Source organism: Euprymna scolopes, chromosome 31 (assembly GCF_053919585.1).
Source record: "Euprymna scolopes isolate OS-2025 chromosome 31, ASM5391958v1, whole genome shotgun sequence".
Classification (NCBI taxonomy): domain Eukaryota; kingdom Metazoa; phylum Mollusca; class Cephalopoda; order Sepiida; family Sepiolidae; genus Euprymna; species Euprymna scolopes.
The window spans coordinates 89,616,846-89,761,024 of NC_136512.1; the positions used below are offsets into that span (position 1 = coordinate 89,616,846).

At 33.1% G+C, this 144,179-nt stretch overlaps 2 protein-coding genes across 4 annotated transcripts; one reads left to right on the plus strand and one right to left on the minus strand.

The window, feature by feature from the left end:
* Positions 1-1,136: 1,136 nt before the first annotated feature.
* On the plus strand, positions 1,137-32,049 carry LOC145255853 (rRNA methyltransferase 1, mitochondrial-like). 2 transcript variants are annotated; one of them, XM_080114613.1, is made up of 10 exons: positions 1,137-1,237; positions 8,493-8,665; positions 9,588-9,822; positions 12,453-12,511; positions 15,128-15,191; positions 16,638-16,717; positions 18,212-18,314; positions 25,054-25,180; positions 27,538-27,660; positions 31,360-32,049. In XM_080114613.1, exons 2-10 carry the CDS (start codon positions 8,502-8,504, stop codon positions 31,401-31,403), a joined length of 999 nt encoding a protein of 332 aa, XP_079970739.1. In that variant the 5' UTR covers positions 1,137-1,237; positions 8,493-8,501; the 3' UTR covers positions 31,404-32,049. The 2 variants fall into 2 exon arrangements, with proteins under 2 accessions (XP_079970739.1, XP_079970738.1); XM_080114612.1 differs by having other exon boundaries at positions 1,172-1,255.
* LOC145255852 (ATP-dependent RNA helicase DDX55-like) lies at positions 31,511-99,889 on the minus strand. Of its 2 annotated transcripts, none has more exons than XM_080114610.1 (17): positions 99,459-99,889; positions 91,090-91,212; positions 87,085-87,222; positions 85,741-85,895; positions 85,374-85,470; positions 81,404-81,459; positions 77,908-78,097; positions 71,823-71,947; positions 66,438-66,527; positions 58,411-58,503; positions 54,182-54,296; positions 50,815-50,894; positions 40,492-40,580; positions 36,294-36,420; positions 35,344-35,422; positions 33,076-33,246; positions 31,511-31,623 (listed from the first exon to the last, which is right to left on the minus strand). In XM_080114610.1, exons 2-17 carry the CDS (start codon positions 91,177-91,179, stop codon positions 31,576-31,578), a joined length of 1,743 nt encoding a protein of 580 aa, XP_079970736.1. In that variant the 5' UTR covers positions 91,180-91,212; positions 99,459-99,889; the 3' UTR covers positions 31,511-31,575. The 2 variants fall into 2 exon arrangements, with proteins under 2 accessions (XP_079970736.1, XP_079970735.1); XM_080114609.1 differs by having other exon boundaries at positions 91,090-91,279; positions 99,459-99,887.
* Between the last annotated feature and the right edge of the window lie 44,290 nt (positions 99,890-144,179).

Sequence of the window (144,179 nt, forward strand, 5' to 3'; positions counted from 1 at the left end):
AATTCAAACAATATAATAAATACGAATAGATTACGCAGGTTTAAATAATAAAACTAACTACATTTGAAAAAACAAAACAAAAGAAAACTAAATATGCCTGAAAAATATATGAACCAAAAAATTTATAAAATTTTATAAAAATACATAAACCTTTTCATCAATGTTTTTTTAATTTTTTTAATCGCATATCTTTTTATGCGATTAAAGATTAAAAAATAATTGATAAAAAAAAGTTTTCATATTTTTATTAATAAGGGGGTGAAAAAAAAAACAAAAACAAAAAAAAAACATAAAATATAATTGAAAATTGTATCGATTCTGTGCTTCCATACCTTAATTGAGAGACGCGTGTGCCAACTTACGGTGTGTTTAAAAAAAGTCTAAATATTTCCTTTTATGCATCATAATTTTGAGCATCCGGTATTCATTTTGCACGCCGTAATGTTTCGAATTTTTGCTAATTTCGACATAACACATACGTAATCGGGTTTGTATTACTGTACACATAGATTCAAAAAAGTTGTCAAAAAACAAATATAGAACAAATAAATGTTATCAAAGGCAAGATAAGTTACTTTTCTACTAAACTGGTTATAATTTTCGTGTTTTTATTCAATTTAACATGTTTATTCAGCTCGAAAAACATACAGTGTTTACCGATGTATTGGAAAATTTAAAATGGCGCCCGACTCTCTCTTTAACACGGTAAGTTTGGGAAAATGTGTTATGAATAATAAACTAGACAAAATACTGTTAGAAATTCGCTCAATATATGTTACCGTGACATAACTTGACATATATTCGATGGTTTTTTAATAGTATTTTGTCTAGTTTATTATTTATAACACCTTTTCCCAAACTTACCATGTTAAAGAGAGAATAAGGCGCCATTTTGAATTTCCAATACATCCACTGCATGTTTTTCGAGCTGAATAAACATGTTACAATAAAAACACAAAAAATATATCCAGTTTGGTAGAAAAGTAATTTATCTTGCCTTTGATAACATTTATTTGTTATATATTTGATTTTTGACAACGTTTTTGAATCTATGTGTACAGTAATACAAACCCTAAATGAATTATGGTTTTAAAAATAAATAAATAAAAACGGGTGATTTATTTACCGTGGGACGAGTTTAATTAAAAAATGACATTTTATTTGTAAGGTTACATTTCACCGTTTACACCGTGTGAAAATGTGAACTGTTTTTAACCTCTAGAAACACGTGCTTTATGTAAATATCTTTTGGGTCGTAAGTTTGAAATATTTGTAGTTTTTGATTCCGTTTCGAAGAAAATCTTTCAACAAATTATTTCGTCACATGATGGAATATTTTTAAATTATTATTTTGTGATTAATCCATCGTTCAGTTTATTTGTTATGATGTTGGGTCAATGTCAAGTTTCTTTCCAACTCCCCGCAAATTTTAAAATTATGACTTGTATAAGTTTTCAGTGGTGCTGAAACAGAATATCACATTTAAATTTGGGGCAGATAAGTAGTTTTCATGATATGCGAAAATTGCTTTTCAAAAAAGTTGGGGGATCACTTTCCTATATAACTTTAACGTAAAATGAGCACCCACTTTCTGACCACCTAGTAATTTCTTCATATAAACAAATTGGTAAAACTATACAAACACCGTGACAGCGAATTAACCCTAACCCTAACCCCTAACCCTAAACCCTAACCCTAACCCTAACCCTAACCCTAAACCTAACCCTAACCCTAAACCCTAACCCTAACCCTAACGCTGTCACGGTGTTTGTATAATAATACCAACAAATTTAGGCCCTCTTGCACTTTAAGGAAACTAAAATAGGAAGAAAAAAAAAAAGGAATAGCGGTTGTCTTACCCCGGTTGAAAGAATGCCATTGAGTGGATAGCGAAATTATGACGTCTGTACCAGTCAATGAAGGGGAAACCCTATATACTGGGACAATTATTATTTTTGGTAACCAGGGCATGCCTACTTTTAAGGGAGCTGGGGTTTTTAACATGTGCCTAATTTGTTTTGGTGGGGAAGCAAATAAATACAGTAAATGATTTTTATGAATGCAGGGATTTTTAAAACATTTTTTAAACGTAATTTTATAAATAGAATAATTAGCAATGATAAAAAGAAATGATATTGCAATTGGCAATATTAGAAAACAGATTTAAAAACAGTATTAAATAATTAATAGTATAAAAAATAATATTTTAAAAGAATTTTCCAAAGTTAAGATAGAATTTAAAAATTGAAATTATTGTAAAAGAATTTAATAAGTATTTAATAATAGTATAAAAATAATTAATGTAAAAGAATTTTTAAAGAGTTAAAGTCATTTAAGTAACAATTCGATCGCCTATTTATAGTGAACTATTTTATTTTAATTTAAAAAGGTAATTAGATCTCTAGGTATCCCCCAAAACAATGTGAAAAACGGGTGCGCATGTTCCCGTGACGTCAGACTTGTGTTAACTATACAAACTATGGAAAAGCAGAAGCGACTTAATGATTTTTTAAAACCTTTGTTTATCTTCTTCAAACTTCAATTAATAATTAATCTTTGTTATAATTTTGTTAGGTTTTAAGATTTACACAGTTTAATGATTAATAATATAAACATTTGTATATTAAATATGAAATACGGTTTTACTGAATGTTCTTTTGGTTACTTACGGGCTTCCATATTTTGTTTGGTAAAAAGAGACAAACAAAATATGAGGCGGGGGGGCTACAAAATGCTTAATATTTGTGCAATAATATTTTCAAATCGGTTTTAATCTGGCGATAAAATAGCTGACAAGAACCATGTTTATGCAAAAACTTAATATTTAAAAAAAATTAAACACAATTAAAAATCTATGTTGTAACGAAACATTTTGAAATAATGGAATTTTAATCGTTTTAATCTTTTAAAAAATAATTAATGTTTATGAAGTTTCTTTTTCTTTGCAATTCAACAGATTATAGTATATATTAATTTGAAAAACGCAATTTAAAAAAAACAATAATATTAAGTTTATATCAATTTTTGGTGCAAGTCTATAAATGGTCCTAAAGTAATCTTTTTTACTATAAAAATCTGAAAAAAATCTTTATAATGTACGTACTTGTCACTGCATGAAAATGTCATATTCCAAAAATCACGTAAATTGATCAAGTAGTTTTTTTTTTTATTTAAGAAAATCAAATATTATGAGACATTTCCTCAAAGAAAAACTTAACGCCATCTTGTTTTTTGAATGATATACTGCTATCGACACCTATTGGAAATGTTTGGAATATAAGACCAGGAAGGGGCAGACAACTGACTTTCTACACTAGAAAAAAAAATTTGGAAAATTAAGACATTTTGAGGATGTTGAAAACGAAAATAACGTTTAAAATTCCAGCAAACGAGTAGTTTCCAAGATATACGTTTTTTTGTTTGTTTTTTTTTAAATGAAACCTTGGTCCTTGCCCCTTTAATTGAAAAAAAAATTAGGGTTTGAATTACATTTTTCGAGTAGTTATAAGCTTGGAAAGACAGGAGGTCAAATTAATTCACGCCCCCCCTCCCATTTTGAAATGTCTATTAATAAGTAAATAATTTATGTGCCAAAGTTTTATCACAAATTGAAGATAAAAGATCAATAAATAATATATTCTAATTTAAAAAAAAAAAAAAAAAGAACAGTTTTTTGGAAATTTACCTGTAAAGTCCGAAGTTTAAAACCATTTTTAAAAAATACCACGTTGTTTGTATTTTTTGTTTGTTTTTTTTTTTTAAATGAAACCTTGGTCCTTGCTCCTTTAATTGAAAAAAAAATTAGGGTTTGAATTACATTTTTCGAGTAGTTATAAGCTTGGAAAGATAGGGGGTTGTATTATTCAATATTTTTCACAAAGTTTTTGACACACCTAGTGAAGCAATTAATGTTTTTAGCCAATTTTTCGATATTTGTTGTCCAAATGGTCGCGCTCCAAAACGATACCAATCTCGTGAAAATCCATTGCCTTTGTCGAAAGTTTTAGGCAGGTATACAATATATATATATATATATATATATATATATATATATATATATATAAGGTCAGACTATTTGCCAAGAACTTTGCAGCTAATCCTACCCTATGCGACAATGACCATCAACTCCCTGTATTTCCTCCTGTGACAGACAACACGCTATGCAACGTACAAATATCTGTACGTGAGGTCGCCAAGCTAATCAAGAACCTTGATTCCAGTAAAGCAACTGGCCCTGACAGCATTCCAGTTATAGTGCTGAAAAAGCTCCAACAAGAACTTGCCCTACTCACAAAACTGTTTAAGCGTTGCCTTAAGGAGAAGTGCTTTCCAACACCCTGGAAAACCTCATCAGTCCCTGTATTTAAGAATTCAGGTGAAAAGTCATCTCCCTCTCAGTACAGACCAATAAGTCTCCTGTGTGCCATGAGTAAGTTGTTGGAATCCATATTAAATAAAGAAGTAGTCAACCACCTCAACAGAAACAACCTTCTTAGTAACATGCAATATGGTTTCCGCTCTGCAAGATCTACAGCAGATGTGCTAACGGTTATATCACATAGGATTAGTGAATCTCTTGACAAAGGTTTCTTTTCCAGGGCAATAGCTCTTGACATATCAAAGGCCTTCGATAAGATATGGCATAAGGGCCTACTTCACAAGATTTCCAGCTACGATATTACTGGAAATGTTTTCTCAATCATTAAATCATTTCTCTCTGATAGGTTCATAAGAGTAATGGTTGATGGGCAGAAATCAGAGGCCCACAGTATTAATGCTGGAGTCCCCCAGGGGTCAATCCTGGACCCAACTCTCTTCCTGATCTACATCAATGATCTCCCAAAACACATACTTAAATCATTCGTTGACATCTATTCTGAAGACACGACCATCTATGGCAACACATCAAAGGCCGTAAATGACAAAGTTCTCTCTGATTCTCTCTCCTCTGATCTTGAGCGCGTGGTACAATGGGGGAAGAGGTGTCTGGTCACTTTTAATGCATCCAAAACCAAGCTTCTATCTTTACATCATCAACGCTCTGATCCCCATCTGGCATCAATTGAAATGGATGGCTCTCGTCTTGGGGAGGCTCCATGTTTTGATAAACTTCTGGGTTTGACCTTTACTCTTTTTTTTTTTTTATTACATTTTCACCCCAAACAAGGCACATTGCCACTTTGGTGTAGGGGGCTACTATCAGGGGCAGCAACTGCTGGGGCACTATGTTGGGATTTGGACAGCAAGATATCGGTTCACGTTACACTTGAACTTCTGCATGTCAGCACAGTTAGGGAAGCAGGGACCTGGAATGGAATTCCAGAGTCTAGCGGTTCTGGGGAAGAAACTACTGGAGTAGAAAGATCTTCTACATCTAGGGATCTCTACTGTGTGGGTGTGGGATTTAGCTGCCTGTCGGGTTTGTCAAGGGTGTCTATGTCGTGGGGGCACAAGTGTCTACAGTTCGTCAGAGCATTCACCATAAAAATACTTGTAGAACAGGCAGAGGGATGCAACGTTTCGTCGATGGGACAGAGGCTGAAGCTTAGATGCCAGTTCAGGGCTTATCAGATTGGCGACTCTCTTTGAACCTTGTCTAGGAGCAGATGCACCAGCTCAAATGTGACAACAATACTCCATACATGGGCGAATGGTGGCCTTATAGAGGTACAGGATACTTTCAGGTGTCAGTAGTTTTCTAGCACGGTAGAGGGAGCCTATCTTTTTCGCAGCAGCCCTGGCAATGTTTTCAATATAATTGTTCCAACTCATGTTTCCTGTGAACGTTAGGCCAAGTAGTTTGAAAGATGTACTCTCAGACAGGGAGTCACTGGCCATTGCCATTGGTGCAGAGAAGGTTTCTTGTAATTATTGAAGGAAACCAGTTTAGTCTTGGCAGCATTGAATGTGACCATCCATTTTTGTCCCCATTCCACTACAGATTGGAGGTCATCCTCTAGTGTTTTTGCCATTTCTGTAGTTATGTGTTCATTTGTTTTCCTGACATGCCTGTTATAGAGTGTGGTGTCATCAGCATATATACCCATCTCAGAGGCAGTTTTGTCGGGGAAGTCATTAATAAATATTAGGAACAATAGAGGCCCAAGGATAGACCCCTGAGGCACTCCCGCATTTATATCACACTGTTTAGATGTACGACCGTCGAGGACAACCTAGATTTTTCTCTTATCTAAGAAGGATTTAATTATGTTAAGTATTCTACCAGTGATATCGTATGATTTAATTTTCCTGAGGAGACCCTCATGCCATACCCTGTCAAAAGCCTTAGATATATCTAGAGCTACCGCTCTGCCCTCCCCCGCTTTGTCCAGTGAATGGTATATTCGTTCAGAGATTACAGTGAGGATGTCTGCTGTGGAATGGGCTTGTCTAAATCCATATTGTTTGTCAGTCAGAAGTTTAGCATCTGTAAGGTGCTGGACTAGAGCATGGTTAATTATGGTCTCAAATATTTTGGCGAAAAGTGGGAGGAGGCTAATGGGGCGATAATTTGATGGGTCAGTTCTTTCACCAGAATTCTTGAATACTGGTACCACAGAAGCAGTTTTCCAACAGCCCGGAAAACATGATTCATTAAGGCATTTGTTGTAGAATTTGGAGAGAACTGGAGCTACTTCGGCTGAGCACTTTTTTAATAGCACAGCTGGGATGAGATCAGGTCCACATGCTTTTGAAGTGTCAAGATTTTTTATGATAGCATGTACCTGAGCAGGGGTGATTTTTAGATCGTCTAGCGTGGCATCTGTCCGCAAAGGAAAGTCAGGCAGGGAGTGGTTGGAAGGGTCCAGTGTGGAGTTCGAGGCAAACCAGCTGGCAAGCATATTAGCCTTGTCGGTTGCTGAGCAAAAAACCTCGTGATTGTTGGTTAGTGGGGGAATTATTGATTGCCCATTATTTACTACACTGTTGTAGATTTTCCAGAAGTCACAAGTTCCTAATTTTTGTGCTTTGATGCGTTTTTTAGTGGTTTCAGTAAATTTTCTCTTAGCTGTCGCTATTTCTTTCTTTACGTTACTTCTAGCTTCTATATATTTCTGTTTGTTTGAACTGGACTTATGTTGGTGAAATCTGCATGCTGCTTTTGAGCAATGGTAGTTGCGCAAGTCGAAGTAAACCATTGGGGAGAGTGGGCATTGCTATAAAATTTCCGCATGGGAATATGTGCTTCAATTGCTGTTTCGAACCATTCAGTGGTCTCATTTGCGCACTGTTCAGCAGGAAGAGAAAAAATATTTCCCCGTGGGGCATCTCTGATAAGATCTCTGATGGCTTCCCAATCAGCCTTTTTATAATATCTTGTTGTTTTGAGCACTGGCTCTTCAGTTTTGGGTCTAGAATTTAGGGCAATTTCTACTATTATCACTGCATGGTCAGCGTTCCCGAGTGGGCTGTCAGCTTTTGTTATACAATCATCGGGAACTGTAGTCAGAAACAGATCTAGAAATGATGCATGTTGTTCTTGCTGATCAGGAAAACGGGGTGGAAACGTAACTGATCTGAAATGGAACACATGCATCAAATCTGTTGGCAGGAACGCTGGAAAAATGGTGGGATCATTCTACTGCTCCAGAAGATATCTCACTACTGATGCAATTCTCTATCTGTATAAAAGCCAAGTACGTCCAAGGATAGAGTACTGCTGCCACATTTGGGCAGGAGCTGCTAAAAACAGCCTATCCTGCCTTGACAGAGTACAAAATAGACTTTGTGGTTTAGTGGGGGATGCCCTTTTCTCTTCCCTGCAACCTCTCTCCCACAGAAGAGACGTTGCGAGCCTATCTTTATTTTATCGTTATTTCCATGGCAAGTGCTCGTCTGAGCTCCAATCCCTCGTCCCCCCCCCCTCACCAATCTTTCATGAGAAACACCCGTCTGGCTGAAACTACTGTCAATAATTTTCCCCACTCTTTATCTGTGCCTAAATCCAAATGTAGATTCCATGAGCAAAGCTGCTTTCTTAGAACTGCACGCCAGTGGAACTCTCTGCCGCTTGCCTGTTTCCCACCTGACTACAACTTGAACGTCTTCAAGTCCAACATAAACAAATTCCTGACAAACCGCCCCTTAAGTAAGACACTCTATCAAAACCCCCAATACTAATGATTACTACAACACTATCTCATTGATTACTGTACACGCAATAACCCTTATCCCTGAGTGGCCTTCGGGCCTTGATAAGTGGTGACCCCCATGTAAAAAAAAGAAAATAATAATATATATGTATATAATTATGCATTATTAAATAATGCTGAATATTTTTGCTGACACTTTTTATTTTTTTAAATTTTCAAACTAGTTTATTTTGTATTTTGGTCAAATTGCTTTATATAAGTTCCGTGTGTTTTTCTAGTTTGTGCTATTTTTTTTCGATTTTAGCAGTTATAAAAAATTGTTTAATAAAATTTATTTTTCTAATTTTTTTTGAAAGTATTTTTTTGTTTGTTTGAATTTTTTTTTTATTTGAATTTCAGTTTAAAAATATGGTGATCAAATTATTTTCATCTCGTTCGAAGATTTTGTCTCTTCAAATTCTACCAAAGTTTCAAATCTACAGGAATTTTTGCGACAATGTTTTGCCAAAAACGAAATCTTCTCTCCCAGAATACAATTATGGACTGACAGGAAAAGGTAAATCCAAAAAACGGTAAGAATTCTTCCATGACTTTTTTCTCGCTCTGCGTTTTCTTTGAATTCATTGTTGCTCATCATTCTAAACTTCATTAACGCCATTTCTCCAAAGTATTTTGATGTATTTCCATAGTTTTCTTTGCACTTGTATTGACAGTAGGTTGCAGTTTCTTTCTGTCCAAGCAGTGCCCATACTAGGCGATTGTCCTGACCATCTATAATATAAATCTCACCTGTCTGTTTAAATATATGTATGTATGTATGTATGTCTGCCTAAAACTTTTGACAGAGGTGACAGATTTTCACGAGATTGATATCATTTTGAAGCTTGATTCTTCGGACAACAAATATCAAAAAGTTGGCCAAAAACATTAATTTCTTCACCCTCAACTGAGCAGTTTTCTACAGGGAAGGTCGTTTTTTTCGCTGACATTTTTTGCAAGTCATTCAAAGCTTGCATAAACGACGTTGCATAAAAGGCATTATTTCGACCGTCCGTGACGTCGCAACTACGATAGGCGGCTCATTGATGATAAAAGTGTTTTTTTTTTTCCACCTCTTTTTCCTCGCACGTTATGGGTTCGAACCTGCTTACTACTCCCAGTTTTTTTGTTTTTTTCTTTTTTTCTTTTTACTCAACCCAGACCCGTACACTCACCTCCACTTTCTTTTCTGCCTTCGCGTCACGGGTTCGAGTCTGCCTGCCTACTACCACTTTTTTTTTTTTTTTGGCTCAACACACCTCCAAACACCCGGGCAATGCCGGGCACCCAAGCTAGTATCATAGAAGCACCAAATGCTTTTTTGAAAGTAAATGACGCAACATCGTTGCAAAAAATGTATTTAGCGTAATGTTCCTAAGCTAAGCATAAAAAATGTCCGAAAGATGTTGTTACTGAGTGAGTGAGGAACCGACAAAATTTTTTTTTTTTTTTTAGAAAACCTCAGATGATCCCAGTAATCAACGGCGAGCTTCTGTTTGGCGTCCATCCTGTCACATTGGCCCTCAACGTGGAGAAACGGACTTTTTACAAATTGTACCTGCAAGCATCTGTGAACAAATTATCTGACCCTCACCAACAAATTGTAACGTTGTGCAATGAAAAGGGCATCACGGTGATGCCGAGCGACAAAGTTGTTCTTGATCGACTATCAGGAAACCGACCACATCAGGTGAGTGCAATGTTTTCTTGTAGCAATGGGAAAAAATTCAAAATCTTTAAAAAAAAAATGTTAATTTTCACCTTTTGTCATTTTTTTTTTATATAAGTTAATAAAAAAATCTGTGTGTTGCAAAAGTTTGGATAATTTGTTAGACATTTATAATCTTTGGTTCAAGTTCAGAATTCAACCGAATTCAAAACAAAATTACTTTATGATGTATGTAACCATCACCGAACAGAAATGTCATATTCCAAAAAGCACATAAATTGATCAAGTATTTTATTTTTTTTAAACTTAAGAAAATCATATTTCATGACAAAGTGAGAACTGTGTGTCTTGACCTTCTGTACTTGATAAAGAGAGATAACTCAATTCGAACTACCGAGATTTTGAAATAAATCAATGGCTACAATATACTAAAAATCATAAAATAGTAATACACCTTAAAAAATTTTAATGGTTTAAAATATTTCAATAATGGCATACAAAAAAAATCTTGATGAGTTAAGAAAAAAATCTTTTAAATTTTGAAAATCTGATTAAAATTAAGGACGTTATGACTATTTTTAAGCCTCACACATTTTAATATTTTTCCCTTTTTAAGACCATATGCGTTTTGTCACATTTTTTACACTACTTTTTCAGTAAAAATGTTATATCTTTGTTAAAACACAAGATTAAGCAATGAAATTTGACATATAAGTGTATTTTTGTGCAAGGAATCAGATTATGCCACTGAAAATCTCCAGAAATTAAGTTTCCAAATAATCTGCAATAAATGCACATAAATATGCTGCAATTCCTTAAAAATGCCATGTATTCATTAAAAGAAAAGAAGTTCGAGAACTCAACGTTGAATTGTAATGCATTTTATGTACAAAAAAACTGAAATTGAAATCTAGGACTATTTACAAATGAATATATTGAAATATTTCTTTGGGTATTGTTGTAAATTAAAACCGTCTGTAATCTCCCCCTCCTCCTCCTCCTCCTCCTCCTCCTCCTCTGATCACCTCTCTAAAATATGTTATTCTACTTTTTTAGGCAATTACGTCGGAACACTCTGAAAAACTTTAATGAAAGAGAACAAAAATTATTTAAGAATTATCACCCATTTTTGAGTCATTCTAGCATTTTAGGACAGTTAACCATTGTTTTTTGTCTATGGGAGATAAATTTTGTGTGCTTTTAAGATGGTCTTCGTACAATTATAGGAGGATGGGGAGGCTTGCCACTGACTTTGGGTTAATGGTTAATGGGTTAACGGAGGGGGGGGGAGTAAAAATAATAGACTTGAGAGAAAGAGAGAAGAAATAAGTTCTAGCCAGAGATAAGTTAATTTAGGAGGCAATTTCAAGAAGATGATCACGTGAGTCGTCACAGCGATAACAAAAGAAGGAGGAAATAAATATTGTTGTACAAACAAAGAAGCAAGTTGGAGTTCTTTTCTATTTTTTGTTTGCTTTGCAACTGAGACTACAACGTGTTGGTTCCTGGAAAAAGTTACAGGAGGGGATCACCAAGTTTTTAAAGTGATTATGTTTGTTTTATGAACTTTCTAGTCAAACTTATCATCAGTGGTAAAAAAAAAAAAAGAAATTATGAACATGAATGTTCAGAATGGTCTGGAAATGAGGACAATTTTATTTTAAATTTATATACAAAACTGATCTCCCACTCTAAATACAAAATAATTCTTTTATGTTATTTTTCTTTTTTCATCCAAGTTTTAAAGAATGTTCATGCGTAATCGCCTAAAAAGTAGAATCTTGTTTCCGAAGGGAGTGATCTATTTAATTAAATCTTAATCTGAAAATCTTAATAAACTGATTCAGTGGCTGATACTTTCTCGTTCGAATCCCGGGCAATGCAAGGTCTTCCTGCTGATTTTCTAAATATTTTGTTTATTGGATTTTGTCAATCTCACTTCTACAAAATGAAGGCACTTTATAACCAAAATTTGTTAAAATTTTAAAAAAAAACTACAAATTTTTTCTTTTATAAAAAAAGAACTGGCAGAGGGACCTGATGTTGTTCGGGATTAAATGATGATCAACGAATGTTTCGAACTCCCTTATTTTCATTGTCATCAAAATCGATTGATTTCCTGCTTTAGTTGGGGACCAATCGTGGTGCACAATACATTGTAGTTTACATTGCACTGTAGAGAATCTACTGTTGATTTTATAAAATTATTTTTATATATAATGGTTTGGAATTATGGTCTAAGTATTATGCTTCAATTGTGCTCTAAACAGAAACATTTACTTTGAACACGCCCCTGTCATATCAAAAAAACTTATTGTTGATTTTATATGTTGGGCCTTTCAGCTTGTGTGGTAATAAAACTTCTCAAATGCACTTGTAATGTTAGGCTGTATAAGGTGTTGACTTTAGTCAAAATCGCCTGTTCTTTCTTTCATTGGATTTTTTCGATTATTGATAATTATTGAAGACATTTTGATACAAAACCTACTAAGAACACTGCCAGGCACATAAAATACATTTGTGTGAAATTTCAGTCATTTTTGAGTTCATAGAGAATGAACTTGCACACACACACACACATAGTTCCTTTCATATAACAGATCTCAAAATTGACATAAATGTGTTTTTCTTTTTCTTTTTTTTCTCTCCAGGGCGTTTGTTTGGATGTTTCTTCGTTAAAGGTAGACACACTTGACGTTGACGAGTTCAGGTAAAAAAAAAAGCATCCCTCAATTTTTTTACTTTCAAAAAATAATAACTTGATTTGGTTTTCTTTGTATCATAAAAAAAATGTCCTGATTCTTGTCTAGAATTTCCCCTATATTAAAAACAAAAAGAAAATTCTGCATGATGTATGAACCCATGACAAAAAAAGACCATATTCCTAAAATCATGTAAATTGATCGAGTAGTTTTATTTTTATATAAAAAAATTATTTGTAAAGCAATTAATGGGAATTTGTAGGCAACATAAACCTTGCAAGTTTTAATTATTGTTGAGTTATCTCCCTTTATTATTTTTCTTTTTGTTATCTCCCTTTATTTTTCGTTTTAGATTGCTTTCAAAATAATGGACAAGACAGCCGCTAAATGGTTACTCATGAAATGTGATTTTCTTATTTAAAAACTAGCGGGGATACTCGGCGTTGCCCGAGTGTTTGTTTCCGGGACGGGGGGGGGGGAGAGTTTTAAAAAATGTTATGGTAGGTAAGTAGGAAGGATCAAACCCGAAGTCATGAGTAAAAGTAGGAAAATAAAGTGTGAAAAAAAAAAAAAAAAAAACATCTGCAACATTAACAGTTCGGCCACCAAGAAAAGTCCATTCCAGTTGTTTAGGGAAAAAAAAAAAAAAAAAAAACCACTACGGTAGGTCGGCGCGAACGTGAAAATATAATGTGAATTGTCCAGCACGCTAACCACTATGCCACAGAGCACTGCAGCTTAGTTTAGTGATTTTAAATAACTTCACATGAAAGAACTACGAAGCCAAACCGGTGTTCTCTTCTCAACTGTTCCTTGTGAACGATCCCCAAACGGTGTTAAGTGGTGGCAGGGGGAGGAGGAATTTATTAGAGAGAAAATATTTTACCACTTCCATTGATCTTAACCGATTTTGGCCGTGACTTCTCAGCAGAAAAAGTATAGAAATCTAAGATTATCGAGGAATTTGAGAAATAATAAGCCTATAACACACCTCAGATATTGTTCTGCCGTTTGTGCATATTATATTTGCATGAAATATCTTGATTTTTAATCCTATTAATGTCAAAATCAGACGGGAAAAAATGAGTTCATTTTATTTATATAGAGATAAAACTACTTGATCAGTTCATATGATTTTTGGAATCTGATATCTTCGTTTCATCATGGATATGTACATGATACAGAATTTAATATTAAAAATCAAAAATAAGAAAAATCTGGATGACGTACGTACCTATGATGAAACGATAAATATCATATTCCAAAAATCATATGAACTGATCAAGTAGTTTTATTTTTATAAAGAAAATCATTTTGAAGTGATTAATTGAAATTTGTAAGCATTACATGAGTTTAGTATGAATTATTGTTGAATTATCTCCCTTTGTTTCTTAAGTTTGTTTTTTTTGTTTTTTTTTTTCAAAATAGTGAGTGAGACAGTCATTTCTCAATTTATATGACTTTTGGAATATGATATTTTCTTTTCATCACAGCTATGAGCTATGACATCATGCCAATTTTTCTTTGTTTTAATGTAGGGTGAATTCTGGACCATAATCAGTTTTCTTAAATTTTTTTTTTAAATTTGTGGATTTTTTTAGATAAGGATCGACTATTGTGATTATTTGAATTGCTGTTCGCATCTTGGTTGTTATTTTAACAATGTTTCAGCTTATGTTACCGCCGACCTTCTTCGGTTGTTTTGGTACGTGTACAGTTTAGTCAAGACATTAAAAAATGAAAATATCGAAAAAAGTTTAAATTGTATGTATCCGTTATAGAACAAAGTTCTCCGGAAAAAAATTTCACTTAATTTCATCAAGTAGTTTTTTTTTTACAGTGGAAAAACATGTTTTTATGTGAGCGTGTTGAAGGCGGCCATTTTAGATTTATAAAAAAAAATTTTGTTTGAATTTTAGAAATAACAAAGGGAGATAACTCCAATTAAAGCGCTGACACCCCTTCCCATCTTTAATACTAGCTAAATTGAACATTTTGCTCGGTATCATAACAAATTGTTTTTTCGCTGTAAAAAAAAAACTACTTTATGAAATTAAGTGAAATTTTTTTTCAGAGAACTTCGTTCCATAACGGATACATACAATTTAAACTTTTTTTGATATTTTCATTTTTTAATGTCTTGACTAAACTGTACAAATACTGTTGCTTTTTTTTTGTGCATAGGAGCCTTTGCAAATTTTTAAATGGAATGGAGATTGTTTGGCACTTTTACAGTATGGGGCACGTTTAAAAATCGCATTCCAAGTAAAAATTCTTCAATATACTTATGGCATCATGGTTGAAAATGACACTCAAGATAAAGTAGTAATAGAATTTCAAATGCAGATTAAATTTTTTTTTTCTTTCATCTTTTATAATTCCCTAAAAAATGTAAAAAGAAGATTTTACTGAATAGAAAAAATTCAAAATGATAATAAAACTCCATTGCATTGTATGTTTTTATTACTTCAATAGTTGTTTTTGTTTTATTTCAGTTTTATATTAAAAAAAAAATGAATTCTTTTTGGAATCTGTTTTTTTGTTTTTTTGCATTTAATTTTTATGCAATTTTTTTTTAATGTCAAAATAATAAGAAATCTTCAATTTTTAAAAATGTTTTACAGAAAAGCCTACAAAATGTCAGCAAAAGAATCTCTTCCCATTTGGATTCTACTTCATCGAATTCAGGTGACAGTTTTTTGAAATTTTTTAGATGAACATTGATATTTCAAATTGTTTGGATTATTCGGACTACTGTTCTCATCTTGAGTGCAATTTTCACCTACTAAGCCAACCTAGTATAGAATTTAGCACAAAGGAACCAGTAATCATAAATAATAGATAAAGTCACAAAAAAAGAAAATTGCACTAGAATTGTCTGCAAGTGGATAAATTACTTGGTAAAATTCAGTTGTAAGTTACACTCTTCTGGAGGTTGAAGGTTGAATGATCAGTGTGAACAATATACAATTGCAAATTATCTAAAAATTCTACCCAGTCATGGCTGATGGAACAAGAACATGCTACCCCTAATAATTAAATAGTGTTTCGTTTGAAATTCTATAAAGATTCCCAAGTTGAACAAGATACACCTGAAGAAAGTTTACAAGATGAGAACAGTAGTCCAAATAATCCAGAAAATGCCCATTTTTTTTTCAACACTCTGTTAGATATTGAGCTACGGCGATGCTGATAAAAGCGGATTTGTGCACACATACACATTCCAGGTGGATTTTTATCTACATTCTTGTGTCCCATAAAAATGATCTGAATTGTAACTATCACCAAAAACAAAGAAAGCCTTACATTCCAGATCGGGGAGTTAGAATTGCGTAACACAAAATAAAGAAGAACAATTAAATATTTTAAGTATTTACATTTTAGGAATATCGGTCGATGTTTTTATAAAATATGGATAACATAAATAACAAAAGACAGGAAAAGAAAAAGCCGACAATCGTCCAGCATGATTGACATTTTCTGACATCGCTTACCACACACACACACACAGCTAAACACAGTTGTTTTGTTCCTTTCTCTCTCTCTCGCCTTCTCTCTCTCTCTCTGTCTTGTCAATGCCAAATGCGAATTGTAAATAAACTTGTATGTTGACAAAATTTATCTGTGTTGATTTTGAGAACAGTGATAAAAGAATTGTCAGGTGCATATATAATTTTGCAAGCATTTAAAAAGTGCAAACTCGAAAATTATATATGCATTAAGTAACGCAAGAACTTTGGCAACTTCTGAAATGGTCAGAGTTAACATAACACCACATCTGATATCACTCAATTGAAATAAAACAGACATTTTGAGTTGATTTTTGTATTATTTTCATTCTTGATGATGATTGGAATTTGATGGCAGATTTGAAAACCCAACTAAAATTCCATAGACACAGCAAAAAAAATTATATTGCAGTCAGAAAGAACAAAGCAATGCGTGATGGTGGTGTTATCGTAGAAATCAGTTACATTAACGAATGAGAAAAAAGGTGTAAAATACTAAGAACTGGCTGAATAATATGTGAGAAAATTGACAGAAGGTTTGGATTCTTATTTTTATGTTATAAAGTCCTATTATCATCTTATTTCGCTGTTAACATCTTTTTTTTTTTTTTTTTAATTCCAACAGGATCCAATGAATTTTGGGGCCATTTTAAGAAGTTGCTACTTTTTGGGTGTTGACAGGGTGATCTTCTCTCAGGAACACAGGTAAGCTGACCACAGATATAACTTAAGAATATTTTTGATTGACAATAAAATGTGGTTAGCTATTTTGAAAACTAATCCGTGATTTTTTCTTTTCTAAATGAATCACTATCATGTACTCCTTTGTCAAAACCTACTTCCACAACAACAACCAAAAGCCAGTCACTCCAAACAGACTTTCCTTTATGTAGACAATGAGAGATAATTCAACACTCCAAACAGACTTTCCCTCATCTATAAACAAGGGGCGATAACTCAACTGTCTTAACTCAGAGACTATCAAAGCTTGGAGGTTACTTGAAAATAAAATGTTAATGAATGTAAGTTGGTCAGTGACACAACAGCGTAATGATCGTAAGTAGTGGAAATTGGATGGAATTTGATTATTAAAGGAAACGGCTCAACAAGAACTTGTTTTTACATAGAACTTGAAAATGATGTTGTAGTCAGCTGGAAAGCAAACCGTAGTACAGAGTTCCACAGGCAAGCAATTCTAGGAAAGAAACTTTTTACATGGAATTTACATTTAAATTTAGACACAGATAGAGAGTAGGGGGAATTACGGTTCTATGTAGACAAGTGTTTGCTGTAAATGTTTTGCGGGGTTGAGTGGGGGTGGACCATAGATTTAAGCTCAGTCGAGCACCTGCCATAAAAATAGCGATAGGAAGCACAAGATAAGTTGATAGTTTTTATTTTTTATATTTTTTAGGTTTTTTTTTTATATATTTATATATATATATATATATATATATATATAGTTTTTTCTATTAGCTTATGAATCTAATTAAACTTTTCAGCTGATATTTTATTATAACTATTTTAGAAACACATGAAGAACACTCGTCTAGCTGAAACCACTGTCAATAATTTTCCCCATTCTTTACCTGTGCCTAAATTAAAACGTAGATTCCATGAACAAAGCTTCTTTCTTAGAAGTGCACGCCTGTGGAACTTTCTTCCGTTTACCTGTTTCCCACCTGACTACAACTTGGATGTCTTCAAGTCAAACAAATTCCTGATAAACCGTCCCCTTAAGATACTTTATCAAATCTCCATTACTAACGATTACTACGATATTATCCCATTGATTACTGTACACGCAATAACCCTTATCCCCGAGTGGCTTTGATAAGTGGGGACTACCATGTTAAAAAAAACAAAACAAAAAAACAGACATTTCTGCATTTTTTAATTTGTTTTTTGTTGTAAATGTAAAATCTTAAAAATATGTCTTGGATATTTCTGAAATCAAATAGTCTGCAAAGAGGATACGTCCTACTAAATTTCAAAGTTGATTTTGTATTCTGTCACGGCAGGAAAACGAAAAATGCTTTTCAGATCTGACAGCAGTACTCCATTTTAGAACGTATCTGACTTTTTTTTTTTTTTTTTTCTATCTGGAGCGATAGAATGATCCAACTATTTTTCCAGTGACCTTTTTGTTTGATATAATTGATGCATTTCTTTCCTTGTTTTTTGTCTTGTGATATGCAGCGCACCTTTAAATCCGGTCGTAAGTAAAAGCAGCTCGGGAGCGATGGAGATTGTGCCGATTTCTGCAACTCGGACGGAACAAACGTTGGTTCAAATGATTAAGGTGAGAAACATACTGTTACAGAGAGAGAGAGAGAGAGAGAGAGAGAGAGAAAGAGAGAGAGAAAGAGAGAGAGAGAGAGAGAGGTGAGTAAACGTGGAGGTAGACACGTTTACCAGAACCGAAGGTCAGCTGACCAGATTACGTATGAGTGACGTGGTCAGGTTGGCTAGATCTGTGAGATTTGATTTGGGCTTTGAAGAAGACAGACGGCTTTCCGTTGTCTCCCCCTCTTAACTGGGGAGGGGGGAGACGAACGCTGACGTGTGTAGAAGAAGAACCCCCACACAGGCCGATTTCACTTCCACCTTCTGCAGGACCTCTGGGGAAAGTGAAATAAAAACTATAAAACCCATTCATCGTCTTGGAGTGATAAATCTTCGTCAAACAGGTATCAAGTCTCCCTCCAGGATGAGAAATTTCCAGATGGTCCAACATCGAAGAAGCAGAGGTAGGTTCTGAAAATACATGTCACACACACGATTCCCTTTATGATAATCAAACACACAACCATTTATATTAGAGACAATCATACGCACACGGAATCCTTTTATGTTATACACAAAACGAAAATGGTGCCCCTCAATGATAACGATATGTAACAAAAGTTCAATTTGGTGCCGTAACTGACCAGACCACCTAGCAAGGGTGGGTTTAAAAGAAAAAAAGAAGAAAAAAAAAGGACTTCAGTTGCCACGGGGAAAAAAAGAAAAAAAAAAAAGGACAAGAAAAACAATAAAATGTATGGAAAAATAAAAGAAAAAGAAAGAACAGTAGAAAAAAAATACAAATCAACACACACACAACGTAGGGTCCATTAAAACATTAGGCGAATTAGAAAAATAATTAAGAAAAAAAAAAAGAAAAAAAAAAGAAAAGCAATACACACGTACAACCTTTTCACAAAGAAAGAAAAGGAAGACATACAGACACACAGATGTAAAACTTTATATATAGAAAATAGTTAAAAGAAAAAATGTTTATCGTATTAGGAATTAGCTCGTTATGAACGAAGAAAAATATCACTTAATGTAAAAATTAGAAGGGAAAAACAAAGAATTGCCTTATTCTGTTTAAAGCAAAGGACCGATGAGACAGTAAGAAAATGTAATGGGAACACGCACAAATGAAATTGTTTGGAAATGTGTCAATCATAACAGCCACAGTAAACCAGAAAGAAAAAAAAAGAAACAGAACATATGACTTTAGTAAGTGTGCGTCAGGAATGAGCCTTTCAGCTTACCAAAAGATAAACACGTCAATCACAAATATGTTATGAATATTTTGTTGCATTTTTAAACTGTGAACTAAGTGTAACTTTTAATGAAAAACAATATGTACTTTTGATGAAAAACAATGGATAGGTTCTGAAATGTGATTTTTTTTTTCCTTTTTCACTAATTATACGATTTTTTTTTCTTGGGAATTTTTTTTCTGACATGGACAATTTTAGTTCCATCGAGTGTTAGGATTGTCTGAGACTTTATAAGTGAGTCGTTTTATTTTATTTTAGAAACGACCATGTATTTTAATTGTAAATGTCTAGGTATTTTTTGTAAACGACTGTGATTTTTTCTTTAATTTTGAATTCTGTGGAATGGTAAAAGATGATGCACTATGCAGCCGACCTAGTTGATGACGTGGTCAAATGGGTTTCCACGAATCTGTGTTTTGTTATTTGGAATTTTGTTGTTAGTGAGATGGGACTTTGTGATTGCTTATAGGATATTTTTGTATTTTTTAATTTATTATTTTTATGTAATTGATGTGTTGTCAAACGGTATTGGCAGAATTTTCTTGTTCTTTGACATGTATTTTTTTTTCGCAGAATGGGGAGGTGGAATCTTTGCTTGTGGGGTCTATTGAAAGAATGATTAATAAAAGAAAGAATGTGTTGTTAATTAATTAATTAATAATCATAATAGTAATAATAAAATTGGGAAAAAAGAAGAAATAAGATTTAAACAGTGTAATAAATGATTTAAAAAAAAAAGTTTCGGAAGAGTCAAAGGTTCAGTCGGTATTAATTTCAATTTTCGAAAAGTAGAATAAATGTTCTATTCGACATGAGTGACGTTTTGACCACATAAGTAAGGTAGAAAAAAAAAGGATAAATATACGGTTAAATAAACTATATGAAGAAATGAAAGAAAAAGTGGGGCGTGAATGGAATTTAATTTCTGTGGCAAGCATGTTAGAATTTTGGAGAGGTGTTGAATTACATGGGTAGTTATTAATTTCATTATTCTCGAGAAGTGATTTGAATTTTATTTTTTTTTATCGTGATTTCTATTGATTTTGAGTAGAATCAACATGGAGCAACTTTGAGTACTTCATGTGTGGAAATCCGATGTTTTCCGTGAAGCTGTGTGTCTTCAAGGCAAGTTGCGCTTACCGACTTTGGAAAAAAAAAGAAGTTTTTTCTGACATAGCAGTAAACGGAATGTATTCTGTCCAGCGTGAGCGGATCTAGTTGTAATCAACTTCAGGGAGCAAATGAAATGCCCTCTGACATGGCGTAAGGGGCAGAGGGGGTGCAATGGCTGACGTGGCCATTATGTTACGAATCGCTCAAGAGAAGATGAATGAAATATGTATGCTAGTACTGAGGAAAATAGAAGGCTACCCACCATAAGGAATGTTAAGAGGTTTTTTGTTTCCCACAAAATACTAGTAATAAGAGTAGGCTTATTATGAATAGGATAAGGCTTGGGATGGGAAAAAAATTTTTTTTGTGTGTGCTACCTATGGGAAGAAAAGCTGATCTGTAAAGCCAAGGACGATGATAGTCCGTTTTGAAGAGGCAGATGGACCTCGATTTTATTATTTGGTTGATTGCCGAGAATTTATCGATCACGCGTAGTGTCGACGGGAGTAAAGGATGCTCCTGAAATTCTGATTTAAATTATGAAGAGACCATGGGGTCACAAGGAGTTGTTGACCTTCGAGGGCGCAAGGATTAGCGCCACATGGTATTATTTGTTGATATTATTTTACTTAGTATATTGAATAAAGGTATGACAGTTTTCTTTGCCAGTGGGGTGAGCATATATATCCCATTCTTAGTAAATGTGGGAAGTAGAAAATGTATGCCTTCGCCATACATTTTGATAAAAAGGGGGGGAAGGAATGTTACAGAGAGAGAGAGAGAGAGAGAGAGAGGTGAGTAAACGTGGAAGTAGACACGTTTACCAGAACCGAAGGTCAGCTGACCAGATTACGTATGAGTGACGTGGTCAGGTTGGCTAGATCTGTGAGATTTGATTTGGGCTTTGAAGAAGACAGACGGCTTTCCGTTGTCTCCCCCTCTTAACTGGGGAGGGGGGAGACGAACGCTGACGTGTGTAGAAGAAGAACCCCCACACAGGCCGATTTCATTTCCACCTTCTGCAGGACCTCTGGGGAAAGTGAAATAAAAACTATAAAACCCATTCATCGTCTTGGAGTGATAAATCTTCGTCAAACAGGTATCAAGTCTCCCTCCAGGATGAGAAATTTCCAGATGGTCCAACATCGAAGAAGCAGAGGTAGGTTCTGAAAATACATGTCACACACACGAGTCCCTTTATGATAATCAAACACACAACCATTTATAATAGAGACAATCATACGCACACGGAATCCTTTTATGTTATACACAAAACGAAAATGGTGCCCCTCAATGATAACGATATGTAACAATACATCATAGTTTTTTTGTATTTTTTTTTTTAATTAGGTTGAATCCTAAATAAGAACCGAAAAAGTTATCCATGACTGATAAAAATGGAGCCGATAAAGGATATTTCACTTTGTGGTATTTTTTGTTTATATCCAGACCTGTGGACTAAATAATCTTTTGTTTAGTAATATTATTTGCACAAACAATAACCTTAAAAAAAAGTAGTTTAATACATAATGCACTGTATGCTGTCATAAATAAATTTCTGACATAAAAAACATATCATTAAAATGCATGGAATGATGATGTGATTAAAAATGATGATGCGATTAAAAATGATGATGCGATTAAAAATGATGATGTGATTAAAAATGATGATGCGATTAAAAATGATGATGCGATTAAAAATGATGATGTGATTAAAAATGATGGTGTGATTAAAAATGATGATGTGATTAAAAATGATGATGTGATTAAAAATGATGATGTGATTAAAAATGATGGTGTGATTAAAAATGATGATGCGATTAAAAATGATGATGTGATTAAAAATGATGATGCGATTAAAAATGATGATGTGATTAAAAATGATGGTGTGATTAAAAATGATGGTGTGATTAAAAATGATGATGCGATTAAAAATGATGATGTGATTAAAAATGATGATGTGATTAAAAATGATGATGTGATTAAAAATGATGGTGTGATTAAAAATGATGATGCGATTAAAAATGATGATGCGATTAAAAATGATGATGCGATTAAAAATGATGATGTGATTAAAAATGATGATGTGATTAAAAATGATGATGTGATTAAAAATGATGATGTGATTAAAAATGATGATGCGATTAAAAATGATGATGTGATTAAAAATGATGATGTGATTAAAAATGATGATGTGATTAAAAATGATGATGCGATTAAAAATGATGATGTGATTAAAAATGATGATGTGATTAAAAATGATGATGTGATTAAAAATGATGATGTGATTAAAAATGATGATGCGATTAAAAATGATGATGCGATTAAAAATGATGATGTGATTAAAAATGATGATGTGATTAAAAATGATGATGTGATTAAAAATGATGATGCGATTAAAAATGATGATGTGATTAAAAATGATGATGTGATTAAAAATGATGCGATTAAAAATGATGATGTGATTAAAAATGATGATGCGATTAAAAATGATGATGTGATTAAAAATGATGATGTGATTAAAAATGATGATGTGATTAAAAATGATGATGCGATTAAAAATGATGATGTGATTAAAAATGATGATGTGATTAAAAATGATGATGTGATTAAAAATGATGATGCGATTAAAAATGATGATGTGATTAAAAATGATGATGTGATTAAAAATGATGATGTGATTAAAAATGATGATGCGATTAAAAATGATGATGCGATTAAAAATGATGATGTGATTAAAAATGATGATGTGATTAAAAATGATGATGCGATTAAAAATGATGATGCGATTAAAAATGATGATGTGATTAAAAATGATGATGTGATTAAAAATGATGATGTGATTAAAAATGATGATGTGATTAAAAAAAAAATAAATCGCGCTTATTCATATCAGAAAATTTATTTATAAAATTTAAATAACTTAGAATAAATGAGATTATTTTCTAAGTCATTTTTTTTTTTAAAATACAACGAAAACATTTTTTAATGTGAAATTTTATTTTATTTTTATCATACAAATAATCAAATAAAATTTTTTTATGTGACAAACAAAAGCAAGTGTAATCTTACCTCCCCCTCCCTGCATAATTGTTGGAAAGTAGGAGAGAAAGAGAAAAAGAACTATTAAAAAAGTAAAAGACAAAATAAATTTATCAAAGGTAAGGAAATAAGGTTTATCAGCAGAACAATATATAGGCAGTTGTTCACCGACATACACAAAAGAAAGCTGAGAGTGAGTGTGGTGGTGAATGGGAATAAAAGGACCTGGGATGTATTTAGAGTTAGTTTGTGGGTACTTTGAGGAGTGGCTATGAGTTTTGTAACATGCAAGAATCAGGAGGTTTCATGGGAGGTCCTGATGGCTTTTTTTTTTTTTTTTACACAGTGATCACCACTTATCAAGGCCCGGAAGCCACTCAGGGATAAGGGTTATTGCAAGTACATTGCAGGCTAACGTAAGGTTCAAGGTGTTTCCATGAGTAGTGATGAAGAGGTGCTCGTTAACCAAATCGATTTATGTTGGTCCCTAGTGTGGCACCTCGTTAGCAGCCCTGGTTGTATTTTGAAACTCACACCTTTGATATTAATCGCGCTTAGCCAACGCCACATTCCAACATTTCAAAATACAACCGCTGAGAGACAACATGCGGATCTTTAAAAACACACATTTCTTTCTCCAACTTTAAAACATGGCAAGAAAGAAGAAAAAGAAAGAAAACAATATACTGAAGATGGAGTTACGATTTGAAATATATTTATGTTATAAATTTCAAACAAGTAAAATATTTGTTTATTTTCCTAATATTACATTGTGATTTGGCTTTCAAGCGCACTTGATGCATATTTTATTTTATATGGTGGATTCTCTCATCAAAGACGATGAATGAGGGTTCAGTATGCAATCTTCAGCAGCTCCCAGGATCTGTGACACCACATGCGTAATTGCAATCCTGTAGACGTCCGACACACTCCTCCGCAGATGGTGAACTTTCATATGCTCGTAGGTCAAAGATGCCTTCTCGAATATATAGCTTTATTATTAACTAATATCCTATTTACTTGGCTCCTCACGAGGGCAGAGTTAGACACAAGGTCGGTTTTTAATGTGAGGAAAATCCAGCTCCCCAAAAAGGGGCACTCTGTATAGGAACAAAAATAAAACGTGCCTCAGTCATTAAGGATTTCTCCTCCACTGACTGAGAACAGAAAAGGTGAAGTGTAGCATCAGAACAGATATTACACTTTGATCTTGGACAGAAGGCCAAGTAGAATTATTTATTATTAACTGATATATCTCTGGTAAAATTTCTGAATTTTATTTAGATTTTTTTTTTTAGTGTATACTTTTAAAAATTTTGTGTTTAATTTTAGACGGAGAAGAAAAATGGTTGGAAATTAATTGGAAGTGTTGGACAAGAAGATGTTGGTTCCACGTCATTTGATTCCGCAATTCCTATAGAACAATTTGATGCCACTGGACCGACAATCCTAATGATCGGTAAGTTAATCATCATCAGCTAACTTCCATTTGTATTTCTGCTCCTGGCTCCGAAGGCCAAGAACAGCCTCTACGCGAAGCTGTGTATTTATTTGTGGGGAAGCAAATAAATACACAGCTTTGTGCAGAGGCTGTTCTTGGTCTTCGGGGCCAGGAGCGGAAAAGGAAGTAATCAGTTCTGGTCAATGTGGGAGCAACCCTTCATATCAGGCAATTACTTTTTAAGTCAATTAGTTCGGTAAATGTGGAGGAAACCCTTCATATCAGGTAATTGCTAATTTTGGACCCTGCCAGAGTGCCCCCTTGGGGGAGCTGGTTTTTCCTCCCCACACTAAAAACGGCCTTGTGCCTAATTTGCTCAGTGGGGAAGCAAATAAATAACTTCCATTTGTATGAAGACTCCATTGTTTTTTTTCTAGCTATTATTTTAGCATATGTAGACATTTCAAGCATGTTTTTTTTATGATGGCACATGTAATCTATTATCTATTCTATAAATATAAAAGCGAAAATGTATGTATGTGTGTTCGCTTTTTCTGTGTGTCTACAAAAGGCTTCTTTCAGAGAAGCAGTCGGTCGGTTCACAACTTTTAAAAACTTTTTATATCACATATAAATGGTTATATCTCACAGTTAACAATGAAGCTTGCCTATTTAATTTGGTCGATTTCAGGAAGATAAATATTCAATATTTGTCGCTCGCCGCATGTGGGTTAGTCTTTTTCCTATAACATCTTGGGGGCAAGGAAAAAAGCGTTCAGCAGTAAATGAAATCCCGCAGTCAAACTGACCTCATTAACTCATTAAAACGAGCACCTGCTAAATCCAGCTAATTAAATAAATTCAAACGTGTTTCCGTAAGCATGTCGCGGAGGGGCAATTGTTAACATCGCACTTTTTTTTTTCACAACTTTGCCTCAACGGTTCGGGTTCGATCCTCATACTTACTTTTTTTTTTAACATCCCCAAACACCCGGGCAACGCCGGGTACCCCTCGCTAGTATTATATAAATCTCACCTGTCTGTTTAAATGTGTGTATGTATGTACGTATGTCTGGGCAAAACTTTTGATAGAGGTGACGGATTTTTGTGAGATTGGTATCGTTTTGAAGTTCGACCCATCAGACGACAAATATAGAAAAATTGGCTAAAACCATTAATTCCTTCACCCTCAACAGGGCACTTTTCTACAAGGAGGGACCACTTCTTAACGCTGATATTTTCGAAAGTCATCCCCTTTTTTCGATTAACTAGCCTTAATTTAAACCTTCGCCACTTCCGGTTTGGCGATGGATGCAACTGCAAAGACGTCACGTTTTTGTTTTCCTCCTTCGCCTGCCTACTACCACTTTTTTTTTTTTATTTGCTCAACACACACCTCCAAACACCCGGGCAATGCTGGGTACCCAAACACCCAAGCTAGTATATATATTTTAACTGAGCTAACACGACGCACATGAAATCGTGTCAGTTCTTCAAATATTTAAACTAAATCAGGTTATGACATCGTCTGACGCATGCGTAGAACTGATTTCGCCATAAGAGGACGGTTTTTGCTAACCTCCTCCCTGTAGAAAAGTGTTGATTTCAGGGTGAAAAAATAACCGTTTTTGGCCAATTTTTCGATATTTGTCGGGTGAAGGATGGGGCTTTCATATGAGACCAATTTGTGAATTGTTGTTCTGTCTGTCAAAAGTTTTTAGCAGACACACAAACATACATACATTTTCGCTTTTATATATATATATATATATATATATATAGCTACTTCATTTACTCACATAAAATTAATATACGAAAGTATAGATTTATGCGTAAACTTTACTTCAAAAGTGCTCAAGACGTAGGTAGAGCTAGTTAGTAATTTATAAAATATATATGGCGATTAAGCTACACTGAATATTCGGCGTTTCATCCACTCTAGGATTCGTCAGGCTTATGCGCAAATTCTGTGGTTGTTTCTCGTTTTTATATATGTTGAGGATTTTAGTTAGCCAATCAGCTTTCTAGTATCCACCGCGCCCCTTCTTATCAGCCAATGGGCATGCATTTTATCGAACAAAGGATCTGTTTTAGAACTAGGTTAGTGGTTTAAGGCAGACGTTTTCCTCCTTTTTTTTTTTTCTATATATATATACATACATACACTAAAATAATCCCTAACTTCCATTTGTATGAAGACTCTAGCTATTATTTTAGCATATGTAGACATTTCAAGCATGTTTTTTTAAAGATTGCAAGTGTAATACTAAATATATTTTAACTCGAATTCCATGCATTTTATCCTTGTTTACTTGATTTATTTGCTGTTCAATTACGCAATTTACCAGTAAACAAATATTTTTGTTTTCTTTCAGGAAATGAAGGCAGTGGTTTGTCCGACAGAATGTTAAAACTCTGCGACAACTTAGTGACGATAAAACCAAAACAATCTAACAGCCGTCCATGTGTCGACTCACTCAACGTCTCAGTCGCAACTGGTAAGTGTAAACAAGACGTTTAGTCGACAATATTGAATTTTTGTGCTCATGTCATTGTATTCTGAATTCACAGCAATGGGTTGCCGTCACTTGTCTCAAACGGTCATAAGCAATATTTTAAGCTTAATTTAGATGGTTTCAAACCGATATGTTGCATCCCTGAACCTGTTTTACAAGTACTTTAATGAAATGTGCTCCGACGAACTCAAGGCACTCAAACGGAAATGGAATCATGTTGTCTTTTCTAGGGTTACAATTTCATCGTTTTACCCTGTAGTTTTGAGGTATAAATCCAGCATGGTCACTATACTAAAAATAATTAAATTTAAATACAATCAATATCTTTAAATTATTTTATTGAAAAAAAAAAAAAAATATTAAGTAAAAATTTAATTTAATTTTTACTTAAAACAAAAATATTTGTGTAAATTTTAAATATAAAATTTTCCCTGGAAAAAGAATTTATGTGATTTTATTTATGTTTAGTTATGACAGTTTGATGCAGGAGAAGTCGCAAATTTGGAATAGGGGTATGTGAGCAAGAAATTCAATTTTGTTATTTAGTTTTCTGCTGTGTTCAGATACCGATTTTTTTTTTCTTTTCCCAAATTAATCTAAGTCTAAATAAACGCTAACATTTTACTGCATTAAGTTTTGCTGAATTATCTCCCTTTGCATTGGCACGCCTGTAACGTTGCGTACACTAACAAAGATATGAAAGCCAGCATTGTATGTGGGTTTTTTTTATTTTTTTTAAATAGGATTTTGTAATTTAATTATAACGATGTCATTGATCATTAAATTACGAATCTATAACTAATTTTGTTAAGCTAATGTTTTTAATATTTTTTCTAAAATTATTGAATGTAAAATTTTTTTCAAAATGTCCAACCTTTTTATCGCCTGAGGATTTGCTAAGAATTTTAAAACTAGAAACAATGACAGCTTAAAAGCTTCCAAAATCGAAATGCATTATGGCAGACTTAATTTTGTAATAAGGATTTAAAAACATTGTTTTTAAGACAATATTAAAATCAGAAATTGAATAAAATCATGTATATAAGTTACATAGAGGTGAGAAACAAACATACTTGAGAATTTCTCAATTTTCATATCATAGGCTAATGTCAAGACCGTCTTAAAAGACAAGATGGCCGGTGGGCAAAAATAATTTAATCTGCTGACGTCATCACGGGTAGTCCATTAGTTGTTTCTTGACACCGGTAAACACCGGTAGTGACTCGTGGATATCTCCATTCAGCAAAGTAAGTTTTAACGTGCTCCCCCCTGTATTTAACACGATGTAACTATAATTTAATTCAATATTATCATCCTAAGTTTTTTACCATTCAAAAGAAGAAGCTTCAAATAAATTGCTAATATTAAAAAAAAATTTTTACAGCATACAAAACTAATGAAAATGCGAGACAACATCGACTCTTTTGAAGAGACGATTTTTTTAAGCTGTTGACACGTTTTAAAAATTTAGCAAAAATTAATTTTCCTGAAATTTTCAATATTTAAAAATAAATTATGCCGGCTGATAACATTTTTAAACTTTCTTTTAAAGCTAGAAAGATAAAATTTAAAAATACTTATTTATATATATATATATATTATGAAACTTAAAAATAAAAAAAAAAATAAAAACGCGTTCATTTCGGGTTTGTATTACTGTACACATAGATTCGAAAAAGTTGTCAAAAAACAAATATATGACAAATAAATGTTACCAAAGGCAAGATAAGTTACTTTTCTACCAAACTAGATATATTTTTCGTGTTTTTATTCAATGTAACATGTTTATTCAACTCGAAAAACAAGGTGTTATAAATAAAAAAACTAGAAAAAATATGTCATATTGAGCGAGTTTTTAACAGTATTTTAACCAGTTTTTGATTTATAACACCTTTTCCCAAACTTACCGTGTTAAAGAGTGAGTCAGACGCCATCTTGAATTTTCCGGGTTTGTATTACTGTACACATAGATTCGAAAAAGTTGTCAAAAAACAAATATATAACAAATAAATGTTATCAAAGGCAAGATAAGTTACTTTTCTACCTAACTGGATATATTTTTTGTGTTTTTATTCAATGTAACATATTTATTCAGCTCGAAAAACATACAGTATTTACCGATGTATTGGAAAATTTAAAATGGCGGCCGACTCTCTCTTTAACACGGTAAGTTCGGAAAAAGGTGTAATAAATAATAAACTAGACAAAATACTCTTAGAAATTTGCTCAATATAAGTTACCGTGACATAACTTGATATATATTCGGTGGTTTTTTAATAGTATTTTGTCTAGTTTATTATTTATAACACCTTTTCCCGAACTTACCGTGTTAAAGAGAGAGTCGGCCGCCATTTTAAATTTTCCAATACATCGGTAAACACTGTATGCTTTTTGAGCTGAATAAACATGTTACATTGAATAAAAACACGAAAATTATATCCAGTTTGGTAGAAAAGTAATTTATCTTGCCTTTGATAACATTTATTTGTTATATATTTGTTTTTTGACAACTTTTTCGAATCTATGTGTACAGTAATACAAACCCAATTTTCCAATACATCGGTAAACACTGTATGGTTTTCGAACTGAATAAACATGTTACATTGAATAAAAACACGAAAAATATATCCAGTTTGGTAGAAAAGTAACTTATCTTGCCTTTGATAACATTTATTTGTTATATATTTGTTTTTGACAACTTTTTCGAATCTATGTTTACAGTAATACAAACCCACGTATTATAACAAACTGAAAATATGGATATAAAAAAATTATTTTGCATGTTATTTTTGTCATGTGGTGAAATAATCTTAAATAAGAAACATGATTTTTTCTTTAGGTTAATTATTTTTTTTACTGTGCAATATTTCATGAATTTATTAAAAATATTGTTTTTGATTTTGAAAAAATATTGTGGTTCATTTGCATTTAAAAATATTCATTTTGATTTTAAAAAAAAATATTGTTCATTTTGATTAAAAAATATTCATTTTTATTTAAAAAAAAATTTTGTTCACTTTGATTAAAAAAAAATTTGTTTTGATTCAAAAAATATTGTTCATTTGATTAAAAAAATAGTTTTCTTTTAATATTTCAAATGTTTTGCTTATGTTCTGCTTCAAATATTCATAATCTTACATGCATAATTTTCATTTAATTATATTAAATAAACTTCAAGTTTACTACAAATCAAATCGTGTTCCTTCACTTTTTTAAAATGTAATTTATAAGTAATTAAAGAACGCATTCTAATCTTTAAAATTTATAATACAACGAAATATTCAATTGCTTATAATACTTAAACAAACAACTTGTGTTTTATTATTTTTTTATTATTAATATTAGATGAGTTTCAGTATAAATCATCGTGTTCTTTCTTTATTTCAATCCAATTTTGAAGTTTTGTAACGCTGTCTGTAAAAATTACTGTTCATTATTGACAGTCTAAGAGTTCCACATATCTTGCTTGTTGGGACCTCGGCGATGACGTCATTTTTTTCAGCTGGCCGGCCATCTTTATAACGAAGGCCACGCTAATGTACACCGTCCATAAAAATGACAAAAAATATTATGTTTCATCCCTGTTCACATCATATTTTTTTTTTTTTTTGTAATCACCAACCATTTTTAATTAGTGAAGAATTTCTTTTAAAATTCATTTTTTTTTTAAATTTCTTTCAGGAATTCTTTTACATTCGTTGAAGAAATCAGGAAATCCACGTTGACATTAAAAAAAAGGATGAAAATATTCGATACATGCTGATTGATCCCATCATCCTCCACAACAGAAGAAGAAGAAAAAAAAAAATGATTTAAATGAAAACCAAAAACATTTTTGGGTCAAACTTTTTTATAAAAATTATATTTTATTTACAATAATTTATTTTGTTTTCACGTTTATTCTGCAGAAGCCGTGAATTTTTGATCAAATTCTTCTTTTGAAATCTGAAAAAACAAAAAACAAAATTCATAAAAAAAGTCTGCCTCGAAATTTGTGATAACCAAAAAGACATTTTTAATATTAGGTTGGCGCAAAAATAATGTCATTTATTGACGTTCAACTTCTATATACAAAAATAAAAATGGCATTATTTTTGCACCAACCTAATTTACTATTAGTCACAACTGAAAAATTGCATTTCTAGTATAAAAAACAGTTTGACATTCTATACATGTTATGCTGAAATAAGTATCCTTAGCAAAAATTAAAAGAAAAAAATTGATCAAATAAAAGATGAAATAAACTGTATTTTCTCAATTTTCATATCGATAAAAATGGAAGTACCGGAGTTGCCGTAAAACAAGGAATCAAATTTTCATAAAAATCAAAAATAAATGACGAAATGCAATAAAACTAATTTTATCATAAAATTTATTTGGGTTTTTTTTTTTTTTTTTTTTTTTTTGAGGATGTTTATTTCAGCAGGACAAAAAAAAAACATCAAAATATTTGGACATGTAATGAGATTTTATGTCAAATTTTGCCTGTTATTATTTTAACAAGACAACATAACGAAAATCAAAGAAAGTTGTTTGGACAAGTTCTGCAGAAAATTATTTCTTTTACATAAAAATTGATTCATGTGAATAAGTGTTTTTAGTGATCCACTTTCTGTTTTTGCTGTATTTATTGTATTTTTTTTTTTTTTTACTGTTTGTTAATCGTATTTAATTTTAGTGATTCGCCATGGATTAATATTTTCGTTAGTCAGTAGCAGGGTTTGTCTTGGACAAAAGGTCAACCGACTTATTTCTTCCTCCTTTATTCGGTTTTGAAACAGATTACTGACTTTATTATTTTCTGAATGTCTCAAATTTAAAAGTGACCTGTATATATATATATATATATATAGAGAGAGAGAGAGAGAGAGCAGACCAGCTTTATTAAAATCGGGACAAAACCAAACTGAGATAGCAGATCCTACACAAAGAAAGTGCTTGATATCCTATTAGATAGAACTATATATTATTTATATATGATGCTTTTACCAGCTTTGAGATTTTAAAAGTAGTCTGAGACAAATTTTTAATAGTCACTCAATTGGCATTTAATTTTTCAATTTAAACTAAATTTACATCTGTAATTTTCATTGTATAACGCTCATTCCCACATAACACCGCATTGAAATAAATGATACAAAACAATTCTGGACTTACTTTTCCTTTTTTCTGTTTTTTCTGATATCCTATTAGATAGAACTATATATTATTTATATATGATGCTTTTACCAGCTTTGAGATTTTAAAAGTAGTCTGAGACAAATTTTTAATAGTCACTCAATTGGCATTTAATTTTTCAATTTAAACTAAATTTACATCTGTAATTTTCATTGTATAACGCTCATTCCCACATAACACCGCATTGAAATAAATGATACAAAACAATTCTGGACTTACTTTTCCTTTTTTCTGTTTTTTTAACAATCGGTAATCATCGTCCAAATCTTTCAAATCGGCAAAATCTTCGGCGCTCATTTCTTCCTGTTTTCTTTTTTTGCCAATTTTTTTGTTTTCTTTTCGTTTCTTTTTATTTTCTTTTTTGGTTTTGTTCTTCGACCAAGATACCGTCTGTCAAAAAAAATTAAATAAATAAAGACGTCTGTCAAAAAAAATAAAATAAATAAAGACGTCTGTCAAAAAAAATAAAATAAATAAAGACGTCTGTCAAAAAAAAAAAAATAAATAAATAAAGACGTCTGTCAAAAAAATTAAAATAAATAAAGACGTCTGTCAAAAAAAATAAAATAAATAAAGACATCTGTCAAAAAAGATAAAATAAAATAAATAAAGACGTCTGTCAAAAAAAATAAAATAAAATAAAGACGTCTGTCAAAAAAAAAAAAAAAAAATAAAGACGTCTGTCAAAAAAAAAAAAAAAAAATAAAGACGTCTGTCAGAATAAAAACAATTTCTTTAAAAAAATACCACAGCTCACACAGTACACTTGCCAAATGATGAAGTTATACGAATAGTAGCAGGGCACCCAGCGTTGACCGGTCATAACATACACTTAAATATGATATTTTGATTTATGCAGATTTCGTATTTATTATTATATTGTACCCAATATATAGTAATGATTTAAAAATTTAAAAAAATAGACTTGGGTGCCATCAGTTCGAATCAAAACCAAAAAATACAGCTGAACACTTTTCCTCTCTGACCCGACATCGGCTGCAGCCATTTCTCGCCTTTGCTTTATACGTCCATTTTCTTCTTTTTTCCCTCCTCTGCTTGTGCACACTTACAGCCAATCTATATATCTATAAAAATGAAAGTGTCTGTCTGTGTACATTTCCCTATGCAGTAACTCTGTCAATTTTCAATCTACAGACTCGACATTTGATATACAGGGTATTGAGATTTGGGAAAATCTTTGTAATCGGTTTTCGCCCATAAATTTGGCTGTTAAGGGGGTCAAAATTCAACGATTTGACATTTGAGAACTCTACCAAACTCCTCCGCCAATTTTGGGTCTAGACACTTGAAATTTTAGATATAGGTTCCTTGGACATGGATCTAACTTAATAACTTGATTTGAGCCCAAAACAATAAATTTTAAGGGGTCATAATAGGGGTCAAAGTTAAAAAAATTGACCACTGCAGTCTATACCAAATTACTCAGACAATTTCTGGTCTAAACATTTGAAATTTTACATAAAAGGTATTCAGAGATAGGGCAAGCTTTTTAATCGATTTGGGTCGAAAATTTGAGCTACCAATATATAAATGTATGTATGTTTGCAAGTCTGCCTAAAACTTGACAGAGGCGACGGATTTTCACAAGATTAGTACTGTTTTGAAGCTCAGCCTTTCAGACAACAAATATCAAAAAATTGGCTAATTTTTTCGTTTTTTTTCGATGATATTTTCGAAAGTCATCTTTTTTTGATTGTCTAGCCTTAATTTAAACCTACGTCACTTTTTCCTGTTCTTTTCCTCATTCGTGGTACGGGTTCGAGCCTGCCTTCCTACTACCACTTTTTTTTTTTTTGCTCAACATACACCTCCAAACACCCGGGCAATGCCGGGCTCCCAAGCTAATATCAAAGAAACAGAAGACAGAAAAAACAAAAAAAGCCTTTATATCTGGCATTTCCAACAACACACTTTTTTCTAAATATTTAAACAATTCATTTCTCCTTCGGCTGCGTATGAATTCTGTGACATCACCCACGAGTCTTTCTTCGGCCGGGTGTGTTTTCTTACCAATTCTCCGAACATGTGCGTCCTTCTATCTCTTCTGTGATGTCACTTTGCACACCTGGCTTGGTCATTTGCATATCTTTATGCAGCTCTGTTACATACCTCCATATGTTAAATAAAAAATTTTTGTAAAGAAATTTTATTAAAACCTGTGTCGAGGTAAGAAAAGAAAATTCAAAAGTTGAAACAAAAACATGAATAAATAAATCCAAATAAAATGTCTTAGTTTATGGTTTAACCTTTTTTTTCTTTCCACCCCTGTGTGAATGGACAAAGGACATAACTCAAACTTTAAGCAAATTAAGAAAACAACCTCTCTAGATGTTAAGAATGGTTTTCTAAATTTTAAAAGATAAAAATACTGGATTTTGGTACATGTAAGCACATAAAATTTTGTGCAATTTTTTTTTTTTTTTTTTAGATACTAAAGTTATTCAATAGAAGAATTTCTTTTTTTACCCGTGGCTTATATTTTTTCTTTTCATCTGAAATTCCTTCCATAATTTTTTGTTGCCGCAACTTTTCTCGAGATTTTTCTCTGCAAAAAAAAAATAAATAAATAAATAAATAAAAATAAAAATCTTAATTAAAAAAAAATGCATTTCTTTTAAAACAAAAATGAACATCGAGATGATTCACATTTTGTTAAAGAAATTATTGAAGATCATAAAATCTTTTTTTCAAAATGAATTTGGCATTAAATAACGCAAAAAGGGTTAATATGCCATAAAACACAAATTCTGGAGTTTGGCATGAAAATTCTACAATTTCAACTAGATACACCTGAAGATCATAGTAGAGGTTACATCTGCCATTATGTAAAAAGTAACACGAAATAATATATTATCATTTATTACTGAGTTTCCCAACAATGTCATTTAATCAGTAATTAAGTAGATTTGCTATCTGAAATCAAATTGATAGCTTAATTCTCAGGAGAGTAAAAGTATCCTGTTACATGAAACCATCTACATACTAGCAAAACTACGCAATAGCAAAGCATGAACTGAGCTGGGTAAAGACAAAAGACGAGGTGGGAAGGGGGCATCTTTTGATGTTATTATATACTTTGTTTTTCAGTCACTAAAAGGAAATAACTGATATTCTTTATAGAGGTTTTTCCTTTACGTTGACTTGAGTTGTATATGTATGTCCAGAGAGAGGAATGGGCTGGGCAAAGAAGAAAAAGGGGATAAAGAAGGGATAGAAGTTATGTTACACTTTTGTCCCGAACAACGCCAGGAAACCCTGCTAGTTATAAGAGTAGAACTGAGTTTATATGGGTAATGATTTAATCTCTATAAAATCGTTCAATGTAAAAATAGCTTCCGACATTAAATAACTGCCAAAAACATGTTGATAGCACAAACTAAAAAGACGGCCAAAAAGTTAAAAGGCTGAAACCTCACCTGTAAGGGATGTCGTTAACGTCAATGTCGGCAGGCGTGAAGTTAGTGATTTGTTTCTTCCTCAATTCTGGCATATGAGGTATTTTTAAAAGGCCAAAGCCGGTTGCTAAGCAACCAAAATCCAAATCTAAACAAAAAAAAAAAAAATTTGTTTTTTAAAAAGTTTCATTAATTCTTTAATTTTTTTATCATGATGGGGTGCCCCCCTTCCTCAACACAAGAGGGAGTGAAGGTGATGCATAGCAGCTTACGACATGACCTTTGACCTTTATGCTGACTATGAAAGGCTAAAATTTTTATTACAAAAAAATTGAACTCTTTAGATTATTTGGACAACTGTTCTCATCTTGAGTTTTTTTTTATGACATTTTATTTTTATAACATTTTTTTTATGACGTTTCATTTTCAAAACGTTTTATTATCTTGTTGAACTCGGGAAAAATCTTTGTTAAATTCGTAAATCTGTACAAAAAGTAGAAATCCCAAGTAATTCACAATTGTATCTTTGAGTGCCGCTTGTACCAAGGATTGAACCCTAAACCTCCAGAAAAATGTGACTTACGACTGAATTTTACCAACTACTTTATCCACTGAGCAACGTCAGAGATGAGAACAGAATCCAAATAATTCGATACGAATTATTGATCCTCACCTCAAAAATTCAAAAACATAAAATGAAAAAAAAATTGAAATGAAATTCAGAGACGTCAGTTCAACCGTAAACTCACCTCAAAAATTCAGAAACATAAAACAAAAAAAAAATTGAGATGAAATTCACAGATTTCAGTCCAACCGTAAACTACATGATCGATATGGTTGTAGATTGACTTTCGGTCGGTCACTACTCGTTGGGTCATCTCATTCAAAAACGATACTTCCTATATGAATGCTTTAGAGATTAAATTGTTTCGTAAACGATTGATGCTATTTAACTCATGGATGAAGCTCTAACAGGTACTACCACTAACTCTGGGGAAAAAGTCAGAGTGGATCTGAGAGTAAGGGTAACTAAGGGATAACTCCCCAAACGCTCCATAATTGGGCGTCACAGCAAATACAATTTAATGACACAATTGATAATAAACTTTCTTTAATTTGACAATTATATGGTATGGGGACACAGGTAAATTTTTACTTACACCAAAAATTAGGAAAAAAATGCTGAGTAGAATTTTAATTAAAAACAAGCTAAGCGAGTAAAAATTTACTTTTATCATGACTAATGTTTGTGCAAAATTTCACAAAAATCCAAGGCGTGGTTATTAACAAATGTGCAAACGGACGAATGAGAGTGAATTACTAGGTCCAATCCCTTCTTTGACGGGAGGACCAATAAAAATCAGTTTTCATATTTTGCCCATCCACCATTGGTAAGCGTGCAAATGTTCGTAAAGTAGGGGGAGATAAGTCAGTCTGTCATTTAACCAAATAATAAAGAATGGTGGTTCAGCAAAATACGAAAACTAATTTTTAATTTTAATTAAAAATGCTGAAATTTTTTCCTAAGTTTTGGTGAAAAAACTTATTTTTGCTTGATGCATAAGTATACCAAAAATTTTCGTACTTGGAATGTGATTTTCATATGTATCTCACCCAATTTTTTTTTTTGTTTAGAATTTGCAATCAAAAAGAAACTGGCACAATAATCACAAATCGTTTAAAATCAAATTTTTATTCGCAAATTAATTTTTATTCTTTTGAATATGAAAATTAATTTTTATTATTTTGAATATGAAAATTCATTTTTATTATTTTGAATATGAAAATTAATTTTTATTCTTTTGAATATGAAAATTCATTTTTATTATTTTGAATATGAAAATTCATTTTTATTATTTTGAATATGAAAATTAATTTTATTATTTTGAATATGAAAATTCATTTTTATTATTTTGAATATGAAAATTCATTTTTATTATTTTGAATATGAAAATTAATTTTTATTATTTTGAATATGAAAATTCATTTTTATTATTTTGAATATGAAAATTAATTTTTATTCTTTTGAATATGAAAATTAATTTTCTTTCGCATGACTTCCTGGTTAGGATTGAATCTCACTTTTTTTAATGAATCAAACTGCATCAGTTGTTTACAACATCTCGCGATCTATTCAATCTTTCATCATCGGATTTTAAAAATTGTTTGCCCAGAGATCGTTTCCATCAGAAAGTGGTGTAGATTCTGAGAGTGAAATGAGATAACAAAACCATTGGAGGCAACTCTCGGGATGCAATAAACAAAAAGAGATGACTGTTGTATAAGCATGCGTTAAGGTGCATCTTTATAGACGGCAGAAGTTGCACATGGTAGATGCTTGGCCAAAAGAAAGGGAGAGGGGGTATACAGAATTGGAAAAAATATCTCAATAAGATATGAGTTTTTATTTGAAATAAAATAGGTACCTCATTAAATAGAGAATTATATGGAGATGAACTTATTTAAGAAAAATAAGATTATGCGAAGATAAGCCTTTTGAATGGACATTGTCTAAGCTGTTATCTCCAGTGGATATCCTAAATAGTAACCTTCTGGGTGATCGAATGGTGACCACTGACAAAGGTCAGAATCTAAAATTTCTGGTCGGAGTGAAAGGACTGCAGGAGATAAAAAAAGGGGGGGGGAAGAACTGGTCTCTGGGCATGACGTAGGAGTTGGACATTCAATGAAGAGGTGGTTGGTTTTTAGTGATTCTTGAGAACAGAGAGTAACTTGTGTTTTAGAAAAGATTATATTTTGCAAGTCTGTTATTCAACTTATGAAAATAAGCACCATTTTAACTTTCAAAGAAAACGTAAAAATCTATTTATTTCTGAATTTTTGAGATGAGGATTGGTTATTTACATTCTTTGGACTACTGTTCTCATCTTTATTGTGATTTTAACAACGTTTTCATCGTGTAACCTCCGATTATTTAAGGTGTATCTTGTTGAACTTGGGCATCTGCACAGAATTTCTAACAGAACCCTTTATTTTAATCCATGAAGGTAGCATGCTCTCATTCTGTCAGTTATGACTGAGTAGAAGTCTTAAGTAATTCACAATTGTATTTTCAGTTGCCCACACTGAGGATTGAACCTTCAACCTTCAGAAGGTCACTTTTATAACTGATTTTTTCCAAGTCATCTAACCATTGTGTCCCGTGTCCTTAAAAAAGATCGGAGGTTACATCGATCAAAACGTTGTGAAAATCACACTCAAGATGAGAATAGTAGTCAAAATAATCCAAATAATACGAATAAACAATCCTCATCTCAAAAATTCAAATAATACGAATTCATTTTTAACTGGAAATTTTTTGTTTGGAAGGCAAATTCTTTTGTTGCAGAACTGACAGAATCGGACAACAATTGTGGCGTGGCTCAACGAGTGGATGATCGCAGCCTGTGCACAGAATATATACAAGTGTACGTTTGTAATTTTGCGAATCTCCGGCGTGAAAGAAAATTCAGTGCTTGTGCAGTATAAACGTCTCCGTTCAGTCGTGTCAGACTACGGATATCCACTGAAAGGTGTCGGCGTTTGAAATAGTTGTGGCAACAGTTGTACAATCTCCAACCAGACCATTCCTGTTGACTTTTTAAATTTATGATTTTGACAAAATAATTGTAATTCTTGAAAATCAGCCATTTCAAAATTGGAAATGGCTGATTGCTAATATTCATATTTTTTGTAAAAATAAATAAAAACAAATAAAATAAAAATAAATAAAATAAAATAAAAATAAATAGAAAAAATAAAATAAAAAATAAAAAAAATAAAATAAAAAAAAATTAAAAAAATTAAAATAAATAAAATAAAAAATAAAATAAAATATAAAATAAAATAAATAAAATAAAAAATAAAATAAAATAAAATATAAAAAAAATATATAAAATAAAAAATAAAATAAAAATAAATAAAATAAAAAATAAAATAAAAAATAAAATAAAAATAAATAAAATAAAATGAAAATAAATAAAAATAAATAGAAAAATAAAATAAAAAATAAAAAAATAAAATAAAAATAAAATAAAAAATAAAATAAAAATAAATAAAATAATTCTCGCAGATCTTTTACTCAATAATTTTTCATAATTTTTAGAATTTTTACTAATTTCGAGTGTGTAACATGGTTTTAAAAAATCTTTTTTACTTGAATTGCGTTTTTTGAAATGGAATTATACTTCACAAGTACAAAAATTTTTTGTGCACTTACCTTTCAGGCGGAAAATCATACTGCACTCATGTTTGGCATAAAACTGGACAAACGATACAAATGCGCGCATGCTTTTTTCGTAAATCGCTCTGAAAAATAATATTTGAGAAGTACATTGTAGTTTGCTTGAAGCATTGCATGTAGTGTGTAAAGGAGGTGTGTTTGAAAGTTATGACAATGCAGATTGGTGTGTGTGTGGGGGGGAAACATTGATAAACAAAATAAATCACAAAATTGAAAGACTTCAATAATTTTTGATTATTAATTATTTACCAACAAACCAGGATGGTATTTGGTGGTATTTGATGGTATTTGGTGGTATTTGATGGTATTTGGTGGTATTATGTTTTTTGAATTTTCAAGTTAGACCTTATCTTTCATGTTTTTTGCCGAAGTTATAGGAAGTCAGTTGCATTAAGTTGCATTAAGCTCACAGAGAATAATTATGTTGAGGCATAAACTGGCTTTTATGTTTAATATATTTATAACTAGCTGGTTGCCCGGTTGTACAACATGCTTAAACATGATATTTTAATTTATGTAGATTGCGTATGTATTATTATAGAATTCTCTATTGAATATTATATATTTCGAGGAATAATAAGCCCAGTGGACTAATTTGCAAAAATAAATAAAATAATAATAATAATGGTGTCTTCAAGTCCAACACAAACAAATTCCTGATGAACCGCCCCCCCCCTTACCACACCTTACCAATTCTCCTGTACTATTGCTACACTATCCCTTTGATTACTGTACACACAATAACCCTTATCCCCGAGTGGCCATTGGGCCTTGATAAATGGTGAACTTCATGTAAAAAAAAAAAAAAAAAAAAAACGATAATGTCGTTCATCAAATTCCGTCTGCATTTGTTTACAATATCACGTCAGCTGATATTTGGGCTTGACGATGAATGCCCTGGAAAAGTCACTTCTGATTAATGTTTAGTTTTAAAATACGCAAACAAAGAAATGATTTGCGGCGATTTTAAATGGTACCTCTTCTTTTATTGTAAATTGAATTCATTAATAAGAAAACAATAAAATAAAATGGTGAGGGACACCCTTGAACAAGGGATCATTTGATCTATCGTCGAATGCTCTACCACTGAACTATATTTCCAGATGTTAATAATTTTTTTAAAGAAATAAATCATTTGCTAAGATTTTATTATCTCCTTTGCCAGCGTAACATATAGAAATTCTTTTGTCAACATAACATATAGAAATTCTTTTGCCAGCGTAACATATAGAAATTCTTTTGTCAACATAACATATAGAAATTCTTTTGTCAACATAACATATAGAAATTCTTTTGCCAACGTAACATATAGAAATTCTTTTGCCAACGTAACATATAGAAATTCTTTTGCCAGCGAAACATATAGAAATTCTTTTGCCAGCGTAACATATAGAAATTCTTTTGCCAGCGTAACATATAGAAATTCTTTTGTCAGCGTAACATATAGAAATTCTCCTGTAAAAATTTTTTTTTTTTACAAGAAAAAAATTATATTTAGGATCAGATTTTTTTTGATTTTCGATATCAGATGAATTTCTGTACAAAACATGTCTAAGAACACTACCAGACATATGAATTACATTTGATTGAAATTTTCAAAAGATAGACTCAGCCGTTTCGGAACTTATAAGGAACTCACATACACAAAGTGACTTTTATATAAGAGTAGATAGATATTTCATAAAATATATTTCATAAAATATATTTTATGAAAGTTATTAATTAAGTATGAATTGGCATTTAATTTTAATATTATTTTATAATATATTTCATAAAATATAATAAAATATTTCATGAAATATAATATTTCATGAAATATAATATTTCATGAAATATAATATTTCATAAAATATAATATTTCATAAAATATAATATTTCATGAAATATAATATTTTATGAAATATAATATTTCATGAAATATTATATTTTATGAAATATATTTCATGAAATATAAGATTTTATGAAATATAATATTTCATGAAATATAATATTTCATAAATATAATATTTTAAGAAATATAATATTTTGTAATATTTTTGTATACTCTTTACATGGGTAAAATTGTGTAATCACTTTTAAACTTTTGGAAGTTATCGACATCCAATAATTTTTATAGAGATTAAAACAATATAAACGTCTTTTTTGTTAATTCGATAAATTCCATTTTAACATGTAATTATTTTTCTGACTGGATCATTTTTCGTAATTTTTAGAATACTAATCCTGACATAACACATCATTTTTAGAATACTAATTCTCACATAACACATCATTTTTAGAATACTAATTCTCACATAACACAATTTTTAGAATACTAATTCTCACATAGCACATAATTTTTAGAATACTAATTCTCACATAGCCCATAATTTTTAGAATACTAATTCTCACATAACACATAATTTTTAGAATACTAATTCTAACATAACACATAATTTTTAGAATACTAATTCTCACATAACACATAATTTTTAGAATACTAATTCTCACATAACACATAATTTTTAGAATACTAATTCTAACATAGCACATAATCTTTAGAATACTAATTCTCACATAGCACATAATTTTTAGAATACTAATTCTAACATAACACATAATTTTTAGAATACTAATTCTCACATAGCACATAATTTTTAGAATACTAATTCTCACATAACACATAATTTTTAGAATACTAATTCTCACATAACACATAATTTTTAGAATACTAATTCTCACATAACACATAATTTTTAGAATACTAATTCTAACATAGCACATAATTTTTAGAATACTAATTCTCACATAGCACATAATTTTTAGAATACTAATTCTCACATAGCACATAATTTTTAGAATACTAATTCTCACATAGCACATAATTTTTAGAATACTAATTCTCACATAGCACATAATTTTTAGAATACTAATTCTCACATAGCACATAATTTTTAGAATACTAATTCTCACATAACACATAATTTTTAGAATACTAATTCTCACATAGCACATAATTTTTAGAATACTAATTCTCACATAGCACATAATTTTTAGAATACTAATTCTCACATAGCACATAATTTTTAGAATACTAATTCTCACATAGCACATAATTTTTAGAATACTAATTCTCACATAGCACATAATTTTTAGAATACTAATTCTAACATAACACATAATTTTTAGAATACTAATTCTCACATAGCACATAATTTTTAGAATACTAATTCTCACATAACACATAATTTTTAGAATACTAATTCTCACATAACACATAATTTTTAGAATACTAATTCTCACATAGCACATAATTTTTAGAATACTAATTCTCACATAACACATAATTTTTAGAATACTAATTCTCACATAACACATAATTTTTAGAATACTAATTCTCACATAGCACATAATTTTTAGAATACTAATTCTAACATAACACATAATTTTTAGAATACTAATTCTCACATAACACATAATTTTTAGAATACTAATTCTAACATAGCACATAATTTTTAGAATACTAATTCTCACATAGCACATAATTTTTAGAATACTAATTCTCACATAGCACATAATTTTTAGAATACTAATTCTCACATAGCACATAAGTTTTAGAATACTAATTCTCACATAGCACATAATTTTTAGAATACTAATTCTCACATAGCACATAATTTTTAGAATACTAATTCTCACATAACACATAATTTTTAGAATACTAATTCTCACATAGCACATAATTTTTAGAATACTAATTCTCACATAGCACATAATTTTTAGAATACTAATTCTCACATAGCACATAATTTTTAGAATACTAATTCTCACATAGCACATAATTTTTAGAATACTAATTCTCACATAGCACATAATTTTTAGAATACTAATTCTCACATAACACATAATTTTTAGAATACTAATTCTCACATAGCACATAATTTTTAGAATACTAATTCTCACATAGCACATAATTTTTAGAATACTAATTCTCACATAGCACATAAGTTTTAGAATACTAATTCTAACATAGCACATAATCTTTAGAATACTAATTCTCACATAACACATAATTTTTAGAATACTAATTCTCACATAACACATAATTTTTAGAATACTAATTCTAACATAGCACATAATCTTTAGAATACTAATTCTCACATAGCACATAATTTTTAGAATACTAATTCTCACATAGCACATAATTTTTAGAATACTAATTCTCACATAGCACATAAGTTTTAGAATACTAATTCTCACATAGCACATAATTTTTAGAATACTAATTCTCACATAGCACATAATTTTTAGAATACTAATTCTCACATAGCACATAATTTTTAGAATACTAATTCTCACATAGCACATAATTTTTAGAATACTAATTCTCACATAACACATAATTTTTAGAATACTAATTCTCACATAACACATAATTTTTAGAATACTAATTCTCACATAGCACATAATTTTTAGAATACTAATTCTCACATAGCACATAAGTTTTAGAATACTAATTCTCACATAGCACATAATTTTTAGAATACTAATTCTCACATAGCACATAATTTTTAGAATACTAATTCTCACATAGCACATAATTTTTAGAATACTAATTCTCACATAGCACATAATTTTTAGAATACTAATTCTCACATAGCACATAATTTTTAGAATACTAATTCTCACATAGCACATAATTTTTAGAATACTAATTCTCACATAACACATAATTTTTAGAATACTAATTCTAACATAGCACATAATCTTTAGAATACTAATTCTCACATAGCACATAATTTTTAGAATACTAATTCTCACATAGCACATAATTTTTAGAATACTAATTCTCACATAACACATAATTTTTAGAATACTAATTCTCACATAGCACATAATTTTTAGAATACTAATTCTCACATAGCACATAATTTTTAGAATACTAATTCTCACATAGCACATAATTTTTAGAATACTAATTCTCACATAGCACATAATTTTTAGAATACTAATTCTCACATAACACATAATTTTTAGAATACTAATTCTCACATAGCACATAAGTTTTAGAATACTAATTCTCACATAGCACATAATTTTTAGAATACTAATTCTCACATAGCACATAAGTTTTAGAATACTAATTCTCACATAACACATAATTTTTAGAATACTAATTCTCACATAACACATAATTTTTAGAATACTAATTCTCACATAGCACATAAGTTTTAGAATACTAATTCTCACATAACACATAATTTTTAGAATACTAATTCTCACATAACACATAATTTTTAGAATACTAATTCTCACATAGCACATAATGTTTAGAATACTAATTCTCACATAACACATAATTTTTAGAATACTAATTCTCACATAACACATAATTTTTAGAATACTAATTCTCACATAACACATAATTTTTAGAATACTAATTCTCACATAACACATAATTTTTAGAATACTAATTCTCACATAGCACATAATGTTTAGAATACTAATTCTCACACAGCACATAATTTTTAGAATACTAATTCTCACATAACACATAATTTTTAGAATACTAATTCTCACATAACACATAATTTTTAGAATACTAATTCTCACATAACACATAATTTTTAGAATACTAATTCTCACATAACACATAATTTTTAGAATACTAATTCTCACATAGCACATAATTTTTAGAATACTAATTCTCACATAGCACATAATTTTTAGAATACTAATTCTCACATAACACATAATTTTTAGAATACTAATTCTCACATAACACATAATTTTTAGAATACTAATTCTCACATAACACATAAGTTTTAGAATACTAATTCTCACATAACACATAATTTTTAGAATACTAATTCTCACATAACACATAATTTTTAGAATACTAATTCTCACATAACACATAATTTTTAGAATACTAATTCTCACATAACACATAATTTTTAGAATACTAATTCTCACATAACACATAATTTTTAGAATACTAATTCTCACATAGCACATAATTTTTAGAATACTAATTCTCACATAGCACATAAGTTTTAGAATACTAATTCTCACATAATTTTTAGAATACTAATTCTCACATAACACATAATTTTTAGAATACTAATTCTCACATAACACATAATTTTTAGAATACTAATTCTCACATAGCACATAATTTTTAGAATACTAATTCTCACATAACACATAATTTTTAGAATACTAATTCTCACATAGCACATAATTTTTAGAATACTAATTCTCACATAACACACAAGTACATATGCTTTCTCCTGAAATTCGTTTGTTTGAAATTTCATTAAACTGCACAAATACCAAAACCTTCATTTTCTTAATGTCGTTTTGATTTCTATTTTTAATTTTATCGACTGTAAATAACTTTCAATTTTTTAATATGTGGGGATTTGCTAAGAATTTTAAATGCTTCCAAGAGAAGTTGCTTTTGAAAAAAATATCAGTTATCTCCCTTGCATTATAATGAAGAAGGAAAAATGAATTCACTTAAAACTAGTTTTCACTGAAATAAGAACCATTCAGTGATTAATAAGGCTATGACAACAGCATATTCTTTTGCTCATTTTGATTCTCAAGTATATATCCATTGATATCTTATATGTTTTTATGCAGAGTGACGTGGTTCTCAGTTGATTAATTATGTCTAATTGTGTCGGATATATACTCGAGAGTCAAAACAATGAAAAGAATATGCTGTTGTCATAACCATAGTAATTATACAGCTGCGGGTGGGACATAAGTGAAAGTTGCAGGTTTTGTAATAAACTTACGTATCAGACAAAAATAGGTAGCAACACTAAAATTTTAAAAAAATTATTGAGTAGAATTTTAAATAAAAATCAGTTTTATAGTATTTTAGCAATTTTAAATAAAAATCAGTTTTATAGTATTTTAGCAATTTTAAATAAAAATCAGTTTCATAGTATTTTAGCAATTTTAAATAAAAATCAGTTTTATAGTATTTTAGCAATTTTAAATAAAAATCAGTTTTATAGTATTTTAGCAATTTTAAATAAAAATCAGTTTTATAGTATTTTAGCAATTTTAAATAAAAATCAGTTTTATAGTATTTTAGCAATTTTAAATAAAAATCAGTTTTATAGTATTTTAGCAATTTTAAATAAAAATCAGTTTTATAGTATTTTAGCAATTTTAAATAAAAATCAGTTTAATAGTATTTTAGCAATTTTAAATAAAAATCAGTTTCATAGTATTTTAGCAATTTTAAATAAAAATCAGTTTTATAGTATTTTAGCAATTTTAAATAAAAATCAGTTTCATAGTATTTTAGCAATTTTAAATAAAAATCAGTTTTATAGTATTTTAGCAATTTTAAATAAAAATCAGTTTTATAGTATTTTAGCAATTTTAAATAAAAATCAGTTTTATAGTATTTTAGCAATTTTAAATAAAAATCAGTTTTATAGTATTTTAGCAATTTTAAATAAAAATCAGTTTTATAGTATTTTAGCAATTTTAAATAAAAATCAGTTTCATAGTATTTTAGCAATTCACCAAAGATAAGAATGGAAATACTCATAAAGCAAGGGGAGATAAGTCAGTCTGTTATTTTTATTTTTTTTATTTTTTTTTTTATTTTTACAAAGGCATCACCACATTTAAACAAGTAATGATGAATGACAGATTGAGAAAATACAATAAAACTGATTCTTATTTTTAACTAGCAGGGGTGCCCGGCGTTGCCCAGGTGTTTGGAGGTGTGTGTATGTGTGTGTGTGTGTGGTATGTAGGTAGGCTCGAACTTGAAGCCTTGAGGCGCATAGCCTGATAACTTACCACAACGCTACAAGTGCAGCAGAATTGATAATGGTTGAAATTAAACGATTAGTGACAGATACGTAAATTTAATGAGGTCGAACATCACGCGATATGGAATGAAATCCTGCACTTAATTTTGGCTGCAAGCCAGTTTTTTTGGTTTTGTTTCCCAAAGATGTTGGGAGAGAAAACCAGCTTCCCATAAAAAGGGGAGTGTCCAAATGAATAGCTATTGTCTGATATGAGGAGTTTTCTCTGCATTGATCAAAGCTTTATTGCTTTTCGGATGAATCTGGCACGAGTACCAGGGAGGTTCGTTTGCTACGGATTCAGTTTTGCTTACATACGGAGAAGTCATAAAACATGCGGAGACCAGGAAATAATACCGCGAAAATAGCGTGTAAAAGTCACCCAAATAAAAGATAGACACAACGTCGTTTCGTATATCGGAGATATTATAATTCAGGTAGTATAGAAAAAGTGCCAAGAAACAGTGACCCTAATCCTCCCCCCTCCCCCCAAGTACCGTCACTTCTTCCCAAAGAAATATTGGCAAAGATTTTTATGATAACGATCGAAAACTCGTGTTTTTTTAATAATGCAGTAATATTTAAATATTGACATGACAATTAAATAGATATCATTGCTTTTAGTTGAAATGACACAAACGATGGATACGATTATTTTTAATTGATTTTTTTTGTTTTCCAAATTTCGCATTATAACGTAGTTGTACCCTAATTTCTTCAAAGCAGCCGAATTATGCGCAACAAGATCCGATGAATATTAATTCTCCAAATTTTGTTGTTTTTGTTCCGTTTTTTTATATACAAACAAAATATACTTTCTTAACAATAAGATATTATGATTCTGTATGTTTTTAGATGAGCGTTGATTATTTGGATTATTCAGACGTTGTACAACTTAAGATGAAAAATGTTCCTATCTTGAATTGTTGTGCAAATGACACACACGAAAACAGTTGTTCAAAGAATCCAAATAAAACAATTTGAAAATAAGACTTTGAAATTTGATAAAAACGGATAAGTTTTTTTGTTTTATTTTTTTTGTATGTGTTTATGCTTACTTTATTTTAACTTTTTACGTGTTTACGTAAACAAACACGTTAAATATGGAAGTTATATTTAAAATAACAGGAAAACTTAAGGAAAGAGTTTAGGAACAAGTCCAGAATTCCACCTAATTAAAAAAACAAAAACAAAAAAAAATACAGACATTTTTTTTATGTTTGTCCCTGTCACAGAATGAAAATATCATATTCCAAAAGTCATATATTGATCAAGTAGCTTTTTTGTTTAAACAATAAAAGCAAATTCTATGATTAACAATCAATCTAAAATCCAAAAAAAAGATAACTCAATAATTAAAACTAGCAAAGTTGATGTTGTAATGACTATGAATTCTCATTAACCGTTTAAAATAAATTTCTTTATTTTTTATAAACAAGGCTCTATAGACAAATTTATCTTTAGTTGACCTTTGACAACTAAATATTTTCGTTTACTAGCCAAATAGAAAAGTTACTAGCCAAACCCACATGATTTTTAGAATATGACATCTTCGGTCTGTGACGAGTATGTACATCATAAAGATTTTTCTGTATTTTTTTTTAATAAGTGTAATTTTAAATATACAACAAATTTTGTGTTGATACATTCTAATTTTTTCAGATGTATTTTTAAAAAAAATATGAGTATATTGTTTTATTAAATTTTTATTGTTTAAATAATTTAACTTTTTTCGTTTTATTAAAAAAAAAAAAAAAGCTGAAAAGATATTTTCACTCAGTAGTGAGCTTTGGAAGATTGTCAGTGAAACAAACAAAAATCACCAGAAGACAAGCGTTTCATTATTTCTAGTCGCCATTTTGCAAAGTCACTCACAATGTAGAACCCTGATAAAGAAAATCATTTTTAAACAATTTTAAGCGATTAATGAAAAATTGGAAGCATTACAAGACTGATTTTGCAAGTTTAAATTATTATTGAATTATCTGCTATTATTTGTTCAGGATGGCAATGTGAGACAGTCCTTTCTTGCTAATTCATAAAATTTGATTTTCTTATTTAAAAAATTATGTAAATTGATCAAATAGTTTTATTTTTAACTATCATTTCGCTTCATCACAGGACGTACATCATACATGTTTTTCTGTATTTTTTAAAAATTTTATTTCGGGGAAATTCTGAACAATTACCAACTATTTCAAATAATATTAAATAATCAATTTTTATATTTTTAATTTTAGAAATCACATTCACGTTTAAACGCGTACACACGATATCTTATCAGATGATTTTATGAATAGAAAGAAAACGTAAATGAGAGGTTTTAATTCATGTAATGATTTTAAAAATGTTTTAGAAAATGAAATTCAATGGTTTTGTAAACGTAGTCTCCTCAGAAGATAATTTCTTTCATAGAAAAACGTATCCGATTCTAAATGACGTGAAACCATTTTAATGTAGATGAGAAATTATTTACCTGTCTTTTTGAGAAACGAGCTTCAGCTTTGGCAAAACAGACGTTTCAATTTCTGCTTTCGGATATTTGTGCATGGGAACCTTCAAAAAAATAAATAAATAAACACAAAAAAATAAGAATGACAAATATTTTGAACAATTGAGAAAAAATCAGAAATAATTCCAAAAAAATCATTTTTAAACAATTTTAAGCGATTTATAAAAAAAGGTGTTCCAATCATGAAAAAAAAACAAAAAAACAAAAAAAAAAACAAGACTTGACTTTTACTGAAAGCCAAAAGCAAAAAACTTCAGTTTTTGTCCAGAAGGAGAAAATTTCTGAAAACATGTCTTTCTTATCGGTAGTCCAACGCCAAGATGTTAGATTAAACTTTTTGTTTTACGACTCCATTTATCTCTTACTTAACTATCTATTTTTCCACATTATTTCCTTGGACACGTTTACCTAAATTTTAGAAAACGAAAATAAAGAGAAATCTGTGTGACACGCATATACAAAAAAGGGTGGAACGATAAATTTGTCACCTTAAAGAAAACAACACTACAGCTTTATCTTAAAACTTTTATTGAAAAAAACATTCAGGTAACTTGATTATGTAGTAGAGCTGACATATATTCAATGTAGCCGCCTTCAGCCTCAACCATCATGTCGATACAAGTTCAGAACTAAGAGCATGCATTTTCCACAAGTGCCAGCGGGAGCTTGGCAAATACTTAACAGATGACATTGATCAGACTGGCTTTTGTATTGTAGGAAGTCATGTTGGTGATGTTCTCGACGTATGACCAAACAAAGTAGTCCAGCAGGTGCAGGTTGGGGAAGGGGGGGGGGGCAATGAGAGAAGGGTACAAAGTCGTAGCACTCCTTCTGTAACCAAGATTGGGTCTCTTTAGACTTGTGGGCTGGCGCCAAATCCTGCTGCCACACCCAGGGGTCTGTCAGCGGCCACCTGATTGCACCAGGGGATCACCACACTCTTCAGCACATCCAGGTGCACTTTAATGCTGACTTTCAAGATGTGAGGTGGTATGATGTACCTATTTACTATGCCTCCCCACAGGACAGAGTTGGACACCAGGGTCGTTTTTTAACGTGGAGAAAAGGTACAAAAATAAAAATTGTCTCAGTCGTGAAGGATTTCTCCTCCACCGAAAGAGAACAAGAAATGGAAGCGCAGCATCTGAAGAACAGATACTACACTTTGATTTTGTCCCGAAGGCCAAGTTGAAACCACACTAAAGACCATAACTGTGGCTGGAAACTTTGTTTTCATTACCATGGGCACACCTTCAAGCGTTGAACCATCCGGATTTGCATTTTGAGGGTGCTGGCAATGGTCCTGTTATCATAACTTGGATCGGTTGAGAGCATGAGTTGTACAGCAGTGCATCTCCGATCTCACTCGTTGAACATTTTGTCATTTTCAGACATGATAGAAGGCTACTACTGCTTTTGGGATTTGTACACAGCTGGCCAACTAGTAGATGGTCTGCAACCAAAAAAGAAAGCAGATTTTCATCCAACGGAAATATAATCATGTCTTTTCTAGGGCGACAATTTTATCGATCCACCCTGTATTTTTGTATTTTCAAATAAGAAAATAATTTGAAAGCATTAATGGGAATTTGTATGCATTATAATGTAAATCTCGCAAGTTTGAATTATTGTTGAGTTATCTTTCTTGTTTCTTGAGATTGTTTTTAAGATGGGACACGATACAATGGTTACTTAGATATTCATAAAATTTTCTTAGTTAAAAATAAAACTACTTGATCAATTTATGTGATTTTTGGAATATGGTGTTTCTGTTCACTCACGGGTATGTACATCATATACATTTTTCTTTATTTTTGTTTTTAATATTAGGGTGAATTCTAGACAAGAACCCAATTTTTTCCAATCAGTTATAACTAAGAGTGCTTATGCAGTTTGCAGATCATTCTAGAATAATGTTATTATTTAGAAACCTATTCTTAACATGGGAACGGGGAATTTTTGTTAACTATTCTGTACTTTCACATAACAATTTAATAAATAAAAAATACCATAAAATAAATAATTTTTTTAAGAAATAAAAGTCCTCTAACACCTTCATCCATTTCACGAATCGATTGAAATCTTAGAAGCAAAATTAGCATTTTTAGTTTTCAGAAAGAACTGCCATAAGAAGGAATATCAGTTGTTATATTTAAAAAAAATTGGATTTCAATAAAAAAAAAGCAAAAAACTAACGTCCAATTCAAAATTAAAAACAAGTGCTAAAAACTCATCCCAAGATACTACCAGACTATTGCAATATTTTGATAAAATGAAGGTACGATAAAAAAATTTGGAAGGTTTTTACTTATAGACATTGGTTATAGGAACAAACCAATCAAATGGAGCCAGGTTCTGCTAGCAACCAATCAGAAACCAGAATCATTTCATAAAGATATTAGATCTCTTAGAATTCCCGCACATAATTTTTCGTATCCACACGAGGAAGAACTTCGCTCTTTACCTGCAAAATTTTAAAGTCCAAGACTTATACAGATCAGTTACCCACCAAAAACTCTTCCGAAATTAAACATGGCTTTCTATTCAAAACAGATACCTCCTAAGGGACCCAAACGTGTGATCAAAACTTGACCTCACAATCATGCTTTATTAGAAAATTGGTATTGGTGAAAACAATATTGATTCTTGTCCAGAATTCCCTCATATTAAAGACAAAAATAAAGAAAAATCTGCATGATGTAGGTACCTGTGATAAAAACATCATATTCCAAAAATTACGTAAATTGATCACATAGTTTTATTTTTAAATAAGAAAATCAAATTTTATAAATAACTGAAAAGTGGCGGTCTTGTCTAACGTTTTGAAAACAAATGGAGATAACGCAATAATTCATACTTACAAGATTTAGGTTGTAATGCCTACAAATTCCCATTAATCACTTAAAAATGATTTTCTTTATAAAAATAAAACTACTTGATCAATTTACGATATTTTTGTTTCATCATGATACGTACATCATACAGACTTTTCTTTATTTTCGTTTTTAATACAGGAGGAATACTAGAAAACAACCAAACTATTTATTAGAATTTATAATCATTTTAAGTTCCATAATTATTGATTCTAAGCAAAAGAGCCATCTTTGTTTACGTTACTGACTCAACAAAAATGGCTGCCTTGCTCAGAAACAATAATTACAGAACTTCTATGAAGTATTTTTTCTACGAAAATAGTTCACAAATGAAAAGTTAAACCAAATGAAATTGTTTTTAATTTCCCAACATTAAAATAAAGTGCAAATATAAAAAAAATGGTCAAAAGTGCACATATAAAAAAAAAGGTGTAAATAAAAAAGTTTTATATTTTTACCTTCTGATTCATCGCAATAAATTCGATGTAGGCATCTTCTGAAGGCGCTAGGAACACAACGCAGTTACCAACGTTACCAATTCGAGCAGTCCTGCCACTACGGTGGACAAAAGCGCTAGAAAAAAAAACAAAAGTTTTAAACAAATGTATGAAACCATGATAGAAAGAAAATAGCATACACCAAAAATCATGTGAATTGTTCAAGCAGGTTTATTTTTAAAAATAAAATAATTTTTTAAGAATTTGTAGGCATTATAATGAGACACAAGGCCAAATCTATGTGGCTTGGATCAGATCAAGATGAGCTAATGTCAACTGACAAATGCGTCCTTGGCAGATAATGACATAGATGTCGATGTTAATATGTAGACGGTTGATGGTTTCACACACACATCCAGAGGTTCGACTGATATTTGCAGAATATTTTATTTTTTAATTTTAGTTTTTTATACTACTTCTTTCTCCTTGGTAATTGCTAATCCGAAAGATAACGACATGGTCAGAAAAGAAGAAATCCATGTCGCACACAATGTTCGGGGGACGGCAATGTTGAGGAGCACATGTGGTTGCACATCACGTGGTGAAACTCAGATTTTTCTCAGCGTTACTACGCCATCTGTACAAGTATGACACCACTAGGCGAGACGCACGTGTGTTGAAGGAATTGAGAAGTCTGTATCGTTAGCTGTAGAAAATAATGCCTTAGTGTTGCCGGTTGATGATGCAGGATAAATCTGCTAAATTGTTAGAACTTGTGGGCGAGGATGTGATAACCATTCATCGACAATCTGATGAGCAAATTATAAAATCAGGATTATGAAAAGAAATAAAAAAAAAAATCAACTAGAGATTAAGTAAAAAAAAATAAATAAATAAAAATAAAAAAATTTTTTTTTCATAAATTTAGACATTTTACTTGATGCTTAGCTAATAAAAAAATAGTTTGTTTTTTTTAGTTAATCAAAGGTTTTTTGTTTTTATGAAAAAAAGACTGGTTTTCTCTTGGACAAGATGAAAGACAACTTTTGGTTCTTGGCAAGAATTCTTCCAATATTAAAAACAAAAATAAAAAAATTTGCATGATGTATAAACCAAAACAAAATAACATATTCCAAAAATCATATAAATTGAACTACGTTTAATTTTTATAAAGAAAATCATTTTTAAGTGATTGATAGGAATTTGCAGACATTGTAACAAAAAACTTGCAAATTTGAATTATTTTGTTATTTCCCTTGTTTCTTGAGAATTTTTTTCAAAATGGTGGGCGAACAGCTGCTCTTTGGATACTCATAAAATTTGATTTCCTCATTTAATTCGAAACAAGAACACAACTTTTTCATACATCTACCTCACACAAAATTCTTTTGGGGTATAAGATACAGCATCCTCCCTGGACAGGTTGAACTAGTTTCCTCTGTAGTAAATTCACCAACAGTCTCCAGCAGAGGCGCGGGGACAACGTTGGTTTTAGCAAATTTTTTTTTTATATAGAGTTGTTGTTTTTCTTTTACACACAACACTTTATATTCTCAAATTGTCACTCATCTGATAGTGACCAAACTCAACATTGCTTAACTTTGGTGATCTGAGAGGAACCGGTGCGTCACTGTGATTATGCATACTTTTTAACTACTGGTTGTTATTAAGTTTAATATTAGTTTTTAAAACTATGTCGGATGAAGGCAGTTAATTGCCTTAATCTTTCTCTCCCTCTCCTCCTGCTTAGAGTTCCTCGATATTTCTCTTTCGGGTAAGGGGAATAGGAGCAGGGGGGGGGGGTCAACAAGATCAGAATTGCGAATCTGTTTTTTTCTTGCTCTCAATTCCATATTTTGACGTGCCTGTCACCACCATAATTCTTTAATTAGTTTTTAACCAAAACAACAATACTGATTGACTTCTGCTTCTTTTTATTAAGTTTCTTTTTTTTTTTTCTTTTTTTTTCTTTTTTTTTCCTTTTTTTTTCTTTTTCTTTTCCTTTTTTTTTTTTTTTCTTTCTCTTTTTTTTTTTAAACTTTTTTTCACCCCAAGCAAGGCATATTGACACTTGCAATGTAAGAGCCTACTATTTGGGATCTTGTTTAACAGCGGAATGTGGGGAGTTGAGCAGCAAGATATCTGTTCACATTACGTTTAAACTTAAATTTAGAGTAAAGGAAGCAGGAAACAGGGAGGGAATTCTAGAATCTAGCAGTCTCATGGAAGAAACTATAAGACTAGAAGGCTTTCCAGCATTTAGGGACCTCTAGTCTCTAGAGTAAAGGGGTGAGATTTTGTTGCTTGTTGGTTAGTCAGGAGCATGTACGTCGAGGGGGCACAAGTGCGATGAGTTCATCAGAGCACATTCCATTAAAGTACTTATAACACAGGGACAGGGATACAAGACTGCGTTGGTGGGAGAAATGTAGCTTGTCTGTTAGCGTCGGACCGATTAGATTGGAGATACTCTTTTAGACCCTATCTAAGAGGAAGAGACTATTAGACAATGGAATAAATCTGTCCACATTTAAAATTATGTCTTAAGAAATTTCAACATCTTTTTCAGCACATTACTTCATTTTGGGCTTCTTCAAGAAAAAAGAGAAAACGCGAATATTATGTCACAATTGTAGCGGCAACATTTACACTTTGGTGCCTGAAACTTAAGTGCTCAAAAGCGTTTCTGCACAACCAGCTTCACGCACGCATTTACTTGAATTAATGCAAACAATATTTTTGACCAATTAGAGAATTTTCTGAATTTATCTTTGAATCCACTGCAACCCCATATAAGGCAAGATTTTTCCTTCACTAAACAGTTGAGACAAAAAAAAAAAATTAAAGACAAAATTAACATTTATTTCTCTGTAACAGAGCATGCATGGGTGCGTGTGAGAGAACCGGCAGCAGCAGCCAAGGGATAGCTGGCTAGTGAAAATATTAGCAGCATGTATGCAAATTAGCAAGTGTTCCCGAGCTTATGTCACAAGAAAAGGAGAGAAAATAAACCACGTAGAACCAAGTTGCGCACCAGGGAAGATGGATGTGTAAATACGAGGGCAAGAAAGCAATGGTTTGTGCCAGCGTTAAGTGGCGGGGAAAGAGACTTTTAAAAAGCACATGTATGTGCAAAAAGACATTGGAAAGTTAATGGAGTGCATTGTTTTGCAATTAAAAAAATGCTGAGTTGGATTTTTATTTCTTTTGTTTTTTTATTTATTTGTTTGTTCCTGCGACAGTATCCACATACCATCTCCTTAACCATTAATTGGAACAATTAATTGTAACAATTCTCAACTCAATCAATCACACAGTCATATGCATATGCACACTCACAAAGCACCACACACACTACTTGAATTATTTTATTGTCGTCTGCTGATTGTAATCAAATGTATAAACCAACAAGCATGAAATTTCAACACAGAACTTTTCTACAAAAATGCCAAACACATCAAATGAAGATTACTTTTATCAATAACTTTGAATCAATTTTTGTAATTGTGTCGGGAAGTTTTGATCATGATTTTTTTTAGACATTTTTTTTTTTACATAGGAGTAACCACTTATCAAGGCCCAGAGGCCACTCAAGGATAAGGGTTAAAGAGTGTACAGTAGTCAATGGGACAATATCGTAGTAATCGTTAGGAATGGAAATTTGGTAAGTTGGATTACTTAAGGGAAACGGTCCATCAAGAATTTGTTTACGTGTGACTTGAAGACGACCATATTGTAGTCAGCTGGAAAGCAGATAAAGTGGATAATTCAAGTCTCTTTCTTGATATCTCAACTAATGAACCCCTCCCCAAAAACTGGAACCCTAAAAAGGATCTCCTAAACCACCACTGCCGTGAGAACAGTTTGTTGTGCAGCTTGTCCAAGATCGCAATGCTTGAAGAACCTTGGTCTGTGGCATTATGCACAAAGTTGAACTACACTGATAGCATGATGATTCAACTAACCTGACAAGAGGCAAAATCCCACTCCTTCATTGCAGAGATACCTAGATGCTGAAGAATTCTACTTTAATAATTTCTTCCATTAGACAGCTAAGCTTTGAAATTGTTTCCTTGTTTCCAGATTCCTTAACTGTACTAACATGCAGAAACTTAAATGTAATGTGGAAAGACATCTCGCTGCTCAACTCCCCACTGTCCCCTGTAGACATGATCTCAAATAGTAATCTTTTACGTCGCAAATGGCAATACTAAAAAGAAAAAAATGTCTTAAAAAGTGATTCCTCTTACCTGGCTGAACTTGGCGGATCATACTGCAGAACCCAATGGACTTCAGGAATGTCCACCCCACGGGCCATCACATCTGTGCACACCAACACACCCCTGTCAGAAGAACAAGAACAAATTGAGAAATTTATTTAAACGTTTTCAATTTATCGATGTGTATCAAAGGAGTTTGTCATATTTTTTGAAAGCATTATTTCGAAAAGCATTATTTTAAAAGGTTAACTTTGAACGTTTGGTTTGTCTTCGTTCTTGTAGAGACAATTAACGAAAATTGAATTGCAAGTGAAATTAATGGTATCTACTGAATTGCCATGCTGCTGTAATAAAAATATCCAAAAATTATGAAATTATGAAAATATCCAAAAATTATGAAAATATCCAAAAATTATGAAATTATGAAAATATCCAAAAATTATAAAATTGTGAAAATATCCAAAAATTATAAAATTATGAAAATATCCAAAAATTATAAAATTATGAAAATATCCAAAAATTATAAAATTATGAAAATATCCAAAAATTATAAAATTATGAAAATATCCAAAAATTATGAAATTATGAAAATATCCAAAAATTATGAAATCATGAAAAAATTCCAAAATTATGAAATCATGAAAATATCCAAAAATTATGAAAATATCCAAAATTTACGAAATAATGAAAATATCCAAAAATTATGAACTTATAAAAATATCCAAAGATTATAAAAAGAAAATGATAAGGTAGAAAATTAATTATTAATGAAAACAGTTTTCGAAGACAATTAATGAAAATTAAGTTTTGTTAAATTGACCAAAGATTTTCAGTTTTCAGAAAATATTTACCTCCATTTTATTATGATTAGAACTCTCCATTTTTTTTTTTTTTTTTTGAAAAACTCAATTTTCGCTTTACAACTATTTTCATTAATAATTAATTTTCTGTCTTGTTTTTCCTCATTTTTGGATATGTTCAGTACTGTGACAAGACAATTCAGTAGATTACTAATATTTCAATTTTCAAATTTCGGTACAATAAGAAAGAATCAAAAAGTTTGAGAAAACAAAAAAAATGGGGAATAAATTTTTTTAAAAGAAAAATTATCTTTTCAATGAATTTTTTTTTATTCATTAGACTTTATAATTTTGTTGGTATTGTTAAGTCCAGGAATGTTGGCTCTTAGGAGAGTTGTATGTCCGATCTTGTTGGCATTTGTATTAAAGTAGTTAAATCCAAAAATTCAGTTTTCAAAGTTAAGACAGGTATTTTCGGTAAATATTACGTTACGCTACAACAGAATACCAATCACTCTAATTTGGTTTTCTAGGGGCATTTGAGGTCACTGACAATGAATCTGATAATCAAACCCGTCATAAATTTACCATTTGCATGGTATGAACCCCTGGATCCTGGGACTACTTTGCCCCATTTCACCATCTTCGTTTACGCTACAAGCGATCGGTTTCTTACTGAAATGTGCACACGTGTGCAGTCACTTGTCGTTTCACAAGGTGCATAACTACATAACGGAAATTTTAAATGACAAGAAATATTTTGCATCCCTCTGACTGTTCTACAAGTACTTTAATGGTGCTTGCTCTGACGAACTGCAAGCACTTGTACCCCCGACAAACCCGACAAGCAGCTAAATCCCACCCCTTCACAGTAGAGATCCCTAGATGTAAGAGAGCGTTCTACTCCAGTAGTTTCTTCCCCAGAACCGCTAAATTTTGGAATTCCCTTCCGGGTCCCTGCTTCCCCAACTGTACAGATATGCAGAAGTTCAAGTGTAATCTGAACAGACATCTTGCTGCCCAACTCCCTACAAAGTACCCCTGTAGCTTATGTCCCTGATAGTAGTCCTCTACATCAAAGTGGCAACGTGCCTTGTTTGAGGTGAAAAAGTAATAATAAAAAAAAAATATATATATATAGTAAGTTATAAAATATATATGGCAATCAAGCTACACTGAATATTCCGCGTTTGATCCACTCTAGGACTCTTCAGACTTATGTATAAGCCTGAAGAGTCCTAGAGTGGATGAAACGCGGAATATTCAGTGTAGCTTAATCGCCATATACATTTTATAACTTACTAACAAGCTCTACCTACGTATTGAGCACTTTTGAAGTAAATACTTAAAGTTTACACAAATTTATACTCTCGTATATTAATTTATGTGAGTAAATGGAATAGTTATATGTATATATATATATATATATATATTATTATAGAGTCATGATGTTAAAAGTAAAAAAAAATGTATTTGGGTGCCATCAGCTAAAACCAAAAGCAAAACTGCAGCGTTCAAACGTGACACGCATATGAACTGATTAAAAAACTGCAGGGTTCAAACGTGACACGCATATGAACTGATTAAAAAACTGCAGCGTTCAAACGTGACACGCATATGAACTGATTAAAAAACTGCAGCGTTCAAACGTGACACGCATATGAACTGATTAAAAAACTGCAGCGTTCAAACGTGACACGCATATGAACTGATTAAAAAACTGCAGCGTTCAAACGTGACACGCATATGAACTGATTAAAAAACTGCAGCGTTCAAACGTGACACGCATATGAACTGATTAAAAAACTGCAGCGTTCAAACGTGACACGCATATGAACTGATTAAAAAACTGCAGCGTTCAAACGTGACACGCATATGAACTGATTAAAAAACTGCAGCGTTCAAACGTGACACGCATATGAACTGATTAAAAAACTGCAGCGTTCAAACGTGACACGCATATGAATTGATTAAAAAACTGCAGCGTTCAAACGTGACACGCATATGAACTGATTAAAAAACTGCAGCGTTCAAACGTGACACGCATATGAACTGATTAAAAAACTGCAGCGTTCAAACGTGACACGCATATGAATTGATTAAAAAACTGCAGCGTTCAAACGTGACACGCATATGAACATTAAAAAACTGCAGCGTTCAAACGTGACACGCATATGAACTGATTAAAAAACTGCAGCGTTCAAACGTGACACGCATATGAACTGATTAAAAAACTGCAGCGTTCAAACGTGACACGCATATGAACCGATTAAAAAACTGCAGCGTTCAAACGTGACACGCATATGAACTGATTAAAAAACTGCAGCGTTCAAACGTGACACGCATATGAACTGATTAAAAAACTGCAGCGTTCAAACGTGACACGCATATGAACTGATTAAAAAACTGCAGCGTTCAAACGTGACACGCATATGAACTGATTAAAAAACTGCAGCGTTCAAACGTGACACGCATATGAACTGATTAAAAAACTGCAGCGTTCAAACGTGACACGCATATGAACTGATTAAAAAACTGCAGCGTTCAAACGTGACACGCATATGAACTGATTAAAAAACTGCAGCGTTCAAACGTGACACGCATATGAACTGATTAAAAAACTGCAGCGTTCAAACGTGACACGCATATGAACTGATTAAAAAACTGCAGCGTTCAAACGTGACACGCATATGAACTGATTAAAAAACTGCAGCGTTCAAACGTGACACGCATATGAACTGATTAAAAAACTGCAGCGTTCAAACGTGACACGCATATGAACTGATTAAAAAACTGCAGCGTTCAAACGTGACACGCATATGAACTGATTAAAAAACTGCAGCGTTCAAACGTGACACGCATATGAACTGATTAAAAAACTGCAGCGTTCAAACGTGACACGCATATGAACTGATTAAAAAACTGCAGCGTTCAAACGTGACACGCATATGAACTGATTAAAAAACTGCAGCGTTCAAACGTGACACGCATATGAACTGATTAAAAAACTGCAGCGTTCAAACGTGACACGCATATGAACTGATTAAAAAACTGCAGCGTTCAAACGTGACACGCATATGAACTGATTAAAAAACTGCAGCGTTCAAACGTGACACGCATATGAACTGATTAAAAAACTGCAGCGTTCAAACGTGACACGCATATGAACTGATTAAAAAACTGCAGCGTTCAAACGTGACACGCATATGAACTGATTAAAAAACTGCAGCGTTCAAACGTGACACGCATATGAACTGATTAAAAAACTGCAGCGTTCAAACGTGACACGCATATGAACTGATTAAAAAACTGCAGCGTTCAAACGTGACACGCATATGAACTGATTAAAAAACTGCAGCGTTCAAACGTGACACGCATATGAACTGATTAAAAAACTGCAGCGTTCAAACGTGACACGCATATGAACTGATTAAAAAACTGCAGCGTTCAAACGTGACACGCATATGAACTGATTAAAAAACTGCAGCGTTCAAACGTGACACGCATATGAACTGATTAAAAAACTGCAGCGTTCAAACGTGACACGCATATGAACTGATTAAAAAACTGCAGCGTTCAAACGTGACACGCATATGAACTGATTAAAAAACTGCAGCGTTCAAACGTGACACGCATATGAACATTAAAAAACTACAGCGTTCAAACGTGACACGCATATGAACTGATTAAAAAAAAAATAAACGAAGATGAATGTACAAAATGTATAACAACTTTTTCAATTTTGACCCATTTTTGACCCCTAAACCCTAAAAAACTATTTTAACCAGCTAAAGGCCGATAAAAGAACGGTCCATAAAACATCCAATCATTTAAGGTCCCTAGCGTCACTCTTCGACTTTTAGTTTCGGAAGAGATAGTTTGAAAATATGGAGACAGACAGATATATAGCCTTTTACATATTAGATTACGCTCGAACACCGAGATACGCCATTAAAAATTAGTAACAAAATACAGTACAGTATATAATACACATGTATATAATCAAATAACATTATGAATAACACGTTAAGGCGGGGGGGGGGGATACCATAACCAGGGTCCGGAAAAACATTGTATTCCACATCGTAACCTGAAAAAAAAAAAAACATATCCGAGGTGCTACTGTACGTATAGAGATTCATTTTTGCACGTCAAATATCAAAATGAAAATATAGTTGCTATCTTTATACAACACATAAGTTGAGAAAGAAGAAAAGGTCATGTAATTGTAGTTCGTAATTACAATAATAATAATTAATTGCTAAATAATTGTAGTTAATAATTATAATAATAATATTTATACAATAATTATGTATATGGTTAAGAATGAAATTTTCAAAAATTTATATTGTTTTTATTTGGTTTTGTATTTAAAAATATTATTTGTATTTGAAAATATTATTTGTATTTGAAAATATTTTTTGTATTTAAAAATATTTTTTAAATGATTCTCTGTCGTTAAAATAGAAAATTATAAACAAGTTAGCTTTGTTCTAAACTTTTTATTAGAATGGTGATTAGATTTTTTTTTTTCCAGCGGAGTTTTTTTTTTTGTTTTTTTACAGGAATTCTTACAGATAGTTTTTGTCTTTGAAAACTAAAAGCCATTCTGGTTTGCCCTTTTCTGTATTTTTGATATGTCTTTCGAATGGTTGACACGTTTCATGATGAATAGTTTTATTTAGAGGTTCATCTGAAAACAGTGATTTGTTGATTTCTGTGCTGATAATAAACAACCTAATACTGAAACGAAATTTCACTCTAAATAATTTCCAATTATGACTGAAACAGGAACTCACCTATCATTATAAGAAATGTTTTTAAATACATCTATATATTAATAGAATAGAGGCAGCTCTGTATGGTTTCAATTATAACTGATGGCACTCAAGTCATCTATTATTTTTAGAAATAATTTTACCGAGAATTTTTCATAAGTTTCGGTTTCAATTATAGCTAAAGGAACTCAAGTTTTTATATATATGAGCAAACAGTTAATAAAATATGTTAAAAAACACTTTGAAATGAGTTAAAAACATATTTAATCTGAAAAGGAAACACTAGATTAATGGATAGTCCTTAATCCGTGGAGTTTTGAAAAAATACTTTCCTTCTCATCAGAGGGTAGGAATTAGCAAAATGCGGGATCGGATTTTGCATGCAGAAGTATTTGATGAAACAACAAAGGCCGCTGGAAAAATGGTGGGATCTTTCTATCGATCCGGTAGATATCTCACTGCTGATGCTATTCTCTATCTATATAAGAGCCAGGTACGTCCAAGGATGGAATACTGTTGCCACATCTGGGCAGGAGCTGCTAGAAAGGACTTGGCCTGCCTTGATAGAGTTCAAAATAGACTTTGTGGCCTGGTGGGAGATGTCCTTTTCTCTTCCTTGCAACCTCTATCTCACAGAAGAGATGTTGCGAGTTTGTCTCTGATGTATCGTTATTTTCATGGAAAGTGTTCGACTGAGCTTCAATCTATGGTCCCCCCTCGCCAAACTTTCACAAGAAACACTCGTCTAGCTGTAAACACTATCAATAATTCCCCCCACTCTTTATCTGTGCCTAAACCTAAACGTAGATTCCATGAACAAAGCTTCTTTCTTAGAACTGCACGCCTGTGGAATTGTCTTCCGTTTTCCTGCTTTCCGGTTGACTACAATATGGTTGTCTTCAAGTCTAATGTAAATAAGTTCTTGATGAGCCGTTCCATATAAGTTATCAAATTTACCAAAATTTTCATTACTAATGATTACTATATTGTCCAATTTCTACTGTACACTCTTTAACCCTTATCCTTGAGTGGCCTCTTGGCCTTGATAATGTGGTGATGCCTATGTAAAAAACAAAAACAAAAGAAAAAGAAAAACAACAACAACAAGTAAGTCAAAGATCTTACTTGAAAACAAAAAAACTGAAGCAGAGGGAATATGGTAAAGAAAAATGGATAGTCTGGTGGAAGATAAAAAATCCAGTGACGGTAAAATTTATATATATATATATATATATATATATATATATATATATATATATAAACACACATTTTTTTTTCTTCATAAGTTTCGGTTTCAATTAAAGCTGATGCACCCAAATCATATGGACATATATTTTTATTTTTAAAAATCACAACTTTTTATAAGAATCAATAGAAAATTGACTTTTACAGTTTTAACAAAAGGACTACAATAATATCGCAGGGTCTTCTTTCTTGATTGAATAACCACTGCATGCTGAAATTACTAAGCGTTCGTTTTTCGCACCAATACAAGAATGATTATGTATTATTATCATATTGGTATTCAAAAACAAGGCTCCATCAAAGGTCATTCTCATATTCTTGTCCAGAGTTGCCAGATTGGCCTTTTTAACGCCAAATTTCATGAATGTAGTCTTTTTTTTAAACAGTTTGACTTTCCAAAATTGTATTTGGCCTTATAAGGACTAGCTAAGAAAAGAACAATCGGAATACAGTAGAACCCTGGGATATGGTTGCTCTAGGATGCATTTTTTTTTTTTCAGGTTACAATGTGGAATACAATGTTTTTCTGTACCTTGGTTACAGTATTTGCCCAGCCTTACAGTGTTATTTGTAATGTTATTTGATTATATACATGTGTATTATATACATGTGTATTATACACATGCGTATTATATACATGTGTATTATATACGTGTGTATTATATACGTGTGTATTATACACGTGTGTATTATACACGTGTGTATTATACACGTGTGTATTATATACGTGTGTATTATATACGTGTGTATTATACACGTGTGTATTATACACGTGCGTATTATATACGTGCGTATTATATACGTGCGTATTATATACGTGCGTATTATATACGTGCGTATTATATACGTGCGTATTATATACGTGCGTATTATATACGTGCGTATTATATACGTGCGTATTATATACATGCGTATTATATACATGTGTATTATATACATGTGTATTATATACACATGTATATAATACATATGTATTATATATATGTGTATTATATACATGTGTATTATATACATGTGTATTATATACATGTGTATTATATACACATGTATATAATACATATGTATTATATACATATGTATTATATACATGTGTATTATATACATGTGTATTATATACATGTGTATTATATACATATGTATTATATACTGCATTGTATTTTGTTACTAATTTTTAATGCCGTATCCTGGGTTTCTACTGTATTAAATATTAATGAAAATAAAAAAATATAAAAACCTTGTTTTTTTCCGAAATTCTGAAAATATTTTGTTTCTTTTTTGCCTCATTTTTCCGTGAATCGCAGAGATGGAATGTTTCTTTAAAATTCTACAAAACAAAAAACAAAAAAAAAAAATGGGTGCGTGTACAGAATAAGATTTTGAATCAATATTTTTTTTAGAAAAGAATTTTTTTACATATTTATGTGTCAAAGTAAAAATTCCGAAAATGACAAACATTAATTGAGTAGAAAATCTGCTACAAGTATTTATTTTATTTTTTTTACAAAATACATTATTTGTATTAATTAAATTCTTTGGACTACTGTTCTTATCTTGAGAGTTATTTGTACAATGTTTTGGTCGATGTAACCTCCGACCTTCTTCAGGTGTATCTTATCAAACTTGCGAATCTTCACAGAATTTCAACTTAAAGATTCCAGAGTTCGACAAGATCAAATGATGAAGGCCGAACGTTACGTCATTCGAAATGTAAAAATAACACTCAAGATGAATCCAACTAATACGAATAATTCGTCATCTAAAAAAAAATTCAGAACCGTAAAAAAAGAAAAACATAGATATTAGTGGTCCATCATTTTCTATTTTGAGATGGCGAATTACAATTTTGCTTGGCCGTCGGGACAAGATCAAAGTGTAGTATCTGTTCTTCAGATGCTGCACTTCTATTTCTTGTTCTCTTTCGGTGGAGGAGAAATCCTTCACGACTGAGACAATTTTTATTTTTGTACCTTTTCTCCACGTTAAAAAACGACCCTGGTGTCTAACTCTGTCCCGTGGGGAGGCATAGTACATCGGTACAATTATTTTGTCAAAATCATAAAGTAATTACCTCCCTTGGATTTAAGAACTCTTCCACATTAACAAATACAATAAAAATTTATAATTTGATAAATGTTATTTTTACTTATTATTTTTTTACTTAATCATTTTTCATAGTTTTTGGTATTTTTACTGATTTTAACATAATTATGTCATTTTTTGTAGTTTTTGATATTTCTTCTAATTTCAACATAATTATGTCATTTTTTGTAGTTTTTGATATTTCTTCTAATTTCAACATAATTATGTCATTTTTTGTAGTTTTTGATATTTCTTCTAATTTCAACATAATTATGTCATTTTTTGTAGTTTTTGATATTTCTTCTAATTTCAACATAATTATGTCATTTTTTTGTAGTTTTTGATATTTTTACTGATTTCAATGTAATCAGGTTTTGACCCAGAATCCAGAAGCAGCAAAACATTTTAATAAAATATTCCCCTAAAATGAATCCAGGTCATTCAAGCTGAAGAACAACTTTTTGTTTCAATAGTAGAATAGAGTTGCCTCGTTTAATTCTTATCCGCATTTCTATGTTATTCGAATTATGAGAACATTTTTTTTAATAGAAATCGCTCCAGACAAAGCATGAAGTCACTTGATGCAAAGTTTGGTTTAGATTTACTGTTTTGTTTTACAGATTATAAACCATTTTCAGTTTATTTAATGGCAAATCCAGTAATTTTGTAAAAAGCTTTTATACTTCAAGTTGTTTATATTTTCAAATATTTATTCATAGTGTTTGGTTTGGTTGTTTGGTATTTGCAAAACATGATTGAATTCTGCAAAGAGCAAGAAAACAAAAACAATAAAATCAATGTTTGGTGCATTTTAGGTCAAGAAGCCAGTATCTTCAGACAACCTGATCTAGTAGCACAACAAAGAGCAAATGTAACGCTGATGTTACAAACAAACAAAAGAAATAAAAATCCGGTTGACATTTTTTTCTTTTTAACAATAGCATTTATTATTATCGTCACATTTTCGGCACAACTTTAAAAAAAAGTCTTCTGCTATCACACGTTCATTTTCCTTCGGCCGTATTCTTGTTGTCACTTTTACACATCATTTTCTTCAACATTTTTCTTGACTCAAGCACGTGCTGTCCTTTGTCTCTTTTTTTCTTTTTTCTTCTTGCACACACTTCCTAATTTGCATATGCGCATTTTTCGACTACTGCCGCTGCGAATATTTTCACAAGCCAGCCATCCTCCGCCACTGCTGATATTTTCCCAGGCGCTCATATGCACTATGTTACATACCTCCCCTCCACCCCAAAATTCTTTTAATTAAACTTGCCTGAAACAATAAAAAAAACTCAAAATTTCACACAATAAAACATGAATAATTAAATCCAAATAAAACTATCTTAATGTATAATCTGTTTGATCTTTCCATTTTATATTTTTTTGTCTGAAATTCTTTTCATTTTTTCTTTCTATTTTTTATTTGTAAAAAAAAGAAAAGAAATTACAATGTATTTTCTAAATAATTTTAATGCAACGTTTTAATACGTTGAAAGAGAAAAAAAAATTCAGTGAACTGTTTAAATAGCAAGAATGTATGTTTTTTTTTTTCAGAAATTTCACTTAAGCAGTATTGAAGTGTTTCAGCTTGGATGTGCAAGAATAGTTTCAATTGTCAAAATTTTGTTACAAAGCCAGTAAAATCATTGCAAAGACCAAATCAGAGTTTGAATAATCTTTGGTGGTTATTGGTCCTGAGTCTTCAAATTCACTAAAAACTGAAAAAGAATATTTTTTAATTTAGTAATGAAGTCAGTTTATTATTTCCTGACAGTCTTCATGACACATATTATAAAGTTGCTTGCGTCTCAAGATGTATTTATTTATACATATTTTTTTTCGTGTGACTTTTCTTTTTCTCTTACATCAACCCTCGATTCTCCCTCAATATCCTACCAGTCATAACATTTATATCTCCACTTGCTCGTTGATAGATTTTTTCGACAACTGTCCAAATAGTTTTCTTTTGGTTGAAACTTCCTTTTTGAAAACTTTTGACTAAACTATTTATAACATTGTTCCTAGTCCTACAACTCATTTGTCTCTTAAGTGCTCAGTTACTTTTAACAAGATTATTTGAGAGAACGCTAGTTAATCTAACCAATTAGATTAGTCCACAGATCCTTTTGTCTCTTAACAGCCCATGTTTGGCGAGATTATTCCGGACTATTTGGTCTCTTAAGTGCTCAGTTACTTTTAACAAGATTATTTGAAACAATTTACGGTTGACACCTGACCCAACAGGCCAGAGGCATTATCCATGCCCCCCGACTTAATCAGATATCAACAGTATACAACAATTATTCCATTTTGTATCACCAGTTTGACCTCATCAGTAAGCATCTAATTCGAGCACTTTTTATTTACTCACTATTCTCTAATTTCCGCTTCTCTTAGCTTCTGTGTTCGTAAACTGACCTATCAAAAGATCAGTCTGATGGCTAGGTTATGTTGCATACCCTGAAAATTTGATTTGTTGTTCGAATTCTGTTGACAACTTTTGAACTGTCTACAGAAAAAAAAATTGTTGCTATTTATATCTTCCATCTCTATGACTGAGGACTGTGAACACTCAAAATATTTAGTAGGCACTTTCTACCATAGTGGCAATGCAAGCTGCTGCGCTTTATCATCATAAAGAGTTTCAGTTACAAAGAATATTTTTCTTTATGTTAATGTCCTTCCTGCCTGTCACACAGTCTTGCTTTTATTTCAAAATAAAAACTACTTAACATTTTAATATTTCAGTGTTCCATATTTATCTGAATCCACACAGCAAAATACCAACAAACAAAAGCACTAGATAAGTGAAAAACCTTGCAAATAAAACACAATTTAGTTTGTGTTAAAAATGAACACATCTTTTCTTTTTCAGTTTCTTATTCAAGAAAGGTAAAGAAATTACAATGCCTTCATATATAATAATGATTATTATTATGAGACAGGATTAATCGTCAATTATAAATAGTCCCAATAGCTTAGAACAAAGTTACTACTCTTTATAGAAATATAGTAAAATTTATTTTTTTTTAGTACTTACTTTTTTTATTTTAGTACTTTTACTCACATTATAATTGTTTAAACATTTATTACAGTCTTGCAAAATATCCAGTCAAGTTTTTTTTTCAAATTTTAAAACTAGTAATTCATAACAATAAAACTGAAGATACCACTTAAACAGTCCAAACACAAACTTATAAAAATATGTTCAAGTCAAAATAGTTTATTCCAAATTTCTCTCTAACACAAAACAAGATATTTGCTACTTCAAAATGAGTATGACACAATACCACTTATAATAATGTAACTGACTTGTAAGACTAAAACAACCACAGTCCCCACGAAACAAGAAAATATGACTGACAGGACAGAAAAAAAATTCAAAAGTGAGCAGACAACAAAAAAAAACTCAAAAGAAAAATTCAAAAGTGAGCAGACAACAAAAAAAAAAACTCAAAAGAAAAATTCAAGTGAGCAGACAACAACAAAAAAAAAGTAAACAAGTGACAGGCGCAATATCCTTTACTTTTTTTCCAAGTTTTCCACTCTCAGCCACGTTTGTTTATAAGTCTACTTGCGACTGTCCCCCCCCCCCGCTCTTTTGCGATTGTATTTTTTCACAGTAACGTTTATTTTTGTTTTTTCTTTTATTTTAACCCTTTTGTGTTAAAAAGCCTAGTCATGACAACCAAAATAAATATATGTAGCATTGCTGTTACATTTTAATTAATTTATAAAAATAAAATCGGAAATAAATGTCTGGGTCGACATTTTTTTTTTTTTTTAACAAAAGCATTTATTCTCGTTACTTTCGGCACGACTTCAAAAAATGTCTTGCTACCACATGTTCATTTTACCTGACGCGCGTTTCTCCTTCATCTGACTACATGTTGGCCCATTCTTGTTCTCGTTTTTACACATCCATTTTCTTCAATGTCGACTTTCTACTCCAAGCACATATTGTACTTTTTCTTGTTTTTTTTTTCTTCTCGCACACTTCCTTATTTGCATACGTGCATTTTTCGACTACTGCTTCTAATCTTTTCGCAAGCCGTCACCAATCTTTCACGAAAAACACCCGTCTAGCTGAAACCAGTGTCAATAATTTTCCCCACTCTTTATCTGTGCCTAAATCAAAACGTAGATTCCATGAACAAAGCTACTTTCTTAGAAGTGCACGCCTGCGGAACTCTCTTCCGTTTGCCTGTTTCCCACCTGACTACAACTTGGATGTCTTCAAGTCGAACATAAACAAATTCCTGATAAACCGCCCCCTTAAGTAAGAGATGTTATCAGATCTCCATTACTAGCGAGTACTACGATATTATCCCATTGATTACTGTACACGCAATAACCCTTATCCTCGAGTGGCTTCCGGGCCTTGATAAGTGGTGACTTCCATGTAAAAAAATTTTAAAAATATAAAAAATAAGTCAGCCATCCTTTGCTGCTACTGATATTTTCCCACGCGTTCATATGCACCATGTTACACAAATAAGTAAAAAAAAAATTCTTGAATGTGAAAAAAACTCACTGTGAAAGAGCAGCAGAGAAATAATCCACCGAGACGCACGTCGCAAAGAATATCATCACCTTTTCCTGCTTGTGGTCACGCAAGAACTGCACGAGTTGATCCAACTTTTCATCATGATCACAAATCTACAAAAAAAAACATTTGTGCTGATAATCGCATTAATTTTTTAGCTTCCAAGTTTCTAAAATGAATTAAGACAAACAACAAAAAAAAAGGTGCTTGTACAGTATAAGATTTCATACAAATGCATTTTAAGTTAAAAACATTAAACACGTAAGTGTCGAATTTAGTAATAAATTTTAAAATTACAATAAACGATAAAAAAATAATTACAAGTAAAAATGAAATTTATCGAATTATAAAGTTTTATCACATTTGATAATGTCGATGAGTTCTTGAAATCCAGGGGATGTAACTGCAGTCTATGGTTTTGACAAAATAAGTTTAATTCTTGAAAATCCAGCATTTCCAAATAGAAAATGGCGCATCGCTAATATCTATGTTTTTGGTAAAAAAATAGTTCCAGCAGATTTTCTAGTTGATCATTTTTCATAATGCTTGGAATTTTTACTAATTTTGACATGACATGTAAGTACGTAATCATGTTTTCAACTAATATGCATTTTTTTAAAATCTTATTATACTGCACGAGTACAAAAAGAAAAAATATAACGGCTATAAAAAACAAAAAAAACAAACAAACAACAACACTTTTACCTCAACAGAATTTTTTTTTTTGAACTGCATTTTAGGGGCACCACCCAGACCACATTTTAACCCCTCCCCCTGTGTTACTTAACAAGGGTCACTGAATGGAAACGTTTGAGTTATATCTTAAGAGGTGGTTGCTGGATGTGAAGCAGAGTTCACAAATTGCATATAAAGTAATAAACAATTAGACAAACATAAATATAAACGTGTGTGTGTGTGGGTTGTTAGGGTTCCATTGTTAGTGTTTCTACTTCGGAGCTATGATGACACGGGTGTAGAATGGTTTAGATATGCATTGGTAAGTGAAAACATAACAGATACATAATATTTCAAACATGGCTATTCCAATAATGCAATGGACTATGGGAACAAACACATTTACAAAACAATAAAATTGAAAAGTTTGTTGAATAAGGATCAACTTTTGCATTTCTCATAAGTCATCTTTTGGGAACTAAGAATAAGACGGACATTTTTTAGTTATAGTGACAGAGGATGACCAACAACACCCATTTTCCACATTTTTGAGTGGCCTTGTGCCTGACCGGCTTAAAATTTATTTTAAAAAATTTCTTTGCAAGTGAATATTTCAAAGAGTCGTCACAGGTAAAATAGACGTTAAAGTAAATAATTTTATTTCATACAAAATACAAATAATTTTATCATTTTTATGCATAGATTTGTCAGTTTTGTCGACTGTTCAGATTCAAATATACATAAACACATATACATACATACAAGCATGCTCGTATAAAATAATACACACAGATAGAATAGATATATTCATAAATTTATAATATTTACCATAGACATCTGTAATTCTGTTTTCTGTTCTTATGGATTATCAATGGATTTATTTGGATTTACCTTCTTTTTCAATGAATTTTACAATTTATACTTTTACTTTTTTTCATTGTTCCTGCTTTCATAATCATTATGAAATTTTATAAACTTTCACTAAATGTTAAAAACTTTTTTATGCAAATACGATCCAATTCATATTTATAGTTTCTTTCAATGCATTAACCTGCAAAATTTATTATATATTTTGCAAACCTCTTTTCTCTGATGTGAAGAATTGTATTTTTCGAAACTCTGCGGAATAAGGACTTTTAAGTTTATTTGTTGGATAATTAAAAATTCTGTATACCTTCTTTACAGGTTTTTAATGGTTTTTGAAAATTTGAATTAACTTTCAATAAACAGTACTGTATGTGGTTGACTATATATATATATATATATATATATATATATATATAATTATTTTTTTACTATAATAATTATTAAATACCTACAGACACTAGTGTTTCATCCTTTCGGGAATCTTCAGTGCAGGTTGTCACGATCAATACCAGTCGAACGATTCGAACCTCGCATCACGAGACATCTCTGGCTCGATTAGCGAAGACCCAATCCATTCGGCTACCATTAACCGCGTGAAATAATGTCGAATTTAAACATTTTAATTTTAAATGTTCATTTACGTCAGTCAGAGAGTGATCTAATCGTTATACGATGATATATATATATATATATATATATATATATATATATATATATATATATATATATATATATATTATATTTTGAGTTGTAAGCCGTTTCAGTTTTAGAATAGAAATGTTGTTCCAAACAAAATAGCAGCATCAATCCAGAAGACCTTTGAATTGTATGAAGATGAAGATAAAATGAGATTTTAGAACTAATGGAAGGAGAAATGCAAAAGTTGATGAAAAGATGTATATAAAGAACTCGACAAACTGGTTAAGAAAAAAAAAGTGATGAAGTCAAGGAGGAATGGGCAAATATGCAGTGCAAGAAAATTGAAACAAATGCAAATTTTGATAGCAAACGTATGCATAAAAAGATAAAAGATGCGACAGGGAAGAAAACATCTGCAAAAACGGATTGCATGAAGTCGAGAGATGGAGAAATACTCACGGAAAAAGAAAATATTCTTAATAGATTGTCAGAATATATCGAAGAGTTATACGATGAGGTCCACTTACTCATATTAGCAACGAAGATGGTCGTATAATCACGGTAAAAGAAGAAGTGAGACACTCAGCAAGATAAAAAGTGGAAAGGCACCAGGACCTGATGATAACCCGTCTGAATTGATAACCCGTCTGAATTGATAACTCGTCTGAATTGATAACCCGTCTGAATTGATAACCCGTCTGAATTGATAACCCGTCTGAATTGATAACCCGTCTGGATTGATAACCCGTCTGAATTGATAACCCGTCTGGATTGATAACCGATCTGAATTGATAACCCATCTGAATTGATAACCCGTCTGAATTGATAACCCATCTGAATTGATAACGCATCTGAATTGATAACCCATCTGAATTGATAACCCATCTGAATTGATAACCCATCTGAATTGATAACCCGTCTGAATTGATAACCCATCTGAATTGATAACCCATCTGAATTGATAACCCGTCTGAATTGATAACCCATCTGAATTGATAACTCGTCTGAATTGATAACCCATCTGAATTGATAACCCGTCTGAATTGATAACCCATCTGAATTGATAACCCGTCTGAATTGATAACCCGTCTGAATTGATAACTCGTCTGAATTGATAACTCGTCTGAATTGATAACCCATCTGAATTGATAACTCGTCTGAATTGATAACCCATCTGAATTGATAACCCATCTGAATTGATAACCCGTCTTAATTGATAACTCATCTGAATTGATAACCCATCTGAATTGATAACTCGTCTGAATTGATAACCCATCTGAATTGATAACCCGTCTGAATTAATAACAGCCCTGAATGAAGTGGGAATTAAGGCAGTCACAAAATTACTGAACAATATCTATGACACAGGAGAGATGCCGGCAGATATGAAGAAGTCTATCTACATCTGTGATCCCTAAGAAACCGTGCACAGCTGAATGTGACTAACATCGTATAATCAACCTGATGAGTCACCTCACCAATGTTGTTTTACGAATACTCATGAAGAGAATGAGAAATTAAATACTCCCAGAAATATCAGAAACGCATTATGAATTCATGGCAAAAAAAAAGACACCACAGATGTAATCTTCGCATTGAAAAAAAAAAAAACTCCATCAAAGTCCAGAAAGACCTGTACCTCTGCTTCACTGATTAATCAAAAACATTCGACAAAGTACAATGCTCTGACTTGTTTGATATTCTGGCATGGCTACACATTGACGGAAAAGATTTTCATCCTCAGAAACATACATGATGTAGTTCATCATGAAAATCTCATCATTATCAAGGCCCGGAAGCCACTCAGGGACAAAAAGAAAAACAAATGCAAACGTAATGGATGTGACTGGATACAAGAGATACCTTCTTAATATCATTTTTTTTTTTACACAGTGATCATTACTTATCAAGGCCCGGAAGCCACTCAGGGATAAGGGTTATTGCAAGTACATTACGTTAGTGTGGAGATTTGATGAAGTGTTTACTTAAGGGGGCGGTTCATTAGAAATTTGTTAACGTTGGACTTGAAGACATCCAAGTTGTAGTCCAGTGGGAAGCAGGCAGACGGAACAGAGTTCCACAGGCGTGCAGTTCTAAGAAAGAAGCTTTGTTCATGGAATCCGCGTTTTGATTTAGGCACAGATATAGAGTGGGGGAAATTTTTCACAGTGGATTCAGCTAGACGGGTGTTTTTCGTGAAAGATTGGCGAGGGGGGACCAGGGATTGGAGTTCAGATGAGCACCTGCCATGAAAATAACGATAAAACAAGGATAGGCTCGCAACATCTCTTCTGTGGGAGAGGGGTTGCAGGGTAGAGAAAAGGGCATCCCCCACTAAACCACAAAGTCTTGTGCATATAGTTTTGAGTTCCAGAGTCATCAGAGAAAGATTCCTTCTCAATATCATCAGAGAAAGATTCCTTCTCAATATCATCAGAGAAAGACAGCTCAAAGTTTTCGGCCATATAATCAGGGCTAACAGACTAGATAAAGTGTCATGGTGATAACGCTGGGTTTGATGACAATGTTGTTGAGCTGGGGAACCCCATGCTTTTATCGAAAACATTCCCTAGCTTTATACGACCTCCCAGAAAGTTAATGGCGTCATCTTGTCTTGTGTAACACAATGGATCAGCCGTTCTTTTATATTCTTGTCATTCGCTTTCTCAGCCATGGGGACGGGTGGAGGCAGGCTATGATATCACAAAATGGATAATGTGTACACACAGCACCCTAGAAAGTTTGAGTTTAATATAAAAACTGAAATGTAAAGAAATCCACATATAAAAATATAAAGTTTGAGTTTTATAATTGTTCGTAAGGAAAGATTGCTTCGCTCAAAAATAAAAGGTTTTTTTTTTCATATTAAATGGCAAAATCCATCTTTTGAACATTTTTATATCTTACCATCAACTGACTACAAATAACGGTCCAATGTGCATGGTAAATTACAAATTTTACACCTACAAAAATTGACTATTAATCAATGCTTGGCAATTCAAATGAATCATTTTGAAATTGTCAGACAGCTCCATGACAAGTTGGAATGTGTCCTGAGCATTTCTGGAATTCAAAACTATATGCACAAGACTCTGACATACAGAAATAAACTTAAGGCTTGACAGATTTTTAAAATAAATAAAAAATTTTAAAAACCTAAAAGAATTTAAAAAAAAAAAACAATCAAATAATGAATTCTTAAAAAAATAAAAAAGATTAAAAAACCTATCAAATAATGAATACTTAAAAAAATTTTTTAAAAAACCCAAAAAACTACCAAATAATGAATTCTTAAAAACCCCCAAAAACTACCAAATAATGAATTCTTAAAAAATAAAAAAAACTACCAAATAATGAATTCTTAAAAAATAAAAAAGATTAAAAAACTACCAAATAATGAATTCTTAAAAAATAAAAAAAAATAACAAATAATGAATTCTTAAAAAATAAAAAAGATTAAAAAACTACCAAATAATGAATTCTTAAAAAATAAAAAAAACTACCAAATAATGAATTCTTAAAAAAAATAAAATTAAAAAACCTACCAAAAAACGAATTCTTAAAAAAAACTAAAAAAAAACCTACCAAATAATAAATTCTTAAAAAAGTAAAAAATAAAAAAAAAAACTACCAAATAATGAATTCTTAAAAAAATAAAAAAAATTTTTTAAAAACCTGCCAAATAATGAATTCTTAAAAAAATTAAAAAAAAAAAAAAAAAAAACCTGCCAAATAATGAATTCTTAAAAAAATAAAAAATTTTTTAAAAAAAATAAAAATTTTTTTAAAAAAAACCTGCCAAATAATGAATTCTTAAAAAATAAAATTTTTTTTTAAAAACCTGCCAAATAATGAATTCTTAAAAAAATAAAAAAATGTTTAAAAAACATACCAAATAATGAATGGTCAAAGAACTTGGAATTTTCTGAATCACATTTGCCATAGTTTGCTTTTCCTTCACGCAAATTCGTACTGGATTTCTCATCCCAGCACGGATCAAGTTCTCAACTTCATTTGTTTGGGTAGCTGAAAACAGCCCTGTCCGGCGTTGTTTTGGAAGGAAGCTCAAAATTGTGTTTAACCTGAAAAAAAAAAAAATATTTTAAAAGAATATGTGACCGATATATTTAGTTTAACATCCATTTTACATACTGACAGTTGGGTTTGTGTTACTATACACATAGATTCCAAACAGTGGTCCAAAAACAAATAACAAATAAATGTTACCAAAGGCAAAATAAGTTACTCTTCTACCTATCTGGGAAAGTTTTTAATGGTTTTACGCATTTTAAAACGTGTAATCGGTTCAGAAATTATACAGTGTAAATCGATATATTTAAAAAGACAAATGGAGGTGAGCTCTTATTTGAACACGTTAAGTTTAGAAAAAATGAGTTTAAAAAAAAAAAAATTATACAAAATACTGTTAGATGTTCACCGATGTTACAAGACATTTATATTGAGTGAGTTTTTTTGTTTTTTTTTACATAGGCATCACCACTTATCAAGGCCAAGAGGCCACTCGAGGATAAGGGTTAAAGAGTGTACAGTAGAAATTGGACAATATAGTAATCGTTAGTAAATGGAAATTCGGTAAATTTGTTAACAAGTGGAACGGCTAATCAAGAACTTGTTTACGTTAGACTTGAAGACAACCATATTGTAGTCAGCTGGAAAGCAGGAAAACGGAAGACAATTCCACAGGCGTGCAGTTCTAAGAAAGAAGCTTTGTTCATGGAATCTACGTTTAGATTTAGGCACAGATAAAGAGTGGGGGGCATTATTAATAGTGTTTTCAGTTCGACGAGTGTTTCTTGTGAAAGTTTGGCGAGGGGGAACCAGAGACTGAAGCTCAGTCGAACACTTTCCATGAAAATAACGACACATCAGAGACAAACTCGCAACATCTCTTCTGTGAGATAGAGGTTGCAGGGAAGAGAAAAGGACATCTCCTACGAGGCTACGAAGTCTATTTTGAACTCTATCAAGGCAGGACAAGTCCTTTCTAGCAGCTCCTGTCCAGATGTGGCAACAGTATTCCATCCTTGGACGTACCTGGCTCTTATATAGATAGAGAATTGCATCAGCAGTGAGATATCTACTGGATCGATAGAAGGATCCCACCATTTTTCCAGCGGCCTTGGCAACAGATTTGATGTACGTGTTCCATTTAAGATCAGGAGTAAAGGTCAAGCCCAGAAGCTTGTCAAAACTTGAGGCCTCCTCAAGATGCGAGCCATTCATTTCAATTGATGCCAGATGGTGATCAGAGCGTTGATGATGTAAAGACAGAAGCTTGGTTTTAGATGCATTAAAAGTAACCAGCCACTCTTTTCCTCATTGTACCACGTGCTCAAGATCAGAGGAGAGAGAATCGGAGAGAACTTGGTTGTTTACCGTCTTAGATGTGCTACCATAAATGGTAGTGTCATCAGCATAAATGTCTACAAATGATGTAAGGATGTGATTCGGAAGATCATTAATGTAGATCAGGAAAAGAGTTGGGCCCAGGATGGACCCCTGAGGGACTCTAGCATTAATACTGTGAGCTTCTGATTTTTGCCCCTCAAATACTACTCTTATGAATTTATCAGAGAGAAATGATTTAATAATTGAGAAAACATTTCTAGCTATACCATAGCTGAAGATCTTGTGAAGTAAACCTTTATGTCATACCTTAACAAAGGCCTTTGATATGTCAAGAGCAATTGCCCTAGAAAGGTTGCCTCTGTCGAGAGTATTTTGTAGAAATTTTTAGTTTGAACTCATTTTCCCAAACTTTCTGTATGCAACTGAGAGCTCACCGCCATTTGTCTTTTTCAAATATATTGATAAACACTGCATGATTTTCGAAGCGATTACACGTTTTAAAACGAGTAAAACCACTAAAAACCTTTCCAGATAGGTAGAAGAGTAACTTATCTTGCCTTTGATAACATTTATTTGGTTTATATTTGATTGTTGACCACTTTTTCGAATCTATGTGTATAGTAAAACAAGCCCTGACAGTTTTAAGAAATTAACTTCCAAACTAACCTATCTCTGACCAGGTCTTTATTTATACTTCTTTCTTTCAATTTTTATCACTTCTTCCCATGTTTTCCTTTGCCTTCCCCTGTCAACTGAACCTACTACCTCAACTGTTCTACATCGATTAATTCAAGAATTCTCATTTATTCTTTTAACGTGACTATACCACTGAAGTCTCCTGTTCTGCATAGAATTCTCTATACAGTCCAGATTTAATTTTTCCTCTGAGATCATCAGATGTAAGCCCGACTTTAAGTCTCTTGATGGCCAGGTTTCATTTCCATAAAGCACCACATTGCATAAACATAACTGATAAACTCTTCCCTTAGTCAACAGTAGAAATGCTCTGGTTTCAGCAAATCTTGGTCTTTCTATAGGACTCACATCACACATCCATTGTATGAGTCTCATGTTTCTCCATGCAATGCATGTCCTCAACCCTTGATGGCCAGGTTTCATTTCCATGTATCATCACACTGTTTACACATGCCTGATCGACACTTAATTTGGTCGACAATAGTAATGACAGCTGATTGCACCAAACAAAACAAAGAAATTGATTTGCCAAAAAATAAATTCATCCTAAGTTTGGATCAAATTTAATAAATTGATATTTCCTTTAACAAACTTGAATTTGATTTTTAAAAAAATAAATCATCTAAAGTTTAACGAATTTGATAAAAAAATTAATCTAAAGTTTGGATCAAATTTAATAAATTGATATTTCCTTTAACAAACTTGAATTTGATAAATTGATATTTCCCTTAACAAACTTGAATTTGATTAAAAAAAAAAAAAAATGAAAAGAAAGGAGGAAAATAGTCAACAGGAAGAGAGTTCCACAAGCCTACAATTCTTGGAAGGAAATTAAACAACAGAAAGCTGTATTAGAATGAGATATTAAAACAGCAGATTGGTAAAGACCACTAGATCAACGAGTCAAACGAGCTGGAACAAAGGAAGCAGGAAACAGATCAAATATTTCTGAGGAACACATGACATAACATGAACAAGATTTGATGAGGAAATTTCAGAGTCGATTTCTCCTCAAGATCCATCAATAAGAATCTCAGCAAGAAAAGGGACACACCTACGATTGAAAGACACAAGCTGAGTTTTAACAGGATTAAATGGGACAAACCCCAATCTCGATTCAAACAATCTAACCAAGCTCAGTGGGTGATCCAACAGGTCATGTTTTTTTGACATTTCAAATAAGCAGCTAAACGCAATTAACATAAAATTGGCAAAACAATAAATTACATTGTTTTTATCCAAATATTTTTATAAAAAATGTAGTACATATTTTTTTAATTAATTTTAAATGTCTAATATCTAAAAAAAAAAGTTTTACTCACGTGGCTTCAAATCCAATTTCAAGCAATCGATCCGCTTCATCCATGACAAAAACCTCCTAAAATTGAAAGTGAATAAATTGTAATAAGAATTCCCTCACTTTCATAAAAAAAAAATTTAAAAAAACCTTCATAACACACAAAAAAAAAAAAATTAAAAAAAACCTTCATAACACACAAAAAAAAACCCCTCCATAACAAAAAAAATAAAAAATAAAAAAACCCTCCATAACAAAAAAAAAAAAATTAAAAAAAACCTTCATAACACACAAAAAAAACCCTCCATAACAAAAAAAAAAATTTAAAAAAACCTTCATAACACACAAAAAAAAAAAATTAAAAAAAACCTTCATAACACACAAAAAAAAAACCCTCCATAACAAAAAAAAAAAAAATAAAAAAACCCTCCATAACAAAAAAAAAAAAAAATTAAAAAAAACCTCCATAACAAAAAAAGAAAAAAAAAAAAATTTGAACAAATTAATTCATGATTTACACACTAACGACAGAAAGAAAATACCGTGCAACAAAAATCATATAAATTGATGGTGTAGTTTTATTTAAAACTAGCACGACTGCTGGAGAAAGATGAGGATGAGGAGGATGAGAATGCATCCATGCTTTCTTTTATATTTCTAATCACCAATCAACCTTTCTTCCGTTTATAAAGTTGTTCATTACCCACATGACTTTGATCCTCTTATCCTTTAAAACTTTTGAAAAAAAATAAAAATATTACAGCTTATTTAATCAATTTTTAAATTCATTATTCTTGATGGCTCAACTTTTGCATTTTTTTTTTGTTTTTTGTTTTTTGAGAAATATATTTTCTCCCAAAATTATTAAAGACTGGATATTTTTCATTAATATATGGGGTGGTTGGTGGCCTTGGTAGAGCCTACCTTGGATAATATAAGCATGTTTGAAATAATGCCAAGAACCAACATTTAAGTCAAATTAGTGTAAAAGTTATGTTTTAGCTAAGGAAGAAAATTAATGGATATATTGTGGGTGTTTGTTGTGTAGTTTTCAAGTTTTAGCTGGACATATAGACACACATTTGTTCTTAATATAATAGATTAACAGAGGCATTTTTCATTGTCCAGTAATGTAAGTAGTCCTTATATATTAGAAGACAAAATCCAAACATAAATCTCATCTGTCTGTTTGTATGTATGTATGTATGTATGTATGTCTCGCAATATGGATACAGGGCTCTATGGACAAACTCATCTTTAGTTGACCTTTGACAACTAAATATTTTCGTTTATTAGCCAAATAGAAAAGTTACTAGTCAAACCCACATGATTTTTAGAATATGACATTTTTGTTCTGTGACAAGTATGTACATTATAAAGATTTTTCTGTATATTTTTAAATAAGTGTAATTCTAAATATACGACAAATTTTATGTTGATACTTGAAGATATAAACATTCTAATTTCTTAAGATACTTTTTAAGCGGCCTTTGTAAAAAAAGTGTATATTGTTCTCTTAAACTTTTATAGTTTAAATAATTTAACTTTGTTCGCTTTATTAAAAAAATGAAAAGATATTTTTCACTCAGTAGTGAGTTTTGGAAGATTGTCAGTGAAAGAAATGCAATCGCCAAAAGATAAGCGTTTCATCATTTCTAGTCGCCATTTTGAAAAATCACTTACAAATGCGACTATTTCACTCGCAACGTAGAGTCCTGGGATATATACGGAAGTGTATGCATATAAAAATGGAAATAAATGAAATATTAATAGAATAGACTAGCAGCCTTGTCTCATCATAAAATACACTTAAATATGATATTTTAATTCATGTAGATGCCATAATTATTATTATTATTATTGTTATTGTTATTATTATTATTATTATAGGGTCGATTCTCTATCGATTATTATATGTCACCAGAATCTTTTGTATTCATTTAATGCGTATGCAAGAACTCATACAATAAAAACTACTCATTTCTAGGCATCTCAGTTGTACTCTTCTTCTGGCTTGAGGTAGTTGCCTGTCTAGCCGCACTGATGAGCTGTGAAACAGCGAAACAGTACTGTATGTGGATGACTATAGTGCTCCTCACCTGAGTTGAGCATATTGAGAAGTGAAAAACGAATTACCATTAGCATATAAGCGACGCTCTTTGTGTAAACAAATCGAGCGGAGGTATTTCGGACGATATCTAAAACATCGTTAAAAACTCACTACTCGTTCAAGCAGCCGCCAATAGCGTAATGGTTAGAAGCCTTGACTGCCGTATAAACGGTCGGGTTTCAATCCTGGCTTGAGGTAGTTGCCTGTCTAGCCGCACTGATGAGCTGTGAAACAGCGAAACAGTACTGTATGTGGATGACTATATATATATATATATATATATATATATATATATATATATGATGATTGCAACGTCTTGTCAGACGAGAGCCACTCCCTCAGTCACTAAAAGTCCATGTGCCCGAATATGACTTTTTAGCCCTGCCAGCGACTTGCACACCCTCAAGCAGACATGACACTGAAAACGCTCACTGATTTGAATGAGACTAACAGCAGCGGAACCTGTATTATCATGGGCTTTCATGTGATTAACAAAACCTGCCTTCGACAACAGAGCCCGATCACACACCTTACAGATCTAGAGATCTCCATGGTTGGGCGGCAAGGTTTGGCATTTCCTACATGCTCTCTTAAGCTTCTCTTGGTCTATTTTGGCTGCTTCATAGTGTTCTGCACCCCTGTATATCAGTGTCCTCCACTGCTTGCGATCATACGCTAGGGACTCCCAACTGTCAACAGGAATATGAAAGCTCACCAGACTCTCCTTGATGCTATCACGAAAACGTTTTTTGGGCTTGTGCTGGGGTCTTTTTCCAAGAAAGAGCTCACCATAGAACAATTGTTTTGGGAGACGATAGTCTTCAAACCGGATGAGATGACCTGCCCAACGCAACTGGTTCTTAATAACTATATATATATATATATATATATATATACACACACAATATAAATCTCACCTGTCTGTTTAAATGTATGTAAGTTTGTATGCCTCGCAAAACTTTCAACAGAAGCAACGGATTTTCAAGAGATCAGTATCATTTTAAAGCTCGACCCTTTGGACAAATACCGAAAAATTGGCCAAAAACATTAATTCCTTCACCCTCAACTGGGCACTTTTCTACAGAGAGGGGTCGCTTTTTTCACCAATATTTTCAAAAGTCAACACAAGTCCCAGACTTTCTCCGTGGACATTCTTTATTTCTATTCTTCCATTATTCCTCATTACAATGGATAATTCCTGCATTCCTGGAATCATATCTCACTAACAAAAATGTATTCGTTTTAACTTCTAATAACTACATACGATTCCAGCATTCTCGTTCAATAATATTCGATCCTAATTACTTTGTTTCTAACTAAAAACTTGGATTTGTCCCCTTCAATACATGGCACTATAGTATGCCAAGGCAACATCCACCGAAAAACAAGTTGTTTTCTGCATAAATATCAATTGTTCCAAATTATTTCAAATTGTAGAAAGTTGTTCTTTTTTTTTTCAAAATTAAATTTGATTAAAAACAAGATTTTGTTCCTTCAGTAAATTTAACGAAAAATACAAGTGAAAAAGAGGGTGGAGGAGAGGGGGGGGGGAGATGGTATGAAGAGAAAGGAGGTAAGAGGGGATGAAATGGGGTAGAGGAGGTGAGGAGGGGTAAAATGAAGAGGAGGAAGGATGGAAGTGAGGGGAGATGAAATGAAGAGAGCGGAGGTAAGTGAGGATCAAATGAAGAAGGGAGAGAGAAGATGGATAGGAGGGGAGCTGAAATGAAAAAGGGAAAAGAAGAGCTGAGGGGTACTGAAATGGAGAGAGAAAGAAACAATTGTAAAAAAAAAATTAAAATACTTTTGAAATTTAAAGCTATGACCACTTCTCAACCAACTTCAAGCAAGTTCTTCAACTAATAAAAAAAGTACAAACACTTACAAGGGATTTCACACAATTGGCAAAGTTCACAGAAGAGGAATTCTGTCGATTCAAAATGTCCTCCAATCGACCGGGAGTTCCAACTATGATATGTCCTCTGTCAAAAAATAAATAAATAAATAAATTTGCAAATTGAACAGTGAAACAGGAAATCTTTATAACAGATCATAGTTATGATGAAAATGAAATTTAAAAAAGAATGAAAACAATGAAAAAAATGAATGAAAAAAAAAATGAATAATGAAAAAAATAAAAAATGAAAAAAATGAAAAATAGGAAAAAAGTGAAAAATAGGAAAAAAAAAATGAAAACAATGTCAAAAAAAGAAAAAATGAGAAAAAAAAGAAAACAGCTTAAAACAACCAACCCATTTTTGCTGAATTTTTCAATGTCCGTCTGAACGCTTGTGCCTCCAATTAGAAGAGAAGAAGTGAATTGGGGAAGGTGTTTCAAGAATATTTGCAAAACTTCTTCAATTTGAATCGCAAGTTCACGAGTTGGAGTCAAAATAATGGCACCAATCTGGAAAAAAAAAAAATTTTGGAAAGTTTACAATATGCAACTAAGTAATGTACTGATTAATTGGCAGACAATCAGCCACTTTGCCAATTAATTGGTAATTGGCTGATTTGCCGATTAATTACTTTTCTCTTTCCTATTAAATTTAAACCATTTCATCACTAGCACATGACTTATCAGATAGCTTTGACACATTAACACAATAACTGCTAATTTAACCTAACATTTGTTAAGTGTCTGACCAATATTATGGCTTTTTGCTTTTATTAAATGATATTACAAATTACAATTTCCAATCTAATGGTTGAAGGTTGTTGTCAATATTTAGTTAATTTTTTATGTATTTAAATTACTTATGTCTAATTAGTAATTTATATCAATAAAATATACATTATCTAAACTAGAAAAAAAAAAAATATATATATATGTAATTATAGCAAGAATCCAAAAATGAGGAACAAGAGTATGACTGATGAAGAATGCTTTATTTTCGGTTCACACATCGTCGCAATTTACTGTACAATTCCTCAACATGAAAACTGAAAGATGAAGCAATAATTTTCTTTGACAAATGATTTAAAGTAAAAAAAAATGATAATTCGATCAGACGAGAAAGGAGGGAAAATTTCCATATGCTTACATCTATTTGCCTAAATTCAGTGTTAGTCTATTATATAAAGGGCAAATATGTGATATATGTCCAGCTAAAACTTGAAAACTACACAACACCTACAAAGTTAAAAAAACAAAAAAAAAAACTCAAACTAACTACTGATACATAATATCTGAAATTAAAACAAAAGCATTCATTATTTGGGGGTCAAATGGCCATTTACATCAATTAATATTATCAAGACATTCATAATCACAAGCTAATGTTATCATCTCATCTGTTTTTCAGTCATTCATAGAGTTATTTCCTTTACACAGACTCCTGCTGTGTATGTATATATGGATGTGTGTGTGTGTCCAGAAAGTGGAATGGGCTTGGTGAAAAAGAAAAAAGAGGTGGTAGGGAGAAGGAAAACAGGGGAGGAGTAAAGACAGAGAGATAGATGTTTTATTACACTTTTGTCCTGGGCAATGCCGGGTAGTCTTGTGAGTCTAACATATCATATCGTGGATAAATTCGAGAATAAAAGAAAAGAAAAGAAAAAAAGCAGATATGTTTTAGGCAGTGTGTGCATCATACCTCATGCATTTTCCATGGTTCGGCTCGTTTCTGTAATCGTTCAATGATTGGAATGAGAAAAGCCAATGTCTTCCCACTTCCTGTAACGGCTTCTGCTGCTACGTCTTTATTCTCGAGAAACAACGGAATGCAAGCCGCCTAATGAAAACAGAGACAAAGAATAAACAGTTTTAATGTATTTTCAAACAATCGTTTTTAAAGAAATTATTAAAAAAAATATTCAAAATAAAATATTTTGTATCATTTGGAAATTTATTCAAAAATATTAAAAAAAAAAAGATTTATTCAAATATTTTTGTATCATTTGGAAATTCATTCAAAATAAAATAATCTTATATCATTTGGATACCTATTCTTAGCTTGGTTTTTGTGTTGGTTAAAAATAATAGGTTTCTTAATAGACAGATTATAAAATACAAGTCTTTTTTTATTAATGACATTTTAAAAGGTGTTTTTGCATTTAACTACTCACACTATTTTTTTAAATGGTACTAGTCTACCTGTTGGTCTTTAAAAGGTAAGATGAAAAATGTTCAAAATAAAAAGTGATCTTGAGATTATATTATTGTTTTGAGAAAACATTTTTTTAAGTGATGAGTAAAAAAAAAAAAAATCCAGGAAGCCTCCAGAGTACTACACTGTCACTTAGATTAAAAAAATAATTAGTTCATTGAATTCTATAATCATCTCTATATAATAAAATGCAGTCGATTATTCCCGTCAAAAACATCATAGCTTTACAAACACAGATGCCACATTTAAATTCAATTTAGTCAGACTACGAGCGAATGTAGATTTTACACATATTACCAGTCGCTTACCTTTGTTATCAGAAATTTTTATACTAATTACTAAGAGAGTCACATTCCAAAACAAATCATATTTAACGGTGGTAGCACAACATTTACTCACTAATTATTTTCTCCTTCCTCTCTCCCCAATGAAACTGGGAACTTTTCTAGATTAGTCACATTCTTTTACACCATCACCGTCAGTGTTTACTTTTTATTCCGATAAATTTAACATAAGTTCTTTTGTTTACAATGCTTGAAATAATGACCCCCCTCCCTTCACGATTTCTAGTCAATTTCATTGACTGTTCACATATATTTGTCAGATTAAAGGAATATTGGAATAACGGATTTTGAATGGTTAAAAGTACCTCTCAAAAACTAAAATGAATGGCATCATCCAACAACAACAATGCAAACCTAACAAAATCTTTTTTTTTTTTAAACTTCAATTAAGATTAGTTTACATTTACAGTTAAACAGAAGAGTCTGGTTTAAATTTTGTGAAATTAGTTGGTTTTAGAACAGATTATAAAGGCGGGAGGTGCTTCTACAGAAATTGAACTTAGCCAAATCTGTTTTTATAAAACTGACCTAACAGAAAAAACTTCACGGTGTCGCTTTCGAATATTTTAATCAGACAAAAAATTCTTATTCTGACTTTTCATACTTTTAATTCGACTTCTTTTCACATAAAAATTCATAAATACAAAAAACGCAGATATAAACTTAGGCACGCAACATCTTTTATTCAAACACTGTGTGATTTAAATGTCTTCTGCATTTTTACCTAACAATATAATAAAATGATATCATAGCAGTAGTCGCTTATCGCTTCACAACTGAGTACTTATACAGACAATGCTAAAATAATAACAGTTTTTTATTAAGGACTTTGTGTAAAGTTACATTTAATTTGAACATCTATAAATATAAAAGCGAAAATGTATGTGTGTTCGCTTTTTCTGTATGTCTACAAAAGCCTTCTTTCAGAGAAGCGGTCGCTCGCTTCACAACTTTTAAAAACTTTTTATATCACATATAAATCGTAATATCTCACAGTTAATTTGCTTGATTTCGGGAAGATAAATATTCAACATTTGTCGCTCGCCGCATATGGGTTAGTCTTTTTCCTATAACATCTTGGGAAAATAAAAATCCCGCAATCAAACTTGACTTCATTAACTCATTAAAACGGGCACCTGCCAAATCCAAGTAATTAAATAAATTCAAACGTGTCTCCATTAGCATCTCGCGGTGGGGTAATCGTTAACGTTGCACATTTTTTTTTTCACACTTTAATTTACAACTTTGCCTCAAGGGTTCGTGTTCGATCTTCATACTTACTTTTTTTTTAACCCCCCCCCACCTCCAAACACCGGGCCAACGCCGGGTACCCCTCGCTAGTATCATAGCTAAAAAATAGCCTGGTCCGTATTCTACATTAGAACAAAAATATATCTACACCAATGGCGCAAATCAGGATTGCATATAAATTAGTATAGGGTGCTCCTTGCTTTGCTCAGGTTTGGAAAAAAAAACATGACATTGGTTATGGCCACCTTTGAGTAAACATTACGGCCATTGAAAAACAGTTGTTGAGACATCAAATGTCACCAGTGACTGGGTAAATACCAACCAATAACCACACATAACCACCTCAAAGCACCAGTTACTGTCTAAAAACAGCAATAATAGACTCGAAACAGCACTGCCAACCACTGCCTGCTAGTGCCATGAAGTGACAGTGGCCAACTTAAAAGATCAATGACGTCACTCATTGAAATTGGCAAACAATTGAAGATAGGCGATTTGCCTGTCAATTTCTACCAATGCCTGCCCCTGTTAAGAAATGACAGTACGCACCTGAAAATCACTGTCAATCATCGCCATTTCAAATCAGTTAAATTGGGCTTGACAGTAGTGATGATTGATAGTGACCGACAATGACCAAACGGAAGTAACCACCTAAAAATACACAATGGTCACTAGTGCTCACCATTGTAGACAGACAATTTAATTTCGGTGCAGTTCAATATGGAGGTCAACATGATTATGTCCACCAGTGACTGCCAGTTGGAAAGGCAGCCAGTGCCCACCAATATCCGCAAGTAATCACCCAAACTAACATTAATTACTAGCAACTTCCAGTGCTGACAATGACAGCCAGTGGCTTCTGCTAGCTGTCACTACCAAACAATGCCCAACAGTGGAAGCCAGATAGTTTTATTTGAGCCACGGCTACTATTTTCCAGGGCTTACAAACATAGTTTAATTTTTTTTCAGGTAAAGGGAGGGGGGTATTTACTGAATATGTTCTGGCTTTGTGTCATACTTCCACCGGGCAACGCCAGTACACAGGTTCTTCTAGTTAATTAATAAATATTGAAAATTTCATCAAAATGGATTGGAGGGGAAGGTCAAAATGTTTTTATATTTCCCCTACGTTTTATTTGGGCCTAAATCTAAACATAGATTCCATGAACAAAGCTTCTTTCTTTCTGTGGAACTCTCTCCCTTTTCCCTGCTTTCCAGCTGACTACAATATGGTCGTCTTCAAGTTCAAGTCCAATGTAAACAAGTTCTTGATGAGCCGTTCCCCTTAAGTAATCCAATTTACCAGATTTACACTACTAACGATTACTACGATATTACCCCATTGACTACCGTACACTCATTAACCCTCACCCTCGAGTGGCCTCCGGGTCTTGATAAAACAAAAAAAAAACATTTTGAGGATGGGACATTTTGCACGTACCTATATTTTTATCGCCTTGACATAAATTTTTATACAACTTTATGTTTACGCCATTGATATTTGCTTTTACCAATCTCGATTCTTAGCCACGTTTGTTTTCGATGAAAAAAGGTCCGAAAGATAAACAAAGATTGTAACTTTGCTCAACACGAATATTTACAACTCAAAAATCTAAAATGCAACACCCGTCTTATATTAAATATTTTTAACGCAAATAGATCACAAATAAGCAATTAGACTAAAATTTAATTTTAACTAATTGTTCCAATAGTATTTCATTTCAAACAATTTATGTCGGTAATAATAAAAAATAATCTGTTTTTAATAAACAAAACACGTGCTTTTTCGTTGCCGGTCGACGGTGGGTGTACATATTTTATAAACATTATAGATAAACTGTACTCTGAAAATTCCGAGGGGTTTACATGAAGGCTAAAAGTGAAAAGGTCAACTGACCTGAACTGGTGTCATTTTGGTGAACTTTAAGTCTTTGATTGCATCTTGACACGCCGTTGAAAGCGTCAATCGATCCCACGTGTCGTCCATCTTGGATGGTGAAAATGAGTCCTTCTCTGGTTTCTAAAAAAGAAGAATTCCAATGACTTCCTGTTTTTTTCCTCCAAATTATTATTTTTTCTCGAATTACCTGGGCAAAATAAAATAAATAAATAATAATTAATTAATTAAATAAATAAATAAAAACGGGTACTCATGCAGAGAGTGATCCGTGCTGAAATAATAACGTTATTATTTTAAAAGCCATTCTTAACATGGGGAGGGGGATGGTATTTTGTACTTATTCTGTACTTTAACCTTACAATTGAATAAAAAAAAAAAACATATCATAGAACTTTAATTAAACGTGGAAATACGATTTAAAAATAACGCGGATCACTCTGCATTAGCACCTAAAAACTAAATAAGACACTTAGTTGCAAGTTCAGAAGTTATCTAATTAAAAAAAAAAAAAAAAAAAAAGGTTCTCCTGTAGGAAACGTTTCAATGAACTACTTTCGCCTTTTCGCTTTCAGATGTCCCTTGCCGCTTGCCCCTCTTCCGAATTCGTAGCAGCGGGCCGTCGGGCCGATATCAGTGGACTTTTTTCTACCAAAACAGTCATAACACAATAGGGTTTTTTTTTTTTTTAATGTTTAACATATTTCAAACTGATATAAACTATTGCACAATAAAAAATTAAATTAAAACAAAAATCATTTTTCTTATTTCGAATTATTTAATCGAGTACAAATGCCATTTTTTACTTGATTATTAAATTTAAAAGTTCCTATTAATTTGCTTCCCCAAGAGGGCAGGGTTATACATAAGGTCGATTTTTAATGTGGGGAAAAATCCAGCTCCCCCCAAAAGGGGCACGCTAGGTAGGAATAAATATAAAAATGGTAAAATCCCTTGAAAGCGGTCGGTGGTTCTATGAGAAAATAAAGCTGTGTACGCATTATAAATGTTTCTTTTCTGTGTCTTATGTTATACATTAGTACATTAGGGGTCATTTCGAGTTAAAAGTTTATTTACTGCACTCATCTGGACTAAAGAAAATCATGATTTAAATGTGTATGTCTCGTCTAAATAACTAACGATAATTCTCTGATTTGGCCGACAAGACGGGTGATCAAAAAGTCAGATCGAGCGTACCGGAAAACGAAATGAGATCAAATGAGGTCTCATTTCGTTAGTCTCATTTCGTTTTCCGGTACGCGGTACGCTCGATCTGACTTTTTAATCACCCGTCTTGTCGGCCATATTAGATATTCATCGTTAGTTATTTAGACGAGACATACACATTTAAATCATGATTTTCTCTAGTCCAGATGAGTGCAGTAAATAAACTTTTAACTCGAAATGACCCCTAATGTATTAATGTATAACATAAGACACAGAAAAGAAACATTTATAATGCGTACACAGCTTTATTTTCTCATAGAACCACCGACCGCTTTCGATGGATTTTACCATAAAAATAGTCTCAGACTTGTAGAGGAAAAGAAGTTTAAGTGAAAGTAAATTTCTCTGCCCCAAACAAAATAATATAAAAGAATAAAACAAAATGACACCTTCTCGTTTAAAATGCCCCGCATATATTTTTCAACAATAATAACGAGATGAACAAGCAAAGTCCTATTGGTAAGAGTTCTTGAGAAATCATTATGATTAGAATGTTCAAAGTAGGTAAAAGAAATCCTTTGTGGAATTATTAAGATTAAAAGGTCATGTTAGATGAAAGTCCTTCGTTGAAATAATAAAATTTGAAGGTGAAAGTCTTGTGTGAAAATAATGTCCTTATTTCAAGGTTTGTATTTTAACTGGCGAACTGGCGAACTTCGCCTTACTCAAAAGTCCCATGAGGAAAGTAGTCCGTTGTTATTAATTCTTATAGAAAATGTACGGAAATGGGTGCGTACGTGCATAAGTGTGATTTTTTGGGTGCCCGCGTGGCGTGTATAAATCTGGCTTCGACAGATTTGAAAACGACGATGAGGTGAAAACGAGAGGCATGTTCTCGCGTTACATCGGAGCGAGAAAAGAGGAAAAACGAAGGAAAAAAGAGGGAAGTAAAAATGTTATGTTGCGTCTAAATACTTTTGGAACCGGCTCGCCTGTGTCACGTGGTACTGTCTTCAACTACGTCCACCAGAAATATGTCCATTTTATTTTTGTTGTTGTGAGAAAAGTGTGTGGGCGCATTTGAAATTATGTCGTTGCTGGAAGAACTTATTGTTGTGTAAATGCGTGGGGAAATTAAAATTAATAAATGTTCGTTTATTTGCGCACAAGTGTGTGTGTGTGTGTGTGTGTGTGAATGAGTGACAGCACAGACTAGAAGAATTTCTCCTCCACTGACCGAGGACAGAAAAGGTGAAGTGTAGCATCAGAACAGATACTGCACTGTGATCTTGGCCCAAAGGCCAACTACTGGAGTATGTAACAATGTAATAAACAAAAAGTTAAATTCAGTTTTTACGATATTTTTGTTCATTAAATTGTTGGGTACCTGTTATATCCTTACTTTAAATAAGAATACAGCAAGAAACACGGGGTTATGGGTGAAAAACAAAGGGGTTTATTTACAACGGAATACAAATGACATAGGAGTTACTCGACATATTTTCTTATTATCTTCCTGTCTTTTTTTCCTTCTGCCTCAGTCATGTGAGAGGGTCAATGTATCCATAGTTCATTTCATCTATGAAAGGGATGTTAGGTTATTCCATTACATCAGTGCCGTAATTTGCTGGAATAACTTTTTACATTTCGTAATAAAGTAAAAAAAACATGGCAGGTATCTTCACAGGCTAGGTTACTATGGTGGAGCTGTGAGAAAGAAACCTTTTCTTCATCCTGCCAATATCTAGCGCAGAAAAGATTGGGCTCGTGAGATGGTAGAGAGACCTATGACCTTTTGGACCAATGTCATTTTCTCTGATGAGCCACGATTAGTGTTATTCCCAACAGTGGAAGAGTATGAGTGCGGAGGCTCCCTCAGCAAGAATTTGATTTCACAGAAGAGATGTTGCGAGTTTGTCTCTGATGTATCGTTATTTTCATGGAAAGTGTTTGACTGAGCTTCAATCTATGGTTCCCCCCTCGCCAAACTTTCACAAGAAACACTCGTCTAGCTGTAAACACTATCAATAATTCCCCCCACTCTTTATCTGTGCCTAAACCTAAACGTAGATTCCATGAACAAAGCTTCTTTCTTAGAACTGCACGCCTGTGGAACTGTCTTCCATTTTCCTGCTTTCCGGCTGACTACAATATGGTTGTCTTCAAGTCTAACGTAAATAAGTTCTTGATGAGCCGTTATGATAAGTTATCAAATTTACCAAATTTTCATTACTAATGATTACTATATTGTCCAATTTCTACTGTACACTCTTTAACCCTTATCCTTGAGTGGCCTCTTGGCCTTGATAATGTGGTGATGCCTATGTAAAAAAAAAAAGAAAAAAAAAGACTGCAGTCAACGCTAAAACATGAGGGTTTCTCAGTGATTGTATGAGGTACAATTTGAAATGATAGTCGCTCACACCTGGCAGAGTGCGAAGGAAGCATCAATTCTGCTAAATATGTTTCAATATTACATGAAGGACTCCTACTAATATTCTCAAGTGGTAAAACTCCCTATTTATGGGAGATGGAGCTCTTTGTCACTCTGCTAGGGTGACACAACATCGGTTGAGCCAAAATAGGATTAATACACTTTCATGGCCAAGTCAGTTCCCGGATATGAACCCAATTGAAAACCTTAGGAGCATATTAGACTGGAACCTTCGCAAAAAAAAAAAGGAAGCCATCTTCTAAGCCAGAACTTTTAGCTTTCAAATCTCATTTCCCCGAATATGAATCCAGGCATAAATCTCACCAACTTTATTCTCACGAATTGAGCCTAGTAATTATAATTCTCGTGTTAGCTGTGACAATTCATACAAACCTCAATAAGACCAGATGTTGCTAGAAAATTGATTAAAATTGGGATTTTTTTTTTGTTTTCATCATTTGTGAATGTCCTACAGATGTTTCTCAAAAATCATAAATATTAATTAAATTATTTTTGAATGGTATCAGTACAGCATTTGAAAATCAATAGATCAACCACTAGCAGGAACTGTGTCCTGGCGTTGCCTAAGAAAGTTAAGGGAATCAAGAATCATAGCTCACAAAAGTAAATTTTAAATTAGCTTGATAATCTAAATAAATAAAAAGCAAGTGTGAAAAAAAAAGTCAACAAATAACTGTGATCAAAAGTATTAAATTTACCGTTCTTGTTCGGAATTCCGGGTATATTGAAAAAGAAAGAAAGAAAAATTTGTACGATGTAGGAATCCATATTTAAATAAGAAAATCAAATTTTATGAGTTAGCAAATTACTGGCTGTCTTGTCCACCATTTTGAAAAAAAAACAAAACAAAACAAAAACAAAGGAGATAACTTAACAATAATTCAAACTTGCAAGATTTATGTTGTAATGCTTACGAATTTCCATTAATTCCTTAAAAATGATTTCCTTTATAAAAATAAAACTACTTGATCAATTTATGTGATTTTTGGAATATGATGGGTTTTTTTTTCGTCATGGCTATATACATCATATATTTTTCTTTATTTTTGTTTTTAATATAAGAACAAAAATTACTTTTCTACCTACCCACCTTATTTTTTTTGTTACGATCGTATTTCATTTTTTAATATTTTAAAACTTTTTTTATTGGATTTTAATAATTTGTCTAAATCTGGTTGCATTACAGTTGCATTTTCAAAATGGTAGAAATGGACATCCACGAAATTTACTTATTAGTGTTCATTTCTTTTTGGAGTTAAAAAACAAAAAGTATGTTTGTATGTGGTTTTGTATTTTTGTATGTGGTTATGTTGTTTTCTATGTGGTTATGTGGTTTTGTATGTTTGTATAGTTTTGTATTTTTTATGTGGTTTTTGTAGTTTTGTATGTGGTTTTGAATTTTTGTATGTGGTTACATATTTTGTATGTGGTTTTGTAAGTAGTTTTGTATTATTGAATGTGGTTACGCTTTATTTGCATGTGATTTTGTATGTTTGTATGTGGTTTTGTATTTTTGTATGTGGGTTTGTATTTTTGTATGTAGTTTTGTATGTTTGTATGTGGTTTTGTATGTTTGTATATGGTTACGTTTTTTTTTCTATGTGGTTTCGTATGTTGTTCCACTTTTTATTGGAAACTACTTGGCTGGACCAACTGAAATTTTATATAAACCTTTGTTATGATAAGGTGCAGCTAACTAAGTATTATGACATCCATTTGATATCCAGGAAGTAGTAAGGATTAGTTATCACAATACCATATTTATTCTCGAAATTTTCTCCGCAACTACTGTGCTGATCTTGCTGAAATTTTGCGTGAACCTTTATTAATATAAGGTGCAGCAAACTAAGTATTATGCTATTCATTTGATGCACAGTTAGGGATAAATAGAGATTAATATTAAATACAACAATTAGCCCAAATTTAACCATATTCAACCATCAATTTGGCATCCAGCCTTCATTCTTAGTCAATGGGCTATAACTTTTTCCATTTTTTTTTTATTTTAAGGCAAAAAGTCTCTTCAATCCCACGTTTTGATTCAAATAAAAAAAAAATGATTTAAATATTTTAAAACACACACACAAAAAAAAAAAAACAATTAGAAAAATAACATTTCATTCAAGATGGCTTTTATGTGGGCCAAAAGTTTGAAAACATTCATATCCTTCATTCAGCTTAACATTCACAGGCAACATGAATCGGGACAAATAGATTGAGGACATTGCCAAGGCTGTTGCAAAGAAGTTGGGCTCCCTCTTCCGTGTTAGAAAATTATCAACACCAGAGAACATCTTATATCTCTACAAAGCCAGAATTCGCCCAGTAGTATTGTTGCCATATCTGGGCTGGTACATCTACCCCCTAGTCTCTCACTCTCAAATAGGGTCCAAAAAAGGGTCTTGAATGTAACAAATTCTGCACTATTGACCAAGCTTCAACCTCTGTCCTATCACAGTAATGTTGCATCCCTGTGTCTATTTTAGAAGTACTTTAATGGAATGTGTTCTTGTGAACTTGTAGGACTGACCTGAGTCACCCCTAAAGCCAAGAATTAGGACGAAAATAATACCATTCCCCAAGAAATAATAGTTTCTTAGCCCCTCTCTTTCTCTTTCTCATAAACCAAACACAAACCAGGAATTGCTATCCAGAGTCCCTCATCATCTTCCTTTCTCTCTCTCTCTCTGTCTCTCTCTCTCTCTCTCTCTCTCTCTCTCTCTCTCTCTCTCTCCTTAACCAATCCCTAGCCAGCATGACAGGCGAGTAGGCAGAACACTCTTAGCCCCGAAACCAAAGAGACGTATGCTGCCGGTGAACATTATTTGTTAATAATGTTCACCGGCAACATACGTCTCATTGGTTTCAGGGCTAAGAGTGTTCTGCCTACTCACTCCAAAATGTAAAAAGGCAAATAAAGTTCTTTCCTTTTAAAGGTTAACATTTGTATTATTTTTATTATTCCAACAACAACTAAAAAAGACAAGTGCCAGCAAGTGTTACAAACTCATAGCACTTGTGGCCCCTAAACTTACGTACTCCTACCGTGAAAAGTAGAAAAATTCTACTCCTTCATTGAAGTCCCTAGATAATGGAAAAACTTCCACTTTAATAATTTCTTTCCTCGAACTGCTGCACTTTGGAATTCCTTTCCAGTCTCCTACTTCTCTGACTGTACAAACATGCAGAAATTTAAATGTAATGTGAATGGACACCTTGCTGCTCAACTCTCTAAATAGTGTCCCTGTAGGTTATGGTCCAAAATAATACCTTCTTACGTCAAAATTTGTTTTGGGTGAATAGGAGTAAAAAAAAAAAAAAAAAAAGAACATAGTGCACTACACTGATTCTGCCCTTGATCCTTCTAGACTCAGCCCCCCCCTCGCAATTTCCAGTGCCCCTTTTTGGAGAGCTGCCCCCCCCCCCGTATTAAAAATCGACCTTGTGGTAAACATCGTGGATGGGGAAAGAGGGGGTTAAGGTGAAACGGACAAACTTGCACACAAACATATTGGAGGCGTAGCAGGGTGCCTGTTAAGCTTTAGTCGACAAATCGATTTGTAAAAAAAATATATATCGTTTTAAGCAAAAACAATATTACGTGCTTAATTGTCATGTCGAAAATAGTAATATATCAAAAGATTACGAAAATTCATCGAGTAGAACAGCTGTAGGTGTGTCAGAAATTTCGTGAAAAATATTGAATAATTCCACCCCGTCTTTCCAAGCTTATAACGCCTCGAAAAATGTAATTCAAGCCCTAATTTTTTTTTTCAATTAAAGGAGCATTTTCATTTAAAAAAAAAAAAAAAAAAAAAACCTGTTTTTTTTTTTTTAAATGGTTTTAAACTTCGGACTTTACAGGTAAATTACTAAAAAACACTACTTTTTTTGTTTTAAATTTGAATACATTATTTATTGACCTTTTATCTTCAATTTGTGATATATAACACTTTGGTGAGTAAATTAATTATTTACTTTTTAATAGACACTTGAAAATGGGGGGGGGCGTGAATTTAAAAGAAAACGTTTGTCTAAAATATTATATTCAGTTTATTGGAAAGAGTATAAAATTTCACATTGACCCTGAAAATAACATAAAAATTGAATCAATAGAAAAATTTTGATAGATTTTTAAAGTTTAAGAATTGAAAAATACTGAGCTCGTAAAATTCAATTAATTTCATTACTGTTTAAAAAAATATATTTCTATTACTTTTAAAACAACTTTAATAGTTTATTTTGGAAGTATAATCACTAAAGAAAATAAACAACCCACTTTTAAAAGAGAAATTATGAGGGTTTTTTTAAAATATTTTATTTGCAGTTTCGTGTTAGGGGTGTCAAAAATTCCTACAAAACTTCTGATACATCTAGAACAGCTGATTGTGTTTTAATGATACTAAAAAAAAAAAATATTTACAACAAATATTGAAGACATAAACAAGTAATCTAAAATATTCGTTTCGGAGTTATGCCCCCTGCGTGTAGACTCTTACTGTCAATTTTATAATGTCTAAGAATAGTGCGATTTCACCCAATTTTCTGTAAAATTTACTTTTAACTATTAATAATTTTCTATTCGATGATTTTTCGTAATTTTTGGATATATTACTATTTTCGACATGACAGTTAAGTACGTAATATTGTTTTTGCTTAAAATGAGATTTAAAAAAAAAATGATCTGTCGACAAGAAGCATCGAACGTAAAAATAGGAAATTTACTGCGTCAAAATGACATCATTACCAAATGAGCAGACACCCATCTCAGAATAACGTAGCTGGCATCGCACCATATAAGCACGGCGGCTACCGTTCTGATCTTTTCTTAGAGGAAGTGGTTGTCAGCTACAATTTCTTCACGCAGTAGAAGAAACAGTGTTTGTCTCAAGAGAGAAAAAGAAATGTGGTTTGACGTAAAAAAAAAAAAGAAAAAAGAGTAGAACGCAAAGTATCCATTCCTTGTTCAGCGGGGTTTTTTTTTTTTTTTGGTTTTATTTTTTTTTTTTTTTACGTCTCAAATTTCGTTTTTTTTCTTTTTCTTTTCTTCTTTCTTCCTTCCTTTCTTTCTTTTTCTTGTCAATTCCTTTTTAACCTTCGCTTTCTTTTAATCGTTTCTAGTTTTCATTCCTTCTATTCTTACTCGCTTTTTTTTCTTTTCCTATTTTATTTCATCTCTCTCTCCCCCTCTCTCTCCCCCATCTCTCTCTCTCTCTCTCTCTCTCTCATTACTTATCTTGTTTTTACGCTTTTCTTTCCTTTCTTTCTCGTCTGTAATTTTTTTTTTTTTACAGTTATTCATTCTTAATGTTGTAATTTTTTTTGGCACTTCTGCACTATTAAGACGAAATTTCGGAAATAGTGAATTTCACATGAAAATAATGTTATTTACGTATTCCTCGTATTTTTAAGATGATTATATCCAAAAATTACAAAAATCGATAAGGCAGAAAATTATTTATTAAAGAAAATTAATAATAGAATTTGGTGAAAATGATCGTAAGACAAGAGAGTTCAAAAGGGAGGTAATTTTCCGCTTCGATTTAAACAAGATGGCAGCAATTTTTCACCTGCTACCATGATACAAGTTTTCTTTTTTTTTATTTTTAATAATCAGTAATATTTATGTAATTTCGACTGCATAATACTTGGGAGTGGGGTGGGGCGTGAATTTAAAAATAACGTTTGTCTAAAATATTATATTCGGTTTATTGGAAAGAGCATAAAATTTCACATTGACCCTGAAAATATCGCAAAAATAGAATCAATAGAAAAAATTTGATAGATTTTTAAAGTTAAAAATTGAAAAATACTGAGCTCGTAACATTAAATTAATTTCATTACTACTTTTTTAAAAAATAAAATAAAAAAATAAAAGCCAATACTTCTGTAATTGAATGTTTAAATATAAAGCCAATACTTCTGTAATTGAATGTTTAAATATAAAGCCAATACTTCTGGAATTGAATGTTTGAATATAAAGCCAATACTTCTGTAATTGAATGTTTAAATATAAAGCCAATACTTCTGTAATTGTATGTTTAAATATAAAGCCAATACTTCTGTAATTGTATGATTAAATATAAAACCAATACTTCTTTAATTGTATATTTAAATATAAAGCCAATACTTCTGTAATTGTATATTTAAATATAAAGCTAATACTTCTGTAATTGAATGTTTAAATATAAAGCCAATACTTCTGTAATTGTATGTTTAAATATAAAGCCAATACTTCTGTAATTGTATATTTAAATATAAAGCCAATACTTCTGTAATTGTATATTTAAATATAAAGCCAATACTTCTGTAATTGTATATTTAAATATAAAGCCAATACTTCTGTAATTGTATATTTAAATATAAAACCAATACTTCTGTAATTGAATGTTTAAATATAAAACCAATACTTCTGTAATTGTATATTTAAATATAAAGCCAATACTTCTGTAATTGTATGATTAAATATAAAGCCAATACTTCTGTAATTGTATATTTAAATATAAAGCCAATACTTCTGTAATTGTATGTTTAAATATAAAGCCAATACTTCTGTAATTGTATATTTAAATATAAAGCCAATACTTCTGTAATTGAATGTTTAAATATAATATTAAAAATACAGACAATTTCTATAAGGCCTCATGGTTATCTATGATACTGGAATACAGTGGCGGCTCGTGCCTAAGATTAGTGGGGGTGCTGCTGGAATAACCTTTCACTACTAAAAATTGATGTTTATTTGCCTCCAAGACGAATGCCTGGGTCTGTTTTGCATGATTAACATAAATCTTTAAAAATCTTAAAAATTCTGAATCCAACCCTAATTCTTGAATATCCTAATGTATACTAATACAGTATTCTTGTAGGTTAGATCATCTTTTATTCCAACTGGACAAAAACAAATTGCCCTTCTCCCTAAGCTGCTGTAAAATCACATACATGCACTTGCTGTATGTGCATGAAAACTAACATCTGAAGTTCAAAGCTTATTTTGAATCGTGCTCAAACTCCTTATACGATAATTTTCTTTAAAAGTAGAGAGAGAGACAGACAGAGACAGACAGAGACAGAGAGAGAGAGAGAGAGTTAATTATGTTTTAAGCTCATTACTTAATTATTATTGGTTTGCCAGACTGTTTTTTATTATCTTATCTCAATCCAGATTCTCACAATATCTGAATGCAATCATCTCGTCGTCCGACGCAATCCGCTCACCTGCCAGAGATAAACTTTGTTCTTTTCTATGCCACATATCACTTTGGATTTCTTGTCTGTGACGTCATATCCTAACACATCACCCTAATTCTACACTTTTAGCTTTTTAATGGAATTTTCCACTTTTCTGGCTTATCTAACTTTACACTGAAAATACCATTTTTAACAATATTTTTACAGATCCGCATCTCATCTTGGCATGTGTCTCTTAACTTTTTATGGGACTTTTCACTTTTCTGCTTACTTAACCTTATGTGGAAAATTCCGTTTTTAACATTATTTTCATACGTCCACATGCAATCTTGCTAAAGGAGGATTGAGTGTAGATCATGCCAGCCTTGGACGTGGCCATGTAACAACAAACTATGTAAAGTGCATCGAAATTTTTGGCAGCTTCTCTACAAATTGCTACCGATGACACACAATTTTTTTTTTTTTTTTGTCTCGTTACCTTTTTGCTATTATGTAATCGTGTTCATCGTTTGTTTTTACGTGCTCACACAATATTGTCTCACATTTAGACGAATGAAAATCAAAAAGCGTACCTCTACCCGCACCTGGCTAACACCCTCTCAAAATCCGTCTGCAAAGAAATGAGAAAAACAAAACGTGTGCTAAGAAAAGCCTAAAAATTGTATCAGCTTTTATATCAAGAAACTTATGCCAGCATCAAACTGGTTGTAGGATGGAATTTTTAACAAGAGGAATTTCTCCTTTCTTCGTTTCTTTTTCTTTGTTTCTTTTTTCTGTTTTTATTTTCTTTGTTTCCATTTCTCTGTTTCTTTTTTTTTGTTTCTTTTCTTGGGTTCTTTTTCTTTGTTTCTTTTTCTGTTTTTTTTCTCTGTTTCTTTTTAGTTTCTTTTTTTTCTTCATTGTTTGATTTTCTATGTTTCTTTTTCTTTTTCGTTGTTTCTTTTTCTTCCTATTCTCTATTTCTTGTTTGTTTCCTTTGGTCTGTTTCTTTTACTTTGTTTCATTTCCTTATGTTTCTTTTTTTGGTTCTTTTTACGTTTCTTTTTATTTTATTTTCTCTGTTTTTGTTATTTCTTTTTCAGTTTCTTTTTTATTTTATTTTCTCCGTTTCTTTTTTGTTTCTTTTTCCCTGTTTCTTTTTCTTTGTTTTTTTTTTGATTATCTAAAAAAAAAAGCTTGATTGGTTTTACAGCATATTAGCACTTTATAGTGATTTAATAGCAAATTTTATTAAAATTTGAATTAGTTTCATCTTGTGTGTTATTCTCTCGCGTGATTCAGCTAATTAATAATGAGTTCTAAATGAGAGTTTTCTGGAGATTGAAGGTTCAATCTTCAGTGCAGGCGATACTAAGAATATAATTTGGTAATGACTGACAGAACAAGAACAATCTACTCAGATGTTTTAATGTATTGTGTAAGGAAGAGGATATAACAAATTTCCTTCAGATTTGAGATTAGTTAAGTTTGTTAAGAAAAAGATCAAATGAAAGACCGACAGATTCCCACCCCTTACTTTCCCCAATCTAATAATCCTAGTTCTAATTACATGTATTTACAATAAATAGAATCCATTTTCAGTTGTGTAAGTATATATATATATATATATTGTGTAGTCGAGATTTAGAAGGCTCTCACAATGCGAGGAATGAGATATAGTCGGTATTGATGAGAGAAGACCAAAACAAGTTGCAATTTACAAATCAATAAGTACACACATATATGTCTATATATACATATATTTATTCAATTGTATTAAGTACAAATGTCTTACTTGTTATGTCTGTGACAATATCCATTATATTTCGGGAAAAAATTCCCCCTTTCAAATGGTGGCTGTGACAGATCGATTCAAAGCATGCCAAATGATGGCACGAAAAAAATGAAATCTCTACTACATACCTATCCCACACAATACTTCAAGCAAACTACATACATATATATATATATATATATATATATATATATATATATATATATATATATATATATATATATATACTAGCATGGGTACCCGGCATTGCCCGGGTTGACATTAATCATTTTCATCATGGGCAACAATTTCAAAAATAAAAGAACAAATAAAAACATGTAAATGTAATCGTCCAAAAAAAGAAATACGTTTCGGCAGAAGGGATACAAAGAGCAAAAACTATTCTCCAGATATTGAGCACTTTTAGTTGTCCTTGCGTTACCCCCACTCCAAAAAAATAAATAAAAATAAATCAAAGCAACTATTGTTTTAATAAAAATAGCAGTGAGTGCCCGAACGACCAAAAAAAAAAAAAATTAGCCAAATGCATGCGTAATATGCATTTTTTTTTTTTTATTATTTCACTTCTTTTTGTAAAGTCACGTTATTCACTGATTTTTTTCGTAAATAATCGAAATTTTCGATTTACTTTTTATTGGGGGAGGGGGCTTTGCTATTTGCTTCTTTTTTTTGAGGGGAGGGGCTTTTTTTGTTTCTAAAAGTGCGGCTGAAGCTTGAATTCGAAGTAGTCAAAGTTTCTGTATAGCCGTTTCAAGAATATTAAAAACAAACAAATGAAATTTTTTCAGTTTATTTGTAAGTGTTTTTTTTTTTAATATTAAAAAAAAACAAAAACATTTTTTCTGTCTACATGGAATTATTTTTTCAAGCTAGAAACTTATTGAAATTACCAAATTAATTTATTTGTTGAAGAGTTTCTAGGGGGAGATAACTCTTCATCTTTAAAAACGTTGATGTCAGAAATAATTCCAAATAAATTAAACTAAATATATTATCAATTAAATTGTTATTTAAAGTTTATTAAGTAACAATTTTAAATAGAACACTTAAAACAATTCTCCCGCTAGAAACATTAACTAACATACCGCTATTTAGTAAAATCGATTTTCCGTAATGCAATATGCAAATAAGATGGCCTCTTAATTGTATATTTTGCAAGAATCATACTATATATAGAAATAGATGAAAGATTAATGTAGCTAGCCTTTTGTATAGATTAATAAATTTGTGAACAAACAAACAAACAGACAGGAATACAAATTTATATATATATATGTTCGTGTATAAGTGTTTTTTTTTTTTAATTGACGTTTCACCCCAAACAAGACACAGGGCCACTTAGTCGTGAGGGGCTATTATTTGGGACTAGATTTGCAGGGATAATATTTAGGGAGTTGGGCAGTGAGATGTCTGTTCACATTACATTTGAATTTCTGCATGTCAGTATTGTCAGGAAAGCAGGGGACCAGGAGGGAATTTCAAAGCGCAACAAACTAAGGGAAAAAGCTATTCGAGTAGAAGGCTTTACAGTATCTAGGGATATCTTGAGTGTAGAGGTGGGATTTTGTTGCTTGTCAGGTTTGTCGGGGATATTGTCGTCGATGACGTCCTGGTGCTCGGTGTTCATCAGAGCACTTGCCATTGAAATACTTATGTATGGTCACATTTAATGCTGCCAAGACTAAGCTTCTTTCCTTTAATAACTACAAGAAACCTGCTCAACCACTAAAAGCCATGGCTAATGATACATTGCATGGGAGTACACCATTCAAACTCCTTGGGTTAACATTCACAGTAAACATGAGTTGGAACAGATACACTTAGGGCATTGCCAAAGCTGCTGCAAATAAGATGGGATGTCTTTACCGTGCTAGAAAGTTACTTATGTCCAAGAGTATCCTGACCCTCTACAAGGCCACCATTTGCCCATGTATAGAGTATTGTTGATACATTTGGGCTGGTGCATCTGCTACTAGTCTCTCTCTCTTAGACAGGGTTCAAAAGAAAGTCGCCAACCTAATAGGTCCCTCACGATCAGCTAGGCTTCAACCTCTGTCCTGTTGATGAAATGTTGCATCCTTCTGCCTGTAGATGCTCCGACGAACTACAAGCCCTCATACCCACTTGGCATAAATACCCCTGACAAACCTGACAGGCAGCAAAATCCCACCCCTACACAGTAGAAATCCCTAGATGTAAGAAAGCCTTCTGCTCTAATAGTTTCTAAGACTGCTAGACTTTAAAATTCTCTTCTGGGACTGTAATGACATACAGAAATTCAAATGTAATGTTAACAGACATCGTGCTGCTCAACTCCCTAAATAGTATCCTTGAAAATTATTTCCCAGATAGTAGCCCCTACATCAAAGTGGCACTGTGCCTTGTGTGGTGTTAAAATGTTATGAAAAAAAAAGACAGTCAATTTCCAGCATGTAAAGCGGATGTTAAATTGATGATGAAGGTGATAAGGATGAAAGAGGTAATTATAATGATGATGCTAAAAATGGTGATGATGATGATGATGATGATGATGATGATGATGATGATGATGATGGATGGATGGATGGATGGATGGATAGATGAAAATGATGATGAAGGTCTTGGTGGTAGTGATGATAATGAGATTTAGATTCTGAAATCATAATTCTGGTTTATTTTAGAGTTGCAACATTGAAATATGATTTTTTATATCCAGCATGCTTAGGATTTAATGCTGTAAGTCTTATTATAGTACAATGGTGTTGGCATAAAATTATTTAAATTATCCCCCTTGAATTATTTTGATAAATGTTAACGAAATATGTTGAAAACTTGCATGTATGTAAATTCAGAATGTAGCTTTCTCTTTCTGGCTGGTCCTTCAAAACTGTTGGACATGATCTGAATAGCTGCCATTTTTGCATGGTTTTTATTAATCCTAAGAGTGTGTTTATCAGGCATCATTTCTGCTAGCAGTCGCACGGACTCCCAGAACACCACAATGAAGTAACATTTACTTATCTATTGCTTATGAATACATGTTTCTCTTTTTTTACATTTTTCTTTTACAAACTGTTTATATGTACGGATGTGAATGCAATTATTTCTTCAGTATCGACCGTTTTTCTTTCTTCTAACTCTTCTGTAATATCCACAATAACACAACATACAAAATGGTGGCCTGAATTCCAGGAAAAATATGCGCCAACATTTGATCGATAGAAAGATATAAAATATTCCCGTTTATCTTTATCAACTGAATATAATTTCAGGAGAAACATATGCTGCACTTATGAAATAAACGCTGAGTGTTTAATTTGCCTTTTCATTTAAATGAGCTCAAATTACAAAGAAAACATTGCGACGTTTTTCTGAGGAAGTTGATTGTACGAATTCTGATGATTTATGGAAGAATGGTAAAAGTTTTATTGAAAGAAAATGTCTTTACACATGTATGAACGTGGTATCAGAAAGTTCTCAGACTAAGGTGAGTCAGGGATATCTTTTTGAGTGGATGGGGGGGGGAGTTGCAAGTGCAGTAAGTTCATCGGAGTACATTCTGTGGAAGTACTTGTAAAACAAGCACATTGATGCAACACTGAAGCTTTTAGACAGAAATTCATTTTTTATCTTGCTCAAGAAGGAGGGTTTAGTGGTTGGTGTACCAGATGCGGCAACAATACTGCTGGCATGGGCGGATGGTGGCTTTGTAGCGATATAGAATACTGGCAGCTGTGAGAAGATTTTTTTAACCTGATAGAGAGAGCCCACCTTCTTTGAAGCAGACTTGGCAACATCTTCTATGTACATATTCTATTTCATATTGTCTGGGGATGTTAATTTTACAAGTTTGAAAGTTGGATTCTCTGGAAAATTGCCAAGACAATTGGTGAGTAACAGTAATAGTTACAACACCACCACCACCACCACCACCACCACCAACAACAACAACAACAACAACAACAACAACAACAACAACAACAAACAATATTAGTAATGTAATAGTAAATACAACAACAACTGGAGAATGCAACATCAAAGACATGCAGAGCTGTCGTTTATGCGTACATTTACAAATATGCAACATCTTTTTGTTTTATTCCATTACAAAGGAATGAACACTGTGGTTAAAATGTGTCTGTTGTCGTAGGTTTATTACCACTTGATGTTGCACAAAGTTGGACACACATACATAATATATATAACCCTTCACGCCATACAGAGCTCCCCGACAATACAACAGTCAAAGAACTGAATTGAAAACTCATTCATGTGTGCAGATATTTAGAACAAGACTTTTTCTGGCTTCAAAACTTTCATGAACACTTGTATGAACGCCGATGCTGCATTCATTGAGCATCTTTTCTGGTAGCAGTTGCATGGACTCCCAGAACAGCACAATGTGAATTCAACTATTTCTTTACTATCAATCATTTTTCTTTCTTCCAACTCTCCTGTGTTATCCACAGTAACACAACATACAAAATGGTGGCCTCAGGAAAAATACACTTGATCACATGATCGCTAAAAACGTAAAATGAAGTAAAAATATTCCTTGCTTAATAATGCTATAAAGCTTTTTCTGTATAATCAGCAAAATCAAATTTCTTTTACAAAACAGATGATGCACTTATTAAATTCTTGCTATTTACTTTGCATTTTTATTCAAAGAGCTCAAATTACAAAGAAAGCATTGGGACGTTTTCTGAGAAAATTGATTCTACGAATTCCTGTTATTTATTGAATATATATATATATATATATATATATATATATATATATATATATATAAACGTGCATATGTCTGTGTCAAGTTGTGCAGCATTTACATAACCGTATTCATATAAAGATGTCTCTTGATGTATGTATAAAGTTTTCTTTTCTTTTTTTGTTAGTATACAGCGTATGTGGTTTCCTATGTGCGTATGTGGTTTTCTATGTGCAGGTGGATACACATATTAACTCTCATCGTTTCTAGTTGATCCATATACTTACACGGATCGCAGAGACAAAATCTATATCCACGTCTACTTGGCAATCTGATTAGGTTCTCTGTAAATATTTATAACATTGTTAAGCAAAGAATATTTTTACATCATTTTACTCTTTTAGCGATCACGTGATCAAGTGTATGTTTCCTGAACATGAGGCCACCATTTTGTATGCTTTTTTTTTTTTTTTTTTTTACATAAGAGTCACCACTTATCAAGGCCCGGGGGCCAATCAAGGATGAGGGTTATTGAGTGTATAGTAATCAATGGGATAATATCATAGTAATCACAATCACGTCGACACACCGGTTCCCGCTGGGTCACCGAAGTTAAGCAACATTGAGCCTGGTCAGTTCCAAATGGGTGACTATTTGGAACTTCCAGGTGGTGTATGTGCTCTCTGCTTATCTCGGCATTGTTTCCAGTCGTCCTGGCCTTCTCCTTGCCACTGGCCCCAAACAGTGTCTATTCAGGAGAGGTGTGGTTAGGGATTGCGTGACCCTTGCCTCACAATTACATGCGCAGCAGTCCCTACAAGGGTATCCTTTGTCTTTCGAGACTGAATGGAGGCATTGATCGATCAAATCGTTAGTAATGGAAATTTGGTAGATTGGATTACTTAAAGGGGCGGTTCATCAAGAATTTGTTTATGTTGGACTTGAAGACAACAAAGTTGTAGTCAGCTGGGAAGCAGGCAAACGGAACAGAGTTCCACAGGCGTGCAGTTCTAAGAAAGAAGCTTTGTTCATGGAATCTACGTTTTGACTTAGGCACAGTCAAAGAGTGGGGAAAATTATTGACAGTGGTTTCAGCTAGACGGGTGCTTTTTTATGAAAGATTGGTGAGGGGGGAGGCTAGAGATTGGAGCTCAGATGAGCTATTGCCATGGAAATAACGATAAAACAATGTTGTCTCATGGAATTCACATTTAGTTTTAGACACAGATAATAAGGGAAATTGTTGGCAGTTGTTGTAGTTAGATAAGTTTTTGCGGTGAATGTTCTACAGGAGAGGGCCACAGCCATGGATAGAAGTTCAGTTGAGCACCTGCCATGGAAATAATGATAGAGCAAAGATCAACTCACTGCATTTCATGTGTGAGAAAGAAGAAGTAGTGCGGAAAAGAAGGCTTTGTCCCACTAGATTTCGAAGATGGTTTTGTCTCACTATTGAGGCAGGAAAGGGTACTCCTAGCAGTTTTTCCCTCAGATATGGAAACAGCACTCTATCTTAGGACGTATTTGGCTCTTATACTGGTAGAGGATTGTGTTGGAAGTGAGATATCTTCTAGAGTGGATGAAAGATCAAACCATTTTACCTGCAATATTTTGCAACGGACCCAATGTAAATCTTCTATTTCAGGTCAGGAGAGAAGGTCAGACACAGAAGCTTGTCAAAGCAAGATGTTTCCTCAAGACAAGAGCTGCTCATTTTGATTGGGGTCAAATAGGGATCTGAGTGCTCGTGGTAAAAAGATAGAAGCTTAGTTTTGAATGCTTCAAAGGTAACCAGCTATTTTTCCCCTATTTGTTGAAATTTTTTTAGAGGGTATAAAATTTTAAATATGAGCAACTAACTGATCAGATATACTGGAGGGCACAGTCTTTTTTTTTTTTTTGAAAATAGAACGCAGAAGAAATTCAGAAATAAAAATCTAAGGGTATCCCAATCAACCCTTGAGTATTGATACACCTTGTAATGAAAAGGGATATCAGAGGTGTCCCTGAACTTGGATTTGAGTCTAAGCAAAATAGCAAAGTGATTGGAATAGATATACACTGTTTAGGGAAATTTGTCGGACAAAGCTCAAATAGGTTTGCAAAATGTCCATCAGCATCGGATATATTTTTTAAAACTCCTTTTCATCCCAAACAAGTCATATTGATTGCCACTTAGATGTAAGGGGCTACGATGTGGAACCATGTCTACAGGGGCTTCGTTGAGAAGACGAGCTGCAAGATGTCTGTTTACATTACATTTAAACTTCTGTGGGTTAGCACAGTCAGAGAAGCCAGAAACAGGGAGGGAGTTCCAAACTCTAATAGACCAAAGGAAGAAACATTTAGAGTAGAAGGCTTTCTGACATCTAGGAATTTTTACAGTGAAGGGGTGGGATTTTGCTGCTTTCGTTATCATAAAAGTTCATCACTATATTAACACAGAATGTAGAGCCTTACGTTCCAAGTGTCAATCTGCCTTGTTTGGGACGAAAACGAATAAAGAAGAAAAATTACCTGCTAATAAACGCTGAAAGAGAGAGGTGGAGAGAGGGAAGGAAGGAGAGGAAAATAGAGAGAGATGGGGCAGAGAGAAAAATGTATATAGAGAGAAAGCGTTATAGTGAAAGAAAGACAGAGAATAAAAGATAACGAGAGAGAGAGAGACAGACAGACAGACAGATAGAGACAGAGAGAGAGAGAGGTAGAAAGGGGAAAGAGAAATATAAAGACAAAAAGATGAAGAAAGGAAAAAAGAGAAAAAAATAAGACTGTATGAAATGAGAGAGAGAGAGAGAGAGAGAGAGAGAGAGAGAGGGGGGATGGTGTCACATTATACATTTTCCTATTTACTTGCCTTCCCACGAGGGCAGAGTTAGACACAAGGTCGGTTTTTAATGCAGGGAAAATCCAGCTCCCCCAAAAAGGGGCACTCTGGATAGGAACAAAAATAAAAACTGTTTCAGTCATGAATAATTTCTCCTCCACTAACTGAGGACAGAAAAGGTGAACTGTAGCATCAGAACAGATACTACACTGTGATCTTGTTTATTTAGTTTATTGTTCAACAAAATTACACTTAATGTTAAACAAAAAATGCAAAAAATACAAACAAGAAACTTAGGCATGAAATTTGGGGGAGGAGGGGGTTGATGCAGTCTTTCTAAAAGGTCTATAGAACTTTGAAGAATACACTTTACTTGCACCATGCACCATAATACCGCATTCACACTGTGGAATTAAACCTACTTAATAAATTCCCAAGCATTTTTATAAAATTATGTACAAGCGTGCATATACAATTTTTTTTTTTTTAAACAAAAACAGAAAAAAGTTAATTAGAAGAAGTCTTTTAATCTGATATTGTATAAAGTTCGATATTGTAAAAAATTTGTGGTGGGGAGTGGGGGAGAGCTAAGAAAAACTGAAAAAAAAAAAAGATTGAAATAAATAAAATGCTTATTGGGGTGTGTTAATACGGTTCCTCCCGACCTTAATCCAAGTATTAAAACGCCCACTGTTTTCCGGGAACTGAAAACAAGCAGGGTGGTTTCTGGTTGGGATGGCGGTTATTTACTTGAGGATGTGGAGAAAGTGGGAGAGCGGGTTGGAAGGTGACCTCCGATTAGGGGAAGACTGGAGGGGGGCAAAAGAAAGGGATGCATGGGTTGGGCAAACTCGGAGGGTGCCAAAAACACAGCAGGAACAGGATCTCATTTGTACCATCAGGCAAAAGTCTTTTTCAAGGAATATGCTAATGCTATTCTATGGGATGGGTCCCGAAATACTCAGGACCACGTGTGCCACGCTTTACAGATGAAGCAAGAATTAAAAACTGGCTCCCCGACGGATGCATAAACTAGTGTAATGCACCCACCTCTTATTGAAATCCACTAGAAACAACCTCCTCCAATCGCATCTGATTTACACTTTAAGTTTAAAGTAAACAGTCAGACCATTATCTGGAAGAGATGTCCCGTCGTAGACCTTTTTAAGGTGGGTGATCTAAAGTCACCATTCTCTAGGATAGCCACAAAAAGCATTCTTTTCTCCCCAGACAGTGGCAGATCAATGTTGTCTATGACATATGTGGCGTCAAGGAAAAGCGGGTGCTCAGCATCGATGCGAGCCGTTACCTCTTTTACATACTCTTTGAATCCTCAAAGTCAGCTGCAGTAGAAAAAGGCATGCTCAAACTTTTCAATTTCTTGGTCATGACAGCACAGACACCAGGGAGCGATATCCCTGTCTATGAAGTTTGGCAAAGAGGGGCAGTGCGTTTCGGACCAGTCGCCAGTTAAGGGAAAACTCAGAATTATTCAAAAAGTCCTGTCCCTGCCCCCAATTCCACTGTAGGCGGATCTCTTCTTTTGACCATCCCAGCTGCTCCCTAGGGGGATCCATAGCTGTACCCTCCACTAGTGCCCGATAAAGTTTCTTCCTAGGCTGCGAGAGGACACTAGTCCCCGGGACAGCTCTAAGCACACCTTGGTATTCGGCAAAGAACTTTGATCTCCCCCCCCCCTGGCAGCCTATGACAACAATTGATTGAGGGGGTCAGGTTTAAGTTCTGGAAAAGCATTTCCAGGACCCATGGAAGATCCACCTCTAACGAACGACTTAGGAAAGCAAGGATGGAATACTGTTGCCATATCTGGGCAGGAGCTGCCAAAAACAGCCTATCCTGCCTTGACAGAGTACAAAATAGACTTCGTGGTTTAGTGGGGGATGCCCTTTTCTCTACCCTGCAACGTCTCTCCCACAGAAGAGACGTTGGGAGCCTATCCTTGTTTTATCGTTATTTTCATGGCAGGTGCTCGTCTGAACTCCAATCCCTGGTCCCCCCTCGCCAATCTTTCACGAAAAACACCCGTCTAGCTGAATTCACTGTGAAAAATTTCCCCCACTCTATATCTGTGCCTAAATCAAAACGCGGATTCCATGGACAAAGCTTCTTTCTTAGAACTGCACGCCTGTGGAACTCTGTTCCGTCTGCCAGCTTCTCTCCGGACTACAACTTGGATGTCTTCAAGTCCAATGTTAACAAATTCCTAATGAACCGCCCCCCTAGTTAAACACTTCATCAAATTTCCACACTAACGTAATGTACTTGCAATAAACCTTATCCCTGAGTGGCTTCCGGGCCTTGATAAGTGGTGATCACTGTGTAAAAAAAAAAAAAAAAAACCTTTCGGCATGTCTATGACATTTGAGATCAGGGAGTCCCAGGCCTCCCTCACTCAGACTCTGAGTACAGATCTCCCTATCCCTGTCAACATAATGCTTTCCCTTCTCCCACAAAATCAAGGAGAGGAGCTCTGTGAAAGCTTGGAAGTGTTTCGCAGAAAAGTGCAGTACAGACAACCGATAAAGGATGAGCGGGAAATTGTAAGTAGCGCGTGCCTCCGCTCGACCCTTCAAGGACAATCTCCTTCGAATCAAAACTACACTGGGATATTGGCTTTGCAAAGTATGATTAATTTGACAAATTTTAATGATTGTTTTTAAAATATAATAACTCTAATAATTCACCACAGGATTACCCCACCCTATATGTAACACCATGTAACTTTATTATAAATTAATATTATCAGTATAATTTTTATACCATTTAAAAGAAGGGCAAAATAAACCAGTAATAATTAAAAAAAATTTTTTCATCAAACGAAAATAATGAAATTGCGAGAAGAAAATCGTGTTTACATAATTGGCACTTTAAAATAACGTTCCCATGTAGTAGACATTCCGAACGTGAAAACATACCCGTATTTAATAAATCTAGCAAAAATCAACTAATGGTCAGTTTTCGTGAAATTTTCGATACTTATCCATTTTAGAATGAAATTACATATAAAATGCAGTTTTCGTAAAATATACGAGAGGAAATATTTTTTTAGTGCGTGTTGCCCCCCCCCCTATTTATTTTTCCGAAATTCGAACAAAATATATTTAAATCTATCGAAATTTCTATTTATTATGAAACATAAAGAGAAATAAGTAAAAAATATTTATTTTTTAAAAATTTAAATACACATATTAAACAAAAATTTACCTTGAAGTTGCAATTAAAATATAAACTTAATATTATTATGTTGTTATTTTTGTAAATAGCGTTTTTCGAATTAATATATACTATAATCAGTTGAATTGCCAAGAAAAAGAAACTTCGTACACATTAATTAATTTTTAAAAGATTAAAACGATTAAAATTCCATTATTTCAAAATGTTCCGTTACAACATGGATTTTTAATTGTGTTTAAAAAATTTTTTAAATATTAAGTTTTAATATAAATATGACTCTTGTCAGCCATTTTATCGCCAGATTTAAACCAATTTGAAAATATTATTGCACAAATATTAAGCATTTTGTAGGCCACTTCTCATATTTTGTTTATCTCTTTTTACCGAACAAAATATGGAACCCCGTATTAACCAAATAAACATTCAGTTAAACCGTATTTCATATTTAATATACAAATGTTTATAATATTATTAATCGTTAAACCGTGTAAATCTTAAAACCTAACACAATTATAACAAAGATTAATTATTAATTGCAGTTTGAAGAAGATAAACAAAGGTTTTAAAAAATCATTAAGTCGCTTCTGCTTTTCCATAGTTCGCATAGTTAACACAAATCTGACGTCACGGAAACATGCGGTCCATGTTTCACAATCGTTTGGCAGACCCTAAATAACTCAATCTCAAAACTGTGGAATATTTTAGCATGTATTTTTTGTGTTATTTACATCATTAAGAAAAAAGGCTGGTACTTTTGCAGAATAGAAACCGAAATTCAATTTTTACGGTTTGCCGTAAAATAATTTCTCTCGAAGTTGATTTAAGAAATCAAAACACCGAATTGCCAATTCCAAAAAATTGCCAAAAAAAACAATATTTTGTTTTATTTCGTTATCCAATTCGGCGAATTGGATAACGAAATAAAACAAAATTTTGTTTTTTTTTTTCATAATTTTTTTTCGTGCTTATGCATTAATTAAAAAAAAAATGGTATCTTTTTAAGAGAGTACCAGCGTAGTATAAACATCCCACACTCCTGATGTTAAGAACGACTTTCGGAATAAATATCCCAACCTTGAAAGCCGTTCTTAACATGAGGAGGTTGGGGGTGTTTATATTACGCTTGGTTAAGTCGTAAAAAGTACTAATTCTTTTTTTAGTATCTTCAAGTTAAATTCAAGTTTTACGATATCTTTTTTTTTTATTAAATTGTTAGGTGAAATTGCAGAATAGGTACAAAACATCCCCTCCCTATGTTAAGAGTGGGGTTCTAAATAATAACATTATTTCAGCGCGGTAACTTAAATACATAAGTAGTTAGTTTTTTTTTAAATTATTTTGAACCCCCTCCCCCCAAAAAAATTGTTTTTTAATACAATACTTAAACTACTTTAAAATAATTATGTTATTATTTGAGAAAGAAAAAAAAAACGGCAATCGTGAAGAAAGAGAGAGCCTGTTTCCTCGGTTTGACTATAGGTGGCGTTACTGTCTGTCCACCCCGTTACGGAAGCACAAAATGTATATAATGCTACCCTTGAAATAAAAATAAATGTTTTTGTTGTATTTTAATTTTAAACATGTTTTTTTTTTTTTTTGCAAACAGTTTTAAGTTTTATTTTTTTTCAAACATTTACGTTTTTTTTTGTTTTTGCAAACATATATAAGTTTTATTTTTCCAAACATTTACGTTTGTTTTTGCTATATTTTTCTTTTAAACATACAACCGTTTTTCGGCGAGTATTTTTTACGCTCTTATGATTAAAAAAAAAATCAACGTTTTTTTTTTTTTTTTAAATCTTTTTTATGAGCCCCTCCCTTTTTTTTTTTTTTTTTTAATTTTCTGCACTTATTTTACCTTTTCCGCGAGTATTTATATATATATTTGAAAAAGGATATTGTAAAACCTGAATCTTACTTGAAACTACTATTAAGAAATAGCGCGGTACCGGTACAATAAGTGCATAAGCAAACTTTTCAAAAAGAAAAATATTTAAAAATATTTAGTTTATGCTTGCAAAAAAACAAACAAAAAAAAAACGTAAATGTTTGAAAATAAACAAGCAACAAAACGTAAATGTTTGGAAAAATAAAACTTAAATATGTTTGCAAAAACAACAACAAAAAAAACGTAAATATGTTTGAAAAAATAAAACTTAAATATGTTTGCAAAAAAAAAAAAAAAAAAAAAAAAAACACGTTTAAAATTAAAATATAACAAAAACATTTATTTTTATTTCAAGAGTGGCATTGAAAACATTTTGTGCTTCCGTAACTGGGTGGACAGACAGTAACGCCACCTATAGTCAAACGGAGGAAACAGGCTCTCTCTTTCTTCACGATTACCAAAAAAACTATTTCGTCATTTCGTTTCAGTTTTTTTTTTTTCTTCGATTATTCCGTTTTGGTTCTTAAATCAACTTTTAAACGAATTTTTTTTTGTCGTGGAAGCGAGTAAGCTATTAGTCAATTTTACCGCTTTTGTTTATTACAGTGTTAAATGAAAGTAGAGAATAGTTAACAAAGCCCATTCTTAACATCATATTAAGAATGGGCTTCTAAATAATAAGGTTATTTTTTTTTTTTAGTCCGTATTCTGCATAAGTATTAAAAAGACCCAAAGAAACAAACATTGAGTAATTCAATTTGGCGGACCAGAACAAGAACTCCCCCCCCTCTATAATTTAGTGTCCAATCAATAATAATCCACTGAAAAAATTGCAAAAAGAAAACGAAATCCGTTCTTAACATTGGAGGTCAAGGGTGTTTATTCTGAAAGCGTTCTGGGGAGAGGGGGGGGGGATTCTCGTTCAGGTCGGCCCCGCCCTCATCTTTAGTATATTAAATAGATAATGGCATAAAAATACGTTTTACGCATATTTGCTTATATTATAAACACTTGAAACACTTGTCAGCCATTTTGTTGTCACGTTCAAAATTTTCATCGTCATCAGAAGTAGAAGCTATAGTAGTTGTTAGCACTTTTTTCTTTTTTTTTTAATCTTTTTTTTATTTATTTATTTATTTTTTTTTTGAAAAGAGAAATTATCGTATTTAAAAAAAAAAATTATTTTTATCATTTTCAAAAAAAAAAAAATTGTATGTGGTTTTTATTTTATTTAAATTATGTAAGAAGGGAATAGGTTTACGCATATCTCGGTGGCAGTGGTTTAGGATGTGCTTTTACAAGTTCGGTAAAATCCGGTAACGAGTTACGACAACAGCCGAATGGCAACAAATACTAAATCCGGATTCCGAAATATATAAAATAAATAAATAAAGTAATAAAATAAAATAAAATAAAAACCAAATACACTGATTTAAAATAATAAATTAAAAATTAAAATAATAAAAACAATTGTAAATTTAGTAACGCGACAGTCGCAACACGAAAATGACTATATTTTTAAAAGTAACAAACAAAATATAAAAATAAGAAAAAAAAGTATTATTGCAGAAGAATAATTAACATTCCCACCGTTCCTACAAAATAAAGAAATAAATTTAAAAATAAGATTCTTTAAACTCAACAACATCCTCAAAATCTTGTCAAAAAAAAAAAGGAACAAAAATCCAATTTAGAGTGGGGATCAGTTTCACATATAAATTTAACGTAAAATGATCCTCTATTTTTAGACCAAACTAGCATTTTAGGGCAATTAACCATTTTTTTTTTTTTCTATGGAAAATAAATCCTGCGTATTTCTTAGGGAAGTGTACATTTTTAACCGATTGCGTATAGTCCTACGATCTTGCTAATCGACGTTAATCGAAATTAGGATTAGTGATTAAAGAATTAATTTTTCGCCTTTCTACCAAGTTTTTCATGATTTTCACACGTAATCGTTTTTTCTTTTTCTTTTTTTTTTAAATTAGAATCTAATATCTCATATTTTTTTTTCTTTTGTTAAAGAGATTCGCTGAGGATGTTAATCTACAAGTTTACAAAAAGAACGACAAACGTGACAAGCCATCTCAAATACAAAACCATCTCCATTACTAACGATTACTACGATACTATCCCATTGATTACCGTACATGCAATAACTCTTATCCCCGAGTGGCTTCCCGGCCTTGATAAGTGGTGACCTCCATGTAAAAAAAAAAAAGCCAGAGCTTTTTTTTTTACATAGCAAATGCAATCGCTCAACAATTTTATATATATATAATTGTTGAGCGATTGCATCTTCTACTCTATTAGGATGAAGTTTTGTAGTCGATAAATAGAGTTTTCAGATTAAAAAAAAAAAAAAAAAAACGTCGACTGATTTTTCTTGTCAATTGCAAAAAAATTACAATGGTAGGTTAGCTTCCAAATTATGCAGTCGAAATTACCTGAAGATTACTGAATTATTAAAAAAAAAACCCAACTTTAATCGTGTTAGCAGGTGAAAAATTGCGGGCATCTTGTTTAAATCGAAACGGAAATTACTTAATTTTCTACCTTACCGATTTTCGTAATTTTTTGGATATAATGATCTTAAAAATACGAAGAATATGTAGATACCATTGTTTTCGTGTGGAATTCAGATTTACGATTTACGAAATTTCGTCCTTATTGTGTATTTACAAGGAAAAATCCTTTTTTTTTTAGCGCTTTTTAAATTGGAACATCAGTTTATTTTCAATTTTCCACACGTCTTGAAGGTGTCTAGGGAGTAACTGTTCCTATTTACCTTGCCCCCCCCCCCCACGACGCAGAGTTAGACACCAGGGTCGTTTTTTAATGTGGAGAAAAGAAACAAAAATAAAAATTGTCTCAGTCTTGAAGGAGTTCTCTTACACTAATCGAGAACAAAAAAAAAATTGAAGTGTAGCATTAAAACAGATACTACACTGTGAGATATCAAATCTTTTATTCAGGATAGAAATCTATATATCTATAAAAGTGAACGTGTCTGTCTGTGTGTCTGTGTGTCTGTCTGTCTGTGTGTCTGTCTGTCTGTGTACATTTCCCTACGCAATAACTCTGTCAATTTTTAGTCTATAGACTCAAAATTTGAAATACCGGGTACTGAGATTTGGGAAAATCGATGTGACGGGTGTCAGCCAGAAATTTGGCTGTTAAGGGGTCAAATTTCAACGATTTGACCTTTAAGAACTCTACCAAACTCCTCCGACAATTTTGGGTCTAGACACTTGAAATTTTAGATATAGGTTCCTTGAACCTGGATCTAACTTAATAAAGTGATTTGAGCCCGAAACTATAAATTTTAAGGGGTCATAATAGGGGTCAAATTTTAAAAAATTAACCATTTTTTTTGTTTTTTTGCTTTTTTTGCACAGCATACACCTCTAAACACCCGAGCAACGCCGGGCACCCCTGCTAGTACAATATAAATTCAACAAAAAATTTAGGCACAAGGCCAACTCAAAAAGGGGAAGAATGGGGGTTATTCGTCATCCTTGTTACTCTAGAACTAAACAAAAGGTTCTCTTAGCTAGTATCCTCTTTTCTCCATAATACCGCATTCACCCTTTCGTACTGGGAGACATCCTACTTAGTATCAAATCGTTTAAAACATTTTTTATTAGCGTATAAAAAAAAAAGATAATAATGATACAATAATTCATTTATGTCGAGAGCAGGGAAAGAAAAAAAAAAGTGGTCAGTAAGACCCTCCCAACCCCATCTAATTGATAGACCGCCTGTTTCACTTCTGCTTACAAAGATACCTGAGGTTCTGCGAGGCAGTCTCTAAGTGGGAGTACCCTCTAGATGGGGCGAAAGGGAGAAAAGAAAAATTGGTGGGTGAAGTGTGGGGAATGTTAGTGATCTATTACTTTCTCTTCCAGATGGGTGAAATTTAGAGGGGAGGAAACAAAAAGAAAAATTGCAATTAGGAGCGGGTGGGGATCTTGGAGGCTTCCTAGTTGGAGAGGGATGGGGCACTCACTCGGCTAGCTAAGAGGCTAAAAGATCATACTTGATGGAACTATACCTCTATAAGGCAACCATTCGCCCATGTATGGAGTACTGTTGTCACATCTGGGCTGGTGCATCTGCTGCTTGTCTCTCGCTCCTGGACAGGGTTCAAAAAAGAGTCGCAAACCTGATAGGTCCTGAACTGTCATCTGGGCTTCAACCTCTGTCCCATCGACGAGATGTTGCATCCCTCTGCCTGTTCTACAAATACTTTAATGGTGAATGCTCTGACGAACTGCAAACACTTGTACCTCCCCGACGTAACTACCCCCGACAAACCCGACAAGCTACTAAGTCTCATCCCTTTACAGTGGAGATCCCTAGGTGCAAGAAAGCCTTTTACTCCAATAGTTTTTTCCCCAGAACTGCGGGTCTTTGGAACTCCCTTCCGGGATTCTGCTTTCCCAACTGCAATGATATGCAGAAGTTCAAGTGTAATGTTAACAAACATCTTTCTACTCTTCTCCCTTCATAATGACCCCGCTAATTAATTCCCTAATAGTAGCCCCCTGCTTCAAAGTGGCACTGTGCCTTGTTTGGGGTGAAAATTGAATAAAAAAAAAAAAAAAAAAAAAAAAAAAACTGCACGTTCTACACCTAGGTGGGGAACACGTATTCAAATTTGTCTCCTTTTCATACACACAGACTTACTATGTGTATCCATCTGCTGTTAAATACTGCGTGATGCAGCCTTTTTCTATCATATTTGATCTTCTCCCATAGTCGGTGCTTAAAGAAAGTGATCAGATCCTGATCAGAAAAAGATAACATACCTGGCCACTTTGCAATTGCAACATCAAAATCACCATTCTCTCCATGGCAGGGATCGTAATATAAACCATTTGTCTTTCACGGTCCCACGGTGGCCTCACATTGTCAATGATGTTGGATACGGTAATTGGGCAAGGATGCTCGGAATCGATGTGAGCTGTTACCTTGCTGACGGAGCTGATCTCACTCTACTGCCACCCAAATGCATACATAGCGAGTTATCGGCGGCCCCCCTCAGTAGATCCCTGTGGAGTTCCGCTGGACCTTGATAGTCATTTTAGTGCAGATGGCTCTCGACAGAGGGGTCAAGAATGAGGTTGGGAAAGGCGGCAGTAACCACGAGCTGCCACAGTTGATTTTCTTGTTTTCCCTCGTCCGAAAGAAGTGAGGACAAGAGTTCGACAAGAGCTTTTAGTGTTGTGCAGGCAGGGGAAGTATGGCCAGTCGGTAAAGGATGAGAGAGAAGATGTATGTGGCGCATAGGAAGCCATGAATTGACCACAGCTTTCTTGCAAGCTTTTCAAGCTGGAGACCCAATCTGAACCACATGCCGAGGATCTGAATTGGGCCATCCATCCAGCTGAAGGGCGCCATGAGGTTTGTGTTACCACTCCAGGCGCCCAACCGCAGTGTGACTGACTTGCTGTGGTTTATCTTGGCACCTGTGATTCGATCGTACCGAGCGAATGCCTCTGATACAATCTATCGACCCTATTAAATGCTTCAACTCTGTGTTTAGCAGAGTTATGGGCCTGTAGTTATCTAATTCTTCCCCACCACTCCCCTGGTGACTTGTCCCAGGATGGATCCTTGAGCAAACCAATGGTTGAACACATCCGTCATAAGAGGCAGAAACATGGGCGACAGCCTCAAATACAGTTTGAATAAAAGACCATCAAGTCCTGGCGATCTGTCACAGCTGACCTGCTCCAGCGCAGTAAAAACCTCTGACTCCGTCAATCGGCTCTGCAACTAGCCACTCTAGCTGCCTCGAGACAAGCTTGTTTCTGCTCCAGTTGCTTCTTTGTCTTGGCCTTATCTAGTGCAAGGCGTTGTGCATACTTGACAGAGAATTTTCTAACTTTAGCTTTAAGACCCACCTACTACTTACTCCTGATAATTGCCTCCACTAGTGCCTTCTGAATTAACTCTAGTAACTTATCTCGGAAGTCTTCTATCTCCAAAAGGGAGGTGTTTAACTTCCAGCACCCTGCTAACTTGGGTCTATTTCCTAGCTTCAGCTGGGCCAGAACTAGTTTATGGTCCGTCTGACCTAGCCAAGTAAACGTTGGACAAGATAAGAAATCTACATCGCCTCTCCTAACTAACATCCTGTTCAAATAGGTATTCAGATAGGAGGAAACACTATTGATCCATGCCCACAGCTGTTGCCCGAGATGCTCGACCCAAAACCTGCCAACCAGACCGCATTTAGCCATCAGATCAGTCAGGCTGAACTCACATCTCTCCGCCCCTCTAGCTTCGCCTCCTACCTTATCTATCTCGAGGTCTAAGATGGTGTTCATATTCCCCATTAGCACTGCTCGCTTCCGACATGCTACAATGCGTCCAGCTGACCAAAGAATGAGACCCTCTTGCGATCGATCACCCGAAACACAGGATCTGTTATAGCAATATCAGCCATGACCAGCCTGCCCTTTGTATCACTATGAACAACATTGACCGTTACAGGCAGGGTACGTTTCACCAGCAAGGAGACTCCCTTCCCCCGCAGGCTGCCATCATATGCTGAGAAAACATTAAAATCTCGAGCCTGCACTTGACAGTCCACAGAAGAAATGAAATGTGTCTCCTGAATCACAGCCACATCTACTCCCCGGGACAAGAGGTTGTGACAGAGATGGGCCGCCCGGCCTAATGATCTCAAGCCTCTTGCATTCAGGCTAGACAAATTCAAAACCATGGTACCTACCATTAAAGTGTGTCATACTCAGCTCCAAACTCAGTCAACAAAAGGATGCTGACGTATGCAGTGCTCAAGGTGGTCAGGTTTTTAATGCCCTGACCTTCTCTCACAATGCCGCCAATGTCTAAAGGAAAAGTCAGTTTAAGCACCCTATAGAGTGAAGGATGAACCAACACTGGGACCCTTCCCTAGCATTGTTTTGATAGTTCGTCCAGGGAAGGGTCGTTTTTCTTAATAAGTTCCATTCCCGGAACAGCCCATTCAATGGCCTTCAGAATTGTCCACAAGTCGGTCTTGCAGACCTCTGGAAGCTTGACAAAAGTTGTTATAAGTGGGGCATCCAGGAAATTAGAGGGGACATTAACCTCACTTTCCCTTATCTGTTAGCAATCAAGCAGAGGTTTAAAAATTTTTCTCTGCCGGTGTGGTAAATCCATTGCCATAGACAGGAGGTCTACAAAACACAGTTCCTCCCTCGTTTCAAGGGGAAGAGTTCCTGATGGAGTAAGTTTGCAAAGGAGAGGGGCTGAAGAGTCTCTCTACCTCCCAGGTTCATTCTTTTCTTTTTGGGGTGGTGGCTCAGTTTGAATTGGTGTGGGGACAGATGTTTGTGTGGTGTCTGATGGTGGTGTTTGCGTGGTATCTGGTGTTGATGCAACGTCTGGTGTTGTTGCGGTGTTTGGTGTTGGTGCAGTGTCTGGTTTGAGAGTAGAAATGGGTTGTGTTATTGTTAGGAGTGGTGTATGCTCACAGGGGGTGGAAGGCAATCTTTTCTTCCCCTTTCATTCCTTTGCTTTTCTTTTCCTTTCTTTCGAATGAACTGGGGAGTGGTGAATTTGGGTTCCTCTCCCCCTTGCTGGCGGATTCATCCTCAGAGGAGTAATCTTTTCTCCGCTTGGTCCCTGTCTCGATTGGTGTGGGGACGATTGGTTCTTGGCTCAAAGGCCAAGAAGGTGGGTTGTTGTCTATGGAGTATTGTTGCCACATCTGAGCTGGTGCATCTATCACTAGTCTCTCCCTCTTGGACAGGGTCCAAAAAAGTGCTTTCAATCTAATAGATCCCACTTCCTCAACTAAGCTCTAACCCCTGTCCCATCACCACAGTGTTGCATCTCTGTGCCTGTTTTTCAAATATTTTAATAGAATATGCTCTGTTCCACTCGTTGCAATTGTGCCCCCTCGATGTACATACCTCTGACAAATCTGCTTAGCAACAAAATCACACCCCTTCACTGTTGAGGTCCCTAAATGCCAGAAAGCTTTCTACTCTAATAGTTTCTTCCCTCAAACAGCTAGACTTTGGAATTCCCTTCCTGCTACCTGCTTCCCTTACTGTACTGATATGCAGAAGTTTAAATGTAATGTAAATCAACATCTTCTTAATATTTCCTAGGCATAGTTCCAAATAGTAGACCCTTACGTTCAAGTGGTGATATGTCTTGTTAGGGGTGAACGTGGATAAAAAATAAATATGACGGCATGTTCAATAAAAAAAGAGGGGGAGGGTCTACGTCCGAACAACAAAAATAAAAAAATCTTTCAGCGATTTAGATACAAATAGCTGGTGTTTCTTCAAAATAAGAACGAAAAACGAAAACTGGATTTTTTTTTTAACAAGTCGGTCACAGTTTATCAAAGGCCATGAGGCCTCTCGAGGATAAAGGTTACTGAGTGTAAAGTGGTCACTGAGACAACAGCTTAGTGATCGTTGATGATGAAAGTTAGGTAAAATTTGAATACTTAAGAGGGCGAGACATCAAAAAGTTGTTTACGCTGGACTTGAAGATGATTATGTTGTAGTCAGCTGGAAAGCATGCAACAGGAACATAGTTCCACAGGTGTGCAGTTTTAGGAAAGAAACTTTGTTCATGGAATCTGCATTCAAACTTAGGTACAAATAGAAAGTAGGTTAATTGTTCATAGTGGTTGTAGCTAGACGAGTGCTTTTTGTGAAAGTTTGGTGAGGGAGCAACATAGATTGAAGCTCAGACGAGCACTTGCCATGAAAATAATGACCAATGGCGTCTACTTAATTGTCATGTCGAAATTTGTAAAATATCAAGAATTACAGAAAAATGATATAATAGAAAATTAATTGTATTATTATTCATCGGACTGCTGTTCTCATCTTGAGTGTGATTTTCCCAACGTTTCGGTCGATATAACCTCCGACCTTCTTCAGGTGTATCTTGTCGAACTCGGGGATGTTTCTGTTGAACTTGGGAATTTGAACGGAATTTCGAGCAGAACCGTTTATTTACTTCACGGGGGTAGCGTGCTCTTGTTCAGTCAGCCATGGCACAGTGGTTAGAGTACTGGGAAAAATCAATTGTAAAAGTGATATTCTCCTGAAGGTTGAAGGTTCAATCCTCAGTGTGGGCGACTGAAATATACATTTGCGAATCACTTAAGATCCCTATTCACTCATGGCTGGCAGAACAAGAGCACGCTACCCCCGTGAAGTAAATAAAGGGTTCTGCTCGAAATTTTGTTCAAATTCCCAAGTTCAACAGAAACATCCCCGAGTTCGGCAAGATACACCTGAAGATAGTCGAAGGTTATATCGACCGAAACGTTGGGAAAATCACACTCAAGATGAGAACAGTGGTTCTCATAATAATTTTAACAACTAGTCATTTTACTTTTCTAAGCTTAATAATCTTTACCATATTACTTTTCATGATCGCATTTTTCTATGTAATATATATATATATATATATATATATATATATATATATATATATATATATATATAGCTAATAACTTATGCCATCCTGCCAGACTTGCTGCACTCAGCAGAGACCTACACTCTGTATAGAAAACATATAAGGAGACTGGAAGCCGTCTAACAGAGACACCTGAGAAGGATCATGAAGATCAAATGGAGTGACTACGTATCAAACGTGGAGGTTCTCAGGAGGGAAAATCTAGACTTGCTACTTGCTATGATGGACTGGGCGCATTGCCAGAATCGAAGACAACTGAATCTGAAAGATGATCTTTTATGGGGAACTGGAAAATGGAACCTGCAAGGTAACAGGTCAGAAGCTTCGCTATAAAGATGTAATAAAGCAGAACCTGAAGGCGATGAACATCAGTGTTAAGAATTGGAAGGAACAATCCAAAGAAAGGAGGTGGAACAGTCTTCACAAAAGGAAGGAAGAAATAGAGAGAAAGTTTGGAGAAGTCTTAGAACTCAGACACTATCGACGACACAATTCTGGCACCCACATATGCTGTGCCTGTGACCAAACGTTTCACACAGAAAGAGGACTACATAAACACTGAGGGATAAAGCATCGAGGCCCCGACTAGTCATCGTCAAGACTGACGGACTGCATCATGATAATGATGATGATGATGATGATAATAACTTACCCACATTTGTTTTATAGGAGTAATGTTAAACATCTGTTTTACAATCAAAAATAATTTTACAAACTTCCAGATCAAATGATGTTTCAAAAAGTAATAAATAATTTATTGTTTTATTACGTTTTAACTTATATAGTAGTTAAAAATGGTTGGTTGGTTGGTTGTTTTTGTTTAACGGCATATCAACCCTTTTCAGGTTATTTAATGCCGAATCCAGTGATTTTGAAGAACAATTTTTTAATAGAATATATTTGTTGTTTTCAAGTCGGTTTCTATTTAATCCATAGTTGGAACCCTAACAGGTACTACCACTCCGGGTCAGAGTGGACCTGGGAGCAATGGCAATTAAAGGGTGACTCCACACTCCTCAAAGCCTACAAGCTAGGGCCTCACCACTGGATATAGATGAAATTCATATCCGGGATCGTTAAAAATAGTACACGGAAAAACCCTAGTAATATATTTTAATCATTCCCATACCTCCTCCATCTTTTTTGTACATACATTTTATATAATTATATATATATATATATATATATATATATATAGTATTTTACACGAATCCCCATTTTTTTTTTTTTTTACTTTTTAATTTTTTTTCTCGTATATCCCAAACTATTTGCTCTTTTGTGATAATTTAATTTGTGTCTGTATTTCTATGTTTTAGCCAACGATTAACTCCTGATGAGTTTGTTGGCAAAAGGGGCCCCTAAGGTATTTTTTGTGTATTATTTTTTAAAGTGCTATAGAAGTTTTTTTACCGTTAAAAAATTATTTATGTTTGAACTCAAAGTTATACAAGAATCAAAGAATCAATTTTATCATTATTTTATTCTCAAGGTATATCTTTTCTTTATCATAAATGAGACAGGAGAAGATTTATTTACAGGTGCTTTATATATTGATATTAGCAGGAAACGGACCCTGTGACGCACAATCCCCGATGATCCTCGTTTTCTTACAAAATTTTAGTTAAGCTTTTCTCTTTTCATCCTTATGTAGTTAAATTCTGTTTTAAAATTGAAGACTTTGCGAAATCGACTTATGCAAGTGCTAAGTCTATTGCTATTTAACGATTTTAGTTAATGCCCTTTTTTTTCATCCTTATATAAATGAAATATATATTCTCTTTCGTCATCATAAACATTTTAGAAGTCGGATTATGTAGGTGCTTAGTCTGCAATAGGTTAAACTTAATATATTTTTTCTTCCGGGAATTTAAACTGCATTCTTTATTTTTATTTCTGCTTTTTTTTTTATTCAAAGCTTCTTTAGAATATATATATATATATATATATATATATATATATATATATATATATATATATATATATATATATATATATATATATATTATCTCTATAGGGTGTCTGTCTGTATAGTAACTTGTAAGGCTGTATAGTAACTTTACGGACACCCTATATATATATATATATATATATATATATATATATATATATATATATATATATATATATATATATATATATATATATATATAGTCTGGCATTTGAGGCAGAGTTTCATAGCCTAATTCGTTCAACTTCTGCAGGGTCAGTTTAACAACATGCGGTCAGGCATTGACGTGGAGGAGAATTGGGCGTTTCTGTTGACTAATGCTGGTTGTTGTTGTTGTTGTTGTTGTTGTTGTTGTTCTTCTTCTTCTTCTTCTTCTTCTTCTTCTTCCTCTTCTTCTTCTTCTTCTTGTTAAAGTTTCTAATCCATTTCATCGGTTTATTGACAGTACTCATCCGCCATAATGGTTTCGCCTGTATTCACAAAACTGTAATGGATTAGACCGGTCGCAATAGCGCAAAAAAATGGTATGCAACGTTCATTAAAAGAGGCAGAAAATGCTGGAAATCTTAGGAGACTTGTTTCAGAGTACGCCACTTGCCGATGCCTCTCGCATGAAAAATCAATGGATTTCTGTTTCGCATTGAATCATGTGATCAGCCTCGAATAATCTGAAAGGAGCAACAACAGCTGCACGAGTGGAATCGATTTTCGAAAAATAGCATTTATTGACTGCACTGAAATAATTTCTATTATGTGTCCGTTTTGAATGATTCCAAGTGTGCAAATCATCGCAAACTTGATACAAGTGATCCGATTTCTTTACTAATTAAAGAGGGAATATTTGCTTGTTACTTGATCAATAGATTTTTTACTGAAGTTTATTTATATTATTTATTTATATTATTTATTTATATTATTTATCTATATTATTATAAATCTCTGTGAACCGTGCGCTCTTGCTTCAATCTTGTCTTTGACGATCGGGTGATTCCAGTATTTTAAAAAGTAATGACAGATGAATATATATATATATATATATATATATATATATATATATATATATATATATATATATATATAAATATATATATATATAATATATATATATATATATATGCATATTTATATATTTATATATATATATATATATATATATATATATATATATATATATGACTCCCAAGATCGCCATGGGCATGGAATATGTGCCTACATTAAGGATGGGTTCCCATGTGGCAGGGATATCTCTAGAGAAGATCCTAATTTACCCTATATGTGCTTCAGGGTTGCACTTGCTAACACCACTGTATTTATATTTGCCCTCTATAGGCCCCACAACAGCGGAGTTACTATCTTTAAGAGCATATCTGAGAAAATAGACCACATACTGTCTTCACATCCCTCGGCTAACATCCACATCTGTGGTGACTTCAACGTCCATAACGTGGAATGGCTAACCCATTCAAATAAGACAGATGATGAGGGGAGGTTTTGTCATGATTTTGCCATTGCTTATGACCTCACTCAGATTGTTCGCGAACCCACCCGTGTGCCCGATACACCCAATCAATATGCAAGCCTCTTAGACCTTTTTCTTTCAACTTCCCCTGAGCTATGTTCATGTACCGTTCATTCTCCTTTAGGATCCTCCGACCACTCCGTCGTATCAGTTAAGATAAAAACAAAATGTAAGAAGCCATCAGACGTACCCCTCCACCGTACTGTATACCGATACTCTATGGCTGACTGGGATAGCTTCCGTACATTCATATCTGATTTACCTCTGCACTCCATGTTTAAAAACGATGTGTCCTCTATAGTATCAGATCTGACCGAATGGTTAATTGTAGGCATAGACCAATTCATACCATCTAAAAAATTCCAACAAAAACCTAACAGCCAGCCATGGTTCTCCCCAGAATGTGCTGCTGCTATCACGCACAGAAATCACTTTTTCCATAACTACCAACGTAATAGATGCACTGAGACTAAAGCTGCTTTCAGGACTGCCAGCAACCACTGTAAAAGAGTAATAAAAAATGCAAGAGAGCTATATGCCAAGTCTGTTAAATCCAAGGTAGCTGATCAGCGGCTTGGTTCCCACCAGTTTTGGCAAATAACAAATAGGATCTTGAACAGAAGTGTGCGTTCTATCCCAACCATTATCAATGGACCAGAGGTTATCTCGTCAGCATCAGACAAGGCCAAACTATTTGCAAAGAACTTTGCAGCTAATTCTACCCTATGCGACGAAGGCCATCAACTCCCCATATTTCCTCCTATAACACAGAACAAGCTAGGTAACATACAAATATCCGTGCATGAGGTCGCCAAGCTAATAAAAAACCTAGATTCCAGTAAAGCAACTGGCCCTGATGGCATCCCAATTATAGTGTTAAAAAAGCTTCAACCAGAACTTGCTCCCATACTTACGAAACTATTTAAGCGCTGCCTTAAGGAGAAGTGCTTTCCGACCCCCTGGAAGACCTCCTCAGTTTGCCCTGTATTTAAGAATTCAGGTGATAAGTCATCTCCCTCTCAATACAGACCAATAAGTCTTCTCTGTGTTATGAGTAAGTTACTTGAATCAATATTAAATAGAGAAATAGTAAACCACCTCAGCAGGAATAACCTTCTTAGTGACACACAATATGGTTTCCGCTCTGCAAGATCTACCGCAGATGTGCTGACGGTTATATCCCACAGGATAAGTGAATCTCTTGACAAAGGCTTCCTTTCTAGGGCAATTGCTCTCGACATATCAAAGGCCTTTGACAAAGTATGGCATAAGGGTCTACTTCACAAGATTTCCAGCTATGGTATAACTGGAAATGTTTTCTCAATCATTAAATCATTTCTCTCTGATAGGCTCATAAGAGTAGTGGTAGATGGACAAAAATCGGAGGCCTGCAATATAAATGCTGGAGTCCCTCAGGGGTCAATCCTGGGCCCAACTCTCTTCCTGATCTACATCAATGACCTCCCTAAACACATACTTAAATCATTCGTTGACATCTATGCTGATGACACGACCATCTACGGCAACACATCAAAGGCTGTAAATGACGAAGTTCTCTCGGATTCTCTCTCCTCTGATCTCGAGCGCGTGGTTCAGTGGGGGAAGATGTGGCTAGTTACCTTTAATGCATCCAAAACCAAACTCCTATCCTTACATCATCAACGCTCTGATCCCCAGCTGGCATCAATTGTGATGGATGGCTCTCGTCTGGGTGAGGCCCCGTGTTTTGACAAGCTTCTGGGTTTGACCTTTACTCCTGATCTGAAATGGAACACGTACATCAAGTCTGTGGCCAAGGTCGCAGGAAAGATGGTGGGATCCTTCTACCGCTCCAGAAGATATCTCACTACTGATGCAATTCTCTATCTATATAAAAGCCAAGTACGGCCAAGGATGGAATACTGTTGCCATATCTGGGCAGGAGCTGCCAAAAACAGCCTATCATGCCTTGACAGAGTACAAAATAGACTTCGTGGTTTAGTGGGGGATGCCCTTTTCTCTACCCTGCAACCTCTCTCCCACAGAAGAGACGTTGCGAGCCTATCCTTGTTTTATCGTTATTTTCATGGCAGGTGCTCGTCTGAACTCCAATCCCTGGTCCCCCCTCGCCAATCTTTCACGAAAAACACCCGTCTAGCTGAATCCACTGTGAAAAATTTCCCCCACTCTATATCTGTGCCTAAATCAAAACGCGGATTTCATGAGCAAAGCTTCTTTCTTAGAACTGCACGCCTGTGGAACTCTGTTCCGTCTGCCTGCTTCCTTCCGGACTACAACTTGGATGTCTTCAAGTCTAATGTTAACAAATTCCTAATGAACCGCCCCCCTAATTAAACACTTCATAAAATCTCCTCACTAACGTGATGTACTTACAATAACCCTTATCCCTGAGTGGCTTCCGGGCCTTGATAAGTGGTGATCACTGTGTAAAAAAAAAAAAAAAAAAAAAATATATATATATATATATATCTTTTCAAGGGAAATAAGGTAAAAAAAACCCGATATGGGCTCAATAAAAAATTTAAAAATTATATATATATATATATATATATATATATATATATATATATATATATATATATATATATATATATATATGCTCTTATTTTTCAGATTTTCCTTTTAATTGAGTACTCTGCTGGATTTTCTTTTTAAAAAAAAATCTAATCATAATCCCAGCCAGCCTGAATGATCGGCCCATCATCGGCCCATTACATAACCGACGATCAGCCGACAAACACTGTAATGGGCCGATGATGGGCCGATCATTCAGGCAGGCTGGGATCATATATATATATATATATATATATATATATATATATATATATATATATATATATATATATATATATATATATATATATATATATATATATATATATATACATATATATATTTATATATATATACATATATATATTTATATATATATACATATATATATTTATATATATATTTATATATATGCATATATATATTTATATATATATATACATATATATATTTATATATATGCATATATATATATATATATATATATATATATATATATATATATATATATATGATGGGAATAATGGAAATAGTAACCCTTATCCTCCAGTGGCCTCCGGGCCTTTGTAAGTGGTGATCCCTTTGTAAAATAATAAATAAATAAATAAAATAAATAAATAAATAAATAAAAGAAAAAAGATTATGAAAAGTATAAAAGCTTATAACTTTTCTTTATTCATTTTCAATTGGTGACGTGCAGGAATACAAAATAATATTATAAAGAAATTAAAGAACTTTTTTTTACATGTATATATTTTCGATAGAACCTTCAGTCGTCATTTTTTTTTTTTTTTTTAAATTTTATTTCAGTCGAAGTTCTAAGAAATAAAGAGGCCCAAAACCAGGGGCTAAAACTTGAAGTCTATATGAGATACATAGATATTCGAATGCTCCATTTAAGTTGTTTATCTCTCAAACACTGAGTTAATAAAGAAATTTAGAACATAAGTTTCCTCTCCCCAATTAACCATTTTCATATGTTGTAGTATATCTTTCATTTTGGTCTCTTGGTCTTACTGGATTCCAGGACAAGAATTTATCTAGTCTGGTGGAGTATTCAGCTTTGTACTATTACTTGAGGTAACATAACTTGGAGAAGGTGCACCATTCCTTGTAAAAGCTAATGTAAGTTAGCCGCAGTGAGGAGATCTTATTTGGGCAGCAAATACGAAATGTGATTTTGAATATTTAGTCAGGGTTTACTTCTGTGAAAAAATTATCCTCATGCCAGGTTGTTCTGACAAACCCCTGTACAGAGAGACGTTAGACACTCGAGGACAGTGTCTAGTAGGCATTCAAGTTCTCTTCCTGTAGGCATTCAAGTTCTCTTCTGGTTATCAGTGTAGTAAAAGTCATGTGCATGTACGGGGAAGGAAGAGAAAGGGGAGAAGATATAGCCAATGAGAAGGTTCCACGTCAATCTAAAATATATACACACACAAATACGCACATACACACATACACACAATGCATATACACATATAAAAGAAAAAGAAAAAAATTAAACAGTTAGTAAATATGAAGAAGCGCGCATTTAACTGTCTAATATTTTGAATTCTGACGATAGTATTCATTCCAAGAGAACAAAAATCCAAAGGATAAAAGACGTTATAAGAAAAGACGCTGTAAAATCATGTGTAAGTCAACGGCTATTTTTTCGTTCGGTAAAAGAACGAAAACGTTGCTTTCAAATTGTATTTTAAGACAGATACGAAACGCTTCGTTTTATTTATTTTATCATACACAACAATATCTTTTTTTTTTTTTTTTTTTTTTTTTTTTTTTTTTTACAAAGGCATCACCACATTATCAAGGCCCAGAGGCCACTCAAGGATAAGGGTTAAAGAGTGTACAGTAGAAGTTGGTCAATACAGTAATCATTAGTAATGAAAATTTGGTAAATTTAATAACTTATATGGAACGGCTCATCAAGAACTTATTTACTTTAGACTTGAACAAAACCATATTGTAGTCAGCCGGAAAGCAGGAAAACGGAAGACAATTCCACAGGCGTGCAGTTCTAAGAAAGAAGCTTTGTTCATGGAATCTACGTTTAGGTTTAGGCACAGATAAAGAGTGGGGGAAATTATTGATAGTGTTTACAGCTAGACGAGTGTTTCTTGTGAAAGTTTGGCGAGGGGGGACCATAGATTGAAGCTCAGTTGAACACTTTCCATGAAAATAACGATACATCAGAGACAAACTCGCAACATCTCTTCTGTGAGATAGAGGTTGCAAGGAGGAGAAAAGGACATCTCCTACGAGGCTACGAAGTCTATTTTGAACTCTATCAAGGCAGGACAAGTTCTTTCTAGCAGCTCCTGCCCAGATGTGGCAACAGTATTCCATCCTTGGACGTACCTGGCTCTTATATAGATAGAGAATAGCATCAGCAGTGAGATATCTACTGGATCGATAGAAAGATCCCACCATTTTTCCAGCGGCCTTGGCAACAGATTTGATATACGTGTTCCATTTAAGATCAGGAGTAATGGTCAAGCCCAGAAGCTTGTCAAAACTTGAGGCCTCCTGAAGACGAGAGCCATTCATTTCAATTGATGACAAATGTGGATTAGAATGTTGATGATGTAAAGAGAGATCTACATACGCATACGTAAACAAACAAATGCTCATATATATATATATATATATATATATATATATATATATATATATATATATATATATATATATATGATGAAAATAATCGAAATAGTATTCCGACAAAATAGAGAAAATAAAAAGGAACAAACCGTATTATGTGTTCATCAACGTTTCGTCTTTATTTCCAGAGGAAGTCTCGAAATAAAGACGAAACGTTGATGAACACATAATACGGTTTGTTCCTTTTTATTTTCTCTATTTTGTCGGAATACTATTTCCATTATTTTCATTATACATCTATCTATCTATCTATCTATCTATCTATCTATCTGTCTGTCTCTGTCCATCTCTCTCTCTCTCTCTATATATATATATATATATATATATATAAATATATATATATATATATATATATATATATATATATATATATATTTATATATACTCTATTTGTTTTTACATAAGCAGTAATATGTTGCTACACAACCATGAGCATGTTTCGGTCAGCTAGTTACAAGTAACTAGAGACCTCTTCAGGCGATACAGCTTATATGAAAGCAAAAACAAATAAAGAGTATACCCTGCTCTACTTTGGTATTGAGCACTCTTGTATTAATCTCATTAAACTTCATTGGTTACTTAACCTCTGGAAATAATAACCTCAAATTATATATATGGGGGATTAAAAGAATAAGAATAAAATCGATTCTTCAAGAGAAGACATATCAGGATAATTCAAAACTCAACAAATTGATTTGGAGTTTGTACAGATTATCAATAAAATGATAAAATGACAATATGAATCTATATACTGTAGTATATAGATTTATTCATTTATTCAATAAGGATGATACATCAATTAAGGGTGTAGGTTAAGTAAAACTCTTTATACATGGCATTTCGAAGCCTAATGCTTCTCATCAGAAGTGGAGAGAAGATGCTATAGGAGGAATATAGCTTTTATTATATAACGAAGGTAGGTGCATAGCTTATCTGCCTCAATAGGGGAAGAAGAAGGGATTATGAGATACTTTTAAGGGCCATAGAACAAATAGGACACAAAAATTTAGATATAGAGTATTTTGCAATTAATAATTCTTTAAAATAAGCAGGACTCCTGTACCGGTGTGGCACGGTGAAAGTATATCCCTATCCCACCTGTAAAAAAAAAAAAAAAAATTGCTGTTTTTAGTGAGAGCCACTGCCGGCCCACTATAATTGCAGGCACTGGCGCCAGTGGCCAAAATGAATGTACCGTGGTGAAGTACCGATGTATTTCATATATATTTATATATTGAAGAGTTTAGCTTCCAAATAATCGAGTATATTTTCTAATGATTTCTTCCGACAGAAAAAAAATATTAAGGAATATTAATAAAGGAAATCTATAGTGTGAATACAATTGTTGGCAAAAAATAAGTTGGATTTATTTTGTTCAATAAATTTTTATTATAAATTATTATAATTTATTATTTATCTTTCGGCATAATAAAAAAGAATGCAAATACGTGGGAGCTAACCACTTCAATTCAGTTGGCAAAAAATAAGTTTAACGCAAGTTTTCCAAGAGAGAGTTTATTATTTATGAAACAGAAATGAGAAAGATTATGTTATTTCTATGTATGTATGAGCCAGTTTTTTTTTATTTTTTTTTTTTATTACATTTTCACCCCAAACAAGGCACATTGCCACTTTGGTGTAGGGGGCTACTATCAGGGGAAACATCTAATGGGGTACTATGTAGGGATTAGGGCAGCGAGATGTTGGTTCACGTTGCACTTGAACTTATGCATGTCAGTACAGTTGGGGAAGCAGTGACCTGGAATGGAATTCCAAAGTCTAGCAGTTCTGGGGAAGAAACTAATGGAGTAGAAAGATCTTTTACATCTAGGGATCTCTACAGTGTGGGGGTGGGATTTTGCAGCTTGTCGGGTCTGTCGAGGGTGTTCACGTCGTGGGGGCACAAGTGCTTGCAGTTCTTCAGAGCATTCACCATTATAATACTTGTAGAACAGGCAGAGGGATGCAACGTTTCGACGATGGGACAGAGGCTGAAGTTTAGATGCCAGTTTAGGGCCTATCAGATTTGCGACTCAGTTATGATCAGTGTAAGCTAAGTATCTGGTGTATACTGGTAGCGGTGAGCAGACTAAATATTTAGAGAGAAAAATAGGAACTCCTTCCTCTGAAGATGATATAATTGTGATGGTGTTGCTCATAGGATGCAATGTAGCATTTTATTATCACGAGTGAATGAGTCTAAAATAGTAAGTTGAAAGCTACATAACATAGTGTCTATTAGGCGAGATGTATTGAATTTGTGTGTGGCATCTGTTGCTGCAAACCTACGAGACTTTGGTCCAGAGGGGAATTTCTGCAATTATTTTATTATATAAGAGATTACATATTAAATTATCAATTAATTAATTCATTCTGTTTGTATATTCTTTTTGGTCTTATGAATGTTCAATGGTTGCATTTAGTTTCTGAATTTTAAACTTTGCAATGGAAGGAACCCTTCCCCTTCTCTCCGCCGCTCACTTTGCCTTTTTTTTTTTTCTGTAAAAGTGAGCCTTGTCGATGGGGCATTAGAATACGCCGACTGTCCCCCTGCAGAGGGTAAAAGTCCCTCAATGGGTGTCCTGGATATGACCTTAAACTATATCCAGGTGGTGAGGCCCCAGCTTGTGGGCTTTGGGGAGTGTGGAGCCACCCTTTAATTACCATTGCTCCGAGGTCCACTCTGACCTGGAGTGGTAGTACCTGTTAGGGTCCCAACTATGGGTTGAATAGAAACCGACGGGAAAACAACAAATATATTCTATTAAAAATATTTTTCTTCAAAATCTTTGGATTCGGCATTAAATAACCCGAAAAGGGTTGATATGCCGTAAAACAAAAACAACCAACCAATTCTGTAAAAGTGCAACACAAGCCGTGTACAAGAACATATTTGGGGTTTTGTGTTTGTCCAAAAGCAATCCACAATTGGTGCTATTACTTGCATCAAATTTACAGGGTAGAATGATAAACTTGTCACCCTAGAAAAGATGGCATGATTCCATTTCCGTTTGATGAAAGTCAGTTTTCTTTTTTTTTGTTGCAGACCATCTACTAGTTGGCTGCTTGCGTACAAATCCCAAGAGCGATAGAAGCCTTCTATCATATCTGAAAGTGACACAATGTTCAACTTATGGTTATAATCTATGAGGGTCACATCATGCCACCTCACATCTTCAAAGTCGGCTTGAAAGTCAGTACCAAAGTGTACCTGGATGTGCTGAAGAGTATGGTGATCCCCTGGTGGGCACTGGTAGACCCTGGGTGTGACAGCAGGACTAGGTACCGGCCCACAAGTCTAAAAAGATCCAGGCTTGGCTTCAGAAGGAGTGCTACGACTTTGTAACTTCTCTCACTGACCCCCTCCTCCTCGCCCGACCTGAACCCACTGGACTACTTTGTTTAGTCATACAGTGAGAACATCACCAACATGACCTCCCATAACACTAACATTGCCGTCATCCTCTGAGTATTCGCTGAGCTCCCACTGGCACTTGTGGAAAAGGCATGCTCCCAGTTCCGGACTCATATCAAGATGGTGATTGAGGCTGAAGGCAGGTACATTGATGTTAGCTCTACTACATAATCAAGTTACCTGAATTGATTTTTTCAATAAAAGTTTTAAAATAAAGCTGTAGTGTTGTTTTCTTTAGGATGACAAATTTATTATTATACCTTGTATGTAAATAATTACCTATGTGTTTCTTCCTTAGTTAGTTTTACGTTACACTTTTGAAAAAGTCAAACTGCTTCAAAAAAGCCAAATTCACTAAATTTTGCTTTAAAGGACAATCTGTCAATCCTGGACAAGAATATGAGTGTGACCTCCCTTTGATGTAGCCTAGAATCCGAATTTTGAATATCATTATAATAATAAGATATAATCATTGTTGTATTGGTGTGAGAAAGGAACTTGTAGTAATTTCAATGTGCAATGGTTCTTCACTGGAGAAAGAAGTCAGCGAAATGTCATGTAAAAAGGGAACATTTGAAAAAAATAGAGCAAAAAAAAAAGAAGAATGATGGCTGCCAAGAGGTGTTGGACTGAAGAAGTTAATAAAAGATTGTTTCTCATAATGTAATTTCATTATTTGTATTGAAACATTCGAAAGAAACAGGGGAAAAAAGAACATTGTTTGTTAAGAAGTGCTGGATTGAAGGATAAATTAAAGAATGTCTTTTACAATGTGATTTTATTATTTGTATCGAACTATGTAGCACAATATTACTTCATGAGTATTTATTAGTAATTATTAATCTATCTTATTTGAGTCAATTCTTCATTTAAAAAACAATGGACACTATTTTTCATAGAAATGTTAATAAACTCATATTTGCTGAGTGTTATTGGTTTTTCTGTCAAAAAAATTAATTTCTTGCGCTATCCAGAAAATTATAATTTTTATCAAAATATGTTGTAGATTAAATATATTTCTCATTCCATGGATTTTCTACGGATCTTGCTAGTTTTCTAATATTTTTATATTTTTGTTTACTGATGTGTGTATCAACCATAATAAATTGAATAAAAAGAAAAAATAATATACACCCGTGTTGTTGTGAATTATGGTTCTCTTTCTCTGCTGATAAACTCACTCGGACTCTGATGTTGATATGAAAGGCTTACTTCCAAAAACATCACAGAAAAATACCAGAGAGATAAAATTGCATATGCGTGTGTGTGTGAGGAGAGAGTGTTATGGGACCGTTTCCTGCCCATTAATGGACTCTTTCAAATGCTATATTAATCGAGAGCAAAATACTCTCAGAGATATGGAACTCTACCAATATCCAACTGACAAGTAAGCCTAGCTTACGTTACTATTTTTCTCTGTATTTGGTTCCTTTTTTTCAATATATCTTTAAAACTTATACCGTGTTCTGAGTTGTCTTTTTGTGGTTCCAATCTGGGTCCATATCAGAGAGAGAGAGAGAGAGAGAGAGAGAGAGAGAGAGAGAGAGAGAGAGAGAGAGAGAGGTTGTCTCACTACATTCAACCACAGGGAAGAGACGGTTGCTAAGTAGTTAGCGACATGGACTAAAAATCAAAGTGTACCAAGTTGTAACAGTTTTTTTTTCACAAAAACGCTTTTACTTAGAGATGTTGTGTCGTATAATAGGCCAATCATAGACAGACTGGCAGTTGTGGCCAGTGCAATATATAGAATTAAAAATTGGAACTTATTATTTTTAGATTAGAAGTCACAGGCAGGGTTTTTGTTTATAAAAAAGTGTCATAACAAAATTAGAGAGACTGGTTGAACAAGCAGAGTGATCGTTGACATGGTGTGATGTGGATTGCCACGTTACAGAACGATTCATGGAACATGACTTCGGGGGAAGGTTGATACGAGTTGGAGAGAGTATGTCTTGGGGAATCAGAGAGAGCAGATTAGAAAAAGTCTGTCTCTGATTCCCCGAGAATATGGATCGGCAGAGTTCTCGTGGAGGCGGCAAGATCGAAATAAATGTTGGCTAAAATTATAGCAAAATGGAGACTGCCACCCTCCTTCTAAGGATGAGAAATGATGATGTGACTTCGACTGTGGAAAAACCATGGTGACTATAAAGCCCATTTGTCCAGAAAGAAATCAGACTTGGATCTGTTACTATGCATTAAAAGAGCTTTTGTTCTGGATGCAATGAATGGCGGGGCACAAACCACTCGGGACATGGCTAAAAGGCACAAGAGCAGAATAAAAATGTATGTTTGGTTTCGTTTTTATACTCCCCCCACCCCTCAACATGGTTGATGTACTGTAATTTGGAACATTGGTGCAATGTGACAGTTTGCAATGTTCATATGGTTTATCCCATAAGTACTTGCTGTCTTTCTAGAAAGAATTCTAACTAGAAAGATATCAGGGAAATGAATGTTAGCAATAATCATCTGATACATTTGAAGTGATTGATGTTCAACAACAACAGCAACAACAACAACAATAATTACAATAATAATAACAAAAATAAAAAATAACAACAATAACAATAACAAAAAATCAAAAATAACAATAACAACAACAACAATAACAATAACAATAACAAAAAACAAAAATAACAATAAAAACAACAACAACAATAACAATACCAACACCAGCAGCAACAATAGCAATAGCAAAAACAACAATAACAACAGCCACAATAACAACAGGAATAACAACAATAACAAAAACAACAACAGAAGCAATAACAACAATAGCAGCAATAATAACAACAATAACAGCAATAGCAACAACACCAACAATTACAACAACAATAACACAGCAATAACAACAAAAACAGCAACAACAACGATAACAATAACAACAATAACAAAAATAACAGCAAGAATAACAACAGCAATAACAAAAGTAATAACAATAACAAAACAAAAACAACAACAACAACAGTAGTAGCAACAACAACAAAAACGGCAACAACAACAACAGCAATAATAACAACTGCAAAAATAACAAGAACACCAGCAATCGTCAATCACAATATGCATGTTAACCTCTATTGGGGATAATTTCTGGACATGTCTTCTCTGCTTGAAATATCATGTAGAAAAAAGAGACAGAAAAACCTGGAAATCACGTGGTTTCATTGACTTTTTACCTCTCATATACAACCCTCGCTATGTAACAATATTGATTTATGCTACTGCGTTGACTTTTATCTTAATTTGTTTATTTTTTGTAATCGATTATTATATTATTCAAGAAATCAAATCCTAACAAATACGTGAGTGACATCTGTTATCCCAAAAGTTTAGTGAAAGACCCGTAATAATGACTGAGCTAGTTCCACCAAAAACACTTTATTCTCTCAATTAACTGCAAAAAATATTCACACGTATAAAATCCAATGGTCGACATTTTGCTACAGAATAATGTAGTATGAGAAATACTGGTCGCTTTGTTTTTAGTAAAGTATATTTTGATGACATTTATTCTGCTATAAACTGAGGAAACAAACACAGTCCACCATTTTGGTTTTCCGAATAGTTAGAACTAAGGGACGAAAGCTAAGTAATCTTCCATTCTATAATTAGATAAATAGGATAGATAGAGTGTGGGGCGATGGTGGCTAAGTAGTTAACTACTTGAACTGAAAACCTGGGAGTGCCAAGTTCAAATTCAGTTTGTTTCACAGAATCATTTTCATCAAATCAACACCAAATGGAATATGCTTTAATGAACTTGTATCACTTGTGCCCCCCCCCGACATAAATACCTCTGACTAACCTTGTAACGAGGGTACAACGCAGCTACAAACAAAAATAAATAAATCCGACTCGGCTTTTCTTTCTGTTTTAGCAAAAGGCATTTATTACCATTATTTTCCAAGCAATGTCTGCTTCTTGTTTTTGTTTTTTTCTAACTTCCATTTTGTCTGTCATGAGATTAACAAAACCCTGCCGTCATGACACCAGCTTAAAAGTTTCTTGCCGCCACCACCGGGCCATTCATCCAATCTCACTTGCTCCTTGCTATGTGGTAATTTTTCTCTCCTTTTTCTTTTTCTTCTGATGCAAGCCCACACACACTTGCCAATTTGCATACACGCTGAAACGGCTGCTACTGCTGCTGCCTTCACTAGCCATCCGTCTTTTGGCTTCTACTGATATCTTCACATGGGCTCAACAACGCTCTGTTACAACCTGACAAGCAACAAAATCCCATCCTTTCACTGCAGAGATACTGGAAAGCCATCTAGTTTAATCGTTTCTTCTCTCAAACTGCTAGACTTTGGAATTCCCTTCTTGTTCCCTGCTTCCGTGACTGTAATGACATGCAGAAGTTCAAGTGTAATGTTAACAATCTTGCTCCTCAACTCCCTATATAATATCCCTGTAGATATGGTTGCAAATAGCTAATCATGTGTTTCCGTGTTACTCAACAATGTTTTATTTCTTCCAGCCAGGTGCATGTCTTTGCCAAGTACGTCCTATTCTTGCCAGTTGACATTTCCGGTTCACCCAGACTGGATATTCAACATAAATATCCGTTCCATCATACAAAAGTTGAGTAAAAAACTTTTGCAAATGAAATCGCAATAAACACAAGCAGGAGCAAATTCTCGTGGCTGGAGATTTTGAATACACTTTTATCCTGGTTTGTCCAATCAAAAAGCAGTTCTCAGTCATGTTGGTTGGTTGGTTATTTGTTTTACGGCATATCAACCCTTTTCAGGTTATTTAACGCCGAATCCAGTGATTTTGAAGAAAATTTCTTTAATAGAATATATTTGTTTTTTTTTTTCAGATTGGTTTCTATTTAACTCATAGTTGGGACCCTAACAGGTACTATCACTCTGGGTCAGAGTTGACCTGGAAGCAATGGCAATTAAAGGGTGATCCACACTCCCCAAAGCTCACAAGCTGGGGCCTCACCATCGGATATAGTTTAAGGTCATATTCAGGACCCTCATTGATGTGACAGAGTTTATAACAGGTTAAACTGGCAACACACTCTTCCTCTTTTTCTTCCTAGATTTTGGGCTAACAACAACTCCACGTAGAATGGACCTCCAACTTCTGTCTCAACGAGCCAACACCCGGACTTCCTGCTTGGGATTTTACTAAGGCTTGAATACAAACAAGCCAACATGGCTATCCTCACATGCAGACTTCAATGCGATACACACACAAACTTTCTCATCCTACAGTAAGGAACACAAGCAGGAGTGAATTCTCGCGTCTGGAGATTTTGAATACACTTTTATCCTGGCTTGTCCAATCAGAAACCAGCTATCAGTCACGTGACCGAGTTTATAACAGTTAAACCGGCAACAGACTTTCTTCCTAGATCGTGGACTGACAACAACTGCACGTGGAATGGACCTACTAATTTCTATTGAGTCCCAAACTTCTTTCTTGGGACTCAATAAAAATTACCCGGCCTTCAGATTCGGGGTTCGACTAAAATGTGAATACGAACCAGCCAACATAGCAATCTCCACACACAGACTTCTTTACTGCAGTACACACACACACACAAATGCTTTTTCTCAATCTACAGTACTGTCTCTAATCTTTCGTGGCGCACATTTCGACTACTACTTTATTTCAATATTTACATCCGTTCATTGTAGAGGTCCTTAGATGTCGTAAAATTTTATTTTTACTCTAATATATGTTTTTGCTTGGGGCAGTTTGCTTTTGGAATTCCCTCCCTGTTCTGTGTTTCTCTGAATGTAGCAACATGCAGAAATTTAAATTCAAACATCTTGCTGCCCCTCCCCCCCACGCTCAGGATATCCCCCACGTAACTCTGGCCTCTTGTAATCATAGTGGCAAAAAGAAAGATTTAAGGGGTATCTTATGTAGTTCCTAACTTTTAGGTGTGTGCGCACACAAACACACACACACATACATAAATGCATTCACACACATCCACAAACAAGCTCCTTCTCTGTCTCATCATCGCAATGTCACATCTTTGTGTCTGTTTTACAAGTATTTTAATGGATTGTGCTCTGATGAACTTTACGCACTTGTGTCCCCTCGATGCACATACTCCAGACTAACCTGACAAGCAACAAAATCCCACACCTTCACTGTTGACTTTCCTAGACGCTGGAAAGCTTTCTACTTTAATAGTTTCTTCCCTCGTGCTGCTAAACTTTGGAATTCTCTCTTTGTTTCTTGCTCCCCTGATTGTACTAACCTGCAGAAGTTTAAATGTAATGTGAACAGGCATCTTCCTGCTTAATTCTCCACACTTTCCTGTTGGACAGCTGTTGTTTCTATAATAGAAATAGATAAACATCAATACAT

Coding starts and splice junctions, on each gene's coding strand:
- LOC145255853 (XM_080114613.1), top strand. CDS start 8,502: ATGGTGATCAAATTATTTTCATCTCGTTCGAAGATTTTGTCTCTTCAA. Junction 8,666..9,587: donor AAAGGTAAATCCAAAAAACG/GTAAGAATTCTT, acceptor TTTTTTTTTTAG/AAAACCTCAGATGATCCCAG. Junction 9,823..12,452: donor CAGGAAACCGACCACATCAG/GTGAGTGCAATG, acceptor TTTTCTCTCCAG/GGCGTTTGTTTGGATGTTTC.
- LOC145255852 (XM_080114610.1), bottom strand. CDS start 91,179: ATGGACGACACGTGGGATCGATTGACGCTTTCAACGGCGTGTCAAGAT. Junction 66,528..71,822: donor TTCTCTGCTGCTCTTTCACA/GTGAGTTTTTTT, acceptor TTTGTTTTGTAG/AATTTTAAAGAAACATTCCA. Junction 36,421..40,491: donor TATGATTTTCCGCCTGAAAG/GTAAGTGCACAA, acceptor TTTTTTGTTTAG/ATTTGGATTTTGGTTGCTTA.